This window comes from Tachypleus tridentatus, chromosome 5 (assembly GCF_004210375.1).
Source record: "Tachypleus tridentatus isolate NWPU-2018 chromosome 5, ASM421037v1, whole genome shotgun sequence".
Lineage (NCBI taxonomy): Eukaryota > Metazoa > Arthropoda > Merostomata > Xiphosura > Limulidae > Tachypleus > Tachypleus tridentatus.
The window spans coordinates 5,544,670-5,666,565 of NC_134829.1; the positions used below are offsets into that span (position 1 = coordinate 5,544,670).

Genomic DNA, 121,896 nt, shown 5'->3' on the forward strand with positions numbered 1-121,896 from the left:
TGTTTAGAGAACCTGGTTCAGATACATCTAAGTAGAACCACGTTTTCTATCTGTAATCCGTATTTTTAAGTAAGTATTTCTTTAGTTCATGAATTTATATTAGTGGCTCACCGCTTTACATATATTTTAAAAACATTCAATGGCCAAGTTAAAATATAGACAAATGAAAGTGACTCGTCTAATGAGTGGTAAACACGAGTGCGTCTTCTTTCTATATTTCACCATCTTCGATAAAATACTTCACTCTCAAACAACAGAATGCACACAGTCTTCTACATATAAACATGAAATGGACGTTCAGCTGGTTTGATTTTGTTGTTTCTTTGTTTTAAGTATTCAAGTACACAACTGGCAATCTGTGCTGTGCCCATCACGAGTACACAACTTTAACAGCTAAGCCACTAGTGAGCAGTTTTCAACGCATTCCATTTATAGTTGCACAAGAAAACTTAGCTGTCTTTTACCAGATTAATGTTTTACTTTCTCGGGTTAACTAATAACCACACAATATTTTTAGAACTTTCAATGTTCCATTCCTTTGGGTTAACTTGTAACCACACAAACTGATGTAACACTTTTAATGCTACATTCCTTCGGGTTAACTTGTAACCACACAAACTGATGTAACGTTTTTAATGCTACATTCCTCCGGGTTAACTTGTAACCACACAAACTGATGTAACGCTTTTAATGCTACATTCCTTCGGGTTAACTTGTAACCACACAAACTGATGTAACGCTTTTAATGCTACATTCCTTCGGGTTAACTTCTAACCACACGAACTGATGTAACGCTTTTAATGCTACATTCCTTCGGGTTAACTTCTAACCACACGAACTGATGTAACGCTTTTAATGCTACATTCCTTCGGGTTAACTTGTAACCACACAAACTGATCTAACGCTTTTAATGCTACATTCCTTCGGGTTAACTTGTAACCACACAAACTGATCTAACGCTTTTAATGCTGCATTCCTTTTGGTTAACTTGTAACCACACAAACTGATGTAACGCTTTTAATGCTACATTCCTTTGGGTTAACTTGTAACCACACAAACTGATCTAACGCTTTTAATGCTGCATTCCTTTGGGTTAACTTGTAACCACACAAACTGATGTAACGCTTTTAATGCTACATTCCTTCGGGTTAACTTGTAACCACACAAACTGATGTAACGCTTTTAATGCTACATTCCTTCGGGTTAACTTGTAACCACACAAACTGATGTAACGCTTTTAATGCTACATTCCTTCGAGTTAACTTGTAACCACACAAACTGATGTAACGCTTTTAATGCTACATTCCTTCGGGTTAACTTGTAACCACACAAACTGATGTAACGCTTTTAATGCTACATTCCTTTGGGTTAACTTGTAACCACACAAACTGATGTAACGCTTTTAATGCTATATTCCTTCGGGTTAACTTGTAACCACACAAACTGATCTAACGCTTTTAATTCTGCATTCCCATGGGTTAACTTGTGACCACACAAACTGATGTAACGTTTTTAATGCTACATTCCTTCGGGTTAACTTGTAACCACACAAAGTGATGTAACGCTTTTAATGCTACATTCCTTCGGGTTAACTTGTAACCACACAAACTGATCTAACGCTTTTAATGCTACATTCCTTTGGGTTAACTTCTAACCACACGAACTGATGTAACGCTTTTAATGCTATATTCCTTTGGGTTAACTTCTAACCACACGAACTGATGTAACGCTTTTAATGCTATATTCCTTCGGGTTAACTTGTAACCACACAAACTGATGTAACGTTTTTAATGCTACATTCCTCCGGGTTAACTTGTAACCACACAAACTGATGTCACGCTTTTAATGTTTTTAATTTTTTAGATTAACTTTTATTTGTGGTGTAACATGTTTAATGTTTCAAGACATTGCTATATTTTAAAACTTCCAACCAGATAAGGTTATTTTACTCGGAGCTACAGCCTATTTATGTAAAGTGTAACCGTGTTACTGCCTGGAAAAACTCGCCTAACCATCGTTCTTTGTTAGAACATGGTTCTTATTATGTTATTATGATTCGTGTTCTGAAGGTCGAATAATGATTACACTATGTAACAATTTTTTTTTAATTTTTCTGGTTCCCGGGCAGAAAGTGTTATTTCACAATTGCTTATGCTTAAAGTAAATGGAAAAGACCTAATTTTCTCTTCAAACTTTGCTTTTGTGGTCTGGGTAATGAAATTTTGAAATTTACCAATTTTCCAGAACATTCAAGGTAGATTGAGTGCTGAGAAGCTGATAGAGAATTTCATCAAACTTACAAAAATTTTCAAGAAACGTCTAGAATGTTGCGGAACGTACGAGGATTTTCTAGAACTTACCATAGTAATATATATACAGGAGCTCACCACTCACCACTTCAGTCTAGTTCTAGCTGCCTAAGTGAACACATAGACCTATCTAATTCTATCAGAGGTGCCATCAAGAAGCTGCAAGCATTCTCCAGACACATTATGCTATGTATGTGGCCAATTTATGAAGACAAGAGTGAAAAAAGTACTTTGTGACAGCATCTGCTAAATGTTTGAAGCCTACAAGGCATATTTCAGCATGTCTGTTGGGGACCAAAACAAACCATGGGCATCTCATTTTATCTGCGAGCACTGCAAATGAAAACTCTAGAAGGTAAGACGGACAATTTTTACTTGTTTGAATAGTAAGATTTTATATTATACAAATTTTATACCTTTTAAAAGTGTTTTTTATTTCCAATAGTACTGAAAAACATCACATATAAAATATTTTGAACCTCTTACACATTAGTTGTGGATGAAATAAATTTATTCTTCATAATAACAATTTTATTTTGCTCTTTTGCAGGATGGTACAGAGGGGAAAGGAGAGCCATGAAGTTCGCTATTCCAAGGATTTGGCGTGAACCCCCTGACCACTCAAGCAACTGTTACTTCTGCATGGTGAACCCTTCCAAACGTCGGGCTGGCAAGAAGACATCTGCTATCATGTATCTGGATCTTTCATCATCCATCGCCCCAGTGCCACACTGCCCTGAGCTCTCTGTACCCACATCGCTAGAGAGAAAACATCATCTCTAAAAACTACTCACTTCTAAACATTTTTATATAAGTTTAGCATAAACACATGTAAATCTTGATTCATATGTTGTTTTATTCAGATCTCATGTAAATGAAAATGTGCAAATTTGCCAGGTTTTACATATAAAATAGGTTAATTTCTAAATTTCATTATCCAGGTCACAAAAGCAAAATTTGAAGGGAATAATGGCCATTTTCTGTACTTTTACAACATAAGCAACTGAGAAATAACACATACTATCCAGTAACAAAATTTATGTTGCATAGTGAAATTAAAGAAACACGAATATATCTTCGAACAGGAAGATAAAAAGTAAACATTTCAATAACATACAAGATCGTTTGTAATTGACTCTCTGAAAAAGTCATCCATATTTTAACATGACTTCAGGTGCACGATCTGTTTATACATGTAAATACATTTTTATATATATATAGTACGTTTATACCAACAAATTTATGTATTACTCTACCTTTTCTAAATATTGACACTTTCAGACGTCCTCTAGAACAGTACTTTCAAAAACCCGCGATATTAACTTGAACAGAACATATTAGGTAATCTAGGCCCTTAAGATTTGTAGAAATATTCCAGTTTATTTGTTCTAGACGTGAGTCGTTTCCTGTGTTTCTTTAGGCCTAAAGCCTGTTTCATGTCATTCAACGAGGAGCCAATGATGGTTTTAACTAAGGGAACAACTTTAGACATATAAGGAGATTCTAACAAGCTTTATATATCTATCATCATTCCCTCTGCCAAATTATCTCTCTCTCTAACTGTCCTTCTGTCTGTTTATTCGTCTCTCTGATTGTTTCTCAGTCATTCTATCATTGTCTCTTTCGCTTTGCTTATCTGTCAACCTGCTCGCTTTGTTTATCTATCTATCATCCTGTATTTGTTTAGCTATTTCCTACTAATATACCATACTTTGCTACCTATCTGTCGATCTACCCTCTATTTATCTGTCTATCCTCTGTCTGTTTATCTCTCGTCCTTTCTGATTTACTACCAATGTATCTACCTTGATATTTATGTATTCATACACTTATATATCTCTATTCTTTTATCTTTATAAGTGTTCTAGACTAATTAGTTTTATCACAAACCTTTTATGTGTTATTTAACGTTAAGTATATCATTTTGAAAAGATACACACCAGTCTGTAAAACAGCATCTCTTTTAGTATATTGAGTATATATAACAATATGTGTTATATTGTTAGGAGTTCAGGTTGTGCACGTTTTAGGATTAATGTTTGTTAAATGATAGTACATACCTAGTAGTAGTAACATATACAAAATAATTCTGGAAAAAAACACTACAATATGACTGAGAAGATAAACACATCTCAGTATATAAACCAAGATATCTCTAAACAAATAAATGGTAAAGTTATTTGAGCTGTCCTGTTACCTAAACAAGAAATTCTGTGGAATTTATAGCAACTTTAGCTAATGTTTCGTACATTAAACATCAAGGTAGTTTCGTATATTACAAAACCAGTTGTGTCTTTTGCTGTTATTTTTTCTCGTAAATTAATTCGTCAGCTGTTAAGTTTTAAACGAAATAAAAATTAATTTTGACGAGTTTAAAAGAGAAAATCCCAATGAGTTGAGGTAGGTTAAACAAGCTCGTATACTGAAAAACTGGCTGTAAGAAATAATAAAATTTCAAATCAATTTTCCAAAACTACATACAACTGTATCTAAGCTCGTGGAAACTGACGCGGCGTAACTTTCAAACTTACAGCTCATTTAATCACGTGACAAGAAAAGAGATGTCTAGCTGTACAAGAAGTAAATATAAGTCACTGATTGACAAGCAGTCAACAGGCCATTATAACTTACATGCTTACCCCCTCAATTAATATCTCAAACATGACGTTGATATAATTGCCTATAAATAGACAGACCAAGTAATACCGAAGTGTTTTCACGATAATGCTGTATAGTTTTATGAGGGACTTTGGTTTCGTGTCAAAAGTCAAGCATCAAACACTGCCACAACTAGTTTGAGAAAAGAATTGCTTTTATTCAAGAAACATTGGGTGAAACAAAACTTTATAAGGTGGGCTGTCCAAAGCGGTTTGTTTCTCTTAATATAAAATCCTACAAGCATTACTTACGAACATGCAGCTTGGGCAAGATTAGACAAAATCATCTATAAAATAAAGTTTCTGTAATCTTTCATTCACAACTAGGACTTTTTCACCTATCACTCTTTACTAGAAGGCATTCATCCATCACTCTTTCCTAGAAGGCATTCATCCATCACTCTTTACTAGAAGGCATTGATCCATCACTTTTTACTAGAAGGCATTCATCCATCACTTTTTAATAGAAGGCATTGATCCATCACTTTTTACTAGAAGGCATTGATCCATCATTGTTCACCACAATTATTGATCCATCACTGTTCACCAGAATCATTCACCAATCACTTTTCACCAGGATCATTGATCCATCACTGTTCACCAGAATCATTCATCTATCACTGTTCACCAGAATCATTGATCCATCACTATTCATCAGAATCATTGATCCATCACTGTTCACCAGAATCATTGATACATCACTGTTCACCAGAATCATTGATACATCACTATTCACCACAATCATTGATACATCACTATTCACCACAATCATTGATCCATCATTGTTCACCAGAATCATTGATCCATCACTGTTCACCAGAATCATTCATCCATCACTATTCACCAAAATCATTGATCCATCACTGTTCACCAGAATCATTCATCCATCACTATTCACCAGAATCATTCATCCATCACTGTTCACCAGAATCATTCATCTATCACTGTTCACCAGAATCATTGATCCATCACTATTCACCAGAATCATTGATCCATCACTGTTCACCAAAATCATTGATTTATCATTGTTCACCAGAATCATTGATCCATCACTGTTCACCACAATCATTGATCCATCACTATTCACCAGAATCATTGATCCATCACTGTTCACCAAAATCATTAATACATCACTATTCACCACAATCATTGATTTATCATTGTTCACCAAAATCATTGATACATCACTGTTCACCAGAATCATTGATCCATCACTATTCACCAGAATCATTGATCCATCACTGTTCACCAAAATCATTAATACATCACTATTCACCACAATCATTGATTTATCATTGTTCACCAAAATCAATGATACATCACTGTTCACCAGAATCATTGATCCATCACTATTTGCCAGAATCATTGATCCATCACTGTTCACCAGAATCATTGATCCATCACTATTCACCAAAATCATTGATCCATCACTGTTCACTATAACTCTTTCATCCTTCATTGTTCACTAGTCGGTTTGTTCATTAATGTAAGTGTTAATTGAAACTATTGTAAACAGCCTACCTTTCATCAGAAGCTGTAAGTAAAGTTACACAATACAATGTGTACATGTTTTGATGGAAAAACACAAACATCATGGTGTAGGCATTGGTGTTTGGCATCACTTATTATCATGTTAGGTGTGTTTTGATTGGTGTCATAAGTTTGCCAAATTTAAAATAATGTTTTAATTAAATAGACCTCAAATTCTTTATCATAAAACTTGTACCATTTGTGCTATTTTTACCATAAAACTTGTGCTATTTTTACCATAGAACTTTAGTCATTATTACCATAGAAATTGTGCTATTCTATAATTATCTTCCAGTTAAGTTATTCTTTATCGAGCAGCTCTTACATTTCGGACATATCAGTCACACAAACAAACATTACGTACTTGTCACTCAAACAAACACTATGTACACATTAAACAAACATTACGTACATATCAGTCACACAAACAAACATTACGTACTTGACACTCAAACAAACACTATGTACACATTAAACAAACATTTCGGACATATCAGTCACACAAACAAACATTACGTACTTGTCACTCAAACAAACACTATGTACACATTAAACAAACATTACGTACATATCAGTCACACAAACAAACATTACGTACTTGTCACTCAAACAAACACTATGTACACATTAAACAAACATTACGTACATATCAGTCACACAAACACTATGTACACATTAAACAAACATTACGTACTTGTCACTCAAACAAACATTATGTACACATTAAACAAACAAACAACAAACATTACACACATGTCAGTCAAACAAACATTACGTACATATCAGTCAAATAAATAAACATTACATACATATCAGTCAAACAAACAGTACGAACATACCAGTAAAACAAACATTACATACATATCAGTCAAACAAACAACAAACATTACACACATGTCAGTGAAACAAACAAAGATTACGTACATATCAGTCAGACAAACAGTACGAACATACCAGTAAAACAAACATTACCTACATGTCAGTCAAATAAACAAATATGCATTAGGCACACATCAGTCAAACAAACATTACGAACATATCAAACAAACAAACGAACATTACATACATATCACTGAAACAAACAGATAAACATTACGTACATATCACTGAAACAAACAGATAAACATTACGTACATATTAGTCAAACTAGCATTACGTACATATCAGTCAAACATGTATTTTCATTCTATCTCTCAGAGAAAATGGTTCTTAAGTGATTATATGTTATGTCAACATCTTAATTAACGTTAGGTGACGTCATCACATACTATGCTATGCCTGAGAATTTATTTGTATTGTTTTCAACGACGCAAACAAAGAACACATATACTGTGTATTAATATAACCAGTATTTTCTCCAGTGTCTTATCGAGATTAGCTGAAAGCCAGGATTAGTTGTTTCAGCAAACAAAACCGGCTAACCTCGTAATAAGCTTGACATCAAGTGTGCTGAACAATTAGAAATAGGTATTGAAGAACCAGAAATATTTCACGACATAATAAGTTTTATTCTGGTTTGTCTCTTCGTTTATTTTAGAGCACAGCTGTGTCCACTGTGTAGATTCGAGTGTCAGATTTTAGAGCTGTAAATCCTTAGATTTATCGCTGTCCTACTGGGAGACTGTATTGTGATGGCTGATGGATAAGTTTGAATACTTGGGGGTTTATAACACTAAAAATCAGGTTTCCATACCAGCAGTGGGTAGAATTTTGCGCTTAACAAATAACAAACAAACAATTCTTTAATGAAACTAAATATTACAGAAATAAAAGCAAAGTTAAACGAATATAAAGAAAAAAAGTGTTTGTGTTCGGATGTTTGTGGTTTGGTATCGAGCGAAATGGGCCCGGCATCGCCAAGCGTGTTGAGGCCTTCGAGTCGTAATCCGAGGGTCGCGGATTCGAATCCCGGTCGTACCAAACATGCTTGCCCTCCCAAACGTGAAGGCGTTATAATGTTACAATCAATCCCACTATTCGTTGGTAAAAGAGTAGCCCAAGAGTTGCCGGTGGGTGGTGATGACTTGCTGCCTTCCCTCTAGTCTTACACTGCTAAATTAGGGACGGCTACCACAGATAGCCCTCGTGCAGCTTTGCGCGAAATTTAAAAAAAAAACAACATCGAACGAAATATGAAAATATTAATGAACTAAAATGAAATTTTTCAAGTTTCTGTTCGTCAGAATAACCCGTACTTTATTGGAAATGTTTAACATTTCACATCGACTTGCGTCATTGTACTGTTTTCTCTGGTTGTTTAAATACCAGCTTGATGTTGTTGTTTGTATATACAATATTGATCGTTTAATAACAAACTACAAAAAACATTCAAGCAAGGTAAATAACTTTGTAGTTATTATTGTTCGATATTTAACCATGAAGTCTTTATATTGAAATAGAAGTTTCGGAAAGTAATACGTCGATTTAATCTTAGGAAGAAAAAAGCATGGAAGACAAAACGTGTTAAATAAAACGTTAATTACTGAAAGTCATTATCTCTATGATATTTGTTGTTTGTTTGTTTCTGTTGAATTTCGCGCAAAGCTACTCGTGGACTATCTGCGCTAGCCGTCCCTAATTTTGCAGTGTAAGACTAGAGGGAAGGCAGCTAGTCATCACCACCCACCGCCAACTCTTGGGCTACTCTTTTTTCAACGATGGTCGAACCCGCGACCATCAGATTACGAGTCGAACGCCTTAACACACTTGGCCATGCCGGGCCAACTCTATGATATGCCCACAATTCTGTATAATAAAAGAATTATGTTAAAATTTTAAAAGGATAGAATACATTCACTAACAATTCGTTCTTGTTTAATTTAGGACTATTTTAGGTTCAGCGTTCGTAATTGTGAAGTGATAGACTAAAAGATAAGACAGCTAACCAATACACTCCCCTTCAATTGGAGGGTTACTCTACGAGAATGATGAAATTTGACGTTTATTCCTATAACGCACCCACTGCCCTAAACTGCAGAACGTTATTTTTATTTATTTATTTGTTAGGGTAATGGAGCTACCCTTAGGATGCGCATTCCCCTTACGGAAAAAGAGAAATTAAAGTTAAAACAGATTAGTTTTAAAAGAAAGATATATGTATATAATAGTTCGCAAGTGACGAATGGTCATATCTCAATAGACATAAGGTGTTGAGTCAGTAAAAAACAACCTAACAATCTGATTTCACGTCACACCAATAAGCCAATCAGAAGAACACTTACAAAATATAAGTAAAACTGAAGGAAGTTAATATGAATTTGATTTTCTATACGTTGACTCTGAGAAAATTTCAGTTAATAAAACAATCGTGCTTGTTTTCCGTGCTCGTGGCAAGACAAATAACACATGGCGACTACAAATATGTTATTTTTTTTTGTAACAGTAATTGTTTGAGAAGTTCTCCATCCGACGTACAATTCTGACTTAGTGCTCTATGTCTTCCTTCATGAACTGTCTGGATGGGCAACACTTCCAGAATACTACTGGTCTTGAAGTAGCTTCTTTGTAATATGTGATGTCACTGAAAGGATGTAAAAATACGAACCAGAAATAGACTTTGTTTTTGTCTTTTTTAGATCTCGGAGCGTCGGATACTAGGAAAACATCTGTCAGTATTACAGGACATTAGGAAAAACATCTGTCAGTATTACAGGATACTAGTTAAAACATCTGTCAGTATTACAGGACATTAGGAAAAACATCTGTCAGTATTACAGGACACTAGGAAAAACATCTGTCAGTATTACAGGACATTAAGAAAACATCTGTCAGTATTACAGGACATTAGGAAAACATGTGTCAGTATTACAGGACATTAGGAAAACATCTGTTAGTATTACAGGATACTAGTTAAAACATCTGTCAGTATTACAGGACATTAGGAAAAACATCTGTCAGTATTACAGGACATTAGGAAAACATCTGTCAGTATTACAGGACATTAAGAAAACATCTGTCAGTATTACAGGACATTAGGAAAACATGTGTCAGTATTACAGGACATTAAGAAAACATCTGTCAGTATTACAGGACATTAGGAAAGCATGTGTCAGTATTACAGGACATTAGGAAAACATCTGTCAGTATTACAGGACATTAGAAAAACATCTGTCAGTATTACAGGACATTAGGAAAACATCTGTCAGTATTACAGGACATTAGAAAAACATCTGTCAGTATTACAGGACATTAGGAAAACATCTGTCAGTATTACAGGACATTAGAAAAACATCTGTCAGCATTACAGGACATTAGGAAAAACATCTGTCAGTATTACAGGATACTAGTTAAAACATCTGTCAGTATTACAGGACATTAGAAAAACATCTGTCAGTATTACAGGACATTAGGAAAACATCTTTCAGTATTACAGGACATTAAGAAAACATCTGTCAGTATTACAGGACATTAGGAAAACATCTGTCAGTATTACAGGACATTAGAAAAACATCTGTCAGTATTACAGGACATTAGGAAAACATCTTTCAGTATTACAGGACATTAAGAAAACATCTGTCAGTATTACAGGACATTAGGAAAACATCTGTCAGTATTACAGGACATTAGAAAAACATCTGTCAGCATTACAGGACATTAGGAAAACATCTTTGAGTGATAAAAGACATCTCTAAGTATTGAAGGACACTAATAAAACAGTCTCTAAGTATTACAGGAGATTAAAAACTCTGAGTATTACAGGACATTATAAAAACATCTCTGGGTATTACAAAACACGAGTAAAACATCTCTGCGTATTACAAAACACGAGTAAAACATCTCTGAGTATTACAAAACACTAGGAAAACATCTCTGAGTATTAAAACACATTAGAAAAGACATATTTGAGTATTACAGAACTCTAATAAAGGAATTCCTGAGTATTACAGGACATTAATAAAAGAATTTCTGAGAATAACAGAACACAAATAAAAGAATCTCAGAGTATTACAGGACACGAATAAAATAATCTCTGAGTATTACACGACATCAATGAAATAATCTCTGACTATTACATGTCACTAATAAAAAATATCAGAGTATTACAGGACACTAATGAAAGAATCTCTGAGTATTACACGTCATAATAATAGAATCTCTGAGTATTACAGGTCACTAATAAAAACATATCTGAGTATTACAGGACACCAATAAAAAAATCTCTGAGTATTATAGGTGGCTAATTAAAGAATCTCTGAGTATTACAGGTTACTAATAAAAAAAATCTCTCAGTATTACAGAGCACTAACAAAGAATCTCTCAGTATTACAGAGCACTAACAAAGAATCTCTTAGTATTACAGGTCACTAATAAAAGAATTTCTGAGTATTACAGGTGACTAGTTAAAGAATCTCAGAATATTACAGAATATTAAGACAAACAAACCTGATTTGAAGGAAATTCTTAATAAAACTATTCAACATAGTTTGCATTGCTTAGTTTATAAGAATACGTTTACACTTATACCCAATAAGAACCTTCAGAATTAATTTATTAGTCGCGAGATATTTCATCGAAAGAATTGATTGACTTGTCATCTAATGACCATGAGATCTGTGACCGTGTATTTTCAAACACACTCAGCACAAATAGACGAATGTTTTGTTGTTTTTGTTTTAAAAATCTCATTAAGCTACTCGAGGGCTATCTGTGCTCGCCGTCTCTAATTTAGCAGTGTAAGACTAGAGGGAAGGCAGCTAGTCATCACCACCCAACTCTTGAGCTACTTTTCATCAACGAATAGTGGGTTCCATAGTCACATTATAACGCCCCCACGGCTGAAAGGGTGAACATGTTTGGTGTGACAGGGATTCAAACTCGCGACCCTCGGATTACTAGTCGAGCGCTATAACCACATGGCGTCATAAACCCTTGAGCTTGGTTGGTCAAAGACATTTTCTAATATGCTATTTACGTAATGGTATCTAGAAATTCAATAGGTGACGCTATAATATGTCTTTTTTTGTTAATATAATAACTTTACAATGTATTCTAACATTTTTATATGCAGGTTGTAATAATCACGTTTATTGGTGTAACAATAATATATATTTTCTCGTAAATGGCAGTAACAAAATAGCTTAATATAAACAATCTTGTATTAATTAGATTGGTTTGTCAACAAAATATAGTGCCTTAAGATGTCTAGTAAGTTACACATCTTATTGTACTTTGATAATCTCGTAACTCGTCCCAGAACACGCATGTAAAACGTTGCTTTCTATTCTAATTACCCCCTAGCAACAAAGTACCTCCGAAGCACCAAAGAATCCCTGGCGAGGGTAGTTCGTATTAATACAAATTCTCGACTCGCCTACCATAGACGCACTAAAACGTGGTACTGGTGTATGTACGGGCTGAAGCAATTATAAATTACAGAAAATACAGTAATTAGGAGTCCACCTAAGACAGAAATATCCAACCTGAATGCTTAACATAGTCGGCGTTCTTAAGTCCATACCAATTAAATTATGTTTCCCGTCACTGAGTAGGTTTAGCAGTTCTTCATGTTTGTTTAAGTTGTTTATTATGACGAAAAACAAAACATTGAAATTAGGTGCCATTATTACGTAATTAACTTCCTTCCATACTTCCTGTTGTGATGGTAAAAAAAACTAAATTTATTATTTCACTGCAACATACTGTTTATGGCATCTGTCAAGTTAGACCAGGATAAAATATAACCTGGCTTTCGTTCATAAACACGTCTTCTCTATACATAAGTGTATTTTTAATAGATATACAGAATTAAACGTCAGCAAAAATTACTGGTTCTTATAATCTTAGTTACCTGTTCTCTCCTTGATAACTAAATTCAATACGGACGGTTATTAGGCCTAGCTATAGGAGAAACATGTTGAGCCTCATATGGTTTTACTTGTTTAAGAAAGAAACCAACAACCCTAATGGGTTTTCGATCTTTTAGCTTTCTTCAGTAGCGAATAAACATATACCTTAAATTTTATAAACCCTATTCATCAAATATTTTGTTACATTACCTGACGAAGAAAGTATCCACCGTTGAAAACACTCAAATAATAGGGTTTTGTAATTTTGAATTTACCATATCTGTTTTGGTTTTTAAACCTACGCCTAACATCATGAATACATTGTTACAAAAATATTCCGTATCAGGTACAAGTCAAGAAACCGGTTAAACCGAACGTTTTCGGAAACCAGGTCTTACTTCTAGGGAGTAATTTAAAAGCTTGAAGTGTGGATATTAATTTAGTAATGTATTCTGGTTCGAGAGTTTTCTTGTGTCGTATTGTAATACAAGTGGTGAAGTTGTTTTTGAAAAGACTTATTGTGTGAAACAGATTTTTGGTGTACGAAAATATTGGAATATGGCAGAAAAAAAAGAGTGCAATCAAATGTATCATCTCTGTTGCACTTTCTTATGGCATCGTACTGGAATATGGCAGAAAAAAAGAGTGCAAACAAAGGAATCATCTCTGTTGTACTTTCTTATGGCATCGTTCTGGAATATGGCAGAAAAAAAAAAGAGTGCAAACAAAGGTATCATCTCTGTTGCACTTTCTTATGGCATCGTACTGGAATATGACAGAAAAAAAGAGTGCAAACAAAGGTATCATCTCTGTTGTACTTTCTTATGGCATCGTACTGGAATATGGCAGAAAAAAAAAGAGTACAATCAAAGGTATCATCTCTATTGCACTTTCTTATAGCATCGTACTGGAATATGACAGAAAAAAAGAGTGCAAACAAAGGTATCATCTCTGTTGCACTTTCTTATGGCATCGTACTTGAATGTGGCAGATAAAAAAAGAGTACAATCAAAGGTATCATCTCTGTTGCACTTTCTTATGGCATCGTACTGGAATATGACAGAAAAAAAAGAGTGCAAACAAAGGTATCATCTCTGTTGCACTTTCTTATGGCATCGTACTTGAATGTGGCAGATAAAAAGAGTGCAAACAAATGAATCATCTCTGTTGCACTTTCTTATGGCATCGTTCTGGAATATGGCCCAAATTTGTGTGTACAAATGTATCATCGTTGTTTTGGACAAACAAATTCAAAGACCCTGAAAAAATTCTTACAGTGTGATTACATGTAACATAATTGATCTTAAACAGTTTTTTAAACTTATTCAAAGAAAGCAACGTACTTTTATAATATTAGAATAAATCTAGCAGAAAAAACCTAATAACAAAGTAAACCTCAAAATCTGACTTATTAATTTTCACTTAAAAGCCGTAATAATCACAATGCGTCCATATCATATAGTTCTCAGTTCTCGTACATGAATGTTCGTGTTATACATAGTGGTACCTAGTCTGCTACTGTGTTAGTCATGTCTCAGCTTTCTGAGAAGCTATAATATAACGCGAAATACCTCGTCGGTAATAGATATGAAGCGTGTAATGTGGTTGACATATTATAACAAAAAAGACTTTATGCTCACACGTGAGTCTTAAAATTGCTCATAAGAACAACCGGAACTACAGATAGATGTCAAAACATAAACTCAACAGCGAGTCCAAATTCTGTACTAGGCGAGGACCTCTACCTTAGTTTACAAATTTTATAACATCCTGTACTATACGAGGACTTCTAGTTTGCGTATTTTATAATATCCCATACTAGGCGAGGACCTCTACCTTATTTCACAAATTTTATAATATCCTGTACTATACGAGGACTTCTAGTTTGCATATTTTATAATATCCCATACTAGGCGAGGACCTCTACCTTATTTCACATATTTTATAACATCCTGTACTATACGAGGACTTCTAGTTTGCATATTTTATAATATCCCATACTAGGCGAGGACCTCTACCTCAGTTCACAATTTTTATAATATCCTGTACTATACGAGGACTTCTAGTTTGCGTATTTTATAATATCCCATACTAGGCGAGGACCTCTACCTCAGTTCACAAATTTTATAATATCCTGTACTATACGAGGACTTCTAGTTTGCGTATTTTATAATATCCCATACTAGGCGAGAACCTCTACCTTATTTCACATATTTTATAACATCCTGTACTATACGAGGACTTATTGTTTGCGTATTTTATAATATCCCATACTAGGCGAGGACCTTTATTTTACTTTGCGTATATTTTAATTTCCTGTACTTGGTGAAGACCTGTAATTTAATTTGCATATTTTACAGTTTTTTCTGCTAGGTGGCGACTTCTACTTTAATTTACATATTCTCTCTCAGATCAATTTCCTGTGTGTGTGTGTTTGTGTTGTGTTTGTGTGTGTGTATTTTTAATTTACGCTAAATATATTGCTATTTGGTTTGTTTTGAATTTCGCGAAAAAATACACGAGGGCTATCGGCGCTAGCCTCCCTAATTGGACTACTCTTTTACCAACGAATAGTGGGATTAGCTGACATTATAACGTCCCCACGGCTGAAAGGGCAAGCATGTTTGGTGTGACGGGGATTCGAATTACAAGTCAAGCGCTTTAACCACCTGGCCATGCCGGCCCCACCTCATGAACGAACAATCATTGGAGTTTGGGGGAAGGGAAAATTTAATGTGAAAATAAGCACTTTAACCGAACTTTGTTATCGCAACAATTTGAATTACAAACTAACAATTTGAATTACGTTATCAAAACAAGCCAACAATTTGAATTACGTTATCAAAACAAGCTAATAATTTGAATTACGTTATCAAAACAAGCCAACAATTTGAATTACAAGCTAACAATTTGAATTACGTTATCAAAACAAGCTAACAATTTGAATTACGTTATCAAAACAAGCTAACAATATTTGTGTTACATAGTGTAATAACACATACTATCCAGGAAGAAAACTTGTGTTACATGGTGTAATAACACATACTATCAAGGAACAAAACTTCTGTTACATAGTGTAATAACACATACTATCCAGGAACAAAACTTGTGTTACATGGTGTAATGACACATACTATCCAGGAAAAAAATTTGTGTTACATAGTGTAATAACACATACTATCCAGGAACAAAACTTGTGTTACATGGTGTAATAACACATACTATCCAGGAAGAAAATTTGTGTTACATAGTGTAATAACACATACTATCCAGGAACAAAACTTGTGTTACATGGTGTAATAACACATACTATCCAGGAAAAAAAATTGTGTTACATAGTGTAATAACACATACTATCCAGGAACAAAACTTGTGTTACATGGTGTAATAACACATACTATCCAGGAAGAAAATTTGTGTTACATAGTGTAATAACACATACTATCCAGGAACAAAACTTGTGTTACATGGTGTAATAACACATACTATTCAGGAACAAAACTTGTGTTACAAGGTGTAATAACACATACTATCAAGGTACAATATTTGTGTTGCATAGTGTAATAACACATACTATCCAGGAACAAAACTTGTGTTACATAGTCTAATAACACATACTATCAAGGAACAAAACTTCTGTTACATAGTGTAATAACACATACTATCAAGGTACAATATTTGTGTTACATAGTGTAAAAACACATAATATCCAGGAACAACACTTGTGTTACATAGTGTAATAACACATACTATCCAGGAACAAAACTTGTGTTACATGGTGTAATAACACATACTATCCAGGAAGAAAATTTGTGTTACATAGTGTAATAACACATACTATCCAGGAACAAAACTTGTGTTACATGGTGTAATAACACATACTATTCAGGAACAAAACTTGTGTTACAAGGTGTAATAACACATACTATCAAGGTACAATATTTGTGTTGCATAGTGTAATAACACATACTATCCAGGAACAAAACTTGTGTTACATAGTCTAATAACACATACTATCAAGGAACAAAACTTCTGTTACATAGTGTAATAACACATACTATCAAGGTACAATATTTGTGTTACATAGTGTAAAAACACATAATATCCAGGAACAACACTTGTGTTACATAGTGTAATAACACATACTATCCAGGAACAAAATTTGTGTTACATGGTGTAATAACACATACTACCCAGGAACAAAACTTGTGTTACATAGTGTTACTGGTTCGAGACTTCTGTAAAGGTTCATGTCGTTATGATTGTTTCTACATCGTCTCTATCTTATAGAATATTTTTGAGTTATAAAACTTTTTTTATATATTATTTCACTATATAAAGTATGTTGCTCACCAGTGGCACAGATGTTAACCTGCGGACTCATAACCCTGATACCAGTGAGGGGGACTCGATAGCCCATCGTGTAGTTTTATACTTATATTTAAGAAATTAGGTTTTATCAAATTTAATTTTCCAAGAGAAAATGCTTGAGATATATTTCTAAGAAAAAGAATTTTTTGTTATTTCTACAAGTGAATGAAACAAGGAAATATATCTTCCAAACTTTCAGAAACAAGATATCCACCAAAAGACGATTTCTAAAGCTTTCAGAACGACTTCTTTCTGTACATCAAACTATTACAACTACCTCTTATATGCATATATAACTAAACAGTGTGTTGTTAGAACAGAAACATACACTGTAATTACAACACTAAACAATATGTTGTTAGAACAGAAACACAGACTGTAATTACAACACTAAACAATGTGTTGTTAGAACAGATACACGGACTGTAATTACAAGACTAAACAGTGTGTTGTTAGAACAGAAACACAGACTGTAATTACAACACAAAACATATTATTGTTAAAAAAGAAACACAGACTGTAATTACAACACTAAACAGTGTGTTGTTGGAAGAGAAACACAGACTGTAATTACAACACTAAAAAGTGTGTTGTTGGAAGAGAAACACGGACTGTAATTACAAGACTAAACAGTGTGTTGTTAGAACAGAAACACAGACTGTAATTACAACACAAAACATATTATTGTTAAAAAAGAAACACAGACTGTAATTACAAGACTAAACAGTGTGTTGTTAGAACAGAAACACAGACTGTAATTACAACACAAAACATATTATTGTTAAAAAAGAAACACAGACTGTAATTACAACACTAAACAGTGTGTTGTTAGAACAGAAACACAGACTGTAATTACAACACTAAACAATGTGTTGTTAGAACAGATACACGGACTGTAATTACAAGACTAAACAGTGTGTTGTTAGAACAGAAACACAGACTGTAATTACAACACAAAACATATTATTGTTAAAAAAGAAACACAGACTGTAATTACAACACTAAACAGTGTGTTGTTGGAAGAGAAACACAGACTGTAATTACAACACTAAAAAGTGTGTTGTTGGAAGAGAAACACGGACTGTAATTACAAGACTAAACAGTGTGTTGTTAGAACAGAAACACAGACTGTAATTACAACACAAAACATATTATTGTTAAAAAAGAAACACAGACTGTAATTACAAGACTAAACAGTGTGTTGTTAGAACAGAAACACAGACTGTAATTACAACACAAAACATATTATTGTTAAAAAAGAAACACAGACTGTAATTACAACACTAAACAGTGTGTTGTTAGAACAGAAACACAGACTGTAATTACAACACAAAACATATTATTGTTAAAAAAGAAACACAGACTGTAATTACAACACTAAACAGTGTGTTGTTAGAAGAGAAACAAGCTGGTAAATGCGCTTTCATTTCATTAACCTTCTTACTTGTATAATGTTTTTAAATTATAAATAAAATACTTCTACGCTAAAAGATAGCAGTTAATAATTTTTTGTGCTTTAATATAACTCCATAGTCTCTATGTTGCTCAAATAAAAAAGTTCCGGATTTATTAAATATTTATTATGTCTGTTGAATTCAAACACAAATTCGAACATCAAGTAATTTCGTTTATTTCGAAGGAACTTAAAATATAATTCTTTTGGAAAAACTGGGATCAAATTTTCCAAGTGACTAGCCCTAACAAGATGTGATGTATACACATGAAACGACTTTTATATTTTTCCTGAGTTCCTGCTTGTTAATGTGGTTAAGTATGAAAATAAAAAACATGTTGTATAATAAAGTATAAATGAGAAGCGAACCGTGAAAGTACGTGAACGATAAAGGATACTTTTAACGTCTGCCTCACAAATATTTATATACACATTTGAGGAATAGCGATAAGAAAAATATTGTATGTCTTAAAGGTTGACTTCTGCAAGAGACAAACTAGTCAGATAAATAAGACATGACCTATTGTTCTTCTGTGAGGCTGAGCACAATTTTATTTGAAGCGCACATGAGTTTATGAAGAAATATATGTTTATGAAATACGTAGAACAAAATAAAAGTTTACTGTGTTGAAGTAAAGGGTATTCAGAATATGAAAACATCTTGTTACAAAATATGAACGATGTTACTGTAGAATGGATAAAAATAATAACAATAGTGTTACTGTACAATGGATGAAAAATATTGACAATAGTGTTACTGTACAATGGATGAAAAATATTGACAATAGTGTTATTGTGCAACGGATAAAAATATTGACAATAGTGTTACTGTAGAATGGATAAAAATATTGACAATAGTGTTACTGTACAATGGATAAAAATATTGACAATAGTGTTACTGTAGAATGGATAAAAATATTGACAATAGTGTTACTGTACAATGGATAAAAATATTGACAATAGTGTTACTGTACAATGGATAAAAATATTGACAATAATGTTACTGTACAATGGATAAAAAATAATAACAATAGTGTTACTGCACAATGGATAAAAATATTGACAATAGTGTTACTGTACAATGGATAAAAAAATAATAACAATAGTGTTACTGTACAATGGATAAAAATATTGACAATAGTGTTACTGTACAATGGATAAAAAAGTATTGACAATAATGTTACTGTACAATGGATAAAAAATAATAACAATAGTGTTTCTGTACAATGGATAAAATATTGACAATAATGTTACTGTACAATGGATAAAAATATTGACAATAGTGTCACTGTACAATGGATAAAAATATTGACAATAATGTTACTGTACAATGGATAAAAAATAATAACAATAGTGTTACTGCACAATGCATAAAAATATTGACAATAGTGTTACTGTACAATGGATAAAAAATAATAACAATAGTGTTACTGTACAATGGATAAAAATATTGACAATAGTGTTACTGTACAATGGATAAAAGTATTGACAATAATGTTACTGTACAATGGATAAAAAATAATAACAATAGTGTTTCTGTACAATGGATAAAAATATTGACAATAGTGTCACTGTACAATGGATAAAAAATAATAACAATAGTGTTACTGTACAATGGATAAAAATATTGACAATAATGTTACTGTACAATAGATAAAAAATAATAACAATAGTGTTACTGTACAATGGTTAAAAATATTGATAATAGTGTTACTGTAGAATGGATAAAAATAATAACAATAATGTTACTGTACAATGGATAAAAAATATTAACAATAGTGTTACTGTAGAATGGATAAAAATATTGACAACAGTGTTACTGTAGAATGGATAAAAATATTGACAATAGTGTTACTGTAGAATGGATAAAAATATTGACAATAGTATTACTGTAGAATGGATAAAAATATTGACAATAGTGTTACTGTGCAATGGATAAAAATATTGACAAGAGTGTTACTGTACAATGGATAAACATAATAACAATAGTGTTACTATACAATGGATAAAAATATTGACAATAGTGTTGCTGTACAATGGATGAACATAACAACTGAGACCGAGCATTGAGTTAGACACTAAACAGCTACAGTGATAAATGTGAAACATTATAGGCTGCGAAACTGAAACAACACTATGACCCTATGGGGTATTGTGTATGGAAAATTAAACGTTAAATGTTGAAGTCGATGTTATAATTTCATCTGTGGGTCTTTGGAATATTATAGGTTAAATCTGAGCTACGGTTTGAATTCTAGAACAGTGACAAAGGTAAAAACAGAACACAGAAAAGCTATTCTTACAAATGCATGAATAGCACAGTGACAAGGGTAAAACACAAGACACACGTAAAATACTTATACACTCGAATATATCAGTATTACAGTGACAAGGGTAAAACACAAGACACACGTAAAATACTTATACACTCGAATATATAAGTATTCTCCAAAGCTAAAATTAGACAAAGCTTGAAACATTATAAAGTTAATCTGACCTTCGATGTTTTTATTCGGTTGTCCTTAGAAATCGATCAAATCTTGTATTTTTATTTGGGAGAGGGGGGACACACATACCCACTCAATTGCTCTTAAAGTAATACCTAAATAAAGCTCGAAAACTAATTTTGTTCGAAAATCTAAGAAATTAACATCAATGAAAACGACATTGGGTCCACGACAGGGAATCGAGCACCTAATTTTAGCGTTGTAAATCTGTAGACTTACCGCTGTCTCACCGTGTTGCGACTCTAATGAAACATTTGAACGAGACATATTCTTCAATGTTAATATAAGCAGGTCTTTCAAAAATACAAATCCCTATCGGCCAGGTTGTTAAGGCGCTCGTCTCGCAATCCGAGGGTCGCGGGTTATAATCCCCGTTGCATTAAACATGCTCGTCCTTTCAGCTGTAGGGACGTTATATTGTAACGGGTAATCCCACTATTCGTTGGTAAAGGAGTAGACCAAAGGTTGGAGGTGGGTTGTAATGACTAGTTGCCTTTCCTCTTGTCTTACACTGCTAAATTAGAGATGGCTAGCGCAGATAGCCCTCGTGTGGCGAAATTCAAAAACAAACAAAGAAAAACCCTATAACCCGAGAAGTTAGTCCCTGACAAGGCCTAGTGGTTGTGGTTCTCTACTGTTACGGGTTTCTTTTCTCGGCATTAATTTACTCGCTCTTTAAGCTTTATAATGTAACAGTCAATCACATTAATTGTTCTTTAAGGAATAACTCCAAAGTTGGCCGTGGGTGGTGTTGGTTAGCTGTCTTCCTTCTGGTTTATCGTTGTTGATATAGAAACATCTAGAGCAGATAGCACTCCAATATGTTTGCGCAAAATTCCAAACAAACAAAATCAACCTAAACCTGATTTATTGTTTGGAATTTAGTATAAAGCTGCACAACGGGCTATTTGTGCTCTACCCACCTCGGATATCGAAGCCCGGTTACTAGCGGAGTGAATCCCTAGATATACCGCTGTACCACTGGGGAAGCTTCTCCTAATTTGATGTTATGGACCTACGTCTTTTCCATACATCCTGATAGTGCAGCAGTGTTTTATTTATTTTTTAAAGCTTACAAGCGACCGGCGCGACATCGCTCGATAAGTGTTTGAACTATAGATATTCTACGAGTACTCCGATTGTATCAGAATCAGAAACGAAGACGCGGGCAACTTGAGAGAGTCAATCGGGAGGCAGTCGAAGAACAGCACGCGCGCTCTAATAGAATATAGACTACAGAATGTTAATATGTTTCATGCGTTGACCTGATTCGCAATAACTTTTATTTTACGACTATTTGTTATGGGACATATTATCTATCTCAACGAGTTATCACGTGTTGACTTTTGTCAGTTAAAATCCGTTATCTTGCAGACTTCTTGTTAAAAATTAAAATGTTTTCTGTGGAAAAGAACACTAGAAGACTGGTGAAGGAAGACTGTGTAAACACGTGGGTTTTTGTGTGGATTGTTTCTCTGTCAGCTTGCCTCATCAATGCCAACAACATTCGTAAGTTATTATCCTTCGTAAACACTTCAAGAGTCCGCCATGGCTGGGTGGTTAGGGCGCTCGACTCACAATTTAAAGGTTACGGTTTCGAATCCCTTTCCCACTAAAGATGCTCTTAACCGCGTGTGCGATAAAATGGGATGCTCTATCCCGCTCTTCTTTGGTGAAGAGTAGCCCAAGAGATGGTAGTGCTTGTTGTTGACTTTGCTGTTGTCTCTAAAGTAAAGAGAGATCTCGCAGATAGTCCTGAAGTAGCTGCGCGAAACTGCACACAGAATACACATTTCACTTCATCTAACTAAAACCTACATTAGCAAATAGCAAACCAGAAACGATTATTACAACTTACTTCATTGATGATGGTGGTAACCTTGCCTGGAAATTACCAGTGAATATGGAAAGTTCACTCATATTAATAAAATTCTTGGACAAAGTATAAATGGAGGTGATGCTCTGGTTTATTTTCCTTATTCTAGGCTTAAGAATTCCACACCCATGGTTATTCTTTCTTCCCATAGTTTTTGGACTAAACTTTGCATACTAATGATTGCTGTTTCTTTTCCTAGTTCAGGGGTTAAACCATATTAAAAGTTTTACTGAAAGACCGAAGTACAATTTGATACGTCACAATTAAGGAGCTAAAAGAATTACTTGAGTGTTAAATATTTTGTGATTTCTATGTGTGTATTTTCGGTTTAATTGTCTTCATGTTTTATTCTTCAATTTCTCTTTTTAAACAAGTCATTATTGTAAGGTTCAAGTTACGTAATATCTACCTATGAATATCACTGCTTGTAAGATTCAAGTTACTTAATATCTACCTATGAATATCACTGCTTGTAAGGTTCAAGTTACTTAATATCTATCTATGAATATCACTGCTTGTAAGGTTCAAGTTACTTAATATCTACCTATGAATATCACTGCTTGTAAGGTTCAAGTTACTTAATATCCACCTATGAATATCGCTGCTTGTAAGGTTCAAGTTACTTAATATCCACCTATGAATATCGCTGCTTGTAAGGTTCAAGTTACGTAATATCCACCTATGAATATCAGTGCTAGTAAGGTTCAAGTTACGTAATATCCACCTATGAATATCACTGCTAGTAAGGTTCAAGTTACGTAATATCCACCTATGAATATCACTGCTAGTAAGGTTCAAGTTACGTAATATCCACCTATGAATATCACTGCTTGTAAGGTTCAAGTTACGTAATATCCACCTATGAATATCGCTGCTTGTAAGGTTCAAGTTACGTAATATCCACCTATGAATATCGCTGCTTGTAAGGTTCAAGTTACGTAATATCCACCTATGAATATCACTGCTTGTAAGGTTCAAGTTACGTAATATCCACCTATGAATATCACTGCTTGTAAGGTTCAAGTTACGTAATATCCACCTATGAATATCACTGCTTGTAAGGTTCAAGTTACGTAATATCCACCTATGAATATCACTGCTTGTAAGGTTCAAGTTACGTAATATCCACCTATGAATATCACTGCTTGTAAGGTTCAAGTTACGTAATGTCTACCTATGAATATCACTGTCAGTCTATGTGTTAATAATAAGTTAACGTATGACAGATGCAGTTTTAGTTTAAAATGTTTAATTTCTCACTGTTTAAACTTTCAACTGATATTTTGATGTACGATGTATACCAATAACAATTGTTCTTTAGTTGATATTTTGGGGTACGATGTGTACCAATAACAATTGTTCTTTAGTTGATATTTTGGTGTACGATGTGTACCAATAACAATTGTTCCTTAGTTGATATTTTGGTGTACGATGTGTACCAATAACATTTGTTCTTTAGTTGATATTTTGGTGTACGATGTGTACCAATAACAATTGTTCTTTAGTTGATATTTTGGGGCACTATATATACCAATAACAATTGTTCTTTAGTTGATATTTTGGGGTACTATATATACCAATAACAATTGTTCTTTAGTTGATATTTTGGGGTACTATATATACCAATAACAATTGTTCTTTAGTTGATATTTTGGTGTACGATGTGTACCAATAACAATTGTTCTTTAGTTGATATTTTGGGGCACTATATATACCAATAACAATTGTTCTTTAGTTGATATTTTGGGGTACTATATATACCAATAACAATTGTTCTTTAGTTGATATTTTGGGGTACTATATATACCAATAACAATTGTTCTTTAGTTGATATTTTGGTGTACGATGTGTACCAATAACATTTGTTCTTTAGTTGATATTTTGGTGTACGATGTGTACCAATAACATTTGTTCTTTAGTTGATATTTTGGTGTACGATGTGTACCAATAACAATTGTTCTTTAGTTGATATTTTGGGGTACTATATATACCAATAACAATTGTTCTTTAGTTGATATTTTGGGGTACTATATATACCAATAACAATTGTTCTTTAGTTGATATTTTGGGGTACTATATATACCAATAACAATTGTTCTTTAGTTGATATTTTGGGGTACTATACATACCAATAACAATTGTTCTTTAGTTGATATTTTGGGGTACTATATATACCAATAACAATTGTTCTTTAGTTGATATTTTGGGGTACTATATATACCAATAACAATTGTTCTTTAGTTGATATTTTGGGGTACTATATATACCAATAACAATTGTTCTTTAGTTGATATTTTGGGGTACTATATATACCAATAACAATTGTTCTTTAGTTGATATTTTGGGGTACGATGTGTACCAATAACAATTGTTTTTTAGTTGATATTTTGGGGTACTATATATACCAATAACAATTGTTCTTTAGTTGATATTTTGGGGTACTATATATACCAATAACAATTGTTCTTTAGTTGATATTTTGGGGTACTATATATACCAATAACAATTGTTCTTTAGTTGATATTTTGGGGTACTATATATACCAATAACAATTGTTCTTTAGTTGATATTTTGGGGTACGATGTATACCAATAACAATTGTTCTTTAGTTGATATTTTGTTTTCGCTTGCGATTGTGTCTGTAAGTCGAAAATTAATCATCCGGATTAGACTGGGTTCCATTTACTCCGAAGTTTTTATAGTGGTCTTAATTCTTGGGTTAATTAAAATATAAACCGGCTCGTTTTTGGTTTTGTAGCTGTGAATATAAAGAGTGTCTGTTTCCCAAGAAACTTATTTTACTGTATTCTTCCTCATTAATAGATCTGTATCTAAATCTTTCGCATTCTACACATTCATAATATTCACCAGAAAATGTCTTCAAAATCAAACACTTTTTTACAAGAAAGATGTACAATTTTGCCCTCTAATCATGACGAAGTTGGAGTCTAGTCCCAACAAATGGTATATTTGTTTTACTAATATTCAAAACAGAAACATATGATTACAAATATGGTTAGTAAAAACTATTAAACATCATCCACTGCCAACATTTGGACCACTGTTTTCAGACCGAATAGTAAGACCCACTCTCCCAAAGCAGGATTGTGTTGTTTCTTTTTTGTTTTGTTTTTTCTTTTGGCAACTGAACACAAACCATGAACCTCCGGATTCACACTCCGTAACTGTTAGTATAACCAACAGCTTACATCCGCAAGAGAAACAAATGTTTAAGACGCTAATGAAGTGTAAGTTTAGGGTAAGAAAGAGAGTGCTACTACAAAAACTAACCCATAAAGCTGTAATCGTATCGTATAATAACAAGAAACAGAAAATACGTTTAAAGCAGATTGTAATTCTAACAACTGGCTTAACAAATCTCCGGTCACAGAAACACGTGCGGTGTTCATGTATCTACGACCATTAATAAAAACTAGCACGTGCTACATCCGCCTCATGGACACGAGACTTCATCATCACTGACTTCGTGCCAACACAGTTGGCGCACGTTCCACGAACAGCGGTTTAAATTTGGTTGAATTTCGGCCAAAGCCACACGAGTGCTAACTACGCAAACCGTCCATAATTCAGCAGCAGTAGGCTAACGGGTAAGACAGCTGCTCAATACAACCCACCTCCAACTCTTGGGCTGCTCTTGTACCAACGAATAGTTGGATTGACGGTTACATTATAATGACACTCTCAGTTGAAAGGGCGAACAGGTTCGGTTGACGAGAATTCTAATCCACGACCCTCTGGTTGCGAGTCGAGCGCCGTAACCACCAGGATGAGTCAGGTCGATAACAATTTGAAATGAATATGAATTATGTGCTGATTTGTAAAACAAATATGATTTTACACCTAAAATAATTTGTTTCCAGAAGTTACTATTGGTTTCAGAACTACCTTAAAATTATTTTAAATAAATGATCTACAATAAATTTCGAATCAGAAATTCAATAACCACTTTGTAAGATTTAGTAGCCACTAGACAGATTGTACCTTACCAGTGTGCTAGATTTTGTAGCCACTACACCGATTGTAATTCAGAAGTGTGCCAAATTTAACAGCCACTAATTATATTGTACTTCACCAATGTGTCAGATTTAGTAGCCACTAAATAGATTGTACTTCACCAATGTGTCAGATTTAGTAGCCACTAAATAGATTGTAGTTCATCAATGTGTCAGATTTAGTAGCCACTAAATACATTGTACTTCACCAATGTTTCAGATTTAGTAGCCACTAAATAGATTGTAGTTCATCAATGTGTCAGATTTAGTAGCCACTAAATAGACTGTACTTCACCAATGTGTCAGATTTAGTAGCCACTAAATACATTGTACTTCACCAATGTGTCAGATTTAGTAGCCACTAAATAGATTGTACTTCACCAATGTGTCAGATTTAGTAGCCACTAAATACATTGTACTTCATCAATGTGTCAGATTTAGTAGCCACTAAATAGATTGTAGTTCATCAATGTGTCACATTTAGTAGCCACTAAATACATTGTACTTCACCAATGTGTCAGATTTAATAGCCACTAAATAGATTGTACTTCACCAATGTGTCAGATTTAGTAGCCACTAAATACATTGTACTTCATCAATGTGTCAGATTTAGTAGCCACTAAATAGATTGTAGTTCATCAATGTGTCAGATTTAGTAGCCACTAAATACATTGTATTTCATCAATGTGTCAGATTTAGTAGCCACTAAATAGATTGTAGTTCATCAATGTGTCAGATTTAGTAGCCACTAAATACATTGTACTTCACCAATGTGTCAGATTTAGTAGCCACTAAATACATTGTACTTCACCAATGTGTCAGATTTAGTAGCCACTAAATAGATTGTAGTTCATCAATGTGTCAGATTTAGTAGCCACTAAATAGATTGTACATCACCAATGTGTCAGATTTAGTAGCCACTAAATAGATTGTACTTCACCAATGTGTCAGATTTAGTAGCCACTAAATAGATTGTACTTCACCAATGTGTCAGATTTAGTAGCCACTAAATACATTGTACTTCACCAATGTGTCAGATTTAGTAGCCACTAAATAGATTGTACTTCACCAATGTGTCAGATTTAGTAGCCACTAAATACATTGTACTTCACCAATGTGTCAGATTTAGTAGCCACTAAATAGATTGTACTTCACCAATGTGTCAGATTTAGTAGCCACTAAATACATTGTACTTCACCAATGTGTCAGATTTAGTAGCCACTAAATAGATTGTACTTCACCAATGTGTCAGATTTAGTAGCCACTAAATAGATTGTACTTCACCAATGTGTCAGATTTAGTAGCCACTAAATAGATTGTACTTCACCAATGTGTCAGATTTAGTAGCCACTAAATAGATTGTACTTCACCAATGTGTCAGATTTAGTAGCCACTAAATAGATTGTACTTCACCAATGTGTCAGATTTAGTAGCCACTAAATAGATTGTACTTCACCAATGTGTCAGATTTAGTAGCCACTAAATAGATTGTACTTCACCAATGTGTCAGATTTAGTAGCCACTAAATAGATTGTACTTCACCAATGTGTCAGATTTAGTAGCCACTAAATAGATTGTACTTCACCAATGTGTCAGATTTAGTAGCCACTAAATACATTGTACTTCATCAATGTGTCAGATTTAGTAGCCACTAAATAGATTGTAGTTCATCAATGTGTCAGATTTAGTAGCCACTAAATACATTGTATTTCATCAATGTGTCAGATTTAGTAGCCACTAAATAGATTGTAGTTCATCAATGTGTCAGATTTAGTAGCCACTAAATACATTGTACTTCACCAATGTGTCAGATTTAGTAGCCACTAAATACATTGTACTTCACCAATGTGTCAGATTTAGTAGCCACTAAATAGATTGTAGTTCATCAATGTGTCAGATTTAGTAGCCACTAAATACATTGTACTTCACCAATGTGTCAGATTTAGTAGCCACTAAATAGATTGTAGTTCATCAATGTGTCAGATTTAGTAGCCACTAAATAGATTGTACTTCACCAATGTGTCAGATTTAGTAGCCACTAAATAGATTGTACTTCACCAATGTGTCAGATTTAGTTGCCACTAAATAGATTGTACTTCACCAATGGTCAGATTTAGTAGCCACTAAATACATTGTACTTCACCAATGTGTCAGATTTAGTAGCCATTAAATAGATTGTACTTCACCAATGTGTCAGATTTAGTAGCCACTAGATAGATTGTACTTCACCAATGTGTCAGATTTAGTAGCCACTAAATAGATTGTACTTCACCAATGTGTCAGATTTAGTAGCCACTAAATACATTGTACTTCGCCAATGTGTCAGATTTAGTAGCCACTAAATAGATTGTACTTCACCAATGTGACAGATTTAGTAGCCACTAAATAGATTGTACTTCATCAATGTGTCAGATTTAGTAGCCACTAAATAGATTGTAGTTCATCAATGTGTCACATTTAGTAGCCACTAAATACATTGTACTTCACCAATGTGTCAGATTTAGTAGCCACTAAATAGATTGTACTTCACCAATGTGTCAGATTTAGTAGCCACTAAATACATTGTACTTCATCAATGTGTCAGATTTAGTAGCCACTAAATAGATTGTAGTTCATCAATGTGTCAGATTTAGTAGCCACTAAATACATTGTATTTCATCAATGTGTCAGATTTAGTAGCCACTAAATAGATTGTAGTTCATCAATGTGTCACATTTAGTAGCCACTAAATACATTGTACTTCACCAATGTGTCAGATTTAGTAGCCACTAAATACATTGTACTTCACCAATGTGTCAGATTTAGTAGCCACTAAATAGATTGTAGTTCATCAATGTGTCAGATTTAGTAGCCACTAAATAGATTGTACTTCACCAATGTGTCAGATTTAGTAGCCACTAAATAGATTGTACTTCACCAATGTGTCAGATTTAGTTGCCACTAAATAGATTGTACTTCACCAATGGTCAGATTTAGTAGCCACTAAATACATTGTACTTCACCAATGTGTCAGATTTATTAGCCACTAAATAGATTGTACTTCACCAATGTGTCAGATTTAGTAGCCACTAAATACATTGTACTTCACCAATGTGTCAGATTTAGTAGCCACTAAATAGATTGTACTTCACCAATGTGTCAGATTTAGTAGCCACTAAATACATTGTACTTCACCAATGTGTCAGATTTAGTAGCCACTAAATAGATTGTACTTCACCAATGTGTCAGATTTAGTAGCCACTAAATAGATTGTACTTCACCAATGTGTCAGATTTAGTAGCCACTAAATAGATTGTACTTCACCAATGTGTCAGATTTAGTAGCCACTAAATAGATTGTACTTCACCAATGCGTCAGATTTAGTAGCCACTAAATAGATTGTACTTCACCAATGTGTCAGATTTAGTAGCCACTAAATAGATTGTACTTCACCAATGTGTCAGATTTAGTAGCCACTAAATAGATTGTACTTCACCAATGTGTCAGATTTAGTAGCCACTAAATAGATTGTACTTCACCAATGTGTCAGATTTAGTAGCCACTAAATAGATTGTACTTCACCAATGTGTCAGATTTAGTAGCCACTAAATACATTGTACTTCATCAATGTGTCAGATTTAGTAGCCACTAAATAGATTGTAGTTCATCAATGTGTCAGATTTAGTAGCCACTAAATACATTGTATTTCATCAATGTGTCAGATTTAGTAGCCACTAAATAGATTGTAGTTCATCAATGTATCAGATTTAGTAGCCACTAAATACATTGTACTTCACCAATGTGTCAGATTTAGTAGCCACTAAATACATTGTACTTCACCAATGTGTCAGATTTAGTAGCCACTAAATAGATTGTAGTTCATCAATGTGTCAGATTTAGTAGCCACTAAATACATTGTACTTCACCAATGTGTCAGATTTAGTAGCCACTAAATAGATTGTAGTTCATCAATGTGTCAGATTTAGTAGCCACTAAATAGATTGTACTTCACCAATGTGTCAGATTTAGTAGCCACTAAATAGATTGTACTTCACCAATGTGTCAGATTTAGTTGCCACTAAATAGATTGTACTTCACCAATGGTCAGATTTAGTAGCCACTAAATACATTGTACTTCACCAATGTGTCAGATTTAGTAGCCATTAAATAGATTGTACTTCACCAATGTGTCAGATTTAGTAGCCACTAGATAGATTGTACTTCACCAATGTGTCAGATTTAGTAGCCACTAAATAGATTGTACTTCACCAATGTGTCAGATTTAGTAGCCACTAAATACATTGTACTTCACCAATGTGTCAGATTTAGTAGCCACTAAATAGATTGTACTTCACCAATGTGTCAGATTTAGTAGCCACTAAATAGATTGTACTTCACCAATGTGTCAGATTTAGTAGCCACTAGATAGATTGTACTTCACCAATGTGTCAGATTTAGTAGCCACTAAATAGATTGTACTTCACCAATGCGTCAGATTTAGTAGCCACTAAATAGATTGTACTTCACCAATGTGTCAGATTTAGTAGCCACTAAATAGATTGTACTTCACCAATGTGTCAGATTTAGTAACCACTAAATACATTGTACTTCACCAATGTGTCAGATTTAGTAGCCACTAAATAGATTGTACTTCACCAATGTGTCAGATTTAGTACCCACTAAATACATTGTACTTCACCAATGTGTCACATTTAGTAGCCACTAAATACATTGTACTTCACCAATGTGTCAGATTTAGTAGCCACTAAATAGATTATACTTTACCAATGTGTCAGATTTAGTAGCCACTAAATAGATTGTACTTCACCAATGTGTCAGATTTAGTAGCCACTAAATAGATTGTACTTCACCAATGTGTCAGATTTAGTAGCCACTAAATAGATTGTACTTCACCAATGTGTCAGATTTAGTAGCCACTAAATAGATTGTACTTCACCAATGTGTCAGATTTAGTAGCCACTAAATAGATTGTACTTCACCAATGTGTCAGATTTAGTCATTGTTTCTAGGCCGTGCTGAAACATTATGCTATATTTATTAGCAATTTCATAGACTGTACTGTACGTGTTTTCAAATACAGCAATCTTTCCAAATTTTGTACTTAAATTATGATAAAACAAATAGTAGATTTACGTTCCTAGATTTAAGAAAAGTATAAACTCTATTTTTAGTAATTAAACTCGTGTTTGAACATATTCTAACAGATACTGGTTCGTGGTAATGAATGTTTGTAATTTCATAAAACCGAAGAGAACTTCGTTTTTAAGCCTTTCTTTCAATACCAACTAAGTATTCCACACATACTGTTTTATTCATAATTATTTCAAAGTCTTTGCGCACGAATATCATAGCAAATATAAATGCGAAATGTACTTAACATGAGCTCCAATGAATCGAAGACAGCATAGCAACGGTAACCTAGTTACCGTGGAGATAATTATAAAATAGTATACAACATGACTTTAAGAAACTAATACGAACGTCATGTGATCTCAGACAGAACATGAACGTTAATACCACTTATTGTAACTTTGGTAGCGTCTTTTTTTTTTTCGAGTCATATGAGTAATTAACACATGCAACATAATTTTGTCTCATTATTACAGGATCTGTGTTAAAACGTATATTTATCTGGTTATCATTCTTTGAGAAATGTATTTTATTTATCGTCAGCCAGTGTTCAATCATAAACTTTCTCCCTGTAGTGTAATAATGGGCTCGATCGTGTATTTAGACATAACCGAATGACCAACCAGATAAAAGTAATAAAGCGTAAGAGGGCACGATACAATCGGTTCGAGAGTAATGAACTCGAAGGTCAATGTAGCACTGAGCAATATCTGACCCTAGTAACTGAAGTACATAAGATAGAAACGTACAGAAGAAAATGTAGCTACGAAAAGTAAAATATATCCAATGTAATGCGCTACGTGCCTAAATGTATTTCGAATTTCTTTTCGTCTGTGAGATGAAAAACGAACCTAAGCTACAAAACACTGTGCTAATTCGTCGTATAAGGTAAACGAAACTGTATACTGATAAGAAACACGGTTAAATATCACGTCCGTAAAACTCCAAATCAAATAATTTTTCATGTCATACGACGGGTTGTTATTTCATATTAAAATTACTGCTTAGGGCAGGGTTCCCTGAGTTTTCTCTGCACAAGGCCCAAGAAATCATTCTGCATTCTTACTGAGGCCCCTAACCCCAATGAATCTACGGATACTGATTATATCCGTTACACTTTAATTATCTATGTTTTCTGTATTTGCTATAGATATGCACAGTGTACACAAATGAAACTAAATTAAGGTACAACACTTCTCACCAGGATTTGCTATCCTGTACATTAGCGAATCCCTACTTCAGTTATTTATAATAAAGAAACAATGATAAACCTTCCTTTTACACACGTATTGTAATAGCCATAAAATGTAACAAGATTTATTTATTTTTTCCGAAATCGAACGTTATTATGTTAACTATGTGGATTTGAACAGAATAGCAAGAAATGAAATCAAATAATTAATCTAACTGAAAGTACTCAATAAGGAAGTAAAAACTGTAGAAATAACTACGTTAGGTTAAGCTTAGCTTTCTTCTTCATTTGTAATTAAAACCACGAATAACCTTACTGTACCATAATTACATGCCCTGTTTTGTGGAAGATAGTAAGTAACTCATTTAACTGATTAGGTGTGTTTAAATTAAAATCCAAAGGCCTATTATAAAGGAAAGTTTTAATCCATTTCTCGGAAAAGAATCCTTTACACATAATCCCCTGAACGTCGTCGTAAAATTTCTAGTTACTCTACAAAAAACAAAGATATGGTAGCGATCCATCCAACTCTGGGTAATGGAAGATAAGTGGAATTGTGTCCTAATTTAGGGGCCTTTTATTTCTTCTTTTCGGGTAGAAATTCTAAGACTTGATATCAGGTATACATTCTTAGAGAGTTCCAGTTACCATATAAGTACCGTAACTGACTCAGCATGTGCGCATAACGGAACGTCTTTATCGTAAGACTCAGAGGATTCTGTGTTTGACTCGTATACAGGTTACGACTCGTTTCTGTAGCAAGAAGAAATGTTTACAATTTTATATACTACCAAAGTGAAAAGATATCTGTGGTCACATTCTTCAAGGTCTTTAAAACTGAAAAGTATTTCTACCATCTGAGAGTATTTTAGAGATAAAATACAAGTTGAATAAGACACCAGACAGATTTCTAACATTAAACACGCACATTTAGCTACCTGGACGTTTTCTAACAGAGACAAATGTTCATTTAAATACGTGCATTACATTAAATAGGAATATTTGTCATCTGGTTGGCATGCGTAGAGAATACTGTGTGGTTAAAATATTATTATGCATTCTTTTCTACTTTCACTTAATTAAAAATTACATTATGTGGGAACGTTGAGCTCGATGGTTCAGTTATTATTCAGTAGCATCAAGGTATATGGATGAAGTACATTGGACAGGATAGTCCAGCTAGATGGATGAAGTATATTAGACAGGATAGTCCAGCTAGGTGGATGAAGTACATTGAACAGGATAGTCCAGCTAGGTGGATGAAGTACATTAGACAGGATAGTCCAGCTAGATGGATGAAGTATATTAGACAGGATAGTCCAGCTAGGTGGATGAAGTACATTAGAAGGATAGTCCATGTATATGAATGGAATACATTGAACAATAGAGTCCAGCTAGGTGGATGAAGTACATTAGACAGGATAGTCCAGCTAGATGGATGAAGTACATTAAACAATAGAGTCCAGCTAGGTGAATGAAGTACATTAGACAGGAGAGTCCAGGTGCATGGATGAAGTACAATAAACAGGAGAGTCCAGGTGTATGGATGAAGTACATTAAACAGGATAGTCCAGCTAGATGGTTTGTTTGTTTTGAATTTCGCGCAAAGCTACACGAGGGCTACCTGCGCTAGTCGTACCCAATTTATCAGTGCTAGTTATCATCACCTGCCGCCAACTCTTGAGCTACTCTTTTATCAACGAATAATGGGATTGACCGTCACATATAACGCCTCCACGGCCGAAAGGGCGAGCATGTTTGGTGCGACGTAAATTCGAACCCGCAACCCTCAGATTAGGAGTCGAATGTTTTAACCCACCTGGCCATGTCGAGCCAGGCAGATGGATCAAGTAAAATAGACAATAGAGTCCAACTAGATGAATGAAGTACATTAGACAAGAGAGTCCAGGTATATGGATGAAGACAGGAGATATATAACTAAAATGTTTATCATTACAGGATAAAACTTATATCTACCGAATAATTTGTTAATACAACGTTATATCACGGTCATTTAAATCTCACAGATTTAAATACATAATGACTATATAAAAGACGACTATCTTTAAATATCCTTGTTATTAGGACTCACATAAAGTCTTCGGTACTTTTATTCTGTGTATATATCTAAAAAATGTGCTTGTTTTAGCGCAAAGCTACATTATACACTAAATGCACTGTGTCCACCATGCGGAATCGAACTCATTAATTTTAGTGCTGTAAGTTGCGAGAATTGCCTCTGAACTCCAAGGGACCAGACTCGTTTGCGATTTCAATGAGAAATTGGTTACTTTATTATGATTCATGAAGGCTTCGTAGTCCACATGGACTCTAATGGCAGTATTTACCCTCTTAAACGAGTTTTCTACGACTTAAAATTGGAAAACCTACATCAGTGGTGTTCTCACTGAGTGAGTGGTAATTTATTTGTTGTTTTTAATCCCAGCTGATTGAACTCGTTTTTTGTTTGGTTTTGTCTTCTTGTAATCTCTTAAGGGCACTTTCCAATTACACGTAGAGGGATTCCTTCCCCTATACCAGAGCTCAAAGCTTTTCATTTGGCTTTTGTGAGTCAAGTATCTTTAGTATCGTTAAGCAAGTTAATTACCAAATATTAGTCATACGCAATAATATTATGTGGTCTTACTCGAAGTAGTCCCTACGTATTATTGTTTGTAGCCTGGTTAACAAATAATAGATGTCTGGATATGACACAGGTTACAAAAACATGTTATAAACTTTTATCAGATGACATAACAAGTGATACTTTAATAAGTTAACAACTGACTTTAGAATACACGTAACAAGTTATACTTTGATAAGTTAACAATTCGCTTCAGAATACAAAGAGCGAGTTATACTTAATAAGTTAATAACTGACGTTAAAATACAAATAGCAAGTTACAATACGATATATTAAAAATTGTTTCTCGTACATATCTAACAAGCCATACTATGATAAGTTAAGAACTGTTATGGTACACATGATAAACTATGGTATGGTTGGTGAAGAACTGTTTCTGTTACACATGAAAAGAAATATTATGACTATTTATGATCAGCTCTTCTGAATAATGTTAAAATTATTTCTGTGACTATTTATGATTAGCTCTTCGGAATAATGTTAAAATTATTTCTATGACTATTTATGATTAGCTCTCCTGAATAATGTTAAAATTATTTCAAAGTAAAGAATAGTAATAAATAATCATCATTAAATATAAAATAAATAAATTATAATGTTTTATTAACACTAAGCCTACTTTTAACTAGCTGGTGAGTTAAATAAACATTGATAATTACTATTAATTTACCTTATACCTCAACAGGACCCGGCACGGCCAGGTGGTTAAGGCACTCGATTTGTAATCCGAGGGTCGCGAATTCGAATCTCTGTCACACAAAACATGCTCGCCCTTTCAGCCGTGGGGGCATTATAATTAACGGTCAATCCCATTATTCTTTGGTTAAAGAGTAGCCCAAGAGTTGGCGGTGAGTGATGATGACCAGCTGCCTTCCCTCGAGTCTTACACTGCTAAATTAGGGACGGCTAGCGCAGACAGCCCTCGCGTAGCTTTACGTGAAATTCAAACCCAAACATATTGAGCAAAAGGTTCCGTCGGAACTGAATGTGTCAGATAAAGTGTAAGTTTGACAAACAAGCCACGCATTGATTTGACTAGCCGTTAATGTTTATATATAAAAGCATCAAAAATGGATTTTCAAATCGACAACGAAAACTTAAACACCATGATTTACGGGCACATTTGTTTTCGAGGGCACATTCTAAACAGCCATCAGGGTTTTATTTCATCAACACGTAATATGATACTCGGATCTTCCACCACCGGCAGCTCTGCTTCTAACTCTTCCTATCAAGCATGACGACTTTGACATGAGTTCAGCAGCTGGTCAGTCTCAGACCCTCCCACTACCAAGGACTGGAGTCGAGTTTGCCAAGAAGGCCGGTAGAATGAGTAATTGTCCCGCTCTCGGCTCTCACAGCCGCAAATGATTCTTTCTTTCTGGTCTCTTGACGCATCATTAAATAACATTTTGAGTGTCTCCCAACCACAGACTACCATACTCAAACATCTACCGACAGACTTACAATGGTAACATCCGGGGTTCAATTCCCTCAATGAAAACAGGACAAATAGCCCAAAAGAACACAAAACAACCACGAAAAAGATATGTATATATATAAATATAGTAGTACTGTCTGTTGCATTTCTACGTAACTACTTATCTATATAAATATAATAGTACACTTTGTTCTACGTCCATGTAATGACTTATCTATATAAATATGAAGTACTGTCTGTCGTACGTCCATATAACTACTTATTTATATAAATACAATAGTACTGTTTGTTGTATGTCTATGTAACTACTTATTTATATATATATAATAGTACTTCTGTTGTATGTCCGTTTAACTATTTATCTATATGAATATAATAGTACTGTCTGCTGTATGTCCATATACCTACTTATCTATATAAACATAACACTATTATCTGCTTATGTCCATGTAACTATTTGTCTGTATAAATATAATAGTAGTCTTTTGTATAACCATATAACTACTTATCTATATAAATATTTTAGTACTGTCTCTTATATGATCATATAACTACTTATCTGTATGAATATAATATTATGTCTGTTATACGTTCGTGTAACTACTTATTTATATAAATATAATTGTAGTCTCTTATATCTCTATATAACTACTGACCTATATAAATATAGTAGTTCTGTCTGTTGTATGTCCATGTAACTACTTACTTATATAAATATAATAGTATTGTTTATTGTATGTCCATGTAACTACTTATCTATATAAATGTAATAGTACTGGCTGTTGTACGTCCATGTAACTACTTAACTATATAATTATAATAGTAATGTTTTTGTTGTTTGTGCGTTACTACTTATATATATAAAAATATAAAAAGTAGTCTGTTATATTTCTATGTAACTATTTATCTATATCAATATAATAACACTCGCTGTTTTATGTATGTCCATATAACTACTTATATATACATATAATAGTACTGTCTGTTGTATGTCCATGTAACTACTTATCTATATAAACATAATACTATCTCTTGTATGTCTATGTAACAATTTATCTATATCAATATAATAACACTCGCTGTTGTATGTCCATATAACTACTTATATATACATATAATAGTACTTGTCTGTTGTATGTCCATGTACCTACTTATCTATATAAAACATAATACTATCTCTTGTATGTCCATGTAAATATTTGTCTATATAAATATAATAGTAGTCTTTTGTATAACCATATAACTACTTATCTATATAAATATTCTAATACTGCCTGCTGTATGTTTATGTAACTACTTATTTGTATAAATATAATAGTACAGTCCCTTATATGATCATATAACTACTTATCTGTATAAATAAAAATTATGCCTGTTATATGTCCGTGTAACTACTTATTTATATGAATATAATGGCAGTCTCTTTTATTTCTATATAACTACTTACCTCTATAAATATAGTAGTTCTGTTTGTTGTATGTCCATGTAACTACTTACTTATATAAATATAATACTATTGTTTGTTGTATGTCCGTGTAACTACTTACTTATATAAATATAATACTATTGTTTGTTGTATGTCCATGTAACTACTTATCTGTATAAATGTAATAGTACTGGCTGTTGTATGTCCATGTAACTATTTATCTAAATAAACATAATGGTACCGTTGGTTTTTTGTCCATGTAACTACTTATCTATATAAACATAATGGTACTGTTTGTTTTATGTCCATGTAACTATTTATCTAAATAAACATAATGGTACCGTTTGTTTTTTTGTCCATGTAACTATTTATCTATATAAACATAATGGTACTGTTTGTTTTTTTGTCCATGTAACTACTTATCTATATAAACATAATGGTACTGTTTGTTTTTGTCCATGTAACTACTTATCTATATAAATATAATGGTGCTTTGTTATATTTCCATGTAACTCATTTGTTCCACGTTGAGATAAGTTAAAATTTTTAGTTTGCGTTTTTGTGCTTCGACTTTGGACCTTCAACAAAGTTGACACGAAGGTTTCTTGGGTCCCTGCGGAGATACAAACAAGTTTTGTGTTTTGCTGTTTTTATGAGCAGTTTTGATAATTACTTATAAGGTCAGGACAACTTTTCATGTCTTAATGACATTTCATCGATCAGTAATATAACATCAATTTAAGATATTAGCCAGTATATTAATAAAATGGTATAACAGTTCATTCTCTCTTTGAGTAATAACGAAATAATGGTTATTTCAATAATAAACACAAAAAACAGAATATTTCGAATAATTTACTAGTTTTATTGTTGTTTTAAATATCACGAAAGTTATCATAAAAATAACGTGTTAAAATAAAGGTTTGTTACCTTTCATTATACAGGGTGTTCGGAAAGTCACTGTGCACTTATATATTTATCAACAGACGTGTTTCAACATAGAATACAGGAGGTAAATATGAATGACAATTATAAACAGTGTTGAAAGTGACCCCGTTGGTATCAATACAGGTCTGGATCCTTCTTATTTTGTTTCTAAACATCGCTATCAGTTGCTGTCTTGAAATAGACTGAATAGACATATGATTACAAAACTGCACAGTGACTTTCCGAACACCCTGTAGATACAGAAATTTGCCTTTCCTTTGTCTTTCAGAATTTCTTTTTCCGTGAGAGAGAGTTAGTTATTTTAATGTCGTTTCTACGGTGGACATTTCTCCTTTGCCCGAAATGGAAAAATTAAAAAATGTGTACATTTTCTAGCAAGCTGTTCTTATTTTATTTTAAAATACATCTTATATCAGACACGTTGATAAGATACAAATATCTGTAAAGAATGTTGTAACGTCAGTCACTAAAACCTGTCTCGGTTTAAGTTTTTGTGTTACTTTATGTAATATATATTTTTTATGTGTTTAGTTTGACACTAAACATTTGTTATTGTATGTGCACGTTTCTAGTTGTTTTTATGACTCTATTTTAGATAGATCATAGCGAATAAATTAAAATCTATTTCCGGTGTGATTAGAATGGCGCTATAGTCTGATTTATTTCGGTTTTTTTTTAAGTTTGAGCAGGTCTATCCTGTCGAGATTGGAAGTTTAACAGTTAGTTATGCGAAGATACATAAACTTGCTGAGAATGTTCTCAGCTAACGCTCGTGACTCAAGTAGTCACTTAATAATGGAAACATAAAAGTCAGCGAGTCACAATGCCCTTTTAATCGTTTGCACAATGTGGTTTTAACCCGTGACCCTTTCTGGTTGTCTGCCATTTTACTTTAAGATATTAGCACGTAAACCATGATGTTGTTGGTGATCGAATGTTCGTTTTGTTTTACTCGAGAAGAGATTGAAAATCAATGTTTTTGTACATTATTAATCGTCTTCAGTTAATAAAATATATCAGGAAGTTTACGCACTAATTAAGTAACATTAATTATATTTTACGTCAGTTGACAACATACTTTTCTGAAACGTATCCTACTTTTGTTTTGTTTAATGAACAACAAATATCCTGGAACATTAAACTTTCCTTACCCCGTGTGACAAATAGCATAAACCAAACCGTGTCTGTTATATATCAGCCGAATTGGTGATCCATGGTATTGTGAGAAAAGGCCCGTCAGCGGTGAATATGGCAGATATAGTGTGGTTCACAGATTATTTTATCTCACTCATAATTTATTAGTAATAGTCTAATTGTGTTCTATTGCCATTTAAATTATTGAACCTCTGCTTCTAATGTGTCTTGTCGACTACGTATATCTCTTGTCGTTGTCAATTAATGTAATCTCTTAGAGTTCCATAGCCTTGAACTTCGTTGGTACTGCTTGGTGAGAGACCCCAGAGAGTTACTCACGAGTTTCTGGGGAATACGATACAACTTTAGATTTCAAGATTATTTTAAGAGAACCAAGAGATGTCATTACGGAGATCATCGGCACACGGTTTCTGTCGTGCGCTAATTGAGCTAATCGGACATGTTAGTCTGGAGTCACGTGCTACACGAGGGCTATCTGCGCTAACCGTCCCTAATTTAGCAGTGTAAGATTAGAGGGAAGGCAGCTAGTCATTACCACACACCGCCAACTCTTGGGCTACTCTTTTACCAACGAATAGTGGGATTGATGGTCACATTATAACGCCCCCACGGCTGAAAGGGCGAGCATGTTTGGTGTGACTGGATTCGAACCCGCAACCCTCGGATTACGAACCGAGTGCCTTAAACACCTGGCCATGCTGGGCTTCAATTTCTTAGTTGGTCTTCTTGTAGCTGCATTTTGTCGTAAGGGTGTGAAGGCATACAGAAAACAGAAGAGCGTTAATATATATTAGAGCGTTAATATATATTAAGCTCTATCTTTTTACATCTTGTGACTGTCCAAACTAAAGAATTATTTTATGATTATGGAAAACATTTACGATTTCAAGAAGTATTTAATCGCAGTGAATAAAACCTGGACGCCGCCTGGTGAGATTTTCTGTCAGATTAGACGTACTTGTCTTTGAAACTTCCTGGTATTAAATAATCGAACCTATTTAAAACTAAATATTTGTTTGATATCTTTTATTTTCCATTTTGTCATATTTCTCTTCAATTTTCAAACATAGAGTCGTAAATGTTGTTGCTGTTTTGTTATTGCGAAGCTACACAATGGGTTATTATGCACTCTATCCACTGACGGGAATCAAACTCCACTTTAACTACATATACAATGTTGGGGTTAGATGGATCCAAACACAGTTAAAACTCACCACTAACTGTTAATTTCTGTTCACGTTTTGAGAGAGACTATATTATTCAGTGCGGCAGTTATAATTCAAGGGTTAAATTTTCAACATAAAAACGCTAAAATATGGATGCATGTTCATTCTTCAACGGGAACTTTGAATTAGAGAACGCATTTAATATGAGCCTTATTGACCTGGCTTTAGTTATCTTGTTGTAATGAAATTTGGAAGATAAAACATTTCTTAATAATTTGTTATAATTAAGGCACACTACGTTTCTTTTATATTCTAACCAGATTAATTAATCCTTATATAACATTCCTTATCGTACCTCTATAATCAATTTACGTTCTTATCATTAATTAACACGCCATGAAACCCAATACCTAGGTTAAACTTAAGCATTACAGATATTTTAATTATTTCTCGACTGCCTTTGGAAATTTAAGGCCTGTTTTTATTTGTTTCTCATCAAAATAGCCAATCAGCAAAGAACTCTACGTATTACTATTCAAGACAGCCAATCAGCATGTAAGTATACAAAAAACAGCCAATCAGCATCTGAATAATTTTAGGCTTACTTTCAAAAACAGCACACAAATAACACAAGTGTAGATGGACCTGCCTTACACGTGATTTTCTCTACACACTTCCCTAATTCATTAACCTACAGTACACTGTTACGTCATCACCATTTAACAAGAAACCAGTTTTAGTCTATTATGGTTGTATTAGTTAAACAAGGTTACGTCACCACCATTTATGAACAAACCAGTTTTAGTCTGTTGAGGTTGTATTAGCTAAACAAAATAAAATAATTCCAACTTGAACTATTATTATGAAACAACCTTTCTCAATAAACCATTACAGGAAATCTCAGATACTTTATTAAACGGGCAAGCTAATCTTAACCATTCTTTATAGTAATACCTCAAAGATCCCAGACTTCTGGATATACCATTACAGTATATCTCAGACTTATATTGTAGATACATCATAATGATATTCGAGTATCAAAACACTCAGACATCATGATAAATCCTCAAACAGAACCTTTCGTGGTGATAATGCAGAGACTGAGAGGGCGTTTTATTCAGTTAAATTTGTAAATAACTGGAAGCAGCAAGTTAAAAAAATTAAACACGTGAAACTTAAAAGGAAAAAAACACAAACACATAGAAATGTGTTCCAAAACCAAGAATATTACATTTAATGTGTTCCAGAACCACATACCAAGAATATTACATTTAATGTGTTCCAAAACCACATACAATATTACATTTAATGTGTTCCAGAACCACATACCAAGAATATTATATTTAATGAGTTCCAAAACCACATACTAAGAATATTACATTTAATGTGTTCCAGAACCACATACAATATTACATTTAATGTGTTCCAAAACCACATTACATTTAATGTGTTCCACCAAGAATATTACATTTAATGTGTTCCAAAACCACATACCAAGAATATTACATTTAATGTGTTCCAAAACCACATACCAAGAATATTACATTTAATGTGTTCCAAAACCACATACCAAGAATATTACATTTAATGTGTTCAAAAACCACATACAATATTACATTTAATGAGTTCCAGAACCACATACCAAGAATATTACATTTAATGTGTTCCAAAACCACATACAATATTACATTTAATGTGTTCAAAAACCACATACAATATTACATTTAATGTGTTCCAAAACCACATACAATATCACATTTAATTTTTCTCTGTGTTTTATTAACATTTGTTAAAAACTGTGCATACTTTCCATTAGTTTACTTTACGACAAATGGATAATTAGTACATTACACTTCATATTACGGCCTGGTATTGTCAAGTGAGTTGAGGCGTGCGACTCGTAGTCCCCGTTACACCAAAAATGCTCGCCCTTTCAGCTGTGGTAGTGTTATAATGTTATCGTAAATCCCACTATTCGTTGGTAAAAGAATAGCCCAATAGTTGGCGGTGGGTGGTGATGACTAGTTGCCTTCTCTCTAGTCTTACACTGCTAAATTAGGGATGGCTAGCACAGATAGCCCTCGAATAGCTTTGTGCGAAATTCCAAAACAAACAAACAAATAGATAAATATGGCATATTACCTACAATAATATAAATACCTTGAAAGTTAATCGTTTGATTCAAAAGTATTATAAGTCAGTGTTACAAAATCATTTATTTTATCCAATACTCAAGCAGAGCCACATGACAGATACCAGCACTAACCTCTCTAATTTTCGTGAAATATCAAAAAGAAGAAAACCAATTACTTGACTACTCTAGTCGAATGATTGACTCTGACGTCTGTGATGTACACAGACGGTTTCAGAATACAAAGCGCGGTTTGATGGTAGAGAGATGTGAAGTGTGGTTTCTCGTTTCCACCATCCCGGAACTACGTTCGGTCCACTGTTTATGTACAAACGTCACAACTGAAACGGTTTAACATTTTAACTTACTATATTATCAGAAGCTGGTTTGGCCAACCAATTGAGAATAATTGAGGTGTTGGGAATAAATAAACTAGCAAACTACAAAAACTGTTGTTTTGGATTACAGGTCAACCATCTGTAAATGAATATAAGCTCACATAATTTATCTCAAGGATCAACAGCACCCTTACAGTTCCAACACCCTATCACATATACCTTCTCACCATGTTGTGTAGGCCTAGAGTCGCGTCCTAAGCCTAGAATGGTGCAGTTTGAGCAGAAAGAAAAGCATCTGTCGCTTCTAGCATAAAAAGAAAGTTTTTGTGTAACAAAGAACTAAACGTGACATCAGAACATCACCTGGAGTGCATTTTATTATCGTCTTAACCTGACATCAGAACGTCACCTGGAGAACATTTTCTTATCGTCTAAACATGACATCAGAACATCACCTGGAGTGTATTTTATTATCATCTAAACATGACATCAGAACATCACCTGGAGTGCATTTTCTTATCGTCTAAACATGACATCAGAACATCACCTGGGTGCATTTTCTTATCGTCTAAACGTGACATCAGAACATCACTTGGAGTGCATTTTCTTATCGTCTAAACATGACATCAGAAACTCACCTGGAGTGCATTTTCTTATCGTCTAAACATGACATCAGAAACTCACCTGGAGTGCATTTTCTTATCGTCTAAACATGACATCAGAAACTCACCTGGAGTGCATTTTCTTATCGTCTAAACATGACATCAGAAACTCACCTGGAGTGCATTTTCTTATCGTCTAAACATGACATCAGAAACTCACCTGGGTGCATTTTCTTATCGTCTAAACATGACATCAGAACATCACCTGGAGTGCATTTTCTTATCGTCTAAACGTGACATCAGAACATCACCTGGAGTGCATTTTCTTATCGTCTAAACATGACATCAGAACATCACCTGGAGTGCATTTTCTTATCGTCTAAACATGACATCAGAACATCACTTGGAGTGCATTTTCTTATCGTCTAAACATGACATCAGAACATCACTTGGAGTGCATTTTCTTATCGTCTAAACATGACATCAGAACATCACTTGGAGTGCATTTTCTTATCGTCTAGTTTATATGTTTCTTCATTTCCAGTGTTGTGTGAGGTGGAGAGAAGGGTGGGGTATCTATTTATTTACCTATAACACTATGTAACAAAATGTTTACTTTTTCTGGTTCCTGGGCAGAAAGTGTTATTTCCCAATTGCTTATGCCTAAAGTAAATAGAAAAGACCTTTTTTTCTCTTCAAACTATGCTTTTGTGACCTGGGAGCATATAATGAAAACATGATGGGAGAATATATTTGGGAGCTGATACGTGAAAGTGATTTACATTACAGTCGCAAATCTCGAAAAATTACTCACTTCTAAACATTTTTGTATAACTTTAGTATAAATACATGTAAATCTTGATTCATATGTTGTTTTATTCAGACCTAATGTAAATGAAAATGTGCAAATTTGCCCGTTTTTACATAGAAAATAGGTTGATTTCTAAATGTCATTATCCAGGTCACAAAAGCAGAGTTTGAAGGGAATAATGGCCATTTTCTGTACTTTTACAACATAAGCAATTAAGAAATAACACATACTATCCAGGAACAAAATTTTTGTTACATAGCGTAATAAATCAAAGAGCTGGTATCTCGAAGTTTGACAGTAACACCAAAATAAATTGTTAGTTCGTGGCAAGTGTTAAAAAATAAAATAAAAAATTAAAGACTGGGTAAAATCGAATTTCAAAACAATATAAGATATATCCACACCTGGCACGTGTTCTTAGTTTCACCTCACTGGGACTGACAGTTTTCTAAAACCTGTCAGAAAAATATTGGTTGCTAACACGAAGCGACCCAATCCAATAATAATAAGTTGGATATTGGTACTTTCAAACTAAATAGCATTTACACAAGAGTATATATACTATACAACCTGGAAATAGAACTCCAACGCTCAGCCCAGCATAGCTACGTGGGTTAAGACGTTCGACTCGTAATATGAGAGTCACAGGTTCGAATCCCCGTTGCACCAAACATGCTCGCCCTTTCAGCCGTCGGGGCGATATAATGTTACGGTGAATCCCACTATTCGTAGGTAAAAGAGAAGCCCAAGAGTTGACGGTGGGTGATGATGACTAGCTTCCTTTTCTCTAAATTAGAGACGTCTAGCGCATGTAGTTCTGGAGTAGCTTTGCGTAAAACTAAAAAAACAAACAAACAAGGTTGTAACGTTCTGTTCAGAAAGAAAAGAGTTGTTTGTTTTGACTCGCATATGGGCTTGGGAAGAGGTATATGATGTGACCTTCAAGTTATGTCCTGTTTCACGTATCTATGGGACTAGATAATTCTGTACTTTGTAAATGTTTCATGGTGAGGTGGGTTTGTTATACAATTTCTTAACACATGTTTAGCTTTGCGCGAAATTCAAAAAAACATCCAAGGCTCGAGCACAGATGCACCTAATTACTTCTGAACAAATACAGGATAATAAGCTAACAGCATTCGCCGCCTTTGAAGCTACTCTTAACCGAGTACTGAGATTAGTGTTTGGTGTTTCTGTGCTCGCACAGTTGAATGCTCTCGAACCTTGGATCTTCGGATCGACAATAGTCCATGAACAGCCCGTTATGAAGTCAATGTTATTACAGTCTTATTGTTGCAATATTTACAAATCTGCAACACAATTATTATGTCTTCACAGCTGCAACGCTGTGTATGTCCAATGACATATCGTGGTTCGAGCCAGAAAGCTGTGGGTCTGCAGCTGTGGATATGTTTGTCGTGATTTATTTATTCTTGACACCACCATAAATATTGATAAGGCAGATACCATGTTAAAAACAGATGTTTTTAATCACTTATTCTATAATAGCCTGAGAAGCATAGCACGATGCTAAGATATTAAATCAGTTTCAAGCCTAGTGACTTGTGTCAAAATGGTAACTCCAAAGTATCACCAACTGAACTGCTATGCCTAAAACGTTGGATGTGGCGGTGTTTTGCGACGGATGCGGCCCAATTAAACTGCCGCAATCCTGAGTCAGTTACGATCAAATCACTCTATTTGACTAGCGTAGCCCAAGGATTGGCGGCTGGTGCTGTTGATTATCTGCCATCCCTCTAATCTATAAGTTCGTAATTAGGCACAGCCAGGTCAAATAGTCCTTTAAAATAGACTTTGATTATTTAAAGTTCTTCTAAATAGATTTGCAATGTCTAGATCAGTCGTTGTCCAAGGAGAAATGTCATCTAATTACTTCCAGTCACTCAACCGTGAACATTGTCTACAACTGTTTAGTTTCAACTTGGCCCCACCCCTGTCACAACTGGCCTCCACTGGCTTACCCCTACTTTTTGTTTTCATGGCTCATTTGTTAACTGACGACGTTGGATATTTCACAGACCATTTTCCGCTAGAGGTCGTACTTTGTTGAAACTTCCCTGTTTGTATATGCCGTTTTATTCAGCTTAGCAACAGCTGAGCTGCAGTGACCTGTGTTAAATTAAAGTAAGGTAAATATGATAGTTTTAATACAACATGAAAATGTCGTAGTAATTTTATTTTACTGTATCAAATCAAGAACACGATAGCAATAATCAGATTTATATCTGAAAACCTAAGTACTCAACTACTTCAACGATTCGAAGTGTTGTTTACAGATAACTTATAATAATATTCATTTTAAATCTATTTTAGTTTGTTTACACAATCACAAATATGTAGTTAAAATTTCACTTCTTGTCCCACGAATTAGCCCCTCGCTAGTACAGCGATAAGTCTACGGATTTATGACTCAAAAATCAAGGGTTCTATTCTCCTCAATGGACCCAGCAGATCGCCCGATGTAGCTTTGTTTTAAGAAAACACAAACGCACGAGCTAGAATAAACTGCAAACCTTTGTTTGGTGCTATCTGGTAAAAAAAATAGCATAATAATTACATAACATAAAATAATAACATATGAACAGAAATAAATCGTTTATCTAAGTGTTAAAACTATTATTCGCTTTTCTGTAACATCCCAGGAAGACATCGCAAGGATTTCCTTGCAAAACCCTTACAAAAGAGTAAGGAAAAATATTGTATTAGTTTACATTTAGAAGCATATTTTATATATCAACTAAATCTAGTAGGACGTATTACTCAGAGATGAAATATGCGTCCATGGTAATCTCCACTCCAACTGAGTAGAATGTGGTGTTTTAATATTAAAGTAATGTGTTCCACTAACAAAGTCACGAACGTCCAATGGGTCAGTTACGGGCTTGCTTTTTATTCTAGGACTTTTCTACATTATTTATATTTCTTAGTATCGTCTGGAAGCTAGTTTCAAAAGATAATTTAGTGTAAGTTTCACATTCTACTCGTAATGGTTATAGTTTTAAGATCTGTACAAAACTATAGAAAGATAAAACTATATATACACATAATGTCTCAGAGATAAGCGTTTAAACAAACTACAGTGTCTAAATAAAACGTGAATAACAACTGAAAGATCCACGAGGTTCTTGTTTTATACAACCAAATTATATAACTGTTTCACTTCTCACACAACTTGAAGTTTGTTTGACGAATGCATTTCTCAAACTCTTTGTACTGCCTCGCAGTTCGGCTTCAAATGACAGAACAAAATCACATTGTGATGAAAGACATCTCTGAATCTGTTGCTTAAGGGAACTTACAGAAACTAAATATTTACTGTTTCTCCATGAGTTGTCCCTCTTGAAAAACCATCGGTTCCCACATAACAACCGATCAATAGCATAAACATTAATGATTAATCCCACGCCTGAAACTAATATTATGATGTTTATACTTGATAAAAACCGTATTAATAAACAACGTGTCAAGTTCTCTGTCTATTGTAACTAACTTAAGCGTCTCACCAACCTCTGTTCAACTAACAGTTCATGTTATGAGTTAAGTGACAAAATAGACTTTAGAAAGAGTCTCAAATTAACTAGAAATTACAAATTTGTCCACATACCTCGACCAGTATCTACAGAAATCCTTTATTATTGTTACAGAAATATGTATTATGTCGCAAATTTTAACATTAATGGCACAGAAACGAAGCGTTATATTTACATATGTGTGTTTCAGTTTAAATAAGAAATATCACAAAACATTCATTTCAAATCTTAAGTTGTGGCTACAATAACAACATTTCTTTATAATGTTCAATATAATTAAAACAGATTCAAACATTATTCATCATGATTAAACTGTATTAACCTGAGTCATCAAGGTAATTAATGTTTGTTGGGGTTAAACAGTATTACCATGAGTCATTAAGGAAGTTAATGTTTGTTGTGGTTAAACTGTATTAACATGAGTCATTAAGGAAGTTAATGTTTGTTGTGGTTAAACTGTATTAACATGAGTCATTAAGGAAGTTAATGTTTGTTCTGGTTAAACTGTATTACCATGAGCCATTAAGGAAGTTAATATTTGTTGTGGTTAAACTGTACTAACATGAGCCATTAAGGAAGTTAATGTTTCTTGTGGTTAAACTGTATTACCATGAGTCATTAAGGAAGTTAATATTTGTTGTGGTTAAACTGTACTAACATGAGCCATTAAGGAAGTTAATGTTTCTTGTGGTTAAACTGTATTACCATGAGTCATTAAGGAAGTTAATGTTTGTTGTGGTTAAAGTGTACTAACATGAGTCATTAAGGAAGTTAATGTTTGTTGTGGTTAAACTGTATTACCATGAGTCATTAAGGTAGTTAATGTTTGTTGTGGTTAAAGTGTACTAACATGAGTCATTAAAGAAGTTAATGTTTGTTGTGGTTAAACTGTATTACCATGAGTCATTAAGGTAGTTAATGTTTGTTGTGGTAAACTGTATTACCATGAGTCATTAAGGAAGTTAATGTTTGTTGTGGTTAAACTGTATTAACATGAGTCATTAAGGTAGTTAATGTTTGTTGTGGTTAAACAGTATTACCATGAGTCATTAAGGTAGTTAATCATTGTTGTGGTTTATCAGTATTACCATGAGTCATTAAGGTAGTTAATGTTTGTTGTGGTAAACTGTATTACCATGAGTCATTAAGGAAGTTAATCATTGTTGTGGTTAAACTGTATTAACAGGAATCATCAAGGTATTTAATCATTGTTGTGGTTAAACTGTATTACCATGGGCCATTAAGGAAGTTAATCATTGTTCTGGTTAAACTGTATTATCATGAGTCATTAAGGTAGTTAATCAGTGTTGTGGTTAAACTGATTAACCTGAGTCATTAAAGTAGTTAATATTTGTTGTGGTAAACTGTATTACCATGAGTCATTAAGGAAGTTAATCATTGTTGTGGTTAAACTGTATTAACAGGAATCATCAAGGTATTTAATCATTGTTGTGGTTAAACTGTATTACCATGGGCCATTAAGGAAGTTAATCATTGTTCTGGTTAAACTGTATTATCATGAGTCATTAAGGTAGTTAATCAGTGTTGTGGTTAAACTGTATTACCATGAGTCATTAAGGTACCTAATGTTTGTTGTGATTATGGTGTGTTAACTTGAGTCATTAAGGTACCTAATGTTTGTTGTGATTATGGTGTGTTAACTTGAGTCATTAAGGTACCTAATGTTTGTTGTGATTATGGTGTGTTAACTTGAGTCATTAAGGTACCTAATGTTTGTTGTGGTTATGGTGTGTTAACTTGAGTCATTAAGGTACCTAATGTTTGTTGTGATTATGGTGTGTTAACTTGAGTCATTAAGGTACCTAATGTTTGTTGTGATTATGGTGTGTTAACTTGAGTCATCAAGGTACCTAATGTTTGTTGTGATTATGGTGTGTTAACTTGAGTCATTAAGGTACCTAATGTTTGTTGTGATTATGGTGTGTTAACTTGAGTCATTAAGGTACCTAATGTTTGTTGTGATTATGGTGTGTTAACTTGAGTCATCAAGGTACCTAATGTTTGTTGTGATTATGGTGTGTTAACTTGAGTCATCAAGGTACCTAATGTTTGTTGTGATTATGGTGTGTTAACTTGAGTCATCAAGGTACCTAATGTTTGTTGTGATTATGGTGAGTTAACTTGAGTCATCAAGGTACCTAATGTTTGTTGTGATTATGGTGTGTTAACTTGAGTCATTAAGGTACCTAATGTTTGTTGTGATTATGGTGTGTTAACTTGAGTCATTAAGGTACCTAATGTTTGTTGTGATTATGGTGTGTTAACTTGAGTCATTAAGGTACCTAATGTTTGTTGTGATTATGGTGTGTTAACTTGAGTCATTAAGGTACCTAATGTTTGTTGTGATTATGGTGTGTTAACTTGAGTCATTAAGGTACCTAATGTTTGTTGTGATTATGGTGTGTTAACTTGAGTCATTAAGGTACCTAATGTTTGTTGTGATTATGGTGTGTTAACTTGAGTCATCAAGGTACTTATCATACAATTTTACCGTAACTTACCACAACAACTTTAAAATATAATATAACAATGACTAACTACAACAACCTTAACACTGAACGTTACTTAATATTTTGGGATCCCTCTTTACATTTGTGTCGTCTTCTAGTGCCAAACTACAAAGTACATCTACCATATGGGATTGAATTCTCTATTTTAATGTTGTTAGTCCGTTTACTTTCCGTTGATGCACTAGGAAATTACTCTTTGCTGGTGACTTTGCAGTCCAGAGATTTTATTGAATTCAGTTCAACATAAAGACTCGACTTCTTCCCTGAACTTTCATTTTGAACACTAGTCTCGTATTTTAAGGCCTCAGGAAACAACGAACCGATACAGTTTGTAACTACCTCCGAATCCACGAAATCTGGAATTGTTCTTTCATAAAACTTTCTAACAACGTTATACATTCATATCAACTTAAAATGTTACACCACATTTCTGGATCATAAGCCTGGTTATGATACTAAAATATTAAAGAAAATGAGGAACAGCACTTGATGGCATGAAATATCACATAATGTTTGCTTCAACGTAACAGAGGGTTTTTGGTATTGTATTATTCATGGCTTCACTATTAGTATTGTTACTTTATGACTTTAATAAAGTATTGTGTTACTTCATGACTTCACTATTAGTATTATGCTACTTCATGACTTCACTATTAGTATTATGTTACTTCATGACTTCACTGTTATTATTGTGTTACTTCATGACTTCACTATTAGTATTATGCTACTTCATGACTTCACTATTAGTATTATGTTACTTCATGACTTCACTGTTATTATTGTGTTACTTCATGACTTCACTGTCATTAATGTGTTACTTCATGACTTCACTATTAGTATTATGTTACTTCATGACTTCACTGTTATTATTGTGTTACTTCATGACTTCACTGTTATTATTGTGTTACTTCATGACTTCACTGTCATTAATGTGTTACTTCATGACTTCACTATTAGTATTATGCTACTTCATGACTTCACTGTTATTATTGTGTTACTTCATGACTTCACTGTCATTAATGTGTTACTTCATGACTTCACTATTAGTATTATGCTACTTTATGACTTCACTATTAGTATTATGTTACTTCATGACTTCACTATTAGTATTATGCTACTTCATGACTTCACTATTAGTATTATGTTACTTCATGAATTCACTGTTATTATTGTGTTACTTCATGACTTACTGTTATTATTGTGTTACTTCATTACTTCACTGTCATTATTGTGTTACTTCATTACTTCACTGTCATTACTGTGTTACTTCATTACTTCACTGTTGTTATTGTGTATCTTCGTGACTTTACTATTGGTATTATGTTACTTTATGACTTTACTGTTATTACTGTGTTACTTCATGGTTTCACTGTTGTTATTGTGTATCTTCGTGACTTCACTATTGGTATTGTGTTACTTCATAACTTTACTGTTATTATTGTTACTTCATGATTTCACTGTTGTTATTGTGTATCTTCGTGACCTCACTATTAGTATTGTGTTACTTCATGACTCACTGTGATAATTGTGTTACTGCATGAATAACTGTTATTTTTGTGTTACTTCCTGACTTCACTAAATTATTGTGCTACTTTCTGACTCACTGTGATAATTGTGTTACTGCATGAATAACTGTTATTTTTGTGTTACTTCCTGACTTCACTAAATTATTGTGCTACTTTCTGACTCACTGTGATAATTGTGTTACTTCATGACTAACTGTTATTATTGTGTTACTTCGTGACTTCATTATTAACATTGTCCTCATCTATAATTTGAGGGGTCATGAAATCACTATAATTAGCTTTTGTGGTTACTTAGCAACGTAATCTAATTACTTAATTTGGGGCTAAATGTTATACATCATTTATTGATATATTCAGAACATATGCTTGTGTGTGTTTGTGGTTTACATTTCCCTCCCTTAGAACATATTACTTAATGTTGTTTTTGAATGAATACTTTCTGCAACCCGAGGAAAGTTCTAAGGTAATGTTCATGATATGAAAAGAAGTCTCCCATCCATTATGACGGCATCATTTGGTCACAGGTATTATAGAGCTAACTTAGAAAGTTAAGCAAGCGAGATTAAAAACACAGGAAGTGTTTTCCATTTTTTCAATTGCGTGACTAATATACAAACGCAGTCAACACGTTCATGTTCCAAAGATCAAGGCACACACTGACGTAAAGGGTTTTCTTATCTTCTCTTCTGTGTGCTATTCGCTCGCTAATACAACACACAATCATTTACCCAGTACACGAAGGAAGCTCGTGAGTAAGGCTGGAGTTTTGGAATTTTTTTCTCTAAATTATAAAAATTATTATATCGTAGTGTTTTTATATCTACGAACGAAGGGAATATATGAATATTTCAAAAACGATTTAAGATATATTTGATAATTTATTTAAATTTGTTCTCTAACATACGACACTCTGCTGTGCTATTAATTCCGTTATATGACACCTAGCGTTTAGTAAGTGAACTAAGATATGAAAAAGTTCACCCTTGTCCTCTGTTCCTCTAAACAGCTTATGTGTATATGTGCGGATTACGATACTAGAATCTGAATTTCGATATCAGTGGTGGCGTTGCTTTGTGCTTAGCCTAAAACAAATTTCGCTGTATATATATTTCTAAAAACTTAAAATTAATCAATTTTTGTTTCATTTGCAATATAGCATTAACTGGCCACATTTTCAATTGTCTTCATACGATTTTATTGTAAGGATTTTATCGAAGTTGTTTTTGACTATACTCACTTCCAAGTCACATTGCTGTTAAAAAAACAAACAAACCTGATAAGTGATTTGAAACAATTAATCTCTATATTGCGTGTGAGGGATCATTTTGGAGGTTAAACATTGCTTGAGGTTAAGGTGATCACTTGGACGTTTAACCATCTGTTGCGGTTGCGTACAACATAACTATTGGACGGCGAATCTCATATTGCACTTGGTACAAAGTTCATTCATACATTGGTTTAAGCATCTAGCATTATAAATACAAAGTCAGTTTCATGGTCGACTTGAAACGGTGGTCGTTTACACAGCACCCTACACCTCTTCTCCAGAGACGTGTCACTTGTGTGTTTTCACTCTTCCTGCACCAGCTGTCGCTGTACTTCACGTTGTTGTGGGTTGAGTTCCCTTAGGTCTGTCAGAAGTCATCTGACAACCTAATTCTGTAACTTGACGGAACTGGTAACTTCACTGTCAGATGGTGCCGAATTAGGGCGTGGAATGACACAAGAAGACAAACTTACAATAAAAAACACCATTTATAACACGTGACTAATAAACACTCTCGAATTATCCTTCTAGAATTTTCAGTTCTTTGTTTTGAATTTCATTCAAGGCTTTCCGAGGGCTTTCTTCGCTAAAAATCCCTAATTTAGCGGTGTAAGACTAGAGGGAAGTCATCATCACCCACCGCCAACCCTTTTTGCCAACGAATAGCCGGATTAACCTCCGCTATATAATATCCCCACAAGTACTCAGGTAGACCTCGACAATGATGAATCCAAACATTTACATCGATAAAACCAAATTACAAGTATTTAGAGAGACAACGATAAGACCAAACTTTGAGTACTTAGAAGATCATTGACAACGATAAAATCAAACTGTATATATATGAGAACTTACAGGCACACTCTATCTCAGAACAGCTGGTATGGATATTAACACTTTTAATGATAAGCAGAGAACGACATTTCGACCTTCCTAAGTCATCTTCACGTTGACCTAGGAAGGTCTAAACGTTGTTCTCTGTTTATCAATAACAGTGTTAATACCCATACCAGCTATTCTGAGATACATTTTTATTTCTAGTGGGTTTCTTGTCATCGAGAATCAAAGAGACATTGACTACGATAAAAACAATATCGGTGAGAAAACAATAGAGGAGAAACTTGGCAGCGATAAAAATTAAAATACAGGTTTTTATGTGAAACTTGGCAGTGAGAAAAATTAAAAAATAGGTTTCTAGGAGAAACTTGGCAGTGAGAAAAATTAAAATACAGATTTTTAGAAGAAACTTGGCAGCGAGAAAAATTAAAAAATAGGTTTTTAGGAGAAACTTGGCAGTGAGAAAAATTAAAATACAGATTTTTAGAAGAAACTTGGCAGCGAGAAAAATTAAAATACAGGTTTTTAGGAGAAACTTGGCAGTGAGAAAAATTAAAAAATAGGTTTTTAGGAGAAACTTGGCAGTGAGAAAAATTTAAAAATAGGTTTTAGGAGAAACTTACAGACAGTGAGAAAAATTAAAATACAGATTTTAGAAGAAACTTGGCAGTGAGAAAAAATTAAAAATAGGTTTTAGGAGAAACTTGGCAGCAGAAAAAATTAAAATACAGATTTTAGAAGAAACTTGCAGCGAGAAAAAAAATTAAAAAATAGGTTTTTAGGAGAAGCTTGGCAGTGAGAAAAATTAAAATACAGATTTTTAGAAGAAACTTGGCAGTGAGAAAAATTAAAATACAGGTTTTTAGGAGAAACTTGGCAGTGAGAAAAATTAAAATACAGATTTTTAGGAGAAACTTGGCAGTGAGAAAAATTTAAAAATAGGTTTTTAGGAGAAACTTGGCAGTGAGAAAAATTAAAATACAGATTTTTAGAAGAAACTTGGCAGTGAGAAAAATTAAAATACAGATTTTTAGAAGAAACTTGGCAGCGAGAAAAATTAAAATACAGGTTTTTAGGAGAAACTTGGCAGCGAGAAAAATTAAAATACAGGTTTTTAGGAGACATAAAATTCAGTTTTAGGAGACACTTTGCAGAGAGAAAAATTAAAATACAGGTTTTTAGGAGACATAAAATTCAGTTTTTTAGGAGACACTTTGCAGAGAGAAAAATTAAAATACAGGTTTTTAGGAGAAACTTGGTAGCGAGAAAAATTAAAATACAGGTTTTTAGGAGAAACTTGGTAGCGAGAAAAATTAAAATACAGGTTTTTAGGAGAAACTTGTTAGCGAAAAATTTTTTATTAAGTTTTCCTGGAAAAGCTTCAGCGAAAACCAAAAACATCAAAAAACAACCTAAACGTTGATAACACTGATGAACAATTAAACGTACAAACAAGTAACTAGACAAAGATATTCTAAAATTAAACACAAACCTGTTCTGTCTATCACATGTATCGAGATCCGATTTCTGGCCTTTTAAGCCTGCTGTATCACTGGAGAGGGAGCTACGACTGCTGTATCACTGGAGAGGGAGTGAGGACTGCTGTATCACTGGAGAGGGAGTTAGGAATGTTTTTGTTAATCTCAAAACACCATTTATGAAACTGAATTCAAGTGGATTAGGAAACTTACGCAGGCTGTCGTTATATTAGGATGAAGCTTTCGTGTATAACTGTATCACTTAACGGCAGTGATTGTATTTACATTAAAGTGTCTCGTAGTAAGCTCCAGTTTGCATTAAACAAAGATAAGAATCATATATGTTCCATCTTTCCTTTGTTTCACCAACAAATAACTTAACACTAAATGAAGTTTAGAGCAAAAAACGATATCAATTGTAGATGTTGTAAACACGTTTCCAATATTGAAGATCTGATTAATGAAATTACTATAAGGTTCCATGCACTAAATGGTAGGTAGATCAATTATATACAGGTAGAATTACGGCTATAATTGTAATACGTAAACTAGGACAGAATTATGATATTCTGGCCTTAAAAACAGTAAAAATGGATTTGAATGATAGTTCTATAGCGCTTAAAGCTCTATTAATGAGTTTTGTTTGTTTGTTGAATGTCGTGCAAAATTACCGAGAGCTGTCTTCGCTAACTGTCCTTAATTTGAAAATAATACACCAGAGGGGGAAGCTTGTTTGTTTGGAATTTCGAGCAAAACTACACGAGGGCTTTCTGCGCTTGCCGTCCCTAATTTAGGAGTGTAAGACTAGAGGAAAGACAGCTAGTCGTCACCACCCACCGCCAACACATGGGCTACTCTTTTACCAACAAATAGTTGAATTGACCGTCACATTATAACGTCCTCACGGCTGAAAGGCCGAGCATGTTTGGTGCAACGGAGATTCGAACTCACGACCCTCAGATTACGAGTCGAATGCCTTAACCCATCTGGCCATGTCAGGCCTAGAGAGAGGGAAGAAAGCCTTTACAAACTGTCATCTTTTGCCAAGTGATAGTAGAGTTAACAGTGACATTATGAAACTCTCACAGCTGAAAAAGCGAACATGTTCGGTGGCATGTTTCGATCCCGAGATTTGTAGATTGCTACTCGAGTGGCTTAGCTACCATTCTATGACAGGCCTAAATATCTATATAAAGCGAGGTTTCACATAATGCTGTCTATCAGAGCAAAAGCAACATGGTCGAAAGTTAGCAAAAAATTATTAATTTTTAAATACTTGACATTAATTTTAACATAATAAGTTGTGAAGATGGTTATGGAATATTACAATGAACTTTTAATGAACATAAACGCAATTTTGTGTCACTTGAATACTTTGCTAACTGAAAAAAAAAAAGCATTTCATCAAGCGAAGACAGTTCTGGTCAGCGTTATATGTGTCATAATAATGTGCCTTTCAATCACTGAGGTCGAGGCCCGGCATGACCAGATGGGTTAAGTTGTTCGACTCGTAATCCGAGGGTTGCGGGTTCGAATCCCAGTCACACCAAACATGCTCGCCCTTTCAGCCATGGGGTATTATAATATTATGTTCAATCCGACTATTCGTTGGTAAAAGAGGGGCCCAAGAGTTGGCGGTGGGTGGTGATGACTAGCTGCCTTCCCTCTAGTCTTACACTACTAAATTAGGGACGGCTAGTGTATATAGATAGCCCTTGTGTAGCTTTGTGCGAAGTTCAAAAACAGACAAACAACACTGAGGTCGAATAATAAATTTGGAGAAAGTGAGGTTCCATGTCTCCAACTGCTTTAATATCCAAGAAATCAAACACTTTTCACACCTCAGACAAGTCTGAGGTATTTTATATTGTATTTTATAAATTATGTTGGTGTTGTGTTTGTCAGTGTAGTTTTTACATAGTATGGACTTTAGTTTTGTACCTGGTTTTTCAATAAATTTGGTGTTTACTGGAATGTTGTGTTTTGTTATAAGTTTTTCCCAAATGTTGGTTATTTTTTCACTGATGTCAGGAACATATGGTATGCAGCAGTATAAGGTTTTGTAGTTTGTTGTATCTTGAGATTTACTGTTGTTTGTTTGTTGTTTGTCTAGGTGTGTACGTATAATTTTTTCCACATTTTTTTTTTAATTTGTTGATGTTGATGAAGTGTTGTTTTATTTTGTTGACTTCATCGTTAATTTTGTCAGGTGAACATAGTGTTGTGGCTGTGTTTATTTGATATGTTGAGTTTTTATTTTGATTCATGTGTTGAGTCCCAGGGAATGTATAGTCCAGTATGGGTGATTTTTCTGTCGATTTCTGCTATGAATTTTGTATCAGTTTCAGTGATCTTGAGGTTAAGAAATGCTATTTGGTTAGTTTTTTCCTGTTGAGGTGTATCGAGTTAATGTGATTGAAAAAACTAAGTGTGTGTTGTGTACATGTGAATCCAGCAACTGTATCATCAACATACCTGTACCAGTATAGTGGTGGGTGTAATGTATCATTAACATACCTGTACCAGTATAGTTGGGGGTGTAATGTATCATGAACATACCTGTACCAGTATAGTGGTGGGTGTAATGTATCATCAACACACCTGTACCAGTATAGTGGTGGGTGTAATGTATCATCAACATATCTGTACCAGTATAGTGGTGGGTGTAATGTATCATGAACATACCTGTACCAGTATAGTGGTGGGTGTAATGTATCATCAACATACCTGTACCAGTATAGTGGTGGGTGTAATGTATCAATAACATACCTGTACCAGTATAGTAGTGGGTGTAATGTATCATCAACATACCTGTACCAGTATAGTGGTGGGTGTAATGTATCATGAACATACCTGTACCAGTATAGTGGTGGGTGTAATGTATCATCAACATACCTGTACCAGTATAGTGGTGGGTGTAATGTATCATCAACATACCTGTACCAGTATAGTGGTGGGTGTAATGTATCATCAACATACCTGTACCAGTATAGTGGTGGGTGTAATGTATCATCAACATACCTGTACCAGTATAGTGGTGGGTGTAATGTATCATCAACATACCTGTACCAGTATAGTGGTGGGTGTAATGTATCATCAACATACCTGTACCAGTATGGTGGTGGGTGTAATGTATCATCAACATACCTGTACCAGTATAGTGGTGGGTGTAATGTATCATGAACATACCTGTACCAGTATAGTGGTGGGTGTAATGTATCATCAACATACCTGTACCAGTATAGTGGTGGGTGTAATGTATCATCAACATACCTGTACCAGTATAGTGGTGGGTGTAATGTATCATGTCATGAACATATCTGTACCAGTATAGTGGTGGGTGTAATGTATCATGAACATACCTGTACCAGTATAGTGGTGGGTGTAATGTATCATCAACATACCTGTACCAGTATAGTGGTGGGTGTAATGTTTCATCAACATACCTGTACCAGTATAGTGGTGGGTGTAATGTATCATCAACATACCTGTACCAGTATAGTGGTGGGTGTAATGTATCATCAACATACCTGTACCAGTATAGTGGTGGGTGTAATGTATCATCAACACACCTGTACCAGTATAGTGGTGGGTGTAAGGTTGAATTGATCGCTTGTGATTCAATCTGTGTCATAAAAATGTTGGCTATAACTGGTGACACGAGATTCTCCATACTCGGGCCATTTATTTGTAGGTAGTTTTGGTTATTGAACATAAAGTTAGTTTTGGAGGTAGTTAATTCTGTAAGGGTTTCTAATTAGTTACTGGGGGTGTGTATCAATGGGTTGGGGTCTTGGATATAAAGTTTTAAAGTAACTATTTAAATAAAGTGCTAAGTATAAAGTAACGGTCTCTTGCAAACTCTTTTTGTTAACCCGAAGATGACCTAGGAAGGTTGAAAGGTTGTTCTCTCCTTATCAATAAAAGTGTTAATACCCATACCAACCGTTTAGAGCTATATTTTTATTTCAAGTGGGTTTCTCGTCACCAAGGAATCTAAATCCTTTTGTAAATCAGCAACATCCTCTTCACAGCCAGCAACATCCAGTAACATCATCAGGAACCTTAAGTAATGTATTGACTATCTCTTCATTGATGTAAGTGGAAATGTAGAACGGTCCTGAGACTGAGCCCTGAGGAACTCCACTTGGGACAATAATCTGGTTTGGCTGAACAAGAGTTGTCTGTAATGAATTGGACAACTGATTCAGATGTGGGAAATGTTTAAATATTTAAAGTAAACATTTTATTCATAGAAAGAAAAAAAAACTGGGTTGGCTCAGAAAGAGTATAAGAGATAAAATTTTAAAAATCATCATAACTTTAAGACATTTAAATTTACTGGTATAACAGAAGAGTTAGAAGGTGATAAAATATTAAGAAAATTGGTGAAACAGAAAATTAGGACACCAAAAATGATGTAAGAGAAAAGATTGGTTGATAATGTAAATATTAATAGTAAGGATTTCTTTAAATATATTAAGGGTAAACAAAATGTTAGTATTGGGGTAGGGATCTTGAGAGATGATAAATAAAGGCTTGTATCTGATGATCAGAAGATAATTGGTTTTTCTTCAGCTTTTACTAATGAAGATGTAAGCAGTATTTCCACATCCTGAACAGTTTGTAGGTGGAAACGAGATCGGACAATATGAATTCTAAACATTTGGAACTTTAAGGAACAATAAGGTTCCTGAAGAAGATGATATTTACTCAGGAGTTTTGAAGATAGTTCGTGGTGCCAGAATGATTAGAGGTTGGCTAATGTTTCAAGGGAACTAATACAATTGTTCAGTCATTGTAAGCCTTATTTGTTTGTAGTTAAGCACAAAAATGCACAGTGGGCTATCTGTGTTCAACTCACCACGGTTTATAGCTTTACAAGTCCGCAGACATACCGATGTGCCACTGAATACAGTTTTTCCTGTCAGTTTTTCATCTGATGAAATATGTTTTATTGACACTCAACTTGATTTCTCTAAAGAAAAACCTTGTCTTACTTTTATGATTCTTTGAAAAGGTTGCTGCTTACGTAAAGGTGTGGATTTGATGAATTTTTAGAAAACATTTGACAAGGGGGCACATAAATATTTACAAAAAATTATCTCTACACATTTGGGAGATAAGTTAACAACATGAATATAATAGTGGCTGGATGGAAGAAAGCAGAAGGTTGTTACAAATGGAGTTCAGTCAAATTGGATTAATGTCACAAGTGGGGTACCTCAGGGCTCAGTCTTAGGACCATTGATCTTTTTTCATTTACATCAATGATGTAGAATAGTCAATAAGTTACTATAATTTGTTGATGATACTAAGGTCTTCAGTGTTATTAGCTGTGAAGAGGACATTGCTGATTTACTAAAGGATTTAAATCATTTAGTGAGCTAGACAAATAAATGATAGATGGTTTTAATTATAATAAATGGAATATAACATATGCGAGTTATAATAATTTGAATTATAATTTAGGTGAGAATAACTTTAACAGTGTCATAAAAACAAAGGGATTTTGGTGTAATAGTCGATCAGTCTAAATCCATCCAAGCAATGTTCTGTTGCTAGTGGTAGGTCATATCTACAGAAATATTGAATACAAGTCTAAAGATGTTATAATTTCATTGCGTAGGCCACGGGTTAGGCTACATTTGGAATATTGTGTTCAGTCTTTAGGAAAGACAATGAACTGTTGGAAAAGGTTCAGAGGAGATTTACTAAACTGGTACCTAGGGTTGAGGTTTGAGTGTGTTCAGTCTTTAGGAAAGACAATGAACTGTTGGAAAGGGTTCAGAGATTGTTTTTTTCCTTGAAAAAAAGACGAATTGGAATGGATCTCACTGAAGTGTTTAAATTATAAAAGTAATTGGTTATGTGGATGTATAATCGGTTTTCACTCTTGATGTAGTGACAATGGTAGAACTAGAGGACACAAATATAATTGTTATCAGGTTATCAGAACGAGTTGCTTTCAGACGTCGTAGTAAATTCATATAACTATATGAAACTATATGAATCATAAGAACTGACTTTAAGATTTCTCCTTTTATCAATTTATAGTTTCATTTAAGTTCAGAGGATTGGACAATCCAGATGAACCAACAGGTCATTCGTTGTCCCTAACCGTTGTATTAGCTTACTGGATGATTTAGCTTTATTTTCGAGTTTTATATCATAAAACAACATTAATTTACTTCCAGGAAAGACAGTGAAAAATGTAAGTAATTGTTTGATTTAAACGTCTTTGCAGCTTAACAATTATTACCAACTCCTGCTCTATCAAAGATTTGGTAGTTTGTAAATTCTATCACACTACTAATTTACGAGAGGGTTGGTGTATATGAACATCTTTGTTTTTTGAATTTCGAACAAAGCTACTCGAGGGCTATCTGTGCTAGCCGTCCCTAATTTAGCAGTGTAAGACTAGAGGGAAGGCAGCTAGTCATCACCACCCACCGCCAACTCTTGGGCTACTCTTTTACCAAAGAATAGTGGGATTGACCGTCATATTATAACGCCCCCACGGTTGAAAAGACGAGCATGTTTGGCGCGACGGGGATTCGAACCCGCGACCCTCAGATTAGTAGTCGAACGCCTTAATACGTTTGGCCATGCCGGGCCAAATGGACATCTATAGTATGTACTAGAGTTCATTATTGATTCTTAACATCTATAGTATGTAGTAGAGTTCATTATTGATTGATGAACATCTGTAGATTGTTGTGAAGCTTCGAACTGAGTAAACAACATCTGTAGATTGTAGTAGAGCTTATAATTGAGTAATAAACATATTTAGGTTGTAGTAGAGTTTAGAATTGAGTAATGAACATCTGTAGGTTGTAATGGAGTTTAGAACTGAGTAATGAACATCTGAAGGTTGTAGTAGAGTTTAAAATTGATTGATGAATAGCTGTAGGTTGTAGTAGAGTTTAGAATTGATTGATGAACAGCTGTAAATTGTAGTAGAGTTTAGAATTGATTGATGAACAGCTGTATGTTGTAGTAGAGTTTAGAATTGATTGATGAACAGCTGTATGTTGTAGTAGAGTTTACAATTGATTGATGAACATCTGTAGGTTGCAGCAGAGTTTAGAATTGATTGATGAACAGCTGTAGGTTGTAGTAGAGTTTAGAATTGATTGATGAACAGCTGTAGGTTGTAGTAGAGTTTAGAATTGATTGATGAACAGCTGTAGGTTGTAGTAGAGTTTAGAACTGATTGATGAACAGCTGTAGGTTGTAGTAGAGTTTATTATTGATTGATGAACAGTTGTAGGTTGTAGTAGAGTTTAGAATTGATTGATGAACAGCTGTAGGTTGTAGTAGAGTTTAGAATTGATTGATGAACAGCCGTAGGTTGTAGTGCAGAGTTTAGAACCGACTGATGAACAGCCGTAGGTTGCAGTAGAGTTTAGAATTGATTGATGAACAGCCGTAGGTTGTAGTAGAGTTTATAATTGATTGACGAACAGCCGTAGGTTGTAGTAGAGTTTAGAATGATTGATGAACAGCCGTAGGTGTAGTAGAGTTTAGAATTGATTGATGAACAGCTGTAGGTTGTAGTAGAGTTTAGAACTGATTGATGAAACAGCCAGTAGTTTAGTAGAGTTTATTACTGATTGATGAACAGCTGTAGGCTGTAGTAGAGTTTAGAATTGATTGATGAACAGCCGTAGGTTGTAGTAGAGTTTATAATTGATTGATGAACAGCTGTAGGTTGTAGTAGAGTTTAGAATTGATTAATTAACAGCCGTAGGTTGTAGTAGAGCTTATAATTGATTGATGAACAGCCGTAGGCTGTAGTAGAGTTTAGAATTGATTGATGAACAGCTGTAGGATTGTAGTAGAGTTTAGAACTGATTGATGAACAGCCGTAGGTTGTGCAGAGTTTAGAACTGATTGACGAACAGCTGTAGGTTGTAGTGGAGCTTTAGAATTGATTGACGAACAGCTGTAGGTTGTAGTAGAGCTTAGAACTGATTGACGAACAGCCGTAGGCTTGTAGTAGAGTTTATAACTTGATTGATGAAGAGCTGTAGGTCAGTGCAGAGTTTACAATTGATTGACGAACAGCTGTAGGTTGTAGCAGAGCCTAGAACTGATTGATGAACAGCCGTAGGTTGCAGCAGAATTTAGAATTGATTGACGAACAACTGTAGGTTGTAGTAGAGCTTAGAACTGATGACGAACAGCCGTAGGCTGTAGCAGAGTTTAGAACTGATTGACGAACAGCCGTAGGTTGTAGCAGAGTTTAGAACTGATTGATGAAACAGCCGTAGGTGTAGTAGAGTTTAGAATTGATTGACGAACAGCCGTAGGTTGTAGCAGAGTTTATTATTGATTGACGAACAGCTGCAGGTTGTAGTAGAGTTTAGAACTGATTGATGAACAGCTGTAGGTTGTAGCAGAGTTTAGAATTGATTGACGAACAGCCGTAGGTTGTAGCAGAGTTTAGAATTGATCAACGAACAGCCGTAGGCTTGTAGTAGAGCTTTGAAATTGACTGATGAACAGCCGTAGGTTGTAGTAGAGCTTAAATTGATTGATGAATAGCCGTAGGTTGTAGTAGAGTTAAGAACTGATTGACGAACAGCCGTAGGTTGTAGTAGAGTTTATAATTGATTGATGAACAGCCGTAGGTTGTAGTGGAGCTTAGAACTGATTGACGAAACAGCCGTAGGTTGTAGTAGAGTTTAGAAACGATTGATGAACAGCCGTAGGCTGTAGTAGAGCTTATTATTGATTGATGAACAGCCGTAGGTTGTAGTAGAGTTTAGAATTGATTGATGAACATCTGTAGGCTGTAGTAGAGTTTAGAATTGATTGACGAACAGCTGTAGGTTGTAGTAGAGTTTAGAACTGATTGATGAACATCCGTAGGTTGTAGTAGAGTTTAGAATTGATTGATGAATAGCTGTAGGCTGTAGTAGAGTTAAGAATTGATTGATGAACAGCCGTAGGTTGTAGCAGAGCTTTATAACCGATTGACGAACAGCCGTAGGTTGCAGTGGAGTTTTATAAATGATTGATGAACAGCCGTAGGCTGTAGCAGAGTTTAGAACTGATTGACGAACAGCCGTAGGTTGTAGCAGAGCTTTAGAACTGATTGATGAACATCCGTAGGTTGTAGTAGAGTTTAGAATTGATTGACGAACAGCCGTAGGTTGTAGTAGAGTTTAGAACTGATTGATGAACAGCTGTAGGTTGTAGCAGAGTTTAGAACTGATTGATGAACAGCTGTAGGTTGTAGTATAGCTTAGAATTGATTGATGAACAGCCGTAGGTCAGTAGCAGAGTTTAGAACTTGATGGACGAACATCTGTAGGTCTGTAGTAGAGTTTAGAATTGATTGACGAACAGCCGTAGGCTGCAGTAGAGTTTACAATTGATTGATGAACAGCCGTAGGTTGCAGCAGAGTTTAGAATTGATTGATGAACAGCCGTAGGTTGTAGTAAAGTTTAGAATTGATTGATGAACAGCTGTAGGTTGTAGTAGAGTTTAGGATTGATTGATGAACAGCCGTAGGTTGTAGTAGAGCTTTAGAATTGATTAATGAACAGCTGTAGGTTGTAGTAGAGTTTAGAATTGATTGATGAACATCCGTAGGTTGTAGTAGAGTTTATTAATGACTGACGAACAGCCGTAGGTTGTAGTAGAGTTTAGAATTGATTGATGAACAGCTGTAGGTTGTAATAGAGTTTAGAATTGATTGATGAACATCTGTAGGTTGTAGTAGAGTTTAGAATTGATTGATGAACATCTGTAGGTTGTAGTAGAGTTTATTAATGATTGATGAACAGCTGTAGGTTGTAGTAGAGTTTAGAATTGATTGATGAACAGCTGTAGGTTGTAGTAGAGTTTAGAATTGATTGATGAACAGCTGTAGGTTGTAGTAGAGTTTAGAATTGATTGATGAACAGCTGTAGGTTGTAGTAGAGTTTAGAATTGATTGATGAACAGCTGTAGGTTGTAGTAGAGTTTAGGACTGAGTGATGAACAGCTGTAGGTTGTAGTAGAGTTTAGAATTGATTGATGAACAGCTGTAGGTTGTAGTAGAGTTTAGAATTGATTGATGAACAGCTGTAGGTTGTAGTAGAGTTTAGAATTGATTGATGAACAGCTGTAGGTTGTAGTAGAGTTTAGAATTGATTGATGAACAGCTGTAGGTTGTAGTAGAGTTTAGGACTGAGTGATTTTCTTGTCTTATTAACCCAAATTCTCTGTAAAATTTCGTGGCAACCGTTCTACTAAGACTTGACCAAGTAACACAGTTTCTGAGACAAATAAAAACCATATATTGTCATTATCAGTCTACAACTTAAATAGGTAAAACTGTATTTGAGATAAAATAAATAAAAAACAGAATATATTTGTTGCCATTTCTGATAAATCTGATTATTCCAACTATTGATGGTAAATTCAATGCACAGTTTAAGTAGAAACTGGTTTTTCGAGTTTTGAAATTAAGTTGTCAGTTTTTTGGTAACTTTAAATGTAATAGAAATTTGTTTATATTATAGTCTAATTCTAGCTTTAAAGTTTGAATGCGACTTCTATAAAATAGGTTCCTCATTATTAAATCTTAACTACAATTATGTTCTTTTTTTGTTAAGCTCAAAATTATAAAAAATTGTTATTCTCACTTTGAGTGTCAAAACCAATTTTATAGTTTTAGAATCCTTCAGGCTTACTGAAGAAACCACCAGGGGCAAGTTCTAATCCAGGAAATTTAAAACACTGGCTTAAATAATATGAATAAACCAACTGATTTATAATTATAATTCCTAGGAGAGAATAATTTGTGTTTTATCTAAGTGAATCTAAAACAATGTTAGAGTTTTACTCTTTTACGTTCAAAGTAATTAAGTATTGTTACGTAATCCGATGTATTGATCAAAGTAAGACTAATTGTTATGGCTTAACATTTGTACTGACCGGGATAATGTACCGAGCTACGTGATTGGTGCATGTGAATAATATTAACTGTGTAGAATGATGATTGGGTAGATAAACGACACATGCATGCCGACTTAGCTCTTCATTATACAATCAGTTTTATTAGAGATGTTAGAAAATTTGAGTGGTGTATCCTGTCACGTGGTTTTGCACGTGAATGGTAACTGAATTTCCAAAAAATAACGATTTGTTTTGTCACATCTAGAAATTACTGACAATAATTTTATAAACCTTAAACATTGTGGAAATATATACTAATTTATAGATTTATGGTTACTTACAGTATGAGTGTACATATATCAATATAAAGATTTTTTTTATTATAAAATACACTTCTAAGGCGGGAATGGTCAACTTGTCGACGTAACAAACTGGTTGTAATGGTTATGTCAGGATAGGCATCAATGTAGTGTTACTAAGAGTCTATAATTTGCATGCAATAAAAACAAAGTCAAAAATTTCTTGATTATTATAGACTCTAGCTATAAAGTCGGTCGAAATGATCGACCTCGTAACCATTTTGTACTCGTACATTTTAAAGTGTAACATTAAATTTTAACATGTAAAGCTATGTATAGATGATCTATGTACAATTGTATTATCCCTACATTCTAATTTGCATTATTTATTCAATGCAACCCTACATTATTTTATATTTACAAATTGTTTTGTTACTTCTTGAACTTTTTTAGTTTTATATAGTTTTAAGTAGTGTCTTACCTGATTTTTAGCAGCTGAAAAAATGTTAAATTTACGACAAAGTGCTCCTCCAAATTGTACTGTTATTTCTTGTTCACTCTTACTGGACGTGTTAAAATTTAGAACACAGATAACACTCTCCAGATTTATCTGTATTTAATTTTTTATTTGATTGTGGAAATATCCTTTTATATTTATCTCATGTTTTCTTTCATGTTTTCTTACTATATGTAAGGTTACATATAGTATCAGCTATTGAATATTCTTTTTACGCATTCAGCTAACTTGTTGAACCTCTGTACAGACAAAAGAAACTTAAATTTTGTTATCAAACGTAAAAATTTATTCCTAAAGCTTGACATTCTTCTAAAAAACAGATGTTTACACAGTATTATTCGACACCATTTAAACGACATTCAATGACATTTTATAATGTTTAGAATCCAAATTTGGTTCTATTGTGAGAAACACTTTATACATCACTCAAATATCAACTTTATCCTGACTAAATAATCAAGCCCAATTAAATTAAATGCAAAAGGTAAATGCTTTATCCATTAGTCAAGGAGGTAATCAGTCATGAATTGAAGTTCGTATTTTTCATTACATAATACATCTTTAATACTTTATTACATAATACATCTTAAATACTTTATCACATAATACATCTTTAATACTTTATCACATAATGCATCTTTAATATTTTATTACATAATACATCTTTAATACTTTATCACATAACACATCTTTAATATTTTATCACATAATACGTCTTTAATACTTTATCACATAATACGTCTTTAATACTTTATCACATAATGCATCATTAATACTTTATCACATAATACATCTTTAATACTTTATCACATAATACATCTTTAATACTTTATTACATAATACATCTTTAATACTTTATCACATAACACATCTTTAATACTTTATCACATAACACATCTTTAATATTTTATTACATAATACATCTTTAATACTTTATCACATAATGCATCTTTAATACTTTATCACATAATGCATCTTTAATACTTTATCACATAATACATCTTTAATACTTTATCACATAATGCATCTTTAATACTTTATCACATAATACATCTTTAATACTTTATCACATAATACATCTTTAATACTTTATTACGTAATACATCTTAAATACTTTATCACATAATACATCTTTAATACTTTATCACATAATACATCTTTAATACTTTATCACATAATGCATCTTCAGTTCTTGTCCCCTCTTTCGTTGGGTTCGAATCTCCGTCGCACCCAACATCCTCGCTTTTTCAGCCGTGGGGGCGTCATAATGTGACGGTCAATCCCACTATTTGTTGGTAAAAGATCAGCCCAAGAGTTGGCGGTGGGTGGTGATGACTATTTGCTTTCCCTTTAGTCTTACACTCCTAAATTAGGGACGGCTAGCGCAGATAGCCCTCGTGTAGCTTTGCGCGAAATTCAAAACAAACCAAACCATCTTTTGCTTTGCAAATATTCCATAAGTTTTTAAACTAACGCCTCTTTAAATGTAGTTTTATTCCACGTTAATTCATTGACGTGACAGTTCGGTAAAACAAAATCTACAACAATTTGTAACAAACACCCAAAACAAGACGTTTTGGATAAAAAATGACTGCGAAAAATACAACATATCCATCTATTTATCTCTGTATCCGTGTGACGTTTTGTCCTACTACCCAGAACAAAGTGTTGCATCATGGGATAGAAGCCTTAATTTTTCCTTGGATCGTCTACGTCAGTAAAGGTAGTCCGGATACGAGAGTATGTATTTCATGATGAGTGACGTATAGAGGGAAAGTAATAAATAACTTGATTATTGTAATTTTATACGGTTCGAAACCTATTTCACAAGGACACAAGTAAAGGGATATAGAATTACAATATGTTATGAGTCATTTGAAACAGAGCAATGTAATATTAAACAATTTTTATCCACTTTGATAAATAGATAGAAAATCTACTTCAGATAAGTATTAATTGTAATAAACGAAGTAAATGTAGTAGTGAAATGAAAAACAGAAACAAATCACAACATTAAGACTATGCCATTGGTAAACATGTAAACTTGGTAAAAATTTATAATAAAATGATTATATAACCTCAAAAAGTACAAAAAATACATTTCAACATATGCATGTCAAAGATTTAATTTAGTTTAGATTCAAATACCTAAAAATAATCCTTCAATAGAGAAAAAAAAAAGACAAATTCTATAAAGTTATAGATTTGAAACACAAGTTATATCAAGACTTGAGTCTTCATTTCTCAATCCATTTAACAAGATTAGCATTTTCCCAAATAAATCATTCCAGCCTGGAGTTAGTTTCAAATGTAATAAACCTATAAGACCTCTTATTTTCCATTATAAAAAGAAATTGAAGAGTTTTATCCAATATCCGCTGTTAAATTGCCTTGTATCTGTTACGGTAATGAATTTAACGACACTTTTCGTAGTCATTTAGTCATAGGTACTTTAAAGATAAAAAATGAGAAGTGACTACAATCAATATTGGAGAAAGGCACTAAATCCAGCAAAAAATAAAAAAATAAAAACTGTGAAGGCTTAAAAGATTTGAAAAATATATTATTGAACTAAGAAAAACAACTTACTATCTTCCATATTTCTTCTTTGGATGGAAATTACATTTGATCACTTTCATAAAAAAACAAACTGCTTAATATATTTAAGACTCCGCATGGCCAGATGGTTAAAGCTAAACGAGAGCTATCTGCGCTAGTTGTTCCTAGTTTAAAAATGTAAGACCAGAGGAAAGGCAGGTAATTCATCACCACCCACCGCCAACTTTTGAATTACTCCTTTATCAGCCACTATTAGGACTTACTGTAACATTATAATGCATTCATTGGTGAAAGGGTTAGCGTGTTTGGTGTGACGGAGATTCGAACCCGTGAACCTTAAGTTACGAGTCGAGTACCATAACCACCTGGCCATGCCAGGGTCTTTAGTAATAATATAAATTACTAATACTAGCATATTCACCAAAAGTACTTTTCAAAAGAAATAATATTATTACTGATATACGGGAAACCATGAAAAATGAAATGTAGATGCTGGCACTTCTTAATCTAAAATACTATTTTTATAGGCAATTCCAAAGTTACATACAAATTCCATTAAGTTGAGGTCTATAACTAATTCTTTAAACACACTTACTATTCATTATTCTAAAACATATCATTGGTGTTGTGTGTGACAAAACTGTTTTAATTATCCAGGTAACTAAGGTTAACCTTAACCTCGAGATGACCTAGGAAGGTCAAAACGTTGTTCTCTGTTTATCAATAAAAGTGTTAATACCCATACCAGCCGTTCTGAGATACATTTTTATTTCAAGTGGGTTTCTCGTCATCAAGAAAGATTTGAAACATGTCTAGGGTTATGACGTTTGTTTCGCCTTGACTATCGTTCACCATATCTGATAGTCTGGGTTATGAAACTTGTTCAACATTTGTTCACTCTATCTGATAGTAGTAGCAATACCTTGTTTTTCGTAAGTACCTGTGATTCCAAGCTCGTTACTATGATGTATTTTCTCATCAGAACAACTGTAGAAAGTACGGGTGCAAATATAAACAAACGAGTAATAGCACATTTAAAACCGTCTTCTTGCAAAATCACCGTTTAACTAATGGAAATAACCTAATTTAGGAGTAAAACGTCTGGAACTCGTAACTTTACTCTTGTGCTCTTAACATATTAGGTATTACCTACACCGTTCTTTCGCTGTGATATTTGGAAGATTGTTCGATGTTATAAGACATTAATACGTTTTACTGGTCTCGTGCAATGTACGTGAAGGTTGAACCTGAGTCCTCAGTCTGCCCATTAATCAGATTAAAAGTTTCTACTTTCTAATGTTAAGTTTATTGTTTTCATACTTTGAATATTACATTTTGTAGTACTCTTTACGAAGATATAATTAACCCACATGTTCTCATTCAACCCGAAACACTTGCCTCCAACCAGACACATCCAAACGAAAGAACTCTCTAACCATAACCCTCACTATAAGCTGGACATGGATAACAATGTGTATTTTAGGATGCTCTAACCAAGTACAACTATTTAAGTTGAAGGAAAATCTCACATATAATCTTACACTAAATGGGACTTTTTATTGTATCACTCCTTCTGCATATATTTTATGATTATATATGTACACAAACAAGTACAGTGTAATACTTTCTATGTATAGTATATCATAATTGTTCGATTTGGTATATTTATATATATCAACAGGTAAGATTCTATATAGACTGTCTGGTGAAGTGTAATATTTTATTATTAGTGTAGTGAGAGGTAATTCGTTATAGTTTATTACATAGACTGTCTGGTGAAGTGTAATATTTTATTATTAGTGTAGTGAGAGGTAATTCATTATAGTTTATTACATAGACTGTCTGGTGAAGTGTAATATTTTATTATTAGTGTAGTAAGAGGTAATTCGTTATAATTTGTTATGTGGTCGGTCTGATGAAGTGTAAAATTTTATTATCAGTGTAATGAGAGGTAATCAGTTATAGTTTATTATATAGACGGTCTGGTGAAGTGTAATATTTTATTATCAGTGTAGTGAGAGGTAATTCGTTATAGTTTATTATATAGACGGTCTGGTGAAGTGTAATATTTTATTATCAGTGTAGTGAGAGGTAATTCGTTATAGTTTATTATATAGACTGTCTGGTGAAGTGTAATATTTTATTATCAGTGTAGTGAGAGGTAATCGGTTATAGTTTATTATATAGACGGTCAGGTGAAGTGTAATATTTTATTATCAGTGTAGTGAGAGGTAATTCATTATAGTTTATTATATAGACGGTCTGGTGAAGTGTAATATTTTATTATCAGTGTAGTGAGAGGTAATCAGTTATAGTTTATTATATAGACGGTCAGGTGAAGTGTAATATTTTATTATCAGTGTAGTGAGAGGTAATTCATTATAATTTATTATATAGACGGTCTGGTGAAGTGTAATATTTTATTATCAGTGTAGTGAGAAGTAATTCATTATAGTTTATTATATAGACGGTCAGGTGAAGTGTGATATTTTATTATTAGTGTAGTGAGAGATAATTCATTATAGTTTATTATATAGACGGTCTGGTGAAGTGTAATATTTTATTATCAGTGTAGTGAGAGGTAATTCATTATAGTTTATTACATAGACTGTCTGGTGAAGTGTAATATTTTATTATTAGTGTAGTGAGAGGTAATTCAATATAGTTTGTTATATAGACGGTCTGGTGAAGTGTGATATTTTATTATCAGTGTAGTGAGAGGTAATCAGTTATAGTTTATTATATAGACGGTCAGGTGAAGTGTAATATTTTATTATCAGTGTAGTGAGAGGTAATTCATTATAGTTTATTATATAGACGGTCTGGTGAAGTGTAATATTTTATTATCAGTGTAGTGAGAGGTAATTCATTATAGTTTGTTATATAGACGGTCTGGTGAAGTGTGATATTTTATTATCAGTGTAGTGAGAGGTAATTCATTATAGTTTATTATATAGACGGTCAGGTGAAGTGTGATATATTATTATTAGTGTAGTGAGAGGTAATTCGTTATAGCTTGCTATAAAGTCGTTCTTACAACGTCCAGTATTTTAAGGTTTTGTGTATAAACTAACAGTTGTTATATCTTCATATCTAAGATCTGATAGGTATTAAAGTTGAAGGTTCGAAATAGTTGTTATATCTTCATATCTAAGGTCTGATAAGTTATTACAGTTAAAGGTTCGCTCTAGTTAATTTCCTTACATAAAATTCTATGTCCAACAGCTTTGTTAATAAGGGATAATTCACTAAGATTTTTGTTATTAACTAGATTGGAGAGGAAATCAGTTTCTTGTTAGACGACCAAGGTTTTACTTTTATTACAACTGAAAGACTTCCTAATGTTGTGTGAAAGAACCACTTTTGTCTTATGACCTCGCTGTTTTAGTCTAAATTAACATTTATTTAAACAAATAATCAGATTTATCTCAGATTATTCTTCCTTTCTCCCATTTTTCTTTGAAGAGCGTTTATCATAGCTCGGCCTGGCAAGGTTGGTTAAGGCGCTCGACTCGTAATCTGAGGGTCGCGGGTTCGGTTCCCCTCGCATCAAACATGTCGCCCTTTCAGCCGTGGTGGCGTTATAATGTGACGGTAAACCCCACTATTCGTTGGTAAAGAGTAGCCCAAAAGTTGGCGGTGGGTGGTGATGACTAGCTACCTTCCCTCTAGTCTTATACTGCTAAGTTAGGGACGACTAGTGCAGATAGCCATCGTGTAGTTTTGTGCGACATTCACACAATTTTTCCATCTGTAGTTTACATTGGAACATTTCTCAGAATATGTTTCATTCATATAAATCATATATACTAGCACAAACCACAAAACACTTACAGTCAGATCAGTATCACAAAAGTTCTTCCTTAAATGAGGATTTTCTAAATAAAATAAAAAACAAAACAAATCTAACGACAAATACCAAAATCTGCAAATCCACTCGTCTTAGGCCTAACATTATTAAAGACTGTAAAAAGGTAAACTAACGCTGTAATTTATGAACGTTGTTTGCTTCGATTTAGTTAGAAGTTAACTTTACCGTAGTTAATACTAATAGTAAATATACTTTTTGTTTGTTTGGGAATTTCGCACAAAGCTACTCGAGGGCTATCTGTGCTAGCCGTCCCTAATTTAGCAGTGTAAGACTAGAGGGAAGGCAGCTAGTCATCACCACCCACCGCCAACTGGGCTACTACCAACGAATAGTGGGATTGACCGTCACATTATACAACGGCTGGGAGGGCGATGTGTTTAGCGCGACGCGGGCGCGAACCCGCGACCCTCGGATTACGAGTCACACGCCTTACGCGCTAGGCCATGCCGGGCCCTAAATATACTTATAATGCTATTTTACGGCCTAACGTTAAGCCTATTTCAAACACTTTCATAAGTTTTTAACATGTTATACAAAATGGCTACTAGCGCTAATTTATATTCGCCTTTCTTTACAACTGTTAAAACATATGCACGTGCATGCGCATTTAGATAAAAAGGTGCGCGCGGCATATTCAGGACAGTCAAAAACTGAGTTATTACAAAAAATGTTATTTGTTAAATTGTCATGTAGAAGTACCTTTATCTTCTTTGAATCCATATGTTATTTCTCCAGACTTTATGTATAAATAACCTTTCATAGTTCTTATTAAATTATGTATGTACGTTCCGTTTGGTTTCCAACCGCTTGAATGCGACATCTACGAAAGACAAATGTTTATTAACCTCTCACTGAGCCTTCAACACAAATCTTTTCTTAGCAGCCATGCAGCGTGATTATACGAACCAATCTGATTAAGTGGAACGTCGTTATTTTAAGCATGTGACCCACGTGTACAATGCGTGTTTTACAAACATTTTCTGTCCAAACAACTCTCTGCTCTCCAAACATACGTTTTGATAGTTTTAGTTTTATCGAGCGCCGCCCGAAGTCGTTAAAGGATATTCGGAGTTTAACGTTTAAGAGGTAACGCCTAAGATTCGAATATAGAGGGTGGATACGTTGTTTGAAAAACGAATTTTATGGAATCACGGGTTACCTAACGGCTTATGTTGACGAAATTTATAGCACATAATTTAAGAAAGTTCTCAAAACGGTAGGAGATTTTTGCTTGAAAATAATAACATTCACTGTTCCCCCAACAAGACTGTGATTTAGCAAACGGCTCAAACTGAAAATAAACGACTACACGTTATGTTTTAATGAAGTAATACGCGTCTGTTTTAAGTCTACGAACTTTAGACTGCCCTAAGTAAATTGCAACTTTAGACCTCATTACCATTTGGATTTGGTTTGTTTTGAATTTCGCGCAAAACTACAGAAGGGCTATCTGCGTTAGCCATCCGTAATTTAGTAGTGTAAGATTAGAGGGAAGGCAACTAGCCATCACCACCCACCGCAAACTCTTGGGTTACTCTTTTACCAACAAACAGTGGGATTGACCGTCACATTATAACGCCCCCACAGGTGATAGGACGAGCATGTTTAGTGTGACGGGGATTCGAACCCGCGCCTCTCAGAATACGAGTGGAGTGCCTTAACCACCTGGCCGTGCAGGGCCGCTACGTTTTTAATGATTATTTCATTCACTAAATAAGAGACGATTTAAGAAAGGCTTGTGCAAGAAACATTTGAAGTTGTTTTGAATTAAGCACAAATCTACACAATGGACTATCTATGCTCTGCCCACCACGGGTATCGAAACCCGGTTTTTAGCGTTGTAAATACGTAGACAACTAAGATATTATACGATTTATGTCAAATAACGGAAAAATATTACGTGTGTGTGTATATATATATATATAAAATAATTTCAGTATCATAATAATAAATCCAATAAAAAAGATATAAAAGACAATACTTCACTTAACGTCGGTGGCTCTTTTGGACCTAATGAGTCTTTCCTCAAAATAGTTTTTTTGTTGTTGGAATTTCGCACAAAGCTACTTGAGGGCTATCTGTGCTAGCCGTCCCTAATTTAGCAGTGTAAGACTAAAGGGAAGGCAGCTAGTCATCACCACCCACCGCCAACTCTTGGGCTACTCTTTTACCAACGAATAGTGGGATTGACCGTCACATTATACACCCCCACGGCTGGGAGGGCGAGCATGTTTAGCGCAACGCGGGCGCGAAACCGCGACCCTCGGATTACGAGTCGCACGCCTTACGCGATTGGCCATGCCAGACCGCCTCAAAATAGAATAAACCTTTATCTTTGGATGTTTTGATTGGAGTGCATGATCAAAAAGACTGAGATCAAATATTATATGCATGTTGATTGGAGAGTAGGGCAAGAACGACCAACATCCCATTTTATATGTATTGTGATTGGAGGGAATGGTAAGAAAGACTTACATCACGTGTTATATGTATTGTGATTGGAGGGAATGGTAAGAAAGACTTACATCACGTGTTATATGTATTGTGATTCGAGGGTATGGTTAGAAAGACTGAAATCATATGTTACCTGTATAGTGATTGTAGAGTATGATCAGAAAGACTGACATCACGTGGTATATGTATGGTGACTGGAGAGTGTGGTCAGAAAGACTTACGTCACATGTTATATGTATGATGACTGGAGAGTATGGTCAGAAAGACTGACATCACGTGTTATACGTATTGTGACTGGAGAGTATGGTCAGAAAGACTGACATCACATGTTATTCGTATGGTAACTGGAGAGTATGATCAGAAAGACTGACATCACATGTTATACGTATTGTGACTGGAGTGTATGGTCAGAAAGACTTACATCACGTGTTATACGTATGGTCACTGGACAGTATGGTCAGAAAGACTTACTTCACGTGTTATACGTATTGTACTGGAGAGTATGGTCAGAAAGACTGACATCACGAGTTATACATATGGTGACTGGAGATTATGATCAGAAAGACTGGCATCACGAGTTATACGTATGGTGACTGGAGAGTATGGTCAGAAAGACTGACATCACATGTTATACGTATGGTGACTGGAGAGTATGATCAGAAAGACTGACATCACGTGTTATACGTATGGTGACTGGAGAGTATGATCAGAAAAACTGACATCACATGTTATACATATGGTGACTGGAGAGTATGGTCAAAAAGACTTACATCACGTGTTATATGTATGGTGACTGAAGAATATGGTCAGAAAGACTTACATCACGTGTTATATGTATGGTGACTGGAGAGTATGGTCAGAAAGACTGGCATCACGTGTTACATGTATGGTGACTGGAGAGTATGGTCGGAAAGATTGGCATCACGTGTTACATGAATGGTGACTGGAGAGTATGGTCAGAAAGACTGGCATCACGTGTTATACGGATGGTGACTGGAGAGTATGGTCAGAAAGACTGGCATCACGTGTTATACGTATGGTGACTGGAAAGTATGGTCAGAAAGACTAACATCATGTGTTATACGTGTTGTCACTGGAGAGTACGGTCAGAAAGACTCACATCATAAGTTATACGTGTTGTCACTGGAGAGTACGGTCAGAAAGACTCACATCACGTGTTATACGTATGGTAACTGGAGAGTATGGTGAGAAAGACTGACATCACATATTATACTTATGGTGACTGGAGAGTATGGTCACAAAGACTGTCATCACATATTATACTTATGGTGACTGGAGTGTATGGTCAGAAAGACTGACATCACGTGTTATACGTGTTGTCACTGGAGAGTACGGTCAGAAAGACTGACATCACGTGTTATACGTATGGTGACTGGAGAGTATGGTCAGAAAGACTGAAATCACATATTATACTTATGGTGACTGGAGAGTATGGTCAGAAAGACTGGCATCACGTGTTATACGTATGGTGACTGGAAAGTATGGTCAGAAAGACTGACATCACATGTTATACGTGTTGTCACTGGAGAGTACGGTCAGAAAGACTGACATCACGTGTTATATGTATGGTGACTGGAGAGTATGGTCAGAAAGACTGACAACACATGTTATACGTATTGTGACTGGAGAGTATGGTCAGAAAGACTAACATCACATGTTATATCTATGATGACTGGAGAGTATAATCAGAAAGACTGGCATCACGTGTTATACGTATGGTGACTGGAGAGTATGGTCACAAAGACTGACATCACGTGTTATATGTATTGTGACTGGAGAGTATGGTCAGAAAGACTGACATCACGTGTTATACATGTGGTGACTGGAGAGTATGGTCAGAAAGACTGACATCACGTGTTATACATGTGGTGACTGGAGAGTACGGTCAGAAAGACTGACATCACATGTTATACGTATGGTGACTGGAGAGTATAATCAGAAAGACTGGCATCACGTGTTATACGTATGGTGACTGGAGAGTATGGTCAGAAAGACTGGCATCACGTTTTTATATGTATTGTGACTGGAGAGTATGGTCAGAAAGACTGACATCACGTGTTATACATGTGGTGACTGGAGAGTATGCTCAGAAAGACTGACATCACATGTTATACGTATGGTGACTGGAGAGTATGCTCAGAAAGACTGACATCACATGTTATACGTATGGTGACTGGAGAGTATGGTCAGAAAGACTGACATCACATATTATATCTATAGTGACTTGAGAATATAATCAGAAATACTGGCATCACATGTTATACGTATGGTAACTGGAGAGTATGGTCAGAAAGACTGACATCACGTGTTATACGTGTGGTCACTGGAGAGTGTGGTCACAAAGACTGGCATCACGTGTTATACGTATTGTGACTGGAGAGTATGGTCAGAAAGATTTACATCACGTGTTATACGTATGGTGACTGGAGAGTATGATCAGAAAGACTGGCATCACGTGTTATACGTATGATGACTGGAGAGTATGGTCAGAAAGACTGGCATCACGTGTTACATGTATGGTGACTGGAGAGTGTGATCAGAAAGACTGACATCACATGTTATATCTATGGTGACTGGAGAGTATGGTCAGAAAGACTGACATCACATGTTATACGTGTGGTGACTGGAGAGTATGGTCAGAAAGACTGACATCACGTGTTATACGTGTGGTCACTGGAGAGTGTGGTCAGAAAGACTGACATCACATGTTATACGTATTGTAACTGTAAAGTATGGTCAGAAAGATTGACATCGCGTGTTATACGCATGGTGACTGGAGAGTATGATCAGAAAGACTGGCATCACGTGTTATACGTATGGTGACTGGAGAGTATGGTCAGAAAGAGTGGCATCACGTGTTATACGTATTGTGAGTGGAGAGTATGGTCAGAAAGACTGACATCACGTGTTATATGTATGGTGACTGGAGAAAATCGTCAGAAAGACTTACATCACGTGTTATATGTATGGTGACTGGAGAGTATGGTCAGAAAGACTGGCATCACATGTTATATCTATGGTGACTGGAGAGTATGGTCAGAAAGACTGAAATCACATGTTATACGTATGGTGACTGGAGAGTATGCTCAGAAAGACTGACATCACATGTTATACGTATGGTGACTGGAGAGTATGGTCAGAAAGACTGACATCACGTGTTATACGTGTGGTCACTGGAGAGTATGGTCAGAAAGACTGGCATCACGTTTTTATATGTATTGTGACTGGAGAGTATGGTCAGAAAGACTGACATCACGTGTTATACATGTGGTGACTGGAGAGTATGCTCAGAAAGACTGACATCACATGTTATACGTATGGTGACTGGAGAGTATGCTCAGAAAGACTGACATCACATGTTATACGTATGGTGACTGGAGAGTATGGTCAGAAAGACTGACATCACATATTATACTTATGGTGACTGGACAGTATGGTCAGAAAGACTGACATCACATGTTATATCTATAGTGACTTGAGAATATAATCAGAAATACTGGCATCACATGTTATACGTATGGTAACTGGAGAGTATGGTCAGAAAGACTGACATCACGTGTTATACGTGTGGTCACTGGAGAGTGTGGTCAGAAAGACTGACATCACGTTTTTACATGAATTGTGACTGGAGAGTATGGTCAGAAAGATTTACATCACGTGTTATACGTATTGTGACTGGAGAGTATGGTCAGAAAGATTTACATCACGTGTTATATGTATGGTGACTGGAGAGTATGGTCACAAAGACTGGCATCACGTGTTATACGTATGGTGACTGGAGAGTATGGTCAGAAAGAGTGGCATCACGTGTTATATGTATGGTGATTGGAGAGTATGGTCACAAAGACTGGCATCACGTATTATACGTATGGTGACTGGAGAGTATGGTCAGAAAGAGTGGCATCACGTGTTATACGTATGATGACTGGAGAGTATGATCAGAAAGACTGGCATCACGTGTTATACGTATGGTGACTGAAGAGTATGGTCAGAAAGACTGATATCACGTGTTATACGTATGGTGACTGGAGAGTATGGTCAGAAAGACTGGCATCACGTGTTACATGTATGGTGACTGGAGAGTGTGATCAGAAAGACTGCCATCACATGTTATATCTATGGTGACTGGAGAGTATGGTCAGAAAGACTGACATCACATGTTATACGTGTGGTGACTGGAGAGTATGGTCAGAAAGACTGACATCACGTGTTATACGTGTGGTCACTGGAGAGTGTGGTCAGAAAGACTGACATCACATGTTATACGTATTGTAACTGTAAAGTATGGTCAGAAAGACTGACATCACGTGTTATATGTATGGTGACTGGAGAGTATGGTCACAAAGACTGGCATCGCGTGTTATACGTATGGTGACTGGAGAGTATGATCAGAAAGACTGGCATCACGTGTTATACGTATGGTGACTGGAGAGTATGGTCAGAAAGACTGACATCACGTGTTATATGTATGGTGACTGGAGAGTGTGATCAGAAAGACTGACATCACATGTTATATCTATGGTGACTGGAGAGTATGGTCAGAAAGACTGACATCACATGTTATACGTGTGGTGACTGGAGAGTATGGTCAGAAAAACTGACATCACGTGTTATACGTGTGGTCACTGGAGAGTGTGGTCAGAAAGACTGACATCACATGTTATACGTATTGTAACTGTAAAGTATGGTCAGAAAGACTTACATCACATGTTTTACGTATGGTGACTGGATGGTATGGTCAGAAAGACTTACATCACATGTTATACGTATGGTGACTCGATGGTATGGTCAGAAAGACTTACATCACATGTTATACGTATGGTGACTGGATGGTATGCTCAGAAACACTGACATCACACATTATCTGCAGAATTTATTGAGGATGGTTGTCTACAGATCACTGATCTACAAGCCGTTTCATTCAATTGATGTAGCTTATGCAAGTGACTTCTTTTACCCTTTGTTTTCTACGGCGAACTTTGCTCCAAACTTTATGTTCTTCCCAATTTGTGGCACGTTCTGTTTTATATTTTGTTCAGCCAAGTCCGAATTATATGTTTGCATTAGTTTGTTCACATTTTGATGTTATTTTAATACTTGTTCTGCGTTCGACTCGTAATCTAAGGGTTGCGGGTTCGAATCCCGGTCGCATCAAACATTCTCACCTTTCTGCAGTGGGGGTGTTATAATGTGACGACTAATCCCACTATTATTTGGTAAAATAGTTGCCCAAGAGTTGGCGGTGGGTGGTGATGACTAGCTGCCTTCCCTCTAGTCTTACACTGCAAAATTAGTAACGTCTGTCGCAGATAGCCCTCGTGTAGCTTTGCGCGAAATTCAAAACAAACAAACAAACAATACTTGTGCTGTAGTCCTACCAAGTAAGCTTTCTTATATGGCACTACCAGTTTAAACTTTGTTCTATGGTTCCACAGTTTCTCCATTATATTGTTACTGCACTAATATGATATTCGTTGTTCGTTTTTGCTTCGACTTGTTGGTTGGTTGTTTCATTTTAGTAAGGATGTTTCGTAAACACTTTTCTGCCTTAACATGAACTTTAACATTAAATTTTTAACAAATCCTTTTACGTTCCTTGCTTAACTTAAGAATGTATAGTATGGAAATAATCGATTTGTGTTCGACCATATTGTGAGTATTGTACAATATTTATGTTTCTGGTATAAATACATAACCATGAGATTTTACCTAACATGAACTGTGCCATGAATCAAAACAAGTTCGTTACGTTCAACAGTTTGTACATGTTAGTATGGGTCGGTTTCCTGGCCATGTTAAACGAATACATCTAGAAAAGGAAGAGTCTCTATTTTCTTATACCAGCTGGATGAATTCTAGGCTTAGGTTTATAGACTTTATTTGGTGGAGGAACTCTTCAACATATGACAATCCGTGAGACCAAATAATAAATGTCATCAATATAGAGTTTCGAAATCTTACGTTTCAAGTTAGTTATCTCTTGGACGATGACTTCATAATCTTCCATGAAAATGTCCCTGAAAACGGGTGATGTCACAGAAGATCCACATGAAAAATTGCCCAGAATGTTAGAAACCTCTCTACTGTCAGTCTCTTGTGGCGCAAGGAACAAGAAAAACTTATCAGTGACATCTGGATGTTGAATGGAGAAAGTTTTACAAACACTGCTGCCATCTTGCATCTGGCTGCTATTCAAATATCCGTATTGATTCTTACACTACAACGTTACGAAATTATTTGGTTGTATGAATCCGACGAAACCATGGTCGTGAATAAATGACATTTGTGAAACGGGCACATGGCTTGTTCTTTCTCAGCTGTAATTATGGAGTTTCACCAACTACCATCAGTTTTAAGTATTAATTATATAAAGAAACTAATTTTAGTTATTGTAATTCAATGTTTTGGTGTTAACTATATCTTCAATTGTAGACTTAGAAACTACAGCTTTCAATCAGCTGTTTCAGTTTCTGGTTTAATTTAAATATTTGTATAAATTAAGATTGAAACTTATATGCAAAAACGGCTCGTTCGGGTTGAGAAAATATTTTACATAGAAGAGCGAACAACGTTTCGACCTTCTTCGGTCATCGTCAGGTTCACAAAGAAAGAAAGAGGTAACTGACCGGAAGCTGACCACATGTTTGAAAGGGGGGGGGGGTGTAACTGTGTGTCGAAATGTAGAGGGCGGTATTAGATGTTTGAATATATAATTTTTATTTATATAGGTATAAAGGTGTTCCTTTATATTGGTTTATCTTGGGTTTAAGTTGTTGTATAAGTAAGGCTTCTTTAATTTTGCGTTTGTTTATGTTTGTTTCTTTATTTAGTATTTGAGTGTTTTCTATGGTTATGTTGTGTTTATTTGACTTGCAGTGTTCGAAAACGTGTGAAGGTGACTTTTTATGTTCTTTGAATCTGGTTTCCATTTTTCTACTTGTTTCTCCAATATAGAAGTCGTGGCAGTTATCACATTGTATTTTATAAATAATGTTGGTGTGGTGTTTGTCAGTGTAGTTTTTACATAGTATAGACCTCAGTTTTGTGCCTGGTTTTTGAATAAATTTGGTATTAACTGGAATGTCATATTTTGTTACTAATTTTTGCCAAATGTTGGTTATTTGTTTGCTGATGTCAGGAATATATGGTATACAGCAGTATATGGTTTCGTGGTTTTTTGATTCGTGAGCTGTATTTGGTGGTCGATTTTGCTTTTTGTCTAGGTGTGTGCGTATAATGTTTTCTACGGTTTGTGGAGGAAACTTATTGATGTTGATGAAGTATTGTTTTATTTTGTCTAATTCATCGTTAATTTTATCTGGTGAGCATAGTTTTATGGCTGTGTTTATTTGGTTTCTTAGTATGTTGAGCTTTTGTTTTGTTTCATGTGCTGAGTCCCAAGGAATGTATAGTCCAGTATGGGTGATTTTTCGGTGGATTTCTGTTTTGAATTGTGTGTCGGTTCTTGTAATTTTGAGGTTAAGGAATGATATTTGATTGCTTTCTTCCTGTTCACATGTGAAGTTAATGTTGGGATGTATAGAGTTAATGTGATTGAAAAAATTAAGTATGTGTTCTGTCGATTTGAATCCCGCAACCGTGTCATCTACATATCTGTACCAGTATAGTGGTGGATGTAATGCTGTGTTAATTGCTTGTGTTTCAACTTGTGTCATAAAAATATTGGCTAGAACTGGTGATACTGGGTTGCCCATGCTTAGGCCATTTGTTTGTATATAGTTTTGGTTGTTGAACATGAAGTTTGTCTTTATCGTGGTGAATTCTATGAGGGTTGCTAACTGGTTACTGGGAATTTCTATAGTTGGGTTAGGGTCTCGGATATAGAGTTCTAAGGCTATCCTGCAGGCTTCAGTGGTTGGAACTTCTGTAAAGAGGGATATAACATCGAAACTGGCCATTAAGGCTTTATGATTAAGTTGATTTAGATTAGACTTGAAATTAAAAGAGTCTTTGATGAATGAGCTGGCTGATGTTACATATTTAGAGAATGCCCATACTATGTATTTACCAAGATTGTAATTAAACGATTCATATGTGGACATTATTGGTCGTAATGGACAATCTGGTTTATGAGGTTTGGGGATGCCGTATATTTGCGGTGTGCGTGAGTCGGTTTTACGTAGGTAGGAATAAAGTGTTTGTGAAATTGTGTTGGCTTTTTTCATTTGTAGTAGTAATTTGTTCAGTTGCGTCTCGTGTGTCTTTGTTGGATTTGTGTGTATTGGTTTAAATTTGTTCGTGTCTGATAAGATGTTATTCATTTTTGGATGTATTCATTCATGTTCATTATGACTATAGCGTTACCTTTATCTGCTTTTAGAATTTTTATGTTTTTTGTCTTGTTTTAGGTTTTTTGGAATTAATGTCTCTTACAAAAGAGACCATAAAAAACCTAAAACAAATTAGCTTCTCAAAATAAAAAGCAAAACTCAAACTGACATACTCGTCATAATGGTATGAATAGTATCATCAAAACCAACTCTTATATTGGACAAACAACATAAACTAGCATTAAATACTAACAATGAAAATTCAACAGCTGTTCACACTGAAAAAACCAAACCTACAATTCCACATTCTCATACGCACAATATCAGCCGTTTGTCACCTAAATGCATAAACCAGGTAAGGTTCATTACGAAATCCAATCATTGGCACATCATTATCATCAATTGGTATTCTACTAAACATCTAATATACTTCAAGAATCGAAGGCTCGGCATCTTCAACAAACTCTCAAAACTTGCAATAACGGTTCTCTTTCGTCATAAACAAACAATGACCCGGTTTTGCGAAGTATCAACCATCAACCTGCAAACTGCGGTTCAAACAAAATGGCTTGCACTGCTGGCTTCAATGATTCGGCACAACTATAGCAACCCCCGGTACATCGGCCTGACATGTCGGCATGAGCAGTGTACTCAAACGATCAATGACTTAACCTCAAATAATTTGCGTGCCAGCCGCCTTGCGATTGATGCGCGTTCATGACGATTCGAATGAACATCATTGAAATCACGGTGAAAACCGTATCCGCAATTCGAAACGTAGTAAACGAAATTTGCGGATCACTGTCGGCAATTGCAATCAAAGGCAAACATGTGAGTGGCAGACAAAAGAATAACCAACGACAATCGCGAAAGTTGCTTGCTGCCAAAGGCATTTCAACGTGGATAACATAATTGTTTCAGTAGCAGAAACGAAAACTGCGCATTCCGAATTCAATGCCGGCAGCGTCGAATTCAGAACTCGGCGTAAGCCAATAATGGCAAATATGAGCCATTCAAATAATGCCACGCCAACGAAACCGTGATAAAAGACTACGGATGTTGAACTTCATGACAAAACAGGCATCTCAAGGAAATACTGATTCAACTGAACTTTTCGGGCAGACGAATAAAATGAAAATTCAAATATGTGCGTTTTAGCACTGACTGCACATGCCCATGATAAAGAAAACATAAACAAACGCAAAATTAAAGAAGCCTTACTTATACAACAACTTAAACCCAAGATAAACCAATATAAAGGAACACCTTTATACCTATATAAATAAAAATTATATATTCAAACATCTAATACCGCCCTCTACATTTCGACACACAGTTACACAACCCCCCCCCTTTCAAACATGTGGTCAGCTTCCGGTCAGTTACCTCTTTCTTTCTTTGTGAACCTGACGATGACCGAAGAAGGTCGAAACGTTGTTCGCTCTTCTATGTAAAATATTTTCTCAACCCGAACGAGCCGTTTTTGCATATAAGTTTCTCAACAAGTGGGTTTCTTGACATCACTGATTAAGATTGAAACTATAATTCAAAACGATCAATCTGAAGTGAAACTATAGTAATGTTTGTAGACAGTGCTGTAAGCCATATTTTCAATGTTATAATTTAATTGTATTAATATAATTAATACTTGAAACTATAATTCAAAACGATCAATTTGAAGTGAAACTATAGTAATGTTTGTAGACAGTGTTGTAAGCTATATTTTCAATGTTATAATTTAATTGTATTAATATAATTAATACTTGAAACTATAATTCAAAACGATCAATCTGAAGTGAAACTATAGTAATGTTTCTAGACAGTGCTGTAAGCTATATTTTCAAAGTTATAATTTAATTGTATTAATATAATTAATACTTGAAACTATAATTCAAAACGATCAATCTGAAGTGAAACTATAGTAATGTTTGTAGACAGTGCTGTAAGCCATATTTTCAATGTTATAATTTAATTGTTTCCTAGAGGGAGCTGTCAGTCATGATGTAGACTCAATACTTGGAAAGTTCGTGATGGAATGATTGAGAAGTTTCGTAAATTATGTTGAAACCTTGTACGATAAGTACAAAATCAATGAATCAGACTTAACTGTTAATGAGTCAATAAATTCATCAACATTAGTAGTTAGGGTTATCGCGTCTTTTCAGTTATTTGATTATTAGCAAAGAAATTTGTAAATTAGTTGTTTTCAAATTAAATAAATATACTATTATTTCATGAATTGATATTCCAAAGTACTTTGTGAACTTAGGCCTACAACTCATGCCAGAACGAACGTAACCCGTGGAAACAAACTAATTGGTTATTATCACGTTGACTGGACTGGGTGTTATTTTTATCAAATCTTATAAAATAATCCGCCCAGCGATAGACGACATCGCAACAACACCATAATCTGTTCATAGTTGATAAACGTCAACAATATTTAGTTTATCATGCGGAAAGGTAAACATTTTCTCCCCAGGGGAAAAGTTTGGTAAGAGTAGGATTGACGTCATAATTCACGTGACAACAGGGAAATGAAATGTTACAGAAGAGGCTTTTTTTCCCGCAACGTGAAAAGTCAGGCAACAAAGGGGAGAACTATAAAAATTACCTAATAAATAAACAAGTGAGAAGTAACATGGCTGCTTAAAAGGGTTAAGACAACGTAAAATAAGAGATAGCATATTGATAGTCTGTTTGCTTGTTTTGTTTGATTTTGAATTTCGCACAAAGCTACTCGAGGGATATCTGTGCTAACCGTCCCTAATTTAGCAGTGTAAGACTAAAGGGAAGGCAGCTCGTCATCACCACCCACCGCCAACTCTTGGGCTACTCTTACCAACGAATAGTGGGATTGACCCTCACTAAATAACGCTCCTATGGCTGAAAGGGCGAACCTGTTTGGTGCGACGGGGATTCGAACACGCGTATTGATAGTCATTCTTAATTAGACTGAAAGAGCATGATAAAAACAGAAACACAGATATTGTTTTATTTTGTTGTATATTCCGTAAACGTTTGCATTTTGATTGAAATTCCAATATTACATGTTATTCGTTTGTTCTGAGAAATTTATCAAAATATTCATTTGTTATTTGACAGTTACTACCGTATATATAAACTTACTAAATTTGGTAAGTAAAGGTTTAGTTCGTTATCTACATGTTTAAATTCATGTTATATATCAGTCTTACACTATGTGTTTTCCATTGTAAATAGAATTAACATTCATGACTTTTAGTATGTATATTTAAGCGTCACGTGACGACAATAAAAATTGATTTATTGATCAAAAACACGTGTTAGAACTAAAAGCGTTTAATGAAAATCTACTTCAAATTGGTCTCAAATATACTGACCTAAGACCTGACAATCAGTGTAAATCTCATGATGTAAAACATACCTACTGTCATGCACTATGAATAACTTAGTGTATAAACCAGTTGTTCTATCTGTAGATTAGATCTTAATAATTAAGGGTATAAACCAGTTGTTCTATCTGTAGATTAGATCTTAATAATTAAGGGTATAAACCAGTTGTTCTATCTGTAGATTAGATCTTAATAATTAAGGGTATAAACAAGTTGTTCTATCTGTAGATTAGATCTTAATAATTAAGGGTATAAACCAGTTGTTCTATTTGTAGATTAGATCTTAATAATTAAGGGTATAAACCAGTTGTTCTATCTGCAGATTATATCTTAATAATTAAGGGTATAAACAAGTTGTTATATCTGTAGATTAGATCTTAATAATTAAGGGTATAAACCAGTTGTTCTATGTGTAGATCAGATCTTAATAATTAAGGGTATAAACCAGTTGTTCTATGTGTAGATCAGATCTTAATAATTTAGAGTATAAACCAGTTTCTCGATCTGTAAATATAAATAATTTACCGTATAAACCAGTTTCTGGATCTGTAAATTGAATTAATTTAGAGTATAAACCAGTTTCTGGATCTGTAAATATAAATAATTTACCATATTAACCGGTTTCTGGATCTGTAATTTTGCTTCATTTATTTTATACCGTGAAATTTAATTATAGTAAAATTCAGACACACTTTGACTGTTGCTTGTTTCCTGACAGCTTATCGTGTCTTTTTCGTTACACGTGGTGTTGTTTCCTGACAGCTTATCGTGTCTTTTTCGTTACACGTGGTGTTGTTTCCTGACAGCTTATCGTGTCTTTTTCGTTACACGTGGTGTTGTTTCCTGACAGCTTATCGTGTGTTTTTCGTTACACGTGGTGTTGTTTCCTGACAGCTTATCGTGTGTTTCTCGTTACACGTGGTGTTGTTTCCTGACAGCTTATCGTGTGTTTTTCGTTACACGTGGTGTTGTTTCCTGACAGCTTATCGTGTGTTTTTCGTTACACGTGGTGATGGCTGATCTCACTTTCGATTATTTATATTTTCGTTTCTTAGCACTATTATCAGGAACGCTTCGCAATTTTCAAGTTCACGCCTGTGATGGCACAGAGTTGGTGATCAGGTGCTGGCCAAACACTGTTATCGCCATCAGTTTTGCTCTTTACGGGAGGACAGTTCCATCCTACGAGCTTTGTCCACGAGAAGAGGAGATATCCAAAGACATCTACTTGCAGAAGAATGGAACGAGTTGCCTGGTACCGGAGGCATTGCGGGTAAGGATCTTTAAAAAAGGTATTTCACTAAAACGTTTTACAACCTCATCTAACGTTCCCAAATTTAAAGTTATTATTACTGTCTCTCCACCTCAATTCTACACATTTAGCTATTTGTACACTGTACACAGCAGGGAATGGAACACCTTAACACTACAAAAGTCGGCTATCTGCACTCTGTACACAGCAGGGAATGGAACACTTTAACACTACAAGAGTCGGCTCTCTATACTCTGTACACAACAGGGAATGGAACACCTTAACAATACAAGAGTCGGCTATCTGTACTCTGTACACACCAGGGAATGGAACACCTTAACACTACAAAAGTCGGCTCACTGTACTCTGTACACAGCAGGGAATGGAACACCTTAACACTACAAAAGTCGGCTATCTGTACTCTGTACACAGCAGGGAATGGAACACCTTAACACTACAAGAGTCGGCTCTCTGTACTCTGTACACAACAGGGAATGGAACACCTTATCAATACAAGAAACAACTATCTGTACTCTGTACACAGCAGGGAATGGAACACCTTAACACTACAAGAGTCAGCTCTCTGTACTCTGTACACAGCAGGGAATGGAACACCTTAATACTACAAAAGTCGGCTATCTGTACTCTGTACACAGCAGGGAATGGAACACCTTAACACTACAAAAGTCGGCTATCTGTACTCTGTACACAGCAGGGAATGGAACACCTTAACACTACAAGAGTCGGCTCTCTGTACTCTGTACACAACAGGGAATGGAACACCTTATCAAAACAAGAAACAACTATCTGTACTCTGTACACAGCAGGGAATGGAACACCTTAACACTACAAGAGTCAGCTCTCTGTACTCTGTACACAGCAGGGAATGGAACACCTTAATACTACAAAAGTCGGCTATCTGTACTCTGTACACAGCAGGGAATGGAACACCTTAACATTACAAAAGTCGGTTCTCTGTATACTGTACACAGCATGGAATGGAACACCTTAACACTACGAGAGTCGGCTATCTGTATACTGTACACAGCATGGAATGGAACACCTTAACACTACGAGAGTCGGCTATCTGTACTCTGTACACAGCATGGAATGGAACACCTTAACACTACAAGAGTCGGCTATCTGTACTCTGTACACAACAGGGAATGGAACACCTTAACAATACAAAAGTCGGCTCTCTGTACTCTGTACACAGCAGGGAATGGAACACCTTAACACTACAAGAGTCGGCTATCTGTACTCTGTACACAGCAGGGAATGGAACACCTTAACACTACAAGAGTCGGCTGTCTGTACTCTGTACACAACAGGGAATGGAACACCTTAACACTACAAGAGTCGGCTATCTGTACTCTGTACACAGCAGGGAATGGAACACCTTAACAATACAAGAGTCGGCTCTCTGTACTCTGTACACAGCAGGGAATGGAACACTTTAACACTACAAAAGTCGGCTCTATGTACTCTGTACACAGCAGGGAATGGAACACCTTAACAATACAAGAGTCGGTTCTCTGTACTCTGTACACAGCAGGGAATGGAACACCTTAATACTACAAAAGTCGGCTCTCTGTACTCTCTACACAGCAAGGAATGGAACACCTTAATACTACAAAAGTCGGCTCTCTGTACTCTGTACACAGCAGGGAATGGAACACCTTAACACTACAAAAGTCGGCTCTCTGTACTCTGTACACAGCAGGGAATGCAACACCTTAACACTACAAGAGTCGCTATCTGTACTCTGTACACAGCAGGGAATGGAACACCTTACACTACAAGAGTCGGCTCTCTGTACTCTGTACACAGCATGGAATGGAACACCTTAACACTACAAGAGTCGGCTATCTGTACTCTGTACACAGCAGGGAATGGAACACCTTAACACTACAAGAGTCGGCTATCTGTACTCTGTACACAGCAGGAAATGGAACACATTAACACTACAAGAGTCGGCTATCTGTACTCTGTACACAGCAGGGAATGGAACACCTTAACACTACAAGAGTCGGCTATCTGTACTCTGTAAACAGAAGGGAAAGGAACACCTTAACACTACAAGAGTCGCCTATCTGTACTCTGTACACAGCAGGGAATGGAACACCTTAACACTACAAGAGACGGCTATCTGTACTCTGTACAAAGCAGGGAATGGAACACCTTAACAATACAAGAGTCAGCTCTCTGTACTCTGTACACAGCAGGGAATGGAACACCTTAACACTACAAGAGTTGGCTATCTGCACTCTGTAAACAGCAGGGAATGGAACACCTTAACACTACAAGAGTCGCCTATCTGTACTCTGTACACAGCAGGGAATGGAACACCTTAACACTACAAGAGACGGCTATCTGTACTCTGTACAAAGCAGGGAATGGAACACCTTAACAATACAAGAGTCAGCTCTCTGTACTCTGTACACAGCAGGGAATGGAACACCTTAACACTACAAAAGTCGGCTCTCTGTACTCTGTACACAGCAGGAAATGGAACACATTAACACTACAAGAGTCGGCTATCTGTACTCTGTACACAGCAGGGAATGGAACACCTTAACACTACAAGAGTCGGCTATCTGTACTCTGTACACAGCAGGAAATGGAACACATTAACACTACAAGAGTCGGCTCTCTGTACTCTGTACACAGCAGGGAATGGAACACTTTAACACTACAAAAGTCGGCTCTATGTACTCTGTACACAGCAGGGAATGGAACACCTTAACAATACAAGAGTCGGTTCTCTGTACTCTGTACACAGCAGGGAATGGAACACCTTAATACTACAAAAGTCGGCTCTCTGTACTCTGTACACAGCAAGGAATGGAACACCTTAATACTACAAAAGTCGGCTCTCTGTACTCTGTACACAGCAGGGAATGGAACACCTTAACACTACAAAAGTCGGCTCTCTGTACTCTGTACACAGCATGGAATGGAACACCTTAACACTACAAGAGTCGGCTATCTGTACTCTGTACACAGCAGGGAATGGAACACCTTAACACTACAAGAGTCGGCTATCTGTACTCTGTACACAGCAGGAAATGGAACACATTAACACTACAAGAGTCGGCTATCTGTACTCTGTACACAGCTACACAGCAGGGAATGGAACACCTTAACACTACAAGAGTTGGCTATCTGTACTCTGTAAACAGAAGGGAAAGGAACACCTTAACACTACAAGAGTCGCCTATCTGTACTCTGTACACAGCAGGGAATGGAACACCTTAACACTACAAGAGACGGCTATCTGTACTCTGTACAAAGCAGGGAATGGAACACCTTAACAATACAAGAGTCAGCTCTCTGTACTCTGTACACAGCAGGGAATGGAACACCTTAACACTACAAGAGTTGGCTATCTGCACTCTGTAAACAGCAGGGAATGGAACACCTTAACACTACAAGAGTCGCCTATCTGTACTCTGTACACAGCAGGGAATGGAACACCTTAACACTACAAGAGACGGCTATCTGTACTCTGTACAAAGCAGGGAATGGAACACCTTAACAATACAAGAGTCAGCTCTCTGTACTCTGTACACAGCAGGGAATGGAACACCTTAACACTACAAAAGTCGGCTCTCTGTACTCTGTACACAGCAGGAAATGGAACACATTAACACTACAAGAGTCGGCTATCTGTACTCTGTACACAGCAGGGAATGGAACACCTTAACACTACAAGAGTCGGCTATCTGTACTCTGTAAACAGCAGGGAATGGAACACCTTAACACTACAAGAGTCGCCTATCTGTACTCTGTACACAGCAGGGAATGGAACACCTTAACAATACAAGAGTCGGTTCTCTGTATACTGTACACAGCATGGAATGGAACACCTTAACACTACGAGAGTCGGCTGGAATGGAACACCTTAACACTACGAGAGTCGGCTATCTGTATACTGTACACAGCATGGAATGGAACACCTTAACACTACGAGAGTCGGCTATCTGTACTCTGTACACAGCATGGAATGGAACACCTTAACAATACAAGATTCGGCTCTCTGTACTCTTTACACAGAATAGAATGGAACCCCTTAACGCTACAAGAGTCGGCTCTCTGTACTGTGTACACAGTAGGGAATGGAACACCTTAACACTACAAGAGTCGGCTATCTGTACTCTGTACACAGCAGGAAATGGAACACATTAACACTACAAGAGTCGGCCATCTGTATTCTGTACACAGCAGGGAATGGAACACCTTAACACTACAAGAGTCGGCTATCTGTACTCTGTACACAGCAGGGAATGGAACATCTTAACACTACAAGAGTCGGATCTCTGTACTCTGTACACAGCATGAAATGAAACACCTTAACACTACAAGAGTCGGCTATCTGTACTCTGTACACAGCAGGGAATGGAACACATTAACACTACAAGAGTCGGCTATCTGTATTCTGTACACAGCAGGGAATGGAACACCTTAACACTACAAGAGTTATGCTTTCTTCATTTTTTCTGATTCTTCGTTTGTAATGAACCACTACCATTAACCCTGAGGTGATGTTCCTAACCATTCAAAAAGATTTACACGGTTCCAATAGTCAGTCGTTTTCCCGATTCACCACAAAAAACAAAATGTTCCGTTCTGGTGTGACAAACAAGAAACAAACAGTTCAGAAAATTAGTTCTAGAACAGAATTAGATAATAACATTAGATAATTAGATAATATCATACTGATAACTCCTTATATAACACCACACATCCAGATCCTATATAATACTGATAACTCCTTATATAACACCACACATCCAGATCCTATATAATACTGATAACTCCTTATATACCTACACACATCCAGATACTATATAACACTGATAACTCCTTATATACCTACACACATCCAGATCCTATAAAACACTGATAACTCCTTATATACCTACACACATCCAGATTTTATATAATACTGATAACTCCTTATATACCACCACACATCCAGATCCTATATAACACTGATAACTCTTTATATAACACCACACATCCAGATCCTATATAATACTGATAACTCCTTATATAACACCACATATCCAGATCCTATATAATACTGATAACTCCTTATATACCTACACACATCCAGATTCTACATAACACTGATAACTCCTTATATACCTACACACATCCGATCCTATATAATACTGATAACTCCTTATATAACACCACGTATCGGATCCAGTATAATAATGATAACTCGCTTATATGCCTGCACACATCCAGATTCTGCATAACACTGATAACTCCTTATATGCCTGCACACATCAGATTCTGCATAACACTGATAACTCATATATAACTACGCACATCCAGATCTATATAACACTGATAACTCGCATATGCCTACACATCCAGATTCTGCATAACACTGATAACTCCTTATATACCTACACACATCCAGATTCTACATAACACTGATAACTCCTTATATACCTACACATATCCAGATCCTATAGAACACTGATAACTCCTTATATACCTACACACATCCAGATTCTACATAACACTGATAACTCCTTATATACCTACACACATCCAGATTCTACATAACACTGATAACTCCTTATATACCTAGACACATCCAGATCATATATAATACTGATAACTCTTTATATACCTAGACACATCCAGATTCTCTATAATACTGATAACTCCTTTTATAACACCACATATCCAGATCCAATATAATAATGATAACTCCTTATATACCTACACACATCCAGATTCTACATAACACTGATAACTCCTTATATACCTACACACATCCAGATTCTACATAACACTGATAACTCCTTATATAACTACACACATCCAGATCCTATATAACACTGATAACTCCTTATATACCTACACACATCCAGATTCTACATAACACTGATAACTCCTTATATGCCTACACACATCCAGATTCTTCATAACACTGATAACTCTTTATATACCTACACACATCCAGATCCTATATAATACTGATAACTCCTTATATAACACCACATATCCAGATCCTATATAATACTGATAACTTCTTATATACCTACACACATCCAGATCCTATATAAGACTGATAACTCCTTATATAACACCACATATCCAGATCCTATATAATAATGATAACTCCTTATATAACACCACACATCCAGATCCTATATAATACTGATAACCCTGATATACCTACACACATCCAGATCCTATATAATACTGATAACTCCTTATATACCTACACACATCCAGATCCTATATAATACTGATAACTCCTTATATAACACCACATATCCAGATCCTATATAATAATGATAACTCCTTATATAACACCACACATCCAGATCCTATATAATACTGATAACTCCTGATATACCTACACACATCCAGATCCTAAATAATACTGATAACTCCTTATATACCTACACACATCCAGATTCTACATAACACTGATAACTCCTTATATACCTACACACATCCAGATCCTATATAATACTGATAACTCCTTATATAACACCACATATCCAGATCCTATATAATAATGATAACTCCTTATATACCTACACACATCCAGATCCTATATAATACTGATAACTCCTTATATAACACCACATATCCAGATCCTATATAACACTGATAACTCCTTATATACCTACACATATCCAGATCCTATATAACACTGATAACTCCTTATATACCTACACACATCCAGATCCTATATAACACTGATAACTCCTTTTTTACCTACACACATCCAGATCCTAAAAATACTGATAACTCCTTATATAACACAACACATCCAGATCCTATATAATAATGATAACTCCTTATATACCTACACACATCAAGATCCTATATAATGCTGATAACTCATATATAACACCACATATCCGGATCCTATATAATGGCTGATAACTCCTTATATACCTACACACATCAAGATCCTATATAACACTGATAACTCCTTATATACCTACACACATCCAGATTCTACATAACACTGATAACTCCTTATATACCTACACATATCCAGATCCTATATAACACTGATAACTCCTTATATACCTACACACATCCAGATCCTATATAACACTGATAACTCCATTTTTACCTACACACATCCAGATCCTATATAATACTGATAACTCTTATATAACACCACATATCGGATCCTATATAATAATGATAACTCATTATATACCTACACACATCAAGATCCTATATAATACTGATAACTCCTTATATAACACCACATATCCAGATCCTATATAATAATGATAACTCCTTATATACCTACACACATCAAGATCCTATATAACACTGATAACTCCTTATATACCTACACACATCCAGATCCTATATAACACTGATAACTCCTCATATGCCTACACACATCCAGATCCTATATAACACTGATAACTCCTTTTTTGCCTACACATCCAGGATCCTGTATAATGCTGATAACTCCTTATATGCCTACACATCCAGATCTATATAACACTGATAACTCCTTTTTTTGCCTACACACATCCGGATCCTATATATACTGATAACTCCTTTTTTTGCCTGCACATCCGGATCCTATATAATACTGATAACTCGCTTATATAACACCACGTATCCGGATCCTATATAATAATGATAACTCCTATATACCTGCACACATCAGGATCCTATATAATACTGATAACTCCTTATATGCCTGCACACATCCAGATCCTATATAATACTGATAACTCCTTATATACCTACACACATCCAGATCCTATATAATACTGATAACTCCTTATATACCTACACACATCCAGATCCTATATAATACTGATAACTCCTTATATACATACACACATCCAGATCCTATATAATACTGATAACTCCTTATATACCTACACACATCCAGATTCTGTATAATACTGATAACTCGTTATGTTTCTGCACATATCCAGAACCTACATAATACTGATAACTCCTTATATTAAACTGCTTATTTCTGAAATAGTTTTATATGTATTCATATCAACATATTTGGCCGTATTAAGACTCGACCACAAGAGTGATACTTAAAAAGTGATAAAACCTACGCTTTTCTAGTCAGTCATACATTTATAGAGTTAATAGGTGCATAGAGTTAACAGAAGCTACCTAATAGCTAGTTCTTCATTGAGCTCCAATTTTAGCAATGGCTCGTGCATCATGGGTTGCCTAGAGTATGTTTCCTAACTAATTTCAATTCCAAGAATGTGTCTCCTAACTTATTTAGTTTCCTATAATATATCTTACACTTAATCTAATTGCCTAGAGTATGTCTCTCAGCTAATGTATTTGCCTAGATTATCTCTCTTAGCTAATTTATTTGTCTAGAGCATGTCTTTTTACTGATTTCGCTGCCCATAATTTGTCTCATGAATAATTAGGATGCTCCAAATGTTTCTGAACTAATTTACTGGTTTAGAACGTGTTCGTAACTCATTGGAATGCATATAATACATCTCCTAACTTATTAAGTTATCCCTGATATGTGTCCTAACTAGATTTGATGCACAAAATATGTCAGGAAACATATTTTGTTATTATGATAAGTAGATATCACGTATTTTGAACTAACTTTAATTGTATTGTGTATATTTATGTTATTACAGAGCATTCAAGAATAGAATAACAAAGTGAACCATTTCCTGCTTTCGAAAACAGGTTTCGAAATCTGGTTCGATTTTGTTTCCTCGTCACTGGTTGTAGTTTGACCATGTGTTAATACTTTAGAACGAATTTCAAATATGTGTAAATGTTCTCCAGCCAAAACAGAAGTTTTTATTTATAACCACATAAAAATTCAACCATCTAATCCAAAGTATTACGGGGTAATTAAATAAAAACGTAACTGCTAAAATGGAGGTTTTTTACTGAAATTCTTTATTATAAAGTGAACATAAAAAACACCAATGAAAAATAACAAAGATATTTTTTTTAGAATCTTTTACGTCAGTGAGATTTTGAAGTTCTGTCATTTAAGTAACTTGTGTTTCTTAGAAATTTGTATTCACAAAAGAAATACAAGTAAAACTGGAACAGCGGCCCCTTTTTACAGATCAGTGTAAAATAATATTCAACAGAAATCCACCCGATTTTATCAAAATCGGTTCATTTCTGACTGAGCTGTAAGGTAAAACTAATGTGAAAAAATCAGTTCACATGTTAATAGAAAGGGATTTTCTGTATCTTCGTGACCTAGATGCAGCTTTGAACTTTGACCTTAATCTTTTTAAAACTAATCAACTCTAATTTGGATTATAATACAAACGTGTACTAATTTTCGTAATCTGAAGGTCGCGGTTTCGAATCCCCGTCACACCAAATATGCTTGCTCTTTCAGCCGTGGAGACGTTAAAAATGTGACGGTCAATCCCACTATTCGTTAGTAAAAGAGTAGCCCAAGAGTTGGCTGCGGATGGTGATGACTAGCTGCCTTCCCTCTAATCTTACACTGCTAAATTAGGGACGGCTAGCGCAGATAGCCCTCGTGCAGCTTTGCTCAAATAATTCAAAACATAAACAAACTAATTTTCATCCAGATCCATTCATTCGTTTTCGAGAAATCGCCTTGATGAAAAAAACACAAAACAAACACAACCTCCGTCCGTCTACCTTTCCTAGTGAAGATAAAAACTGAAATGATTGAACCTATATTGAAAACTTATTTCTTGTGCTACGTTTTACTCTGTACAGACGGTGGAAGAAAGATGTCGCCATCAGCGTATTTGTAGAATACAGACAGGTCCAGAATCTTTTGGCAAGGATCCCTGTCCAGGTGTTCGGAAATATGCTGAGGTCGTCTATAAGTGTAGACCAAGTAAGATAGTTCAGTTTTATTTCATAAATATATGTAAAAGTCATTTGATGCGTTGATTTAAGTGTTTTCGTGTTACAATAACAAAATAATCCGTTATTTCATCAGTATAGGTTAAAAATAATCGCTTCTTTAAGCCTTTTCTAATTGCTTCAATTTTTATTAAAACAATCTCAATACTGCTCCAAATATATGTTAAATATTTACAAAATTTACTTAGAAGAAACATTAACATGAGAAAATAGTATCAAATACAAACACTCAAAGTAATGTTTGTTCATACTAATGTAACATTAGGTTGTCCCTGTCTCTAGCATTAAACTAATGTTTGTTCATACTAGTGTAACATTAGGTTGTCCCTGTCTCTAGCATTAAACTAATGTTTGTTCATACTAGTGTAACATTAGGTTGTCCCTGTGTCTAGCATTAAACAAATGTTCGTTCTTACTAGTGTAACATTAGGTTGTCCCTGTCTCTAGCATTAAACAAATGTTCGTTCTTACTAGTGTAACATTACGTTGTCCTTGTCTCTGGCATTAATTTTAGGTTGTCCTAATCTCTAACATTAAAGTAATGTCCTTTCTTACCAGTGTAACATGTTGTCCTTGTCTCTAGCATTGAAGTTCGTCCTTACTAATGTGACATTAGGTTGAGTGTTTTCTCTAAATGCTTTATTATTTTAATTGGAAACTAGTGTAGTTTGAGTATATGTGTGTCTCAAAATATTTGTTGTTTAAACTGATGTTTTTATGAAGTTTGAATGTAATACCATAATGAGGGTGCGTGGCTCATATTGTTTTTATGTTCAGGTTCTTTTATCAACAAAATTGTGTGCGAACACGAGAGACTTCTGATAGAGTGCGAGAAATCTCGACGGATTGTCATCTACTCAGCGTCGTTTGGGGGAACACATCATGCCATTTACGAATGTCCACAGAAGACCAGAAAAATGGCTCCAGGTTAACTCTCAAGAAACATTACATTACTAATGAGTTTGTTTCATATATTCGTTATTTCAAGATTAATTTAACAATGTTAAATAATTAACAGATTATATTTAGAAAGGCCTAAATTGAGAAAGCGGTAAAAGAGACCTCGAAGAGATAGGTAATCAGTATCAAATTGCATAAATTTCTTGAACGTGTCCCGCAACGTCAGACTAACTTTTCCACTAGGGCTAGGCCTAAATGTATGTATATATACTTTCGATGGTACTCCTGCAGCCCATTGATAATTGATTTTTGTTTTTTAAGTAGTAATAAGTAGGACTTGCCAATAACCTCTGAAAAATTACAGTTCGTGTTCAAATAAGTGCTGAAAATTTTGGGCCTGTTGAATGCCTAGTCTACAATACATTAGTGAAATAATAAGGGCGAGGCAAAATATAAATGGTAAGCCTAAATCACTATTCACAGCGCAAAATTATGCCTACTAATCCAGTGTCGTATAACTTTAGATTTTATCGCTGTACTTTTGCGTCATATATATTTGTGTTTTAATTATCGTTGTAATGCAACAATATGATGTTTAATTAATTACTCATTATTAAAAACAAACATTTAGATTAATTCAGCAATATTTTAACCATAACACAAAAAGGGCGGTTCTTACATAAAACATAAGCCGTAAACTACACAACTTACCCACCAACGACGAATCATATAAGTATGAAGTAATTTCAACTAACTTGTTCGTTGTATTATGGGATTGTAGAGATGGAAAGACTCTAATTGTTCTTAAAATTTGCAAGAAGATTATACAATTGAAACAGTTTATTTGATCGGAATTTTTACTGAATGGCTATAGAGATGGAACGTTAAATAGCTTTGTATTAACAATAAGAATCGTTTTTGATGGTAGTTACTGAGAAAAAGACGCTATTAATGTTAGATATTCATGTTCTGAGACAAGAAACTTTCCATGTTGTTACTTATCTGTTATTAAGAGTAAGGAATTACTCATGATGCTATATATACATATATTCATATTCTGAAAATAAGAAATTAGACATAATCTTTGTTGTATATTAGATTGTCATGGTAGCTACGCGACAGATATAATATTTGTTGTATATTAGATTGTCATGGTAACTACGCGACAGATATAATATTTGTTGTATATTAGATGTTATGGTAGCTACGCGACAGATATAATCTTTGTTGTATATTAGATTGTCATGGTAGCTACGCGACAGATATAATATTTGTTGTATATTAGATTCTCATGGTAGCTACGCGACAGATATAATCTTTGTTGTATATTAGATTGTCATGGTAACTACGCGACAGATATAATATTTGTTGTATGTTAGATTGTCATGGTAACTACGCGACAAATATAATATTTGTTGTATATTAGATTGTTATGGTAGCTACGCGACAGATATAATATTTGTTGTATATTAGATTGTCATGGTAACTACGCGACAGATATAATCTTTGTTGTATATTAGATTGTCATGGTAGCTACGCGACAGATATAATATTTGTTGTATATTAGATTCTCATGGTAGCGACGCGACAGATATAATCTTTGTTGTATATTAGATTGTCATGGTAACTACGCGACAGATATAATATTTGTTGTATATTAGATTGTCATGGTAACTACGCGACAGATATAATATTTGTTGTATATTAGATTGTTATGGTAGCTACGCGACAGATATAATATTTGTTGTATATTAGATTGTCATGGTAACTACGCGACAGATATAATATTTGTTGTATATTAGATTGTCATGGTAACTACGCGACAGATATAATATTTGTTGTATACTAGATTGTTATGGTAGCTACGCGACAGATATAATTTGTTGTATATTAGATTGTTATGGTAGCTACGCGACAGATATAATATTTGTTGTATACTAGATTGTCATGGTAACTACGCGACAGATATAATCTTTGTTGTATATTAGATTGTCATGGTAACTACGCGACAGATATAATATTTGTTGTATATTAGATTGTCATGGTAACTACGCGACAGATATAATATTTGTTGTATATTAGATTGTTATGGTAGCTACGCGACAGATATAATATTTGTTGTATATTAGATTGTCATGGTAACTACGCGACAGATATAATATTTGTTGTATATTAGATTGTCATGGTAACTACGCGACAGACATAATATTTGTTGTATATTAGATTGTTATGGTAGCTACGCGACAGATATAATATTTGTTGTATATTAGATTGTTATGGTAGCTACGCGACAGATATAATATTTGTTGTATACTAGATTGTCATAGTAACTACGCGACAGATATAATATTTGTTGTATATTAGATTGTCATAGTAACTACGCGACAGATATAATATTTGTTGTATATTAGATTGTCATGGTAGCTACGCAACAGAGATAGTAATGCAGAGCTGTCTTGGGAGACGAAGGTGTTCTGTCCTCGCTTCTGTTCAGACTTTCGGGAAACCTGGTTGTCCAGCAGGTACTCGCCATTACCTCAAGGTTGTTTACACTTGTGGTAAGTAGGTTTTATTTATTATTCATCAAAGTTCCTTTAGTTCAAGTCGTAATTTCTTTATTGTCGTTATTTTGTGTAAATGACTGGAAGTTCTGTTCACATAAAAAAAAGACGGGTTAAGGCACTCGAATCGTAATCCGAAGGTCGTGGGTTTGAGTCCCCGTCACACCAAACGTGCTCGCCCTATCAGCCGTGGGGGCGTTATAATGTGTGGGCCAATCCCACTATTCGTTGGTAAAAGAGTAGCCCAAGACTTGGCGGTAGATGGTGATGACTAGTTCCTTTCCCTCTAATCTGGCACTGCTAAATTAGAGACGGTGAGCGCAGATAGCCCTAGTGTAGCTTTGTGTGAAATTCGAAACGAACAAACATACTTGAACTGTGATATGAACTTAAAATTCTTTTGTGTGCTTCCATCAAGTAAAAGACACGCTAAAGACACATAACTCCACCCTCTAATTTTACAGTTTCTAAAGAAATACTTCGGAAGCCGGATATTGATGGACAGGAAAACACCGAAATCGACAAAACTGACTACTTTGTGGAAGAACCGAGATATGTAGCGCCACCCGTGGGTCAGAACAGAACTAGATGGAAAGGAAGCCTAGAATATACTGTAACTATCGGTAAAAGTACAGCCACTACGAAACACAAAACAGGTAATAGGAGTTGTTGCATTGTTGTTATGCACTTGACAGTATTACGATTATTTTGATAAATATTTACATCAGCGACAAAATTATGTTTCAAACAAGCGCTGTTTAATTTACTTAGATTATATGAAAAACAAATTGCTTTATAATCAATCCTAAACCTGTTTCGTGATTTTTGTGATAATATGTCAGATCCTTCTGATAACAGAGAATCGTAATAGCAGATTTAAGAAATACTCTAAAAGAAACCAACAGTAGTTGTCAGAATATATCCACACAAAAAACAACGGAAACTGTCAGAAAATATACACACAAAAAACAACGATGACTGTCAGAAAATATCCACACAAAAAAAGGAAACTGTCAGAAAATATCCACACAAACAACAACGGTAAATATCAGAAAATATCCACACAAAAAACAACGTTAACAGTCAGAAAATATCCACACAAACAACAACGGTAACAATCAGAATATATTCACACAAAAAACAACGGTAACAGTTAGATAATATCCACAAAGAAACAACGTTAACAGTCAGAAAATATCCACACAAACAACAACGGTAACAGTCAGAAAATATCCACACAAAATACAACGGTAACAGTTAGATAATATCCACAAAGAAACAACGGAAACTGTCAGAAAATATACACACAAAAAACAACGATGACTGTCAGAAAATATCCACACAAAAAAAGGAAACTGTCAGAAAATATCCACACAAACAACAACGGTAAATATCAGAAAATATCCACACAAAAAACAACGTTAACAGTCAGAAAATATCCACACAAACAACAACGGTAACAATCAGAATATATTCACACAAAACAACGGTAACAGTTAGATAATATCCACAAAGAAACAACGTTAACAGTCAGAAAATATCCACACAAACAACAACGGTAACAGTCAGAAAATATCCACACAAAATACAACGGTAACAGTTAGATAATATCCACAAAGAAACAACGGTAACAGTTAGGAATTATCCACACAAAAGCAACGGTAACTGTAAGAAAATATCCACACAAAAAACAACGGTAACAGTCAGAAAATATGCACACAAGAAACAACGGAAACTGTCAGAAAATATCCACAAAAAAACAATGGAAACTGTCAGAAAATATCCACACAAAAAACAAAGGTAGCAGAATATATCCACACAAAAACAACGATAACAGTCAGAATATATCCACAAAGAAACAACGGTAACAGTCAGAATATATCCACACAAAAAACAACGGTAACAGAAAATATACACACATAAAACAACGGTAACAGAAAGTATCCACACAAAAAACAACGATAACAGTCAGAAAATATCCACAAAAAACAACGGTAACAATCAGAAAATACCAACACAAGAAACAACGCTAGCAGAAAATATCCACACAAAAAACAACGGAAACTGTCAGAAAATATCCACACATAAAAAAAACGGTAACAGTCAGAAAATACCAACACAAGAAACAACGGTAACTGTTAGGAAATATCCACACAAACAAACAACGGTAACAGTCAGAAAATATCCACAAAGAAACAACGGTAACAGTCAGAAAATATCCATACAAAAAACAACGGTAACAGTCAGAAATTATTCATACAAAAAACAACGGAATCTGTCAGAAAATATGCACACAAAAAACAACGGTAACATAAAGTATCCACACAAAAAACAACGGTAACAGCCAGTAAATATCCACAAAGAAACAACGGTAACAGTCAGAATATATCCACACAAAAAACAACGGTAACATAAAATATCCACACAAAAAACAACGGTAACATTCAGAAAATATCCACAAAAAACAACGGTAACAGTCAGAAAATATCCACAAAAGACAACGGTAACAGTCAGAAAATATCCATACAAAAGACAACGGTAACAGTCAGAAATTATTCATACAAAAAACAACGGAATCTGTCAGAAAATATGCACACAAAAAACAACGGTAACATAAAGTATCCACACAAAAAACAACGGTAACAGCCAGTAAATATCCACAAAGAAACAACGGTAACAGTCAGAATATATCCACACAAAAAACAACGGTAACATAAAATATCCACACAAAAAACAACGGTAACATTCAGAAAATATCCACAAAAAACAACGGTAACAGTCAGAAAATATCCACAAAAGACAACGGTAACAGTTATGAAATATGCACAAAAACAACCGAAACTGTCAGAAAAAAACCAAAAAACAAAGGTTACTGTCAGAAAGTATCAACATAAAAACAAAGGTAACTGTCAGAAACTATTTTTAGTTCCTTTACTGTTTTTTATGACATTTAATTTGATATTGTGACAAGCACTGGTATAAAGGCACATATAAGATAAACAAGTACTGGTATAAAGGCACATATAAAATAAACAAGTGCTGGTATAAAGGCACATATAAGATAAACAAGTGCTGGTATAAAGGCACATTTAAGATAAACAAGTGCAGGTATAAAGGCACATTTAAGATAAACAAGTACAGGTATAAAGACATATACAAGATAATATAAAGTCTTCTACAATATTCAAGAAGTTTATTACAAGTGGAACACGGTTCGTTCTGTGTGTAAATGTTTTAAGTATGTTGGGGTTTCTCGACCGTTAATGATGATTATTGCTTTTAATTTATTATAACAGACATTCAGTGGATTATTAAATATGTAACATATATGAAAATATGGCATGTATTTCATGTATTCAGTTGTTGACCAGCCAGTTTCTCAAGGTGTAGAGAATACGGACATTAGCAACTGTACAGTTATTGAAGGTGATCAAAAGGTTGTGGGCTTCCTTACCGAGTGGATTGCAGCATACAAGTTCTTAAAAGGTGGGGATTTAATACGTCAAATAACTTTCTGTCCGACTGTAAAGTAGGCTTAGTAAAATTAAGCTTTAACCCTCGCTTTCTACTGATTTAAACTTCTGGAGAGTTATTATTTAATCATTCTGATTATTTCGTAAAAAGGAGAAATTTGGCTATAATTTCCTCGTGTAATTCATGTCATGTAGTTTTCATTAATATGACCAAGTCAGATCTGGTTATAATTTCCTTGTCTAATTCATGTCATGCAGTTTTCATTGATATGACCAAGTCAGAACTGATTATAATTTCCTTGTCTAATTCATGTCATGTAGTTTTCATTAATATGACCAAGTCAGATCTGGTTATAATTTCCTTGTCTAATTCATGTCATGCAGTTTTCATTAATATGACCAAGTCAGAACTGATTATAATTTTCTTGTCTAATTCATGTCATGTAGTTTTCATTAATATGACCAAGTCAGATCTGGTTATAATTTCCTTGTCTAATTCATGTCATGTAGTTTTCATTAATATGACCAAGACAGATCTGGTTATAATTTCCTTGTCTAATTCATGTCATGCAGTTTTCATTGATATGACCAAGTCAGAACTGATTATAATTTCCTTGTCTAATTCATGTCATGCAGTTTTCATTAATATGACCAAGTCAGAACTGATTATAATTTTCTTGTCTAATTCATGTCATGCAGTTTTCATTAATATGACCAAGTCAGATCTGGTTATAATTTCCTTGTCTAATTCATGTCATGTAGTTTTCATTAATATGACCAAGACAGATCTGGTTATAATTTCCTTGTCTAATTCATGTCATGCAGTTTTCATTGATATGACCAAGTCAGAACTGATTATAATTTCCTTGTCTAATTCATGTCATGCAGTTTTCATTAATATGACCAAGTCAGATCTGGTTATAATTTCCTTGTCTAATTCATGTCATGTAGTTTTCATTAATATGACCAAGACAGATCTGGTTATAATTTCCTTGTCTAATTCATGTCATGCAGTTTTCATTAATATGACCAAGTCAGATCTGGTTATAATTTCCTTGTCTAATTCATGTCATGTAGTTTTCATTAATATGACCAAGACAGATCTGGTTATAATTTCCTTGTCTAATTCATGTCATGCAGTTTTCATTAATATGACCAAGTCAGAACTAACTATAATTTCCTTGTCTAATTCATGTCATGTAGCTTTCATTGATATGACCAAGTCAGAACTGGTTATAATTTCCTTGTGTAATTCATGTCATGTAGTTTTCATTAATATGACCAAGACAGATCTGGTTATAATTTCCTTGTCTAATTCATGTCATGCAGTTTTCATTAATATGACCAAGTCAGAACTAACTATACTTTCCTTGTCTAATTCATGTCATGTAGCTTTCATTGATATGACCAAGTCAGAACTGGTTATAATTTCCTTGTCTAATTCATGTCATGTAGTTTTCATTAATATGACCAAGACAGATCTGGTTATAATTTCCTTGTCTAATTCATGTCATGCAGTTTTCATTAATATGACCAAGTCAGAACTAACTATAATTTCCTTGTCTAATTCATGTCATCTAGTTTTCATTAATATCACCATGCCATGTAGTTTTCATTAATATGACCAAGTCAGTTCTGGTTATAATTTCCTTGTCTAATTCATGTCATGTAGCTTTCATTAATATCACCATGCCATGTAGTTTTCATTAATATGACCAAGTCAGAACTGGTTATCATTTCCTCATCCACTTACTGTGTGATAATATTTCTCTAACACAACCAACTCAGAACTCACTGCCTCCACTACTTAAAAAAATGCAATCTAAAATTCATCCAGAGATGGAATGTGTTAATTACTAATTTCCTATTCGTTTTGTGTATTTCGTGTGAGGTTCGTTATTTGTTTCTCAGGACAATCAAACCATGACAAATTTCCTAAACGGTCAGACAAATTTCGTTTAGTTTTTCAGTAGCCTTTAGTTTCTTATTCTAAGTTTTGTAAACCAATAGGAGAAAATAACACGGCTAATAAAACATGAAAATTAACTAGACGTAAATAGTCTAGATTTTATCAGTATTATGAACCATAACTATCAAACTCGTTTTAATTAGTATTCTTATCACAAGATGGCGTATTTACCCAATATGTTTTACATCCAAACAACGCTCAAAACAGTTGATTTTTGGATTTCATGTTTCATTACTTTGTTTCAACCTCTTTATTAAAAATACCCACATTCATATTTAACTTGCTGAGTTTTGTTCTTTTTTCGTTTTCACTATAACTAATTCTTTCATTCTGTATTATCTACATGTGATACTACTAATTCTTTCATTCTGTGTTATTTACATGTGTTACTACTATCTCTTTCATTACGTGTTATTTACATGTGTTACTACTATCTCTTTCATTACGTGTTATCTACAAATGTTACTGCTAATTCTTTCATTCTGTGTTATCTACATGTGTTACTACTAGATCTTTCATTGTGTGTTATCTACATTTGTTACTACTAGTTCTTTCATTCTGTATTATCTACATATGTTACTACTAGCTCTTTCGTTCTGTATTACCTACATATGTTACTACTAGCTCTTTCATTCTGTGTCATCTACATATGTTACTACTAGTTCTTTCATTCTGTATTATCTACATATGTTACTACTAGTTCTTTCATTCTGTATTATCTACATATGTTACTACTAGTTCTTTCATTCTGTATTATCTACATACATTACTACTAGTTCTTTCATTCTGTATTATCTACATATGTTACTACTAGTTCTTTCATTCTGTATTATCTACATACATTACTACTAGTTCTTTCATTCTGTATCATCTACATATGTTACTACTAGTTCTTTCATTCTGTGTTATCTACATGTGTTACTACTAGTTTTTCATTCTGTGTTATCTACATGTGTTACTACTAGTTTTTCATTCTGTATTATCTAAACTGAATCTTCTTTCACAGAAAACAGAGAAAAGTGCATTCTCTACCTAACGCTTAGTCTTAGTGTCGGATTGGTCGTCTTTTTCCTGCTTTTGTCCATCCGAATATATTCTCAAAAGAAGAAAGAAAGAAAGAATTCTAAGTTAAACATCAGCGAACCTCTTCCCACGTTGTCTGATGAGGATATATCTGACTTGGAACATTTAGATAACACTGACAGACGAGGCCACACTGCAGAAGCACTGCGGGAAGGTAGATCTACAATAAGAAGACAAGACAGCGACACATACCCAAGAGCTCCGATGTCTCAGAACATGAGTAATTATTACTACAGTTAGTTCGTTATGAAAAATAGCCATATTTATATCGGACGTGTGTATATAATGAATCACGTGTCGGACACGGTGAACAACGCTTATTCGTTGTCTTCGAATCACGATCTTAATTAATCCTAACTAGTTTTGGACCAGCATGTTTGTCGACAGAGATTCGAATTTGTGACACTTAGAATGCGAATCGAGAACACCTAACCACCAGGCCGTGCCAGGATCCGCTGTAAATGAGGCTATATATTTATATTGTTTAATCTTAGGCCCTGAGTAGAAAAAACTCGTGATGTTCTTTATTGTCTTAAGAATAACAAGAAATATTCCTTTAAAACATTTGAGAAAAATTTTTTGAGAACAATTTAATAAGAAAAGAGTTGTAACCAACTGTTGTGGTAATGACCCTCATATCTTGCTTTCAATTATAATTAAAGTCGAAATAAATGAACTGATAGCATTTACTTTCTTCTGTGACATATCTATCAATTGTGTGTGCTTCTGTGATGGTTTGTGAACTTTCCGCAGATGTCGATACTGGTTGGAGACAACAAGAAACAAGGTCACAACATAAGTTTCTGATATTTCTGTCTTATTCTGGGTTACAGGGAAGTAATTCAAAGCTTTGGTCTTGCTCAATGTTACAGAGGGTTCATTCAAAGCTTTGAATTTTTCGGGGTTACTGACAAGTGACACAAAGCTCTGGTTACAGATAACTGATTCAATACTTCAGCCTTGTTAGGGTTACTGAGGAAATGGACCAAAGCTCTGATTACAGATACGTGATTCAATATTTTAGCCTCGTTAGGGTTACTGAGAAATGGCCCAAAGCTCTGGTTACAGTTAGATGATTCAAAGTTTCAGTTGAATTTACAAACTCCAAGCTTTGTTCTTGTTAAGGGTTCCAGTTAAGTGTCTGAAAGCAAACGAAGTCAAGCCTTTTGTTTACTTGTTTTACCAAGTCAAGTTTAGAGTTGATTCTTAAGAAACACGAAACTTGCTTTGACCAATCACAACATTTGATAAATGAATCAATCAGAACAACGTCAAAGGTACGTAAACGGCGATTTGTCGGGATAATAATTATTTATTTTATAATATAAACATGTTTGTAATGACAAGGTCTTGTTACCACTATTATTGTCATCAAATCTACTCTTGGTGTTGATTCTGTACTTTGAAATTTTCACCATTACAACATAAATGTAGGTTATTAGGCTTAATTTGCCCCTCCTGTGGCATAGCAGTATATCTGCGGACTCACACCGCTAAAAACCTGTTTTCAATATCCGTGGTGGGCAAAACACAGACAGCCCATTCTGTAGCTTTGTGCTTAGTTCTAAACAAAGAAACTGGTCTAGTGTGTTTAAAGCTGGCTTTTTGTTATTAAGTATAATATTGTTAGAAACAATAGGTACAGTGTAAATGCTTTACCCAAGCTGACAAAGTATCATTATAATCAGATATACTTGTCATAATACATTAGTATTAAGCCTATTGTATTTTTGAACACTGCATTTTTTACGCAATCCCTTCGAAAATTTAAAGAATTGTTGTATAATAACAGTATTCCAACCACACAATATTCGCCATATTTATTGTTGATGGCACTTTTTGTTAAACCTAGAGCTCGTCATATTGGTTGGGACATAATAAACACAATAATAATACAAACACTATTTTTACAAATCGTGTTTCAGAACTTTCGTGTTTTGTTTGAAGTTAAGCTTCACAATGGGCTATCTGTGCTCTGCCCACCACTGGTATCGAAATCCGGATTTTAGCGTTGTGAGTCCCCAGAAATAAAGCTATGCCACTGGGGATAGTGTTTTAGAACAACAATATTTACGGTGTAACCGCTATTTCTGAGCTTGCGAGACACTAGTATGCACTCTTCAAATTCTTAAAAATCTCTAAAATGTTAGATAAAAGTTGAAGAATATAATAGACACAGTTGCTCAAACTTCTACTAGATGGCGTTAAGCAGAAATATGTGCTGATATTCGTAAAAAGATACAGGAAGGTTTACTGAAATACAAGGTCAGCTGAAACTCAGACAGATTTACATTATATGTAAGAAAGACTATATATGCAAAAATGTCTACAAGACATATATTATCGTTTAATTGTCTTTAAATACGTGAATTTAATTACTAAAGGATTACAGTTACAATAATTGTACACTAATATCTGATTGGTTGATAATTTCTTGTGTCTGTTAGACGTCACTCAGTGTGAACCATTCGCCTTGTTGTTCTAGAACTAAGTAGATGACTTTTTAAGCGATATAAATATAATGCATTCAAATACACTTAGTATACTATCATTATATGCATCCCCTGTATTTGTGATGTAGAAAGTATAGCGTCTTCTACATATATATCAGTTTCACATATCTCTCATTTTTACAACTCAATTAGAAATACCATTTGTAATTTAAAATGAAAATTGGCTTAGTTTATATCCACAAATAATGACTTTTATAACTCTAAGAAAGTTGAACTGTGTGATTTTTTCGGTCTATACCTTTAGTTTTATAAAGCCTATTATATGATCTAATCCTAATATATTCAAACAGTTAAGCCTGTTCTTAAAGAAGGCGGTTACTCCCGGTTATCAGTTAACGTTTAGTAGTCTGTAAGCTATGTCAGTTTCCAGAATGTAATTTCTTTCCGGTGAGTAATAGAATCATGTTTAGAAAACATTTTATAAATTATTAACAAGTATTCTATTTTTAACATAATGGAAAAATGTTGTAGTTCAAACCACCAAGAAGTTTACTACAGATATATATATACAACATTATCCATATAACGTTTCGGTCAGTGTCCTACTTAGGTTTCACTAACTGAACAATAAATCCGTAAACGAATTTAGATTTTGTAAAATTTATAATAATTTACATTATTTTATTATCGATGTTAAAATATTGATACAAAAATTAATAGTTGATGGATTTAATAAAGAAACTTTAAATAAAATTATTAAAGTATTCTGTGATAAATATAAAAATGTATTAAATAAATATAAATATAAATTAAGGAAATTTTACTGAAAATTTCTGATAAATATTTTTAGTTGTCAATGAGGTCCTTTAAACAACTAAGCACTGCTCTATGCGAATGAAGATCTTTACGCATATAAGGCTTCTTTAGAGCCTGAAAATTGGTAGTTACAGTGCATTTAATGAGTTGTGGTTGGAAGTTGTGCTAGTTAGTTTAGATAACAAATTGTGTCCCTAGTATAATTTGTTTACTAGGCTAGTAATTAGTTCCTTACCACAGTAGTGGGAGACGAAATGCCAACTTCACAAGATAAGTTTATTTACCTTATTTATCACCAAGTGATAATACCTTATTATTTGTTATTACTTTTTATTCTTTACATTGGAAAGCAGTCACCTGTCTGCACTCTAATTTCTATTTGTATTTATGTTTATTATTTTATTACTTAATCATTTTATTCTTTTCGCGAGAATGGTGAACAGAGGCTAAGACTGATAGATGGTGTATCCCCACCACAATGTGAGTCATATCTTTTAGGAGCTCCACAACCTAGGGTACATTTTATATTCCCGTTATAGCTTGTACCCTGGGAATCCTTTCGATTAGTACAGCATATTTTATTTAGGTTTATTTTTGTTTATAACAAATTATTATTAGTCAGAGATTTTGATTTACTGTTTTTAACACACTTCTTCCTTTTGATTTTGTTTTATTTTACTTATCTGTTCACTATTAATATTTTATACATATATATATATAGAGAGAGAGAGATAGAACTTTCTATTATTTCAAGAGTTTAGTAAGCATTGTTATACTCGTTCGTTTCTTACATTGTCACATGACCTTCGATTTAGAATGTTTTTGTTTATGGATTTACTGTTCAGTTAGTGATACCAGAAGGGCATTACTCAAAACGTTGTGTATGTAGTTAACTTCTTGGTGGTTTGACCTACAGTAACATTTTTCTTTCATTTCTTTCAACAACCACTAGGAGTAATATTCTACATGGTTCTATTTTCAACATATCTAGCCCAGCTCGTTAAGTATATATATATTTACATTTAACGACCCCTACAATCGATTCTTAAATGAAAGAAGTACACTTTTAATGAAATGTAGAAATTAATTCCATTTTTAAGATGTGTCACAAATTGATATTTTCCAGTTTTTTTGTCGTCTTTTCCCAGAGCAGACAAAAAGTCAAATATTTGTTAATATTACTGGTTTAGCCTTTTTTTTAATTATTCGGTAACAATCATATTATCCTTTAACTGCTTTTTGTCTCAAATTTTTAAAAGAACATTTTACAAAATGGAGAAACTAGCACGCTCGTGGACTTGCAGAAATTTAAACTGAACAAATTGATGTCACTGAAGGTTTATTTGGATATTAACAGGTTTTATTAAAAATAAGTATTTCAGAATGAAAATTACCACTGGTATTAACCTTTGTTATTCGTGATAGTTTTATATAATAAAACGAGGTAATGATAACTTTAATAAAGTTAAGCCTGATTCACAATTTTAAGGAATTCGGTCTTTTTGTGTTTTTTTTAATGCGATGGTCCACATCTCACTTCCGTGCACCGCGGGAATCGAACTCCGGATTTAGTGGATCATGCTGCAGACTCGTCAGAGATAACTTTTTAAAGCTTGTTTGCAGTGAAGCACAAAGCTGCACGATGCTCAACTGTGCTGTGTCCATCACGCGTATCGAAACCCGGTTTTTAGAATTACAAGTTCGCAGACTTATCGCTGAACCACTAGAGGGCAGATTCTTAAGAAAGAAAATAGCATAAACAATTCTAACGTTAAGACTCACTATTTGTATTAATGTCCAAAAACCCAACAAACCGATAATTATTTGATTGTTTATACACTGGAAAATAAACTGACTTGAGTGTCTGTGAATATTTTAATGTCAAGAGAGATGTTCATGTAACTTACAAAAGATAATTGTTTTGTAAACTGTTTATGAACCTGTTTTTATAAGTTTGATAGTCATTACTTTTTCTTTATATTAGAACAGCTGTTTCTTCATGTATAACATTTATGTGTTACAGATTGAAAACGTGTTATAGATTGTTCTCTTGTAAACACTTGAACATAAATGTTTTATCTTATTAATTTTGTTGCTTTCTTTATTAAAAATCAACTTTCAATATGTTACGCCATGGGTTATCCTGATATACAATACTGTTCAAAAGTGTTTGAACAAATCGAACATTAAATTCCAGGCTACTTTCAAAGAACTATGGGATGTAAATCACAGGTGAAATAACAAGTTATTATTAATCTTTATACTTAGTACAACAGAAACTCGGTGGAAGTTATTGAGTTCATCAAACAGTTAATATATTTGTGTCTCCCTTTTTGTTTTAACAACTGTAGGCAGTCTTTCACGCAGTCATGTAAGATATTTAATCAAAATATCCTTTGGTATTTTACTTCAAATTTCTGTAATACACTCCCATCATGTTTCTTTTGACGTAGCTTTTGATTTGTCAGTTTTTTTATCTATCAAAACCCAGATTTGCTCAATTGAATTGAGATTGGGGCTCTGTGGGGCCATTACATCATTTGAACATCTCCAGTAGCTTCTTTCTTGACTAAGTAATTTTTACATAGATTGGATAAGTGTTTAGGATCATTACCTTCTTTGTAGTAGAATCATTTACTGATAATACACAAAACATTGGTATATCATGACGGAACATTATCTGATGGTACTTGTGCTGGGCCATTATTTCATCTATTTTCCAAATATCTCTTGTCGACTCAGCAGAAAAGCACCCCAAACCATCATATTGTCTCCCCCATGCTTCATGGTAGGTGCTATGTACTCAGGTAAGTATCTTTCACCTTTCTTAAGCTTTAAATCAAATATTTCAAACTACGACTCATCCATCCATAACACACTTTTCATATCATTAACAGTCCAGTTTATGTACTTTTTAACATATTTTAGTCTATTAACAATATTTGTAGATCTAAGTCAAGGTTTTCCTAACTGATACAGAACCAAATATTCCATTATCATTCAGTCTTCTTAATACTGTAGATGTGACACTTTTCTATCATTTGGTACATGGTTGTTTATCTCATGCTTGAGATCAGTGTCTTCCTTCTGTCCTGAAGACTGAATAAACAAAGTTATTTAACACCAGTGTCATTGAGGTTAGGTGTTGTGTCTCTTCCTTTCTTAGTTTCAAATCTACCTGTTTCACGATTTAGGGCTTACTTGACAGTGTTTGGGGAATATTTCAAATCTGTAGTAATTTGCTGAAATGTCCAGCCAGCATCACGTTATTCGAACTCTCTGCTCTGTGGTTTTTTGGGTTCTGACATGATAATCAAACATAATATACGGTGTTAAACATTGTTTTTATCGAGGTGTATTTGTGAAGTGATAATAAACTGATTTCTTCTATCATATACCAGTACAATATTTTTGCTCCTTGCTAGCTTCTTTGGTTTGTTTTGAATTTCACACAAAGCTACACGAGGGCTATCTGCGCTAGCCGTACCTAATTTAGCAGTGTAAGACTAGAGGGAAGGCAGCTAGTCATCACCACCCACCGCCAACCCTTGGGTCACTCTTTTACCAACAAATAGTGGGATTGACCGTCACTTATAACGCCCCTACGGGTGAAAGGGCAAGCATGTTTGGTGCGACGGGGATTCGAACCCGCGACCCTCACATTACGAGTCGAGTGCCTTAACCACATGGCCATGTCGGGCCTGCTAGCTTCTATCTATACAGTTAAGTCACTGCATGGATTGCCATAACAGTTATTTCAGACTCTAAATTTGATCAGTATGTTCATTCAAACGGAACCCTGATGACATACCCATGGTACAGCAATATGGGCATTGAACAAAAATGATAGGTTTTCTCGTTCTGGCTCATTCAACTATTAACATGAATCAGTGAATCACTACCGTAACGTTGAGAGTTACATCCTGTGACGTCATGGAAGAATTAGCCTCATAAAGAATGAGGCACATTCTCTTGTTGTAACAGTTTTACACAGTAATGTATTTTTAATCAGATTAACAACAACAAAATATGAACTCAATTTCTACATGAATTACAACTGTTATTTGTATGTTATTCATTCGTTGAACGATCCCATGAAACTCCATTACTGTCGAGTTATAGACTCGTTCATTTTCTTATTGGTTTAATACATTCATGTGTATGTTACAACTGTTGCTCTGCACTTTTGATAGAAATTGCGATAATATTGGACACCTCTGTAGCCTTAGAAACACACATATATAACACCGGACAAACCTATCGTATTCAATACATCTAAGATAAACAGATGCCGAGAATACAATACAAGCTGTATTGTTAAATATACAAACGTAGGGTTAACGGAGCTGTCTTTGACTTTAAACACACAAATATTCCCTATCAGGAAATCTGTACCTTTATATAAAAATGTATCTCATACAGGGGAAACAAGTATCTTTGGATTCACACATGTTAAGTGAAATACCAGCATATATGGATACAAATGTATGTCTTATAATACGTGAGGAACATAGTAACAAACAGTTAATAATTATAGTCTGGAACCAGAACAAATAGTGAGAAGGATGCGATACCAGAAACATAGTAACAAACAGTTAGTAATTATAGTCTGGAACCAGAACAAATAGTGAGAAGGGTGCGATACCACAAATATAGTAACAAACACTTAGTAATTATAGTCTGGAACCAGAACAAATAGTGAGAAGGGTGCGATACCACAAATATAGTAACAAACACTTAGTAATTATAGTCTGGAACCAGAACAAGTAGTGAGAAGGGTGCGATACCAGAAACATAGTAACAAACATTTAGTAATTATAGTCTGGAACCAGAACAAATAGTGAGAAGGGTGCGATACCACAAATATAGTAACAAACACTTAGTAATTATAGTCTGGAACCAGAACAAATAGTGAGAAGGGTGCGATACCACAAATATAGTAACAAACACTTAGTAATTATAGTCTGGAACCAGAACAAGTAGTGAGAAGGGTGCGATACCAGAAACATAGTAACAAACACTTAGTAATTATAGTCTGGAACCAGAACAAGTAGTGAGAAGGGTGCGATACCAGAAACATAGTAACAAACATTTAGTAATTATAGTCTGGAACCAGAACAAGTAGTGAGAAGGGTGCGATACCAGAAACATAGTAACAAACATTTAGTAATTATAGTCTGGAACCAGAACAAATAGTGAGAAGGGTGCGATACCAGAAACATAGTAACAAACAGTTAGTAATTATAGTCTGGAACCAGAACAAGTAGTGAGAAGGGTGCGATACCAGAAACATAGTAACAAACATTTAGTAATTATAGTCTGGAACCAGAACAAATAGTGAGAAGGGTGCGATACCACAAATATAGTAACAAACAGTTAATAATTAGAGTCTGAAAACTGAAACATGGCACCAAATAGATAGTAAAGAGAATGTGACACTAGAAACCGCAACTTTGTAAAGTCCTGTGCCAAAATGGTAGCAACAAATAGATAGTAAGGAGGCTCTTGCACCAGAAAAATGACAACAAACTGGATATAAATAGAAGATAAGAAAAATGGGTCAGCTGTTGCAAATATCAACGAGAACAGAGTGGGAACTAGTGCTAAGCGATTCCAGGGCCAAAAGAGAGTGAGGAAAATAGTACAATCTATATATTGCATTGCTTTTATATGATTCAGGACAAGAGAACTAGTGTACACGGCAATGAACAGATAAACTGTAGAAGGGATCCTGTTAGCAACTACTGAATCGCAACAAACCATGGCAGAGCCCAGAGAGTTGTCTGATTTCGAATGAACTGTATAAATGGGAAAGGAAAGATGGTTCAAAAGATGTTCATTAAAGTGAAAATGGTTCTTCTAATCGGGAGTATTCGCCTTCCTCAGATGACTCAAAGAAAGGTCACAGATGGGAATGATAATGAGCCATGGTGGGATCAGCTGATAAATGGAAACAGCAACATCATCCAAAGAAACACCCAACTCAGCCAGCTATGTCTGGATACGAAAGCTAAAGGGAAGAATGGTAGACTGTCTTTTCTTAAGAGCATTGCCCACTGAGAAAGGAAGAGACAACCCCAGGAGGGACGATGCGATGACAATCGAAATTTAATGGCATACTGCAGAGAAAGTTATAAGTGGCAGAGGTGAAGAGGAGGTTTGTTGGACTTTGTGTACAAACTCTGGATTGTAGAAGCCCAGAAAGCTCCAGTGCAGAGTCAAAGCCCCTGATAGAGAATGAGGTACAGCAACTTAAAGGCCAAAGTCCTGGCAGAACCATAGACCAGAGACCTATAGTCCAGTTTGGAGCAAATGAAGGCATGATAGATCTTTAACATAGAGCATTGATTCACTCCCAAGAGGTGGAAGAAAGAACTTGGAGGATATTCAGTGTCCTCGTACACTTGACACACAGTTCTTTGATGTGAGGAATTAAAGTTAGCTTGTAGCCAAGGACAGAACCCAAGATATTTTCTTCAAGGACCACAGGAAGAACATGAAGCTCAGGATCATAGTATATGGTCTTTTAGAAGCAAAATTGTATGCAATCAGTTTTAGAGAAAGAAAAATGTAAAACCGCTTGTTGTGGTCCATTTCACCAATTGGTTGAGGGGAGACTGGAGCTACCACTTCATAGTCCACAACTGATACAAGATATGGAAATCGTCGATATAGAGTTCATTTGTAACAATAGAAGAAAGTTGTGTGGTGATAGCATTAATCTTGGTAGTGAAAAGTAAGACCCTCAAAACACAGCTCTGAGAGTCTCTAAGTTCCTGTGGAAAATATTGGAAAAGTATCGAACCTACCCAGACTTGGAATCGCCTGTCAAGTAAAAAGTTCCAGATAAGAATGGGTAAATGGCTATGCAAGCATATAGGAGTGAATGTTCCACAAAATGCCGTACTTTCAAGTAGTGTGATAAGCCTTCTAAGTTCACAGGAAGAAGATTTTTCCTCTTGAGAAAGGCTTCCCTAATATAGACTGAGTCAAATCAGGTAGTCCACAATGGATTACTGTCTACACAACTCCCACTGGGTGGATGGGAGGAGATTATTTGATTCGAGGAACCAAACTAGATAAGCATTAACCATCCTCTCTCAGATCTTACAGAAACAGCTAGTCAAGGCAACTGTATGATAGTTAGAAGGAATCTTGGCATCCTATTCTGACTCAGATAAAGGTGAACAATAACCCAGTGCCACATATCAAGAAAAACATCCTCTTGCCAAATAAACTGAAAAACAACCAGAAGAATAGCGAGAGGCAGAAGAGAAATAATGCAGCATCTCGTATTGAATATCATCCAGTCCAACTGATGAACTGCCAGACTGATTAAAAGCAAGCTTGAGTTCCATCAGTGTAAAGGGGTGATTATAGTCACAGAGACGATTGGCCCCAAAGGAAAGAGGCAATTGCTCTGCCCGAGATTTGACGGTTAAAAAGGCGGGAGAAAAACCGAAGGGCTAGATGCACTAAAAAAGCCGCGCTAAGTGTATCAGCAATGCACTGGACATTAGCAGCTTCCTGGCTATTGGAGAGTAAAATG

The 121,896-nt window shown here is 34.7% G+C and overlaps 1 protein-coding gene across 2 annotated transcripts; it reads left to right on the forward strand.

Moving 5' to 3' along the window:
* Positions 1-22,775: 22,775 nt before the first annotated feature.
* LOC143250416 (protein eva-1-like) lies at positions 22,776-111,767 on the forward strand. Of its 2 annotated transcripts, none has more exons than XM_076500882.1 (8): positions 22,776-23,121; positions 43,108-43,158; positions 100,940-101,063; positions 101,870-102,019; positions 104,404-104,550; positions 105,018-105,209; positions 107,914-108,039; positions 111,002-111,767. In XM_076500882.1, the coding sequence occupies exons 1-8, from the start codon at positions 23,107-23,109 to the stop codon at positions 111,316-111,318; spliced, it is 1,122 nt and encodes a 373-aa protein (XP_076356997.1). In that variant the 5' UTR covers positions 22,776-23,106; the 3' UTR covers positions 111,319-111,767. The 2 variants fall into 2 exon arrangements, with proteins under 2 accessions (XP_076356997.1, XP_076356996.1); XM_076500881.1 differs by lacking the exon at positions 43,108-43,158 and adding an exon at positions 91,011-91,228.
* Positions 111,768-121,896: the final 10,129 nt, after the last annotated feature.

Excerpts from the sequence above, each read along its gene's own strand:
- LOC143250416 (XM_076500881.1), top strand. The coding sequence starts at position 23,007 with ATGTTTTCTGTGGAAAAGAACACTAGAAGACTGGTGAAGGAAGACTGT. Across the intron at positions 104,551-105,017 it reads CAAGGTTGTTTACACTTGTG|TTTCTAAAGAAATACTTCGG; the intron begins GTAAGTAGGTTT and ends CTAATTTTACAG. Across the intron at positions 105,210-107,913 it reads CACTACGAAACACAAAACAG|TTGTTGACCAGCCAGTTTCT; the intron begins GTAATAGGAGTT and ends TCATGTATTCAG.